The 140687-nt window shown below is 35.6% G+C and overlaps 16 protein-coding genes and 3 pseudogenes across 34 annotated transcripts in view; 12 read left to right on the forward strand and 7 right to left on the reverse strand.

Moving 5' to 3' along the window:
* Nucleotides 1-1659: 1659 nt before the first annotated feature.
* LOC127789539 (probable isoaspartyl peptidase/L-asparaginase 3) lies at nucleotides 1660-6271 on the reverse strand. 5 transcript variants are annotated; one of them, XM_052318438.1, is made up of 7 exons: nucleotides 6073-6271; nucleotides 5564-5735; nucleotides 4115-4179; nucleotides 3631-4023; nucleotides 3479-3537; nucleotides 2336-2440; nucleotides 1660-2153 (listed from the first exon to the last, which is right to left on the reverse strand). In XM_052318438.1, the coding sequence occupies exons 1-7, from the start codon at nucleotides 6139-6141 to the stop codon at nucleotides 1934-1936; spliced, it is 1083 nt and encodes a 360-aa protein (XP_052174398.1). In that variant the 5' UTR covers nucleotides 6142-6271; the 3' UTR covers nucleotides 1660-1933. The 5 variants fall into 5 exon arrangements, with proteins under 5 accessions (XP_052174398.1, XP_052174408.1, XP_052174421.1 ...); XM_052318448.1 differs by having other exon boundaries at nucleotides 5564-5738; nucleotides 6073-6221; XM_052318461.1 differs by having other exon boundaries at nucleotides 3631-4034; nucleotides 5564-6232.
* Nucleotides 6272-7550: 1279 nt separating this feature from the next.
* LOC127789490 (uncharacterized Rho GTPase-activating protein At5g61530) lies at nucleotides 7551-15989 on the reverse strand. 2 transcript variants are annotated; one of them, XM_052318375.1, is made up of 11 exons: nucleotides 15828-15989; nucleotides 14918-14984; nucleotides 14702-14834; nucleotides 14323-14585; nucleotides 13851-13913; nucleotides 13647-13665; nucleotides 12315-12413; nucleotides 12149-12226; nucleotides 11821-12065; nucleotides 10671-10830; nucleotides 7551-8047 (listed from the first exon to the last, which is right to left on the reverse strand). In XM_052318375.1, the coding sequence occupies exons 3-11, from the start codon at nucleotides 14760-14762 to the stop codon at nucleotides 7902-7904; spliced, it is 1134 nt and encodes a 377-aa protein (XP_052174335.1). In that variant the 5' UTR covers nucleotides 14763-14834; nucleotides 14918-14984; nucleotides 15828-15989; the 3' UTR covers nucleotides 7551-7901. The 2 variants fall into 2 exon arrangements, with proteins under 2 accessions (XP_052174335.1, XP_052174330.1); XM_052318370.1 differs by lacking the exon at nucleotides 14918-14984 and having other exon boundaries at nucleotides 15828-15988.
* Nucleotides 15990-17627: 1638 nt separating this feature from the next.
* LOC127789353 (hexose carrier protein HEX6-like) lies at nucleotides 17628-23348 on the reverse strand. Of its 5 annotated transcripts, none has more exons than XM_052318360.1 (5): nucleotides 23017-23348; nucleotides 22820-22945; nucleotides 21379-21619; nucleotides 19286-19608; nucleotides 17628-19055 (listed from the first exon to the last, which is right to left on the reverse strand). In XM_052318360.1, exons 3-5 carry the CDS (start codon nucleotides 21545-21547, stop codon nucleotides 17997-17999), a joined length of 1551 nt encoding a protein of 516 aa, XP_052174320.1. In that variant the 5' UTR covers nucleotides 21548-21619; nucleotides 22820-22945; nucleotides 23017-23348; the 3' UTR covers nucleotides 17628-17996. The 5 variants fall into 5 exon arrangements, with proteins under 5 accessions (XP_052174320.1, XP_052174318.1, XP_052174298.1 ...); XM_052318358.1 differs by having other exon boundaries at nucleotides 22802-22945; XM_052318338.1 differs by having other exon boundaries at nucleotides 22734-22945.
* Nucleotides 23349-23627: 279 nt separating this feature from the next.
* On the reverse strand, nucleotides 23628-25857 carry LOC127789396 (hexose carrier protein HEX6-like). Of its 2 annotated transcripts, none has more exons than XM_052318362.1 (4): nucleotides 25661-25857; nucleotides 25247-25569; nucleotides 24204-24830; nucleotides 23628-24114 (listed from the first exon to the last, which is right to left on the reverse strand). In XM_052318362.1, the coding sequence occupies exons 1-4, from the start codon at nucleotides 25791-25793 to the stop codon at nucleotides 23680-23682; spliced, it is 1518 nt and encodes a 505-aa protein (XP_052174322.1). In that variant the 5' UTR covers nucleotides 25794-25857; the 3' UTR covers nucleotides 23628-23679. The 2 variants fall into 2 exon arrangements, with proteins under 2 accessions (XP_052174322.1, XP_052174323.1); XM_052318363.1 differs by having other exon boundaries at nucleotides 25247-25580; nucleotides 25661-25808.
* A 1631-nt stretch (nucleotides 25858-27488) lies between these two features.
* LOC127789704 (hexose carrier protein HEX6-like) lies at nucleotides 27489-29395 on the reverse strand (the record flags this gene model as incomplete). The annotated part of the gene is made up of 3 exons (XM_052318660.1): nucleotides 27489-28463; nucleotides 28629-28951; nucleotides 29191-29395. Coding segments are annotated over 3 exons (1149 nt in total), but the record flags the coding sequence as incomplete, so codon positions are not given.
* Nucleotides 29396-31579: 2184 nt separating this feature from the next.
* On the forward strand, nucleotides 31580-33787 carry LOC127789329 (hexose carrier protein HEX6-like). The gene is made up of 4 exons (XM_052318253.1): nucleotides 31580-31885; nucleotides 31982-32304; nucleotides 32398-32890; nucleotides 33105-33787. Exons 1-4 carry the CDS (start codon nucleotides 31612-31614, stop codon nucleotides 33683-33685), a joined length of 1671 nt encoding a protein of 556 aa, XP_052174213.1. The 5' UTR covers nucleotides 31580-31611; the 3' UTR covers nucleotides 33686-33787.
* Nucleotides 33788-34003: 216 nt separating this feature from the next.
* LOC127789695 (hexose carrier protein HEX6-like) lies at nucleotides 34004-36937 on the forward strand (annotated as a pseudogene).
* Nucleotides 36938-37127: 190 nt separating this feature from the next.
* Nucleotides 37128-39773, reverse strand: LOC127789380 (hexose carrier protein HEX6-like). The gene is made up of 4 exons (XM_052318361.1): nucleotides 39592-39773; nucleotides 39149-39471; nucleotides 38254-38746; nucleotides 37128-37835 (listed from the first exon to the last, which is right to left on the reverse strand). The coding sequence occupies exons 1-4, from the start codon at nucleotides 39722-39724 to the stop codon at nucleotides 37255-37257; spliced, it is 1530 nt and encodes a 509-aa protein (XP_052174321.1). The 5' UTR covers nucleotides 39725-39773; the 3' UTR covers nucleotides 37128-37254.
* A 2707-nt stretch (nucleotides 39774-42480) lies between these two features.
* LOC127794314 (putative expansin-B2) lies at nucleotides 42481-44572 on the forward strand (annotated as a pseudogene).
* Nucleotides 44573-47279: 2707 nt separating this feature from the next.
* On the forward strand, nucleotides 47280-54031 carry LOC127789572 (uncharacterized). Its single transcript, XM_052318499.1, has 5 exons — nucleotides 47280-47581; nucleotides 48369-48510; nucleotides 48724-48950; nucleotides 52848-53105; nucleotides 53506-54031. Exons 1-5 carry the CDS (start codon nucleotides 47540-47542, stop codon nucleotides 53818-53820), a joined length of 984 nt encoding a protein of 327 aa, XP_052174459.1. The 5' UTR covers nucleotides 47280-47539; the 3' UTR covers nucleotides 53821-54031.
* On the forward strand, nucleotides 53853-67414 carry LOC127794319 (putative expansin-B2; annotated as a pseudogene).
* Nucleotides 67415-69553: 2139 nt separating this feature from the next.
* On the forward strand, nucleotides 69554-73139 carry LOC127789438 (uncharacterized). Of its 3 annotated transcripts, none has more exons than XM_052318367.1 (7): nucleotides 69758-69900; nucleotides 70006-70185; nucleotides 70331-70478; nucleotides 70670-70811; nucleotides 71026-71252; nucleotides 72025-72282; nucleotides 72676-73139. In XM_052318367.1, exons 2-7 carry the CDS (start codon nucleotides 70097-70099, stop codon nucleotides 72988-72990), a joined length of 1179 nt encoding a protein of 392 aa, XP_052174327.1. In that variant the 5' UTR covers nucleotides 69758-69900; nucleotides 70006-70096; the 3' UTR covers nucleotides 72991-73139. The 3 variants fall into 3 exon arrangements, with proteins under 3 accessions (XP_052174326.1, XP_052174327.1, XP_052174328.1); XM_052318368.1 differs by having other exon boundaries at nucleotides 70364-70478; XM_052318366.1 differs by lacking the exons at nucleotides 70006-70185; nucleotides 70331-70478 and having other exon boundaries at nucleotides 69554-69900.
* Nucleotides 73140-73573: 434 nt separating this feature from the next.
* Nucleotides 73574-79885, forward strand: LOC127794323 (protein DYAD-like). Its single transcript, XM_052325332.1, has 10 exons — nucleotides 73574-73672; nucleotides 75315-75426; nucleotides 75551-75630; nucleotides 75762-76432; nucleotides 76517-76900; nucleotides 77220-77279; nucleotides 77369-77504; nucleotides 77684-77737; nucleotides 78781-79365; nucleotides 79537-79885. The coding sequence occupies exons 1-10, from the start codon at nucleotides 73574-73576 to the stop codon at nucleotides 79777-79779; spliced, it is 2424 nt and encodes an 807-aa protein (XP_052181292.1). The 3' UTR covers nucleotides 79780-79885.
* Nucleotides 79886-80546: 661 nt separating this feature from the next.
* LOC127789422 (8-amino-7-oxononanoate synthase) lies at nucleotides 80547-87169 on the reverse strand. The gene is made up of 11 exons (XM_052318364.1): nucleotides 86758-87169; nucleotides 86314-86459; nucleotides 86107-86214; nucleotides 85132-85370; nucleotides 84997-85038; nucleotides 83347-83434; nucleotides 82547-82680; nucleotides 82243-82331; nucleotides 81764-81914; nucleotides 81600-81668; nucleotides 80547-80898 (listed from the first exon to the last, which is right to left on the reverse strand). Exons 1-11 carry the CDS (start codon nucleotides 87014-87016, stop codon nucleotides 80772-80774), a joined length of 1452 nt encoding a protein of 483 aa, XP_052174324.1. The 5' UTR covers nucleotides 87017-87169; the 3' UTR covers nucleotides 80547-80771.
* A 10420-nt stretch (nucleotides 87170-97589) lies between these two features.
* On the forward strand, nucleotides 97590-98493 carry LOC127789637 (ethylene-responsive transcription factor ERF039-like). The gene has a single exon (XM_052318576.1). The coding sequence runs from the start codon at nucleotides 97662-97664 to the stop codon at nucleotides 98244-98246; it is 585 nt and encodes a 194-aa protein (XP_052174536.1). The 5' UTR covers nucleotides 97590-97661; the 3' UTR covers nucleotides 98247-98493.
* Nucleotides 98494-101324: 2831 nt separating this feature from the next.
* On the forward strand, nucleotides 101325-118472 carry LOC127789576 (autophagy-related protein 3). The gene is made up of 10 exons (XM_052318512.1): nucleotides 101325-101689; nucleotides 102638-102708; nucleotides 111026-111142; nucleotides 111219-111385; nucleotides 112185-112270; nucleotides 112403-112454; nucleotides 113979-114044; nucleotides 116277-116404; nucleotides 117322-117424; nucleotides 118231-118472. Exons 1-9 carry the CDS (start codon nucleotides 101529-101531, stop codon nucleotides 117416-117418), a joined length of 945 nt encoding a protein of 314 aa, XP_052174472.1. The 5' UTR covers nucleotides 101325-101528; the 3' UTR covers nucleotides 117419-117424; nucleotides 118231-118472.
* Nucleotides 118473-119593: 1121 nt separating this feature from the next.
* LOC127789663 (PLAT domain-containing protein 3-like) lies at nucleotides 119594-120964 on the forward strand. The gene is made up of 2 exons (XM_052318610.1): nucleotides 119594-119754; nucleotides 120302-120964. The coding sequence occupies exons 1-2, from the start codon at nucleotides 119677-119679 to the stop codon at nucleotides 120761-120763; spliced, it is 540 nt and encodes a 179-aa protein (XP_052174570.1). The 5' UTR covers nucleotides 119594-119676; the 3' UTR covers nucleotides 120764-120964.
* A 5128-nt stretch (nucleotides 120965-126092) lies between these two features.
* LOC127789474 (uncharacterized) lies at nucleotides 126093-131437 on the forward strand. The gene is made up of 9 exons (XM_052318369.1): nucleotides 126093-126315; nucleotides 126468-126526; nucleotides 126621-126699; nucleotides 128624-128663; nucleotides 129044-129291; nucleotides 129376-129439; nucleotides 130018-130109; nucleotides 130209-130571; nucleotides 131039-131437. Exons 1-9 carry the CDS (start codon nucleotides 126277-126279, stop codon nucleotides 131189-131191), a joined length of 1137 nt encoding a protein of 378 aa, XP_052174329.1. The 5' UTR covers nucleotides 126093-126276; the 3' UTR covers nucleotides 131192-131437.
* Nucleotides 131438-134106: 2669 nt separating this feature from the next.
* Nucleotides 134107-140687, forward strand: part of LOC127789330 (uncharacterized) — a 20432-nt gene continuing 13851 nt past the window's right edge. For 6 of the 7 annotated variants that reach the window (XR_008020531.1, XM_052318295.1, XM_052318286.1 and 3 more), the window contains exons 1-2: nucleotides 134107-134379; nucleotides 134511-134590. Coding sequence is in view for 5 of the 7 variants with exons in the window: in XM_052318295.1 (XP_052174255.1) it covers nucleotides 134322-134379; nucleotides 134511-134590 (138 nt within the window). In the remaining 2 variants the exon portion in view is untranslated. Of the gene's footprint in view, nucleotides 134380-134472; nucleotides 134591-140687 lie in introns of all 7 variants that reach the window. The other variant, XM_052318312.1, reaches the window with a different exon arrangement.

Genomic DNA, 140687 nt, shown 5'->3' on the forward strand with positions numbered 1-140687 from the left:
CTCTCCTTCCAAGATAAACATATATTGGTTCTTATAGATAAGAAAAAATGACGCTTGTGCCCGTCGGTGTATTCCAAAAAATTTAATAAACTTAATAAAAATATTGGGATGTTTCACAACCTTATCTTAACCATTATATATATATTGATCCATAAAGCATTTCAACCTTATCTTATACGCTTATCTTGAGGAAGGAGATAGGAGAGATAAACATATTCAGAAAAAACCCAAATAAGAAGTCATATGAGTTATTTTTTAAAAGTCGTCAGATAAATTTAACAAACACATTAGAAATGACAAAAGTTTATATTATTTTCTATATCTTATTTTTTTCGATATATATTTTGGTTAACAAACATTACCTGAATAGAATAAGGAGCTATTTTAATCGAGTTTTGATACCAAATCTTATAAGTATGTTAATTGCATATACTTCATTCTAAAATTAAATTTAGACACATTAAATTTATGGGCTAATAGTAGTAAAAATTCAAATCTTTTTGCGTTTTTGTAATCTAATTCAAATGTTTTTAATTTTGTCAATTGTATCCCAATTGACTTGATTAGGTACAATTTTATCCAACACTTAAAATCAATTTAAGAGGCGTGTGTTGTTGTTGAGATGTCACATCACATATTATTAAAAAATATTTGAGTGGCACATGTACACATGTAAAAAAATAAAAAATAAAATGCTAAAGATGGACGACGAGGGTGACAAATAAGGAGATCAAGGCGATAGAGATGATGATGGCGATGACGCTAGGTTGGAAGCGACGGCTAATCTGAAAGCTGGAGGCGATGATAGAGGCTCATTTGAAAGAAGGAGGAGGAAGCCCAACGATTGTTATTTTTGCCTTGTCGCGTGATAGTGATCATTTTCTTGTTTCTAATTTGGGCTTCCTCCTGTTCACAACCGCCTCATAGAAATCAATCGACGACCCTCTACTTTTGCCAATTGATGATGTCTTTTGTTGGCTGTCTCACCCTCGCCATCGATCACTTAAGCCGACCCCACTGACATTAATAATCGGTCATCAAGCTTCCAAATTTTATATTGACCTCCTTCCAAATCAACTTCCATCGTTGACTCCAGCTTTTAGATTGGCCACCGCCTTTGCCTCGATCTTCTTCTTTGTCGTCGTCTATCCCCTGCCATTGCGCATATATATATATATATAACATAATATTTTATTTTTTAATTTTGTACACATGTTCATGTAAGACCCACTCAAATATTTTTTAATGTCAGGTGACATGCCACGTTAGCAATGACACACACCTTACAAAATTGTACTTAATTATTTTAATTTCGAGTGTTGGATAAAATTGTACTTAATTGAGTCAATTGTGATACAATTGCTAAAATTAAAACATTTGGATTAAATTGTAAAAACACAAAAAATGTAAATATTTTTTGTGCTATTAGCCCTAAATTTATATCCCTCGTTCTAAAATTTATATAATCCTATCAGAATTTTATTACCCAAAACTTATGTCCCGTTAATGTTATGTTAGAATCTATAAATCTAGTTTTAACATAAATTATAAAAAAAAAAGAAAAGAAAATAGCAAGCAAAGCTATACAAACAAAAATATATTATTACACAACGGGGTTTTCATATTATTTATAATTGGGATTGCATTGAGTCCACAAACTTGATGATTTAACCTGAACTTGACTTAATGTCAACTGAATCCAAAACATTAGAATTAAATCTGAATTTGATTCAGAACGTTCTAGAATCTAGTATCTATTCGACCCGTAACGCCTAACTTGAATATAGATATAAAAATGTGAAACATAATGAGTTCTCCTTTGAGTTCCAAACTTGAAACAATTTCATTGTCCTCAAACTACATCACACACGGACTCATTTTAACACATGAAGAGAGTAGCTTCATACTTGCAACTCTGCAGGCAGCTGAAATTTCAAGGGGTCACAGTAAATATTTCAACATCCTCCATTTCTGGGCTTCTCACAGAGTACTGAAATGTCCAGCCATGGCAAGCACCAGCATGCTTGCCATATCTGTTTACTGCAAATATGGCTCCAACAAAGTCGGGATATTTTCTTGCAATTCGCAAAATGGCATCCTTGGCAGCAAGCCCAGGTTCCATACCGAGCCTCATGCTCTCAACAACCTGGTAACTGAAAGGACATCGTGGACATGAATCAGATGAATAAGGGGGCCACACAACAACAGCTTTGCTAGAACAAGGACATTTGAATCGCTAGGCAACATTGCAGTCTAAATTCAAAAGGTTCATCATCTTTGAACAGAGTTGGACTTTAACATTGAATTGCAAGAGCATACGAGGTCAACAAATTACCATGGAAGGAAGCGCATCATGATATCACCATCTCCAGTAGCACCACATGCTCCAACTTCATCATCTGCATAAGCTGAAGAGCCTGCAATTGGTCCATCGCCAACCCTAGTCCAGCAAAAGATTTCTTTCATCATATAAAAGAACATAAATGCCTATACGTCCAGGATGAATAATAGATGATTAAATTTAATACAGAACCATCTTCAGAAATATTCCTTTCACTATATTCCCTTAAGTAAAGATGTAGCCGTGTAAATTTGTTCATTCACTTGGATGATTTTTTTTTTTTTTTTTACAAGTATTCATTTACAAGGTTTGATTGCTCTACACACGCACACTAAAAAATACCAATAATAAACCAGAAAAAAAATGTAAGAAAAGAGTAGCAAAATGTCTTGAATAAAAAATTCTTTCAATATTTTACTTTGCCAAGGTTTGTATCTATGAAATGAAAAATAAAGATTAAAAGCAACTAGTTGCCATAGGCACATCAATTTGCAACCACAATACATGGATAACAACTAACAAGTACCAAAGTTTCTCTCTCTGAAACTGACACCTACCATATGCAATCTTATCACAGCTAAATTAGCTCATCATTCTTGTTCACGCCGCCCATCATTCTTGTTCACGCCTTATATCTATCTCTCTAACCATAAATGCCACAGTATTGAGTTACTTCTTGTTTTTTCCTTCCATCTATACATTTTTTTAGTTGCTTAGGTAGTTCTACCATGTTGCTATATCACTATACAACCTTACCTTACCTTATGATACCTTTTCAACCAAAACATCAATATAATGACCATTAAATGGACTTTTCTAAGTCCATTATATGAAGATCCTATCTCTTATTGGCACATTGACCTACCTGTTCCACACACCCCCCCCCCCCCCCAAAAAAAAAAAAAAAAAAAAACCAAAATAATAATAAACAAATAAGTAAATAACAACCTTAAAGGCCTAAATCATACACAGATTTGAGCCTCCCCCTCTCACCAAAGCAACTCCATCAGTTAGAACTCTTGTGTTGCATGATGACTATAGCAACCTAGTAACTACTCTAACCTTTGAGAATCAACAATGTAATTTCTTTGCAGAATTACTGCTAACTTCGAAATCTGATATTAGACTGCTAATTACCTGCCAGGGATCTTAAAAGTGGCTCCATTAGTTGATGTACCAACAGCAATATGTCCCATCTGAAAATAAGAAGAAATTTACTCTAATGGAAGGCTAAACTTCAAAGAGATTAGTAAATTTCAAATGAAGCCTGCCTGTGACCATAGACTTACTTTATCAATAACAGCCATGGATATGGTATCATGGTTGTGGCGGTCTACATGAGATGATCCCAATGTTACAGATTCTGCTACATTGTCCATCAAACAATTGTTCTGAGCTAGCTTCACATTTCCCTTTGGATGATAAGGACCACAGCCATCAGCTGGTAGAACATTTTTCCTAAAATTAGGCTGACACGCATTGGCTTTCCATATAATCCACTTTTCGAGTGATTCTGTTGAACTAAGATTTGTGGGTCCAGGAAGACCCATGGAAATTGCAAATGCAGAGGCCTGCTCTCCAACTAACATGGTATGTTTAGTATGTTGCATTACTAGCCTTGCAGCCATGATACCATCTTTAACATACCTCATGGCAGCAACAGCTCCAACCTCCATTGTAGCCTACACATGTCCTTAGCAGACCCAAGACAGATTGTCATTTTTAGACATTTTAGTAGCAAAGTTAATCAATTGAATATGATGTAGTTGTTACCCCATTCATGACCAGAGCATCAATTGTAGTTTCCCCGTTCTCATCTGGACTTCCACCAGGCCCAACTGTATGATGGTTACAAGTAATTGTCAATGGTAAGCACTACCAGTTCAGAAAAGTTTCTATTATGAACCTAGAAAACGGAAGTTATCTTACAAATAGCACTCCTGTAAGTAATGCAAGTTTCAGTAATATTTAGTCACCAGATAAAATCTTTTATGTCTTTCCGTGAATTAGTAGTTTTAACTTTTAAAGTCTTCCTAACAGAAACCAAAATTATGTCATCTGAATTGATATTCCAAACAGACAATAGATGGTCTGATTGTACTTCGAAAGTGCTATTCAAGTATTCCTTCCAGAAACATCCTACACATTTTACAGAAAGCAGCGCAGCATAAACTGCTAGAGGAAAATGTATCAATTTTTAATGAGTAAATTAGCTAAACAACTCCTATTGGATTATGTTAAATCTGATTAACAGTTGCCTGCCACGATTTGACAGCATTAACACAACATCATCATCATAACAAATGAGCCTAGTTAAGATGTTAAAGTTGAGTGCAAGTCAAAAATTGTCTTGAAAATCTCTAATATAACAACATATCAAGCCTTAATCCCACTAGGTGGAGTTGGTTGCATAAATTCTAGCTCAACAATCCTTAAAGCATTGATTTCTTTTTTATCAGATCTGTAAAAATGTCCATTCATATCCTCCTTAAAGCATTGATTTCTTTTTTTTTTTTATTTTTATCTATTCTTTTAAGGAAATTGGAAACTCATATCTCCAAATGAACCTGCCTGCCCATGTATTGTCAAGGAGTTCCATCAGTTATCCATCTTTAACATGATCTCTCAAGTTCTCAAAAGCTAGCTGTCAAAATGAAAAGCAGCCTTGCATAATGATGCAATATCTACCCCAATTTGTCACCATACTGCCAACCCAAAAGAAATACTTTCTAAATAATAAAAGAAACAGTATTTATGAAAAAATATTAAAAAGTAACGGCAGTTAACCATATGTCCAACAAAATTTTATCTTTTCTTAAAGGTTTATCTGAAATAAGCTCTGACAATTTGACTCTTTTACTCATAGAAGGAAGCTATTCTTCCTAGATTTCACCAATGCATGCATTATATATATATCCAAACCAACAAACAATAACAAGCTATTTTTTTTTTCCCTGGGTGCAAATGATCCTTGGTTGAACAAGAAGAAAATCAATTTATTCAATACTCTTGGATAAGAGAGAATGTCAGCGAACGAAGAAAATATGGGCTACCAATATTTCTTCACCATGGAATTAAAAACCATATTGTAAAAGCTCTATTTACGTAAAGAAAGCTAATATAAGCAATCCAACGAAACAAAAGGCAAAACAAAGAAGTGAAACAGAAGAGAATTACTCAAATGATATTAAGGCATATATACAAGTGGCATCCTGTTCCCACCTGTACCATCGCATCTCAGTTCCTCACACGCCGAGCAACCCTCCACAACCGCATCAATTGCAGTAGATCCAGCTTTCACAGACCTCCAAGCAGCTCTAACAGCCTCCAAGAAAGGCCAGGTGCTCACAACTAGAGGGAACTTCCCTGAATTCCCAAGCTCTTGTCCCAATGGCTACTTAAAACACACATAGATAGAGTGACGAAGAAACACGAGAAGCAGATAGATGATTAAAATACAGTAATTGGTACTAGAAAACTTCCAACTGGGAAAATCATATTCCCAGAAAACCAGAACAACCCAAAACATAAGGCGCTGGAGTCTGGCGACACTCCGATGATTTAGATATGTCTAATAGGGAATAGGAGCAGTTCCTCCAAAGATTTCAAGAGAATTGAAGAGTTCTCAGAGACCCATAAGCACGGAACAAAGTATGCACAAATCAATCAAAGTGAATAAACTGGCCGCAATTGAAGAACACCAGAGGGGTAGAGATGGTGAATGCTATTACCATGGACGCTAGTGTGAATAAGACGAGAGTTTTGACGAGAAGGCTTTTGGCGGCGACGGAAGTTCCCATTGTTAAGAATGGAAATGAAGAAACCGTTCGATTCCTCTGGCCTTCGGATCAGAGATGCGATGTAAAAGAGAATGATCATTGCTCAGTGTTCACCAACCCGTCCAAATTCCACGTTATTTTTACGAAGATTTCTTATCATTTAGGTTTTAGATTTACCCATGGCATTGTCCGCGTGTTGTTATTAATAATTATTATTATGCTTTAGAAGTATATTTATTTTATTTTATTTTATTTTTCATCATTACATTGTAATTTTTATTACTGTAATCATATATTTTAATTCTTATTATAATTTAGTTGCTAATAAAAACTATAATGATATTAATTTAAAAATAATTTATTATTATAAAATTAACATGAACCCACACGATCAAGTGATTTTAAACTTTATATTAATGTATACAATATTTTTTTGTTAACAAAATTTGATTTAAAATTAAGAGAGAGATTAAATTATAACAAAAATTAAAATTTAGTGACATTAGCAACAAAAATTAAAATATATTGACTAATTTATTACAAAATGTAAAGTTTAACAATTAACAATGTAAAGTTTGACACCCCCATTAATTAATTACTAATATACTCTCCTATTAAATTCTAATTTATAATCTATAATAATGCTTTAATAATGAAAGGATAATGGTAATTATAAATTAGAATTTAAGTGAGAGATATATTGATAATTGTAAATTAAAGTTTAAGTGAGAGATAGATTGATAATTAATTAATAAAATATCAACAAAGACGTGTAAGTAACATTTTTTTTCAATGTGAATCGGTTTTTTATATGATAAATTTCATTAATTTGTCCTCAAATCCTTTTGTGATAAATGAGAACACGTTTGCCAAAAAAAATAAATAAGTAAACTCCTCTTTCTCTATAATACAATGGAAAACTAGTAAGTTTCAACGCAAAGATACTGTCAAAACATACCACACGGAGCTATCTAACAAAGTATTCACTATTCATGCACATTTATTCCGAATGAATTGTTGCAATAGAAAAACCACCATATGTAAATAAATAAATTTATTAAAGAGTAATAAACAAATAAATTTAAACAGAAACCCCACAATACGCTGTTTCTTATTGGTTCACATGTTGAAGGTTGTAACAATAATAAAATTATTTTTGTACCAAGTCACAGATTCATTATGGAAGCAATCTTTGAACAAAATAAAGTAAAGATTAAGTACAAAAGCGATAAAATGAGAAATTTCTTGTCTTGAAAACCCCTTTTTTGTTTCACAAAAACCTGGTAATTTGTATATAACAAGAGAGTGGCAGGGGCATTTTGTTATCCATTAATTAATGGGGTTCGTATTAATTATTTCCTCTATATATGGCAAGCACAACCAGGTTTGAGGAAGAAATCCAAAAACACAATGTTGCAGAGCCCTTCTAGTAGGAAATTGCACAAACTCATCCCAGCTAATCAAATTCTATTCGGCAAACAAATGTTCCCAAGCAAACCATTCAGTAGATATTCATTACCCAAATTATTCACATGAAGAACTATTAAGAAGAGCCTAGTCAAAATGGAGGAAGAATATTACTTTTACAGGTCTAAATCAGCAATATTAACTCCAAAAATTTACACCCACACCCACAAAAAATCACCCGAATCTGGTGAAGAAATTTACATCCGTCACTGGGCAACGACGACCACCAGAAAATTTGGAGTCACACCTTGTGACATTATTAGCGTCCAACTCAATGATTCCCTTGCTAAATGACAGAAGAGGATACCTCAAACTCACCTCCAGACAGTCTCATTGGCATCTGTGAAAATTGCATTGTGATGTTCGATCAAGCATTGAACAACCTCGATTGCACCGAAGTCGACTGGCAAGCCATCATCCAAAGGAATGGGAGAGGATGCATCTGCATCTTCACCTTCTTCTACAGGCACAACATATCAGAGGATTAAATAAAATAAGAATCGTTAATTTCCAGAAATGTTCTTAGCTGAAAATGTGAATAAAAATATGTTCGCTGGGCATCTCCAAGACTGAGAAAATCAGAAGAATGAGTGAATAAAATTTAAGCCAAAAGAATGGCTACCGAAGCAGGGCGGAACCAAAAACAGTGTTTTTTTTTTTTTTTTGGGGGGGGGGGGGGGGGGGGGGGCTTCAACAAAATTTGGATAACAAAATAATTTTATAAATAATTATTTAAATTATATTAAATTTATTGTACTTAATTGTACTCTACACTCTTTCTCAGAAGCAAAATCATCTATGATTGAATCTATACTAAAGGTTTCTGCAATTTTCTTCCTAAAGAATAAGGGACAAGGAGAGTTCGGATTCTGGAAGGATGGCAAAGTCAGGAAGTTGAAACCTAATAGGTAGAATTTGTAATGAAGGTTAAAACGACATGAGAAAAAGATTTTGCAAATAATGACCATATGGGGCCCACATATTTCTTTGTCTCTCTTATAGTTTTGGTAACTTCGTCCCTCTCTCTCTCCATACTTCTACTCCTTCGAAAGAACAAAGGAGGCTCACGTACAATCTTTAACAAAACGGGGTTTATGTAGCACTTCTTCGCCGCCCCCCGCCGCGGGGGGGGGGGGGGGGGGGGGGGGGGTGGTGTTGAGATCATATACCAGATGCCGAAATGTAGTGTCACGACCTAAATAAATTAGAACGTTATTTTTTATTTAAGTTGTTATGCCTTTATTTAGTTATTATTTACAGTTATGTTTTAGGAGTAGTGGGAATTATTTAAAGTTAATTTACAGTTATGAAATAATGGTAGTTATAAAGTAATGGGTAGGTAGTGGAGGAATGGTAACTGTTTGGTATAATATGTGCCATAACCCACAGCCGAGTTTAGGCATGAATTGTTAAGAAGTTATTGAAGTCCCCCATTTCCCCCTATTGTTCTCTTTATTTCTCTCTACTTTTTGTCAAATTCTCCCTCATTTATGTTTGATTCTCCCTATTATTCTGTTTGATTTGCCTTACTATTCTTCCTATTTCTCCCTCAATTCCATTTCTATTTTCGTAGGGTCCTGACATTTGTTATTAGACCAGCAGTTTCTTGGCCTCAAATCTAGTTTTTTTGGAATTTATCCATGGCTGATGGCTACCAAAAAATCAAACATTTGTTATGAGATATATAACAAATGTTATCAGAGAGCAGGGTCTTGACATTTGTTATCAGAGCAGCAATTTATCCATGGCTGATGGTTACCAGCAGTTTCTAGTTTTTTTGAAGCTTCTATGGATAGATTTGAAATGAAATTGGACGAACTCATGATTATGATAGCCAAACGATATTAGGTTAGTCTTCCAGCATAATTATTTTCTAAGGAATATTCTGATTCTATTACTCAAAGAAAGGCCAAGGATGTTCAGAAAGTAGATCTAGAGGAACAACTCCTTAAAAATGAAGTTTTTGAAGAAGATGCTCAAGATGGCTGTCTCGGAAGTTTTGATCATGAGCTGATTGATTCAAACAATTAATCATCAAGATTGAAAGAAGTTAATGGAGAATACCTTGAGATTGAGAAAGAGACAAATAGTTCTGAAAACAAAACTCCTAAGAATATTGTTTCTTTGCCTTTGGCTCCAGAGAAGGCTTAGGAGTCCATAGCTTTGGTTAAATAAGGCATCAAGAAGGTTAAGACCATTCCAGCATGAGAATATATTACTGTTGTTCTGAATATTTTTTATCCTGAACAATATGACAATTTTGCTGCCATTTCAGATGTTATAGATCAGTTTCTGGTGATGGTTTTAGTTGAGGTAAGTAAAGGAGGTACTTCAATGGAGCCTGAAATACTTGTTAAACAAAGAGATGTTGCTTCCTCTTTCATCCATGAGATAAAGCCAAGAAGGAGAAAGAAAAGGAAGGGAAAAATAAGAGAGAAAGGAACAAGAGTTTGAGAAGGATGAACCAGATAGTGAAAACTAGGATTGGATGAAGAATATTGGTCAAGCTACTGAGATTTCTTGGGGATAAGAAATATTTCAAAGGGGGGGGGGGGGGGGGGAAATATCAAGACCTAAATGAATTAGGAAGTTATTTTTTATTTTAATTGTTATGTCTTTATTTAGTTATTATTTACAGTTATGTTTTAGGAGTAGTGGATATTATTTACAGTTATGGAGTAATGACAGTTATAGACTAATGGGTAGGTAGTGGAGGAGTGGTAACCGCTTGGTATAATTTGTTGGTTAGCTTTATATATAAAGCCATAATCCCCAGTGCCGAGTTTAGGCATGAATTGTTAAAAAGTTATTGAAGTCCCTCATTTCGCCCTATTGTTCTCTCTATTTCTCCTACTTTCTGTCAATTTCTCCCTCATTTTTGTCTGATCCTCCCTATTATTCTTCTTATTTCTCCCTCAGTTCCATTTCTATCTTCAAAGGAAACATTAATTAGGACTAGGTTCCTGACATGCAGTATTGCCTAGCAATTTTTTTATAGTGCAAAATTGCAAATTCCTACACAACTGTTTATTTAGACAGAGCATGCACTAGAAGGACAGAAAGAAAAACGGGGGATAACTAACCATCAAGCATGTCCCAAGAATTGAAGTTAGGTGCTGGGTCCATCTTCTTGGAAGCATTGTTCGCAGGCTGATTGCAAAACCGTCTAAAATATTCAGGTCTGCGTCCCTTCTGCCACATAATGATAGGGGCCATTTCCATGGCAAGGCTTCCAGCATCCATCTGTAAATAACACAAGCAATAAGGGCATCTATTCGCAATAATGTTATTATAATATTCTGTGCAATAATGGACAATAGCTACCCTCAATAAATGAATAAAATTGTCACAATAAAGACAATAGCTAACATCTTTGACTTCACCGTACCATGCTGAAGTGCAAGCCACCACCCATGATGAGAAATTATAAGTGTTTTCTTCAAATGGGGCAGCCTATGGAGAAAGCTCATCTTGACATTTCAAAATCAAATTTCAATCCAATGGGTGAGGCGATTTATATATGGTATTGAAGTCAAATTGTGGAAATATCATGTTATTGTAGTTAGTTATGTATTAACAAAATCTAAAAGTTTTTGTTCCTTTTCTTTTTAGAAGTTAAATGAGTAAATCCACCAGATGTCAGTTTCTTCCTTGTAAATTTTGATCAAAACACAGAGGATTTACCTCCAATATATAGGTAAGGCAAACTATCTAGGGAAAGCTAAGCCTTAGAAAGCATGCTATCAAATTAATTTCGCGATTTATATACTGCAATAAATGTTGGACCACATTAGTGTATTGTTTCTCCAACTAATGGTACAATGATAGTTTATGCATACACAAACAACTAGAATCATGTATTACTTCACATGCAACTACTAAGCTGATACATAACCTTCCAAAACAAGGAGGGTCATGTCCATGCTCTAAAAGTAAATAAAATTAAATTATGCCATGTTCAAAACACTCCCATTTCTAGTTATTTCCAGTCCTCAATTAAGTCTCAGGAAATCATCTCTCTTCATACCACATCAACCCGTATCAAAATTGCCCGCCCTTTATTTCTTTCAACCCATTCAAAGAATTAAATACTGCTTGTTAAAAGCACATCAGTTTGTCATCCCCCCCCACCCCACCCACCCCCCAAAAAGAAGAAGAATAAGAAAAACATAAGATATAGTCAAACATATATAATACATCCACATGTTGGAGGAGATAAGGAAAGTTGCCTGCCTTGTTAAGAAGTGATTTCTGGCTAACTCGGAGCAGTAGTGCAGTAACTAATTCTAGTGTCATGTAGTTAACAGTAGGAAGCTTCTTCAATATATTTCTCATCAGATATATGCTTGAACGAGCATCCCTGATTTCATTATATAACTCAAATGTGGTTAATGGCTCAGGAAGACTGGCAAGGTAACACTTAGTGAGAGCTGCAACATCTACGGGGTTTACACCCTCTGGTAATGATGCATTTGAATCTGTAAAATGTAGAATCACAGTTGATTAACAAGATCACACAGAAATATGAAAAATCAAACCCAAAGTCAAGCATTTTAATTACCTCGATTGTATAATGAAATCAATTGCTGGATTACCTTTTTGTCTCCTTCAGACTTGAACAACTCTGGTGTGTTTAATCCTAGACCCAAAGAACATATAAATGAATAGCATTGAAAGAAAATATCAAGATGGAATAATCTATATTTTAATCAGCCTTTTCCAAGTACCTGATAAAATGAGATGATCTGCACATGCGATAAGAATATGGGGAATAGGCCTGCTGGATTGTTGCCGCTGAGTTGTAACTTCAATTGGAACACCAAATACTGGCAATTGGAAGCACAAGTAATCACCAAAACAATATTTGCTGAATTACATAATGCGCAACATATGGTTTATATTCCACCAAATTTGGCATTGCTAGCCTCCAGTGTGCAAGTGCTACAGTACAATACCATTTAAATTCAGCATATCCCAATTATTTAGCTGATAAAGCAAGTGCAAATTATTTACTTCGCATTCTGTTCAGTATGAAATTGTAATGAAGAAAACCTAAACAGGTGTAGTTTGGCCAAAAAAGAAGCAAAAAGAGGCCGTTATTGAAGCAAAGTCAAGAGCTTATGAAAATTTATACCAATGACTGGATAAAAAAGTTAGGGAACGAATCAAGTGATAAAAAAACTTAGAACAAAATCACACACACATACAAGGCAAATTTACGTGGTTCGGCAAAGAATGCCTACGTCCACATTCACACTAGGTGTTTTTCACAATTTGAGAAGTTTACAATTACAAGAATTATGCACACACAAGAATTCAAGCGAGACCCCCATGCTAGCCCAGCATAGGTGTAATAAATCGAATTAGGCTCCACAACTTCAACCAAAAAAGATGGAGAAATATATATATATATATACACTAGCTAAAGCAAGAAAAGAAAAACAAGATATCTAAGCCAAGTGAAATCAGTGGCAAATCTAGGAGCCAGGCTAGTGGGGGCAGGACAAAGTTGTCCTCAATGAGCCAGTCCATTTAGTTTTAAAACAAAAAAATAAAAGGTAAAAAAAATTAATTACTAACATTACATACTAAATAGATACATCTTACAATTGTTCTCAATAAGATTCATGCTTCAAAAGCATTGTAAAATCAGCTCATTATTAATGCCATTAAATACGTCCCTTTCAATGAACATGTTATCAAGCAATCATTCACCAAACCATTTCATTGCATTTTTTGAAATTACAAGAACACCGATTATGATATACCCATTTTCTTTTCCTGTCCTTGAATCTTTTAAAATACTATATAAAAGTTCACTATTTTCCACATTTTCCAAAGAGAGACTAATATAATGACCAGAATTCTTGAAGAATGATGAAAGTTTACAACGTGTAAAATGTTAAGCGACATAGTTCTCTTTCAGTTTTTGTTACTTATTTGTTATTCTTCCTTTTCCGAATCAAAGCATTTGATAGTCACAGGCAGAAGAAGTTATGACTTGAAACCTTGATATTAACTAATATTACTATTATTTGTCAAAGTTAAAAGTAACTTACCATCAATGCTCGCAACTCCCTGTAAAATCAGAACAGAAGCATGAGAATTCCTTTTATTTTCTAATAAACAACAGCACAACAAGCCTTTTACCCCACACATGTGGTCGGCTTTCAGTTTTTTGATAAGCAAATGTATAAACCAAAAGGAAAGCACTTTTTAAGTTTGCAACTGCAAGAAACGGGTGAAAAGGAGAGAATGCATACCTTCTGCCATCTCTCAATATCAGTTAACAAAGTCTTACTTTTATGTGCAGTTTTCTTTGCTACCTGAACCAAAATTATCAACTTAAATATGTGGCTTACATCTTAAACAGCAAGCTAGTTTTGAATGCACATAACAACCAATGTGTACTGTTATGCATTTTACTTCATCAAATAGCAACATTAACTTCGTTACTGTACTTATTCACCTGTCCTTGATAAGCTCAACAAAGGTGATTTAAGAAATTAAGAATCTATGTTAAACTAACAGCAACCATTCTTATTCCTTTCTTTTTCTCACACTTCCACTTTTTCCTTCCATTTAGGCAAAGAGGAAAGCTTCCTAAAACCATAGTCGGAAGGAGTGTGCTCAAATTTATATATAGGGAGGTCATTCCCTTCTGTTTGCATCCTTCTGTTCAACTTTTGGTGGATATGTGCAGAAAGTACCAATCAACTTTTATAGCTTGGGTACCTCTTCAACTTTTGTCTTTCCAACTGCAACCTTTTCCTTTGTTCCTGAATAACCTCTCCTTAAAAACATGCTAGTAGTAGCAGCTGCAGAAATAAAACGCTCCTGCATGGCATGTCTGGTGGATGGCTGCTGAAGGAGAGACCACCGAGTTTTGACCACTGACCCGACTTTTCCTGCCACATCAGCAACATTCTCCTTTGCATCCTTTGCAAACTCCCCCACAAATGTTCCTGCAGATTGCCCAGCTTCTTTAAGCTTCACCCCTGATTAAATAAGTTACCAAACAGTTAAATAAATAAAAAGGTCAAGAAGAATACTTATCAATAGAAAAAGTTAAATAAGATACAACTTGTACAGGATACATCATATCATAGATCACCTGAGGATGAAAAAAAATCACTAGCCTTCTCTTGCCACTGAGGCGAATCTGCTGAAGGCATTGAACAGATACCCAAGATCACAAGTATCCACAAATTAGCCAAATAGAATTGTCGTTCAGTGGATGCTCAAACCTACATCAGAGATTGATAACCATTAGTTTTATTTGTCTTATCACTTGAAGAAATAATATCATCAGGTCAACAACTCAATTCACCATATCCTGTGGCTGCCAAAAGGCCTCCCTAGCTATGAGGCTCCTGCCTTGTGAGTTTCTCCACTGTCTGCTAAGACAAAAATCCTCCCTCTATTACTTCTTCTCTTTTTTATATAGGGAGTGGGGAGTATGCTTTGTATTGATTGTATTATTACTCAGGAATATAAGAGACTAACAAACTAATACAGCTGTTCCAGTTGGCTCGGTAAGATTATCATCCTTTTAGAAGGAAGTACTGGAAAGTCATTTTTTTTTCCAATCACCTGATACTAACCTATACTTGAAGCTGGGACTTTTTCATGTCAGAGGAAGAAATATAGATTATATACATAATTTTAGTGGATAAATTCAACCAAATGAGATCTTTTTGATAAAATCTACTCAACTTCTTCTCTGTCTAATTTTTTAACACTACAAAGAACAAATAATAAAAAATCATTATTTTCTTGTATCTCCTCGATCATTCTTCCCTCCACAAATACAAGTTCAACGAATGTCCTAAAGAGAGGATAAATAGCCAACACTTAGGAAAGCGGTCTATACCAATCAATCAAATATTTCCTCGGTTGACTCCTACCAAGAACAAATAATTCCCTGAGAACCAAAAATATACTCGTCTATACTTTCATTCTTCCCGTCAAAGACTAAACGCACTGAATCATAGAAAACAAGAATCAATCAATCGAACCACGTTTGCACTCCAACACAACAACTTAATTGAAATTCAAGATTCCCATTCCATGGTGAATCAAGCCAACTTTAAACAACTAATCCGAATTATTCCTTCACAGCCTCTTTGTTTATTTCCCTCGGAATCAAACGAAGCATCGAATACAACGAGAGAACAAGCAGCAGACAAGATCGGCGGAAAAATAAACCCTAATTCTCAGATAAGAGTGCGAGATTTCACCTTCACAAGTTACAAACGATCGAAGCCCCCGATAGACCGAATTCGAGTAGAGAGAAGGCAAAAAGATGGAGAGAGAGATTTTACATTCAGTTTCAGCGTTTTGTTCTTTGATAATCCCATGAGAGAGAGAGAGAGAGAGAGAGAGCTGAAAAAGAAAAGGGAAGACCGGTCAAATGAGAATTTTCGATGGAACCAACGGAGCAGCAGAGTCATGCCACGTGGATACTTAGAGGGGATCGGGCGGACAGGCTTGCATGGGCCCCAGTTCTGGAATCTTCCAACTGACATAACGGTCCTCAGCGAGCCCTTACGGTGAAGAGAGAGACATCCAGGGTTTAAATTCAAATTCCAAAAATTTAGATTCAATTTGGATAAATGTATAAATTCGATTTTATACGAGCTGAAAACATATCCATGCTCCTGAAGTTCTCCTGTTTAATCATTTTTGCCCTTGAACTTGATTTTGGAATTAGATTCAATTTCTCAAATTTTAATTTAAAATTTATTATATTCTTTAAATCTCAAACTTGGCATGATAAGCATCTAAGTTAGACAAAATTTTATATTAATATAATATATATATTAATAAATTATACATAATTATTTTATCATACATAATTTCTCTATCACCATCATCTGTCGTCGCCTCCATCATCGCCATCCCATCCCATCACTATATATATATATATTTAACAATTATTTTTATATTTAACATATATATTGCATTAATATAAAATTTTATCTAAACACATACGTATATGTCACATGAATTTTGGAATTTGAGAAGTATAATAGGCCTCAAATTGAAATTTAAGGGACACAATACATCTCACTCCAAGTTCAGGGACACAAATAATTAAACGAGAGAAGTTCGGAAGTATAAATGTTATTTTAGTCATTTTATACGTATACGTTAAAGCAGATATGATTTATAATTCAGTTTTAAAATTATTTTTGAATTTATAATAGAATTTTTTATTTAAATAAAAATTCATTATTGATCTCGAAATTTTATATAAAATTATTGTAGACTTGTCACGTTCTAAAATTTATGTAAAATATCTTTACTATTTTAAAATTGGACCAAATTATTTTAAAAATTATTAGATAGCGAAAGATGATAATACAACAAAAAAGTAATGGCATCAACAAAATTTTTGATAGATGATGCATGACCAGCATGAGCAAACGTGTACTTCTTCATAGAAATCTTAATTTGTCCATTATTTAACTCTGAGACTGTCCAAAATCATGCGCATTTTGAATAGTGAATTAAGCCCTGTCTATGATTTCACAAACTTCCCTTTGCATGAGCTGAAAAGAATTAATTGAGTGCAATAACTTTATATTTGTTACCAATTTATACCCTATTATTCAAGTGGTATTGCTTTGTTTTTGAGAGTCAGATTGTCAACATGCCATTATCCAGATATCTTGCCAAAGAGTTGCATGGTGTCTGTAACTGCATATCTTCTGCATTGTGATCTTTGAGACACACACACACACACACAAGGATTCTTGAAATATAATCATCTTCTACCTTCAAGTTCAAGAATAAGCCCCCCCCCTCCCCCCCCCCCAAAAAAAAAAAAAAGTTTTTGGCTGTAAGGACAAACCTTATATTCCTTTTGGTGTTCTTTTCCTATTCCATTCCTTTGGGCAAATCAAAATTGTCTTCTGTGACCCCCAAATCCCGTCTTCTTTCTTTCTTTCTTTCTTTCTTCTTCTTCTAGTTCTCTTTCACCCACAAAAGGGAAGATAAAAGAAATAAAATAAAACAAAAAATGTGGAGCATGCGTATGCAAGATTCAAACAGGGCAACTTTATATATGAACACCATTAATTGCTTCAATTTTCTCTATTGGAAATTAAAGCACAAACATAAGTTACATCAGCAATGATAACCCTGTCATCCACATAATCCGTTGCCTTGCCTTTCCTAACATCAAGCGCTAGTGGGCAACCCAAATGATTGAACTGTTTGCAACACACCTAATATCTGGGACAGGAACTGTTTGCAACACACCTATTGCTTCATTGCTGGATTTCTTGTAGCCTGATAGGTTAAAGCGATGAAGATAAATCAGGAGAGGCGGTTGAAGTGATATGCCGCACCTAAAGAAAAAATACTGGATTGATAAATTTGGGCATTTTCGTGATCCTTCTGGTCTAATTCAAGTCAAGTTCTTTTCCTACAATTCTCTTCCAAAACCAGTGTTCCTTCCAAATTCTATCCACCTGTTCAATTGGCACCTTCTTGGTCTCTGGAAAAAATAGGTAAATAAATACGGTCATCAGCAGCAGCCATCCCCCAAAGAAGAAGAAAATACCAGACTTCAAATGGCATAGCACGGCTAGAAAAGTCTGAGCAATGACGATAGTGCCAAGAAAGTTCACGGCTACAGTAATGCTTTGCCCAGCAGATCGAATCTCCAAGGGGAAAATTTCACTTGCAACTAATCTTGTCAAGGGACCCCAAGATAAACCATACCCAGAATCATATATGCAGACGAAAACCAAAAGAAGAAAAGCATACCCTTTGCTGACTCCCCCATAATCCCCTAGCTGAGTTGCCATTATGCTTCCGACAACTATCTGTGAAATTAACATTTGTATGCCCCCAATGAGAAAAAGAACTCTTCTCCCAACCTTGTCAACCATCGACATTGATATGAAAGTTGCCACCGTATTTACAACCCTAATCAAAACGGTAGACAAGAGTGATGCACTTTCACCCAGACCAGCAGTTCGGAAAAGTATTGGACCATAGAATGCAATGACATTGATTCCTGTCAATTGTTGAAACAATGGGATGGCTACTGCCATGATAAGTTGGGGCCTATATTTCTTCCTCGTGATATTCTTAAATGGGTGGGTGACGGTTTTTGATATGGCACTTGCGTTTATGAGATCATCAAATTCTACTTCAACATCTTTAGTGCCACGGATTTTCTGCAAAATCAACTTGGCATTTTGATGATGATCTGTCCGTTGAATTAGGCTGTTGGGTGTTTCGTGAAGGAAGAGAGCTCCCACGGTTAGAATTGTTGCTGGTACTGCTGCCAAGGATAGGGAGATTCTCCATCCCCAATCAGTTTTGATTTTTTCTGTGCCATAATTAATAAGGTTTGCTGATAGAGCACCCATATGAACGTTGATGTGAAAGCCCATGGTGATTGCTCCTCTATATCGAGCTGGAGCCATCTCTGAGAGATATAACGGGACCGCCTGCAGAACAAGCAGATTATTAAGTAAAAGTTAAATCACATTTTTTTTTTTCTCTTTCTGTTTTGGCCCATTAGCCTAAATGAAGATATGATAAAAGACAGTAATACATGGAAGTCTAGAATTCATGTAGCCGACCCTACATAATGGGATAAAGGCTGGATAGGTTGTTGTTGTTGTTTTGGCCCATTAATCAGCTCTAGCAAAAAAGGGGAAAAATGAAGCACACACACCTGGTCTGCAAAACCAATGCCAACTCCAAGCAGGACACGGCCTGACATTAGCATGTACAAATTAGAAGCTGCACCAGAGAGGACTGCACCGGCAAAATATGCAGCTCCTCCAACAATAATAGATGGCCTTCGCCCATAGGTCCTTGTTACTGAAGAGGCAAAGAGGGAAGCAATAAAGCTGGAAGCATAGAGCAAGGATGTGAATAAGGTCAGCAATTGGCTGTTAAATTTGCAGTAGTTGCTGACGTTGGAGTCCTCTCTCATCTTGGAATGCACATTTGGGAAGAACTTCTCCAGAAATGCATTCATGGAGGACACTCCACCTTTCCATTCATTAGCACATTTTAGTAAAATTGTTACTATCTTTTCCTCAAAATATTCAAAATATAATCAATTCTATACAAAATAATAATAATTGTGACGAAAAAAGAACTTAGCAAAATAAAATGAAAAAAGAACTTAGCAAAAAATGTAGTCTCAACCTTAATTTTTGGCTTGAAGCCATGTTCCCGGTCTATCTTTTAAAAAAATAAAAGATAATGACTACAAGGACAAGTCTAGTAAGACAGATCACCAGAAAATGGAATGTTAATAATAAAACATACAAGAGAAGTTTCCTTTTTCTGAATGCAACACAAACTTCTCTGATGAACTCCACACCCCACTGCCCCCCCCCCCCCCCCCCCCCCCCCCCCCCCTCAAAAAAAAAAAATAATAATAATTACAGTTCCAATATTAGAATGGTACTATTTTATGTAAAACAGGAAAATAGAACTACATTTCCAATGCAGTTCTTCAAATGAATTATATCTAATCTTTCTATATATACATTTATATATCAGTAGTTCATAAAGTTGACATTGCAAGAAGTTAAAAGAAATATACAGTTATAATATAACTGGAACCTTTTCCATGTCATTTTCCTCTATCCATTCATTCTTCTTTTTTTTTTTTTTTTTGTATTTCCTTACTTTTATTATTTAGTTATCTGTCAAATTCATGGAGCAAGTATAAAAGGTGTTCCTAGTGCACGAAGCTCCCCACTTTGCAGGAGTTGGGGAAGGGTTGTTCTTGTATGCAGCCTTCGCTTCTGTTTTTGCAAAGAGGTTGTTTTGAACACTCAATCCCAAGACAAGGAATAACCTCGCTATTGCTACCAAGGCTGTTTCCACTTCATGGAGCAAAGAGCAAGTATCATAAGAGAAATTCTGTAAAGAAATATCTTTCATGTGAAATATCAGCTAGTATCCAGTCTTTGCTTTGGTAGAGGAAGATTTTGCTAGTCAGTATCTGCCATATCAACAGAAGCTGGTGACTTCCAGGAAACACTCTTGTATATGCAGCTGTGTGAGACTGCCATAGTTACTTTATCTCCCTCCCTCCCTCCCTCTCTAGAAGTGCATAAACGGTTCTCTGCAGGCCCATGCCCATGCAGATATTGGAATAATTGTCTATAACACATAATTTGAGGCAGCTTGTGCCGTCAGGGGTTCCAGAACCCAGTATGGACACATAAGAGGGGAAATATAACTGCATGATGTGCAAATTATTTTGCCTATGGTATGTAACTTGTATGAATTCTAGGATGGTGGGAATAAGAGAGTTTGTCAAAATATGAAGAAGAGATGAGAAAAACATGGGGATAGAGGAAGCGGGTGAGGCTTGGGGAATAGTTTATTGGTGTTTTAGAATTTAAATTGTCAAGATCTTTAAATTCATGAACTAGAAAGGTCTGAATGATTGATCTTTCTCACCTTTGGATTATGGTGTCTTTTATGCAAACTCAATTTTTATGCCGGCCAGGTGGTGGTGTCAAATTTGACAAATTTCAGGCTGCAGTAATTATTACATTTAGAAAACACAACCATGTTGTAGAATGCAATAAATAAATTACAATTTAATGTTGGTGTCCCTTAATCAAGAAGAATCGTTCAAGATCTTGAAAATCATTTACCAATACAAGTTCACTTAATACTTTGTAGACCTTTTAACATTCACAAACTCTGTATTTGTTACCTAATACTGTATAATAGGTGGATTGCGATCTGTACACAGAGAAGAAAAAGCCAAATGAAGGGTAGTACTAGAATTACCTGAAATTCCAATCTCATAGCCAAATATAGCTCCTCCCGTGGCAGCCACCATACAGGATAGAATTACAAATGATGTCAACCTGCCCTTGTATTTGCCAGTTTCTCTTGTCATTCCTGATTCCTCGGCCATGACTTTGACCAAGCTTGCATGCAAAGTAGAGTCGTGCATAGAGAAGAGAGAAATGGAGTTTTCGCAGAAGTCAAATACAAGGGAGAGCACCGCAACTTGAATGGCAACAATCTGAAATTTTAAAGCACTATCAACATATCCACAATTATTGGAGACACTAGCTTTTAACAACCATTTCATAAATAGTGCTTTTAAAGGACCTTTAAAATGCATTCAAAGCCTTATGCCATCTTTATGAGTATTAGTACTTCAATGTATTTAGAATTCAAAACCCCTGTTCAGCCATAGAAATAACTTGAGTTTACTCATATTAAATTACACAAATCATTATTGCAAAACATCATCACAAAACGAGTAGTTTCCTTGATATGTTTGCCAAACTAAACGTTTATTCAACAATTGTCATTGCAAACCATGGGTTTATTTATTTATTTATTTTGTGATAAGTTACAAACCAAGGAGCTATTGTTTTAGCCATATAAGTTCTTATTTCAAGTTTCAATGGACTAATAAATAAATTTAGAGCTCATTATTTTCGGAGTAGCAATTAGATTAGGATAATTATTTTCACATTTCTTATTATTTTTATGTTTGAATTTTTTATGGTAGTGAATTGAGAATTTTTCTTACTTTATAGACAAATAAGATGAAATTTCAAACTTAAGTTTTAAGATTAATTTGAAAAATAATTGTTGAAATATATTGGAATAGAAGCAACAAATTGTTTGACTTTCTTTCCTTCCTGTCTAAGCTGGACTTTGGCCATTACCCCAGATTTAGAAGCAGAAGGTTACTTCTATTTTTTTTTTTCCTTGTGTAGGTACTGCGTTTTGTTAGCCTAGTGCAAATTTCTTGTTTTGTTCATCTTTTGTGGTACATCAAAGAGTTTGCCTAGCCCAGGGGGAGTTTGCCAAAGCATAGGCACAGCACCCCTTACTACAACTGGTCAAAGACTCAAAGGCCAAACCTCATTTAGCAGAAAAAGTTTAGGCACAAAGAAATGAACTATTTAAAACTGTGAAGTACTGTCACCTATTTCTAAAACAATTCCAACTCAATTATTTTGTTCTCTCCCTTAATCGTAATAATTTCAAATAAAGAAAGTTAAGCAGCACAGATAACCTAGAGCTAAGATAAAGCAAAATCACAGTGTTTATAATCGATAAGCATAGTTACCAAGCAGGTGGTCACGTGTATTCAAATTTTTTATTAATTCACAACGTACCCAATAACAGAATCTAATAGTCCTCCACTAGGGAAATCATTTTCTTAACAAAACAATAATCCCCCTACATTTTCCGTCCATTTCACCTTCTCTTCTCTTCTCTGTCCCACTGTCCCACAACAATCCCAATCTTCACGACAAAAAGACTCAACTCCAATCCCTAACTCTTGAACGCGTCTAGACCCGATCAATCCCCTCCATCTCCGTCAAACCTTGGAAACACAAAAATCTTGCTCGGAATTGGAAAAAGAGAACAAGGAAGAGTTAGAGAAGAGGAACAAACCTTACGGCGTCGACGTAGATACAAAAGATGCTGCTTTCATCATCCTCTGCAACTGCAATCGTAAGCTTTGGAGGAATCGATGTAGAATTGGATGAAGAAGAAGAATGAGGGATGGATATATATATATGTCATATATAGTAGGATTGACGGCCAATGAGAGAGATTTACGTGAAAGAGCGTCGAATCGACAGATAAGAGTCCAAGGCGAACTTAGACTGGAAGTTGTGGTAGGTACATCGTTGAACGGAAGGCGAAACAGAAAATGAGGGAAAATTAAAAATTCAACTCGGGGTGGGAAGAAAGAAATCTAATTTTGGTTAATTTATGAGTAATGAGTTGGAGTATTTAATTTTTTAATATTTTTTTTATTAATTTTATAATGAATATTATTTAAAAATAAATTAAAGTAATTATTTTCGAGAAGAAAATAGACAATTCACTCTTGTCAACTCTAATTAATTTATATATATATATATATTTGACAATAAATTAAAATTTAGTAATTTTTTTATATTTTATTACTAAATTTAGTGATTATTTATGTTATTTAGGCGATGATATGTTATGTGATTATTTGGGGTGGTTATGTTTGTTTGTTTATCAAACAAACATTAGACTAAAAATCACTCTTTCATTTCATTAGCAACACACAACATTAGACTATCACTTGTCTTCAATCTCTTCCCCAACAAATCTCCTCCAAAACCAGTGTTGCCTCCACACACTACCCATCTGTTCAATCGGCACATTCTTAGTCTCCGGCAGAAACAAGTAGACAAATCCGGTCATCGCGGCCGCCCAGCCCGCAAAGAAGAAGAAAATCCCAGCTTTGAAGCGGCAGAGCATGGCCAGAAAGGTCTGAGCAACAATGAAAGTGAAGAGAAAGTTTACGGCCACATTGATACTCTGCCCTGCCGATCGAATCTCCAACGGGAAAATCTCACTGGGAATTAGCCATCCCAACGGCCCCCATGACCACCCAAATCCAGCAACATAGATGCAGATGAAGATTAGTACCACAAAAGCAGAGTCTTTGCTTATCCCACCGTGTTCACCTAGCTCAGCCGCCATCATGCTTCCGACAACTATCTGTGATACCTGTCAGAGAAATAACTCGATTAAATCTCCCAAGTGTAATCTAAAGCTAATAAACACACTGGATGAGCATGTAATATCACTAACAATACCAGCATTTGAATTCCCCCAAGAATAAGCAGAACTCTTCTGCCAAGTTTATCTACTATCAGCATAGATATGAAGGTTGAGCTGGTGCCCACAACCCCGGTTACAATCGCTGCTGATAGGAGCGATGCACTTTCACTCAGGCCTATTGTCCGAAAAAGGACTGGAGCATAGAAGGAGATGACGTTGATTCCTGTGACTTGCTGAAAGAATGGTATCGCCATTGCCATGACTAGCTGAGGTCGGTATTGCCTCTCTATGATTTTCTTGAATGGGTGCTTGATGGTTTTAGATATCTCGCTTGCTTTTATGAGATCATCTAATTCAGCTTGGACTTCTGCGGTGCCTCTGATTCGCTGCAGCATCAGATTTGCCTTTTGGTGATCACTGCTGTTCTGAATTAGGCTGTTGGGTGTTTCTGGGAGGAAGAGGGATCCCAGAGTTAGGATTGAAGCCGGGAAAGCTGCCATGGCGAGGGAGATTCTCCAGCCCCAGCCGGCCTTGATCTTTTCGGTGGCATAGTTGATGAGGTTTGCTGATAGAACGCCAATGCCAACGCTCAACTGGAAGCCATTGTTGATTGCTCCCCTGTGCTTTGGTGGGGCCATTTCTGACAGATATAATGGAGCTGACTGCACAAAAAACAGTCGCCGCACGTTCATAGAATTTAGACTTCCAAAAGAAAAGCGTCTAAATGAGTCCTGGAAATGGTGGGGTTAAACGACACCAATTCGTCTCAAACCAAGTTTAAAGATAAAATGATCAGTTTATTTGACATGCATGTGCATGTCTTGAAATTTGTCACTCTGACATGGCCTGCTGAACAATCCCCATTGCCGAAACATTCAAGTAGCCATGATTTCAGCTAAATTCCACCACCCAGAGCTTTGAAATAGCCCTTTATTGTTAATATGTTGGCCACATTCTTTTTCTGCACTTGGAATAAAATGAAACCTACTGTTGAAGACACGTAATCCTTCTTACCAGCACTGTATCAAGTGACAATTAATTAAATCTTGAATAGAAAGAGGGAAAGAATAGTAAACACCTGGTTTGCGAAGCCAATCCCAATGCCAAGCAAGACGCGGCCAAATATCAGCATGTATACATTCAAAGCTACACCACCCAGGGCTGCACCGGCAAGGAAAGCAGCTCCGCCAGCAAGTATTGATGGCTTGCGGCCAAAGGCTTTGGTGACTGGCGACGCGAAGAACGAAGCAATTAGGCCAGCCACGTAGAGGGAGGATGTGAATGAGGTCAACAATTGGCTGTCAAATTTGCAGTAGTTGCTTGTCTTGGCGTCCTCTTTCATCTTGGCATACACCTCCGGGAAGAATTTTTCCAGGAATGGCTCCATGGAGGTTACTCCACCTTCAAATTTACTTGCATTTTGTAGTGAAGTTGTTTCATCATTTTCATCTAGCGATTCAAGTAAAAAGAAGAAAGGACAAAGAAATGAAACCTGAAATTCCAATATCGTAGCCGAAGATGACCCCTCCAGTGGCCGCCACCAGGCAAGATAACACAAGAAGTGAGGTGATCCTGCCGCTGTAATTCCCCCCACCTTCACTCTTCGCTGCCAGTCCCATTGCCATGGCTTCCACCAGAACTCTTTCTCCCTCTCACTCGCAGGCGCAGTAGAGAGAATGGATAAGGGAAGACTTGGAAGCTATTCAAATTTGGCTGCTAGAGATTAGGATGGCTGGGATGACTAATTGGACTGGACGGCTTGTAGCATTATGGCGTCATTGTCAACAAACTGCAGCTCAACAGTTGACTAATCATAGTAATACAATCCAAACAGAATATATCTTCAAGTGAAAGGATAAGTGTGGCTAGAAATTTGAGAAATGTAGAGATAGAAGGAGGTTGAATTGTAAATGATCACTAGATTTTGTAAAAATGTCATTCAACTTTAATTTGCAATTAAAAAGTTATTAAAGTTTAATTTAGTATATAATTTTATAAATATCATCAATTATCGTTAAAAGAGTCTAAAATAATGTTAGCGTGACTAATAATATGGACAGTTAAATAACATAAATAATCAATGAATTTTTGACAAAAATATAAAAAGATTATTGAATTTTATAATAAAGTATAAAAATATCACTGAATTTTATAGTAAAATACAAAAATGTCAGCATTTTGTTAGTCTCCTTTAATAACAATTAACGATAATTATAGAATTATATACTAAATTAAAATTTAATAATCTTTTACTTATAAATTGAAGTTTAATAATATTTTTATAACTTAATACAAAGTTCAATGACCATTTATAGAAAGAATATCCTTCTTCTTTCTTTCTTTTTTTTTTTTTACAGGCAGAAAAGGTTAAGTATTAATTGAAGAAATGGAAAAATTAGTCTTCTTTTAAATGTAGATTTAATAATTATAGATCTAAATGTAACATGTACATTTTTCTGAACTGTACATGTAATTGAACTGAAGCAGCAATCAAACAAGAAGTAATGGGGTGATGCCCATGTCATTCTTCTTCCATTTTGCTACCTTCCTGTGGTTCCCCTACAATTCTCTTCCAAAACCAGTGTTCCTTCCACACACTACTTATCTGTTCAATCGGCATATTCTTCGTCTCTGGCAAAAACAAGTAAACAAATCCTGTCATCATGGCAACCCATCCCCCCAAAAAGAAGAAAATCCCAGCCTTGAAGTGGCAGAGCATGGCCAGAAGAGTTTGACCAAGAATGAAAATGAATAGAAGTTCACAGCCACATTTATACTTTGCCCTGCTGATCTTATCTCCAACGGGAAAATTTCACTTGGGATTAAGAATCCTAAGGGACCCCATGATAAAGAAAATCCAGAGACCAAGACGCATAAAAGGATTAGTACTGCAAAAGCATAGCCATGGCTCAAGCCCCCATGGTCCCCTAGCTGTGCTGCCATTATACTTCCTGTGCCTATCTGTGAAACCAGCATCAGCATTCCCCCAATTGTAAGCAGAGCCCTCCGGCCAAGTGTATCAACTATCAGCATTGACACGAAGGTCGAGCTGGCACCTAGAACTCCAGTCACAACTGTCGACATTAGAGATGTACTTTCACCTAGTCCGACAGTTCGAAAAAGAATAGGAGCATAGAAGCCAATGACATTAATCCCTGTAACTTGTTGAAAAAATGGTATCGATATGGCCATGATTAATTGATGTTGGGATGAGCGGAATGACTTAACCCTAATCAACCCTTTATATCTTAAACAAAACAAGCCGATTTCATATGCAAGTAAATGACTGAATCCTATAGTGAACATAAACAGTGTCAAAAACATAAACACAAACGATTTACTGTGGTTCACCCGTTAAAGAGGGCTACGTTCACGTTGAGCTCCGGCAAAGGGAGTTCACTGCACAATAGGGATAAAAGCATTTACAGCCACCGATAACAAACAAAAACCACTCTCCAATCTCACTGTACAGAACGATCTCTCAGATATTAACTAAGCCCCATAATCACAATCTAAGATCAGAGGCTTACAACTTAGAGAACGAAAAACAAACAAAACATCTATCCAGAGAGAATGAAAGAAAGAGAATGATAAAACAAACCCTAATTGCAGTAGATAATCGGAGGCCGTCTTCCTTCGCATCCCGAGGCGACTGTAGCAGATATAAAGGAGATTCAAACAGTGCAGATTGCATCGTATAAAGGTGAAGTAGAGCATCGACAATCGGAGAGGAGGCAGGCTAAAAGACAAGGTTCAGCACGCCAAGTGAAACGGCAAGACGGTTGCCGTTTTGGCCCTCTACCCAGAGCCCAAAACGCTGCCGTTTTGGGCAGCCATAGGGGTTGCCAAAAGGCCTTCCTGCCTTTGCCAAAACGCTGCCGCTTCACAAAAAACAACAATTGAGGCCTGTATTTTCTTTGTATGATTTTCTTGAATGGATGCTCGATGGTTTTCGATATCTCACTTGCTTTTATCAGATCATTGAATTCAGCTTGGACTTCTTCAGTGCTCCTGACTCGCTGCAGCATCAGCTTCGCCTTTTGGTGATCATTGCATTGCTGGATTAGGCTGTTGGGAGTTTCTGGGAGGAAGAGGGCTCCTAGAGTGAGAACTGAAGCAGGGAAAGCTGCCATGGCAAGGGAGATTCTCCAGCCCCATCCGCCTTTGATCTTCTCGGTGCCATAGTTGATAAGGTTCGCCATCAGGACGCCAATGCCAACACTAAAATGGAAGCCATTACTGATAGCTCCTCTGTGTCTTGGTGGAGCCATTTCAGAGAGGTACATTGGCACAGAAAATTCAAGCAGTGAAACATTTTAGTAGTTTTCTCTCATAGTAAACATGTTAAGTACAGCAAGTAGGTTTGTTGCTAACTGATGAATTCTCTGCTAAATATTGTGGTTTTTCTCTCCTCAAACAAAATTAACAGTTGTTTGAAATGGCAAATGGTAGCTATATACCTGGTTCGTGAAGCCAACACCTAAACCAAGCAACACACGGCCAAATATGAGCATGTAGACATTCAGGGCTGCACCAGTGAGGGCGGAACCAGCAAGGAATGCAGCCCCTCCGGCGAGGATTGCTGGCTTGCGGCCATAGGATTTGGTGACATACGATGCAAAGAAGGAAGCAATGAGGCCAGCCACATAGTGGGAGGATGTGAATAATGTCAGCAATTGGCTGTCAAATTTGCAGTAGTTGCTGATGTTGGTGTCCTCTTCCATCTTGGTATAGACTCCTGGGAAGAATTTCTTCAGAAATGGCTCCATGGAAGTCACTCCACCTTTACATTTACTCTTTTTGTCTCAGTAAAATATTTTCAACATTTGCCAGTAAACCATTACCTAATCTAATGTGAAATCCTCCAAAATACAGTTGTTTTTCTGTTTCCTGGTTTTGGTTTTTTTAACATGCACTTTTCGTTTTTATTTAAGGAAAGAAAACTCAAAACGTTGTTACAAATCTTCAGTTTTGCAGAAAAAAACAAGTAAACTGAAGGATTTGCAGAAAGTTGAAAGAGACCTGTAATTCCGATGTCGTATCCGAAGATTAGTCCCCCAGCAGCAGCTATCACGCAAGACAAAACAACAATTGTGGTCACCCTTCCGTTGTACTGTTCCCCAATCTGGCTTTTCCTCGCCATTGCCATTGCCACAGCCACAGAGAGAGGGAGACAGACAGGGCGGACGGTCTTAAAGCAGACTCCCCATTCATTAGATTGAGAAGATCACCAAGATTGCCGCGGAACTTATTCCAATTCCAAGCAAGGAGTTGTAGAGAGAACGGCAGCAACATGTGGGCAACGCGAGAACACGTAGACGCATAAAAACATAAGGATATCGAGGGCGGGTGTTGGAATTATATGAACTTCACTGGTGTCGTTTTGCAGGGGCAGAATGGTCATTTGACAACTCTCATTGGCTGTCCAAAACATTGCCGTTTTGGTCCCATGAGTTGGATGGCCAAAACGACAATCCTCCCATGCTATTTTATCAAATTGTGCCTTCTCTTTCTTTGTCGTTTAGCTTGTTTCCATTTCGATCCTCGATGCTGCCTTTATACGATCACATCCCCACCGCTGCTTTTCTCTATTTATCTTCTACAGTGCCTCGAGATCAGTAATGCACAACCTTCAATATGTGTTGCCTCTTTTATAGTTTATTTTCATTTTCTACAAATATTTTCTCTCTGTATAGGTTTGATACGAATGTTTTTCTTTTTAGGATTTTGTCTCTAATCTGTAGCTTTGTGGTTATGGGGCACATTTGATTTGAGAGTTGTTTATTTGTAAAATGAGTATATGAGAGTGAGGTATGTATATTAAGGCTGTAATCATTTCTTTTCAATAGTGCAGTGAATTTTCTTTACCGGAGGTCAACGTGGACGTAACCCTCATTAACGGGTGAACCTTATTTGTGTTGGTTTATACTTTCTTTTGCTATTCTGTTCATATGCATGTTTTAAGTTTATCGATTGCTCTCTGTATATTTTGGCTCTATTTCTAGGTTATATTTTGAGTAGTGGACGAGGTTGGTCTTGACCCAACATTGGTATCAAAGCCATTTTTCTGGTATCCACGGTCTAGAGTTTCAAAGCCTGTGCTATTTCCAAACTCAAGGTCATATTTTTATTTTGCTTGTGTCGGTTTGATTCTCTAGAGTTTATCGAGAATCTTTGTCAATTGAGTGTTTTCTGTGTAAGTCTCTGTCAGCGTTTAGGGTTTTAGGGTACCTTCGTGCAAAACGAATATGACATCAACCTGATTCGAAATCAGAACATTTGATAGGAAAAGTAATTTCAGTAGTTGAAAAAAGAAGATGAGAGTTCTGCTCTCTCATCACAAAATGCTTATTACACTTGAGCCTGATGACAAAAAATGGTCAGCAGATCAGTTGGGTAGAACTGATGAGGTAAGAGAAGAAACTTACAATCTTATTTTCTCACAACTAGGTAATAATATTATCCGTAAAGTTGATGGCATGAATACTACTATAGACTTGTTATATCAACTTAATGCTATCCAAATTTAAAACTTTATATATCTTTTAAGCTGAAAGGCTTAAAAACCATATTAAATAAGCCAAACAGCCTCTAAATTTGATAGAATGGAGCAATAAATATGGCAAGAATAATGATTTTCTTTCCTAAATGACGAGCTTAATTGGTGTTTTTAAACGGTGAAAAGTTGAAAACTTTTAATATATGGATAAAATAGACTTTTAATTGTGGGGTAAATTGCATATATGGTTATTGAACTTTGCTAAGATACAAAAAAAATTATTAAATTTTAAAAATTACTGAATTTTAATTTAATATATAATTTCATAATTATTGTTAAAAGAGATTAATAGGATGTTTACACAAATAACAACGTGGATGGCTAAACAATATAAGTGATCACTAAACTTTAAACAAAAATACAAAAATATCACTAAATTTTACATTAAAGTATAAAAAATATCACTGAACTTTACATTGAAATATAAAAATATTAATATTTTGTTAGTCTCTTTTAACAACAATTAATAATAGTTATGAAATTGTATGCTAAATTAAAATTTAATAACTTTTTAATTATAAATTAAAATTCAATAACCTTTTGCACTTTAATATAAAATTTAATGACTATTTATGTAATTTACCTAAGCCAACAAGAACGACAAGAATTGTGGGATTTGTTTAATGTATAGTATCATTAGTTCAAATCAAAGCAAATCCGCCAAAAAAAGCTCTTTGTCGGGGGGACCCTATTTTTCAAGGTAACCAGTATCTTTCCTAACCAAGTACAATATAAATATATATCTTGCCTAATTCAATTATTAAATAGATGGGATATATGTGATTGACAATGGAGCCAACAAAAACTACAAAGAGTACAACTCAAATGCTCCACCCCACATGCCACTTAAAAAAGTCTTGGAAGAAATCTTATGATATTCACGGATGGGTGACCCTTTGATGCTGATCTCTAGCAGTCAAGTTGGACTCCTCTCTCCATGCTTACCATTCCCAGGCAATCTCTCTCTCTCTTTCTCTCTCTCTCTCTCTCTCTGTGAAGAAGGAGAGAGCTTGGTGGAAGAAGCCATGGCAGTGGGAATAGCAATTGAAAGCCAAGGTGGGAAACAGTACAATGGCAGGATGACATCATTTGTAGTGTTATCTTGCATGATGGCTGCCATGGGAGGAGTCATCTTTGGCTATGATATTGGAATTTCAGGTCTAAAACCCTTTCATTTTGGTTCTGTTTTTAAATCTTTGATTGTTATTGTTCATAGTGCTATCCAGAGTATAACTGTGAAGTAAAATTGTGAAGGTGGAGTGACCTCCATGGCATCATTTCTGAAGAAATTCTTCCCAGAGGTGTACAAGAAGATGGAAGAGGACGCCAAGATCAGCAACTACTGCAAATTTGACAGCCAACTGCTAACTTCATTCACATCTTCCCTCTATGTGGCTGGCCTCATTGCTTCCTTCTTCGCCTCATCGATCACCAAGGCCTTAGGCCGGAAGCCATCGATACTCATCGGGGGAGCTGCATTCCTCGCCGGGGCAGCGCTTGGAGGCGCAGCTTTTAACGTGCTCATGCTCATATTTGGCCGCATCTTGCTTGGCATTGGAGTTGGCTTTGCAAACCAGGTATTTGTTCAACTATAATTATTGTTTCCCTTTATTGTGTCTTCTAGTTTTGGTTCTAAAACAGAGTAGATGTCTTCTTGTATGCTGTTTTAGTCAGTGCCATTGTACCTATCTGAGATGGCTCCGCCAAGATACAGAGGAGCAATCAACAATGGCTTCCAATTCAGTGTTGGAATTGGGGCTTTGATAGCAAACCTTATCAACTATGGCACCGAGAAGATAAAAGCCGGGTGGGGATGGAGAATCTCCCTGGCCATGGCAGCTCTCCCGGCTTCAATCCTAACTCTAGGTGCCCTTTTCCTCCCGGAAACACCTAACAGCCTAATTCAACTAAGCAAGGATCGTGAAAAGGCCAAGCTGATGCTGCAAAGAATCCGGGGCACAGAAGATGTGCAAGCAGAGTTTGATGATCTCATAAAAGCAAGCGAAATATCGAAAACCATCAAGCACCCATTCAAGAAAATCTTGCAAAGGAAATACAGGCCTCAACTAGTCATGGCAATAGCCATACCATTCTTTCAACAGGTTACAGGGATCAATGTCATTGCCTTCTATTGTCCTCTTCTCTTTCGAACCTTCGGCCTAGGTGTGCTTTTCAACTGTCAATACTAGCAGCCTATTTATTAAGGTTGTTTATATGGAGATAAACTCTACTCCAATCCAAGAAAAAATATACCAAAAATCGAGAAAAAATGCTACTGGAGGTTGAGAAATAACTAGACTAGCTAGATAAATCTAATCAACTAAAATAATAGAAATTTAAATGATCAATCCTAATTAATTTGGAATATCGTCAACAGGTGAAAGCGCATCTCTGATGTCATCGGTTGTCACCGGAGTTGTAGGAACAAGCTCAACCTTCATATCAATGTTGATAGTAGACAAGCTTGGAAGAAGGGTTCTTCTTATGGCTGGGGGAATCCAAATGGTGATCTCACAAGCTCTAGTTGGAGGGTTATTGGCAGCTCAGTTGGGTGACCATGGAGGAGTGAGCAAAGGGTATGCCATTGTGGTTCTGGTTTTGATTTCAGTTTATGTTGCAGGGTTTGGCTGGTCATGGGGGCCATTGGGGTGGCTGATTCCAAGTGAAATTTTCCCGCTGGAGATTCGATCAGCCGGGCAGAGTATCAATGTGGCAGTGAACTTTCTCTTCACTTTCATTGTTGCTCAAACTTTTTTGGCCATGCTCTGCCACTTCAAGGCTGGGATTTTCTTCTTCTTTGGAGGGTGGGTTGTGGTGATGACTGTGTTTGTTTACTTGTTCTTGCCTGAGACTAAGAATGTGCCAATTGAAGTGATGGATAGAGTGTGGAGGGAACATTGGTTCTGGAAGAGAATCGTGGGGGAAGAGTATGAAGTGAGCAAAAAGGATGAACAATAATTGTGTCATTTCCTTAATTTTTTACTTGCACCAATACTGTATCCTATTCTAAGATCATTGTTTTACTATATAAATTTAGCTTTATACCCAACTTAGCTCAAACTTCTTTTTCTGTAGATATGACTAAGCAAGCTCAAATTTCAGTTTCAATTTATATAACTATGTTGTTTTAGATCATATATGTGGGCTTTAAACTTCTATCAGTTTCTTGTTGCGCTCATTTCCAATCTGTTCGGGAAACTCTATGTCAGCCTTGTCGAGGAATGGGGTAAAAATCCATAGCAGCTAGGAGTGCTCATGCTTACGAACCTTGACCCAACCTAATCATGATCAAATTCGTAATTTTATGCATTAGAACAAAATTATGCAATTCATTTGAAACCCAGATACGTACAACAAATTCATATTGAACAACTCGTTTGCAGGCAATTAATAAACCATCATGCTAGAAAGAAATCTCCTATCTAGAAAGAAGAAAAAATTCATGGGGTACTACACTAGAGGAAAGTCGTCCACTATGAATTAGCAAGGATTAGAATGCTTTCGTTTTTCACTCTCTCTGTACACAAGTCCCTCATGGAATAATTAATTTTCTCTCATAATACTCAACGTTGCAGCAAGTATAATGATCGAGAATACAATGCCAGGGGAAAGAGAAAATATAAAAGACAAAAAAATGGAAAAGCAATTAGGCTAAACACTTCGTCGTTAATGAAATATGAGCATGACAACAGTATGTTTTGAATTCAAAAAAGAAGACAGGTAGCAGAAATGATAAGAATTGAGGCAAAATGGATAGACCAAACATGGTACTTTTAGGTTCGTACAGTTGTCAAAGATTCAAGTCCAACAAATATTGTCTGGTTTCTGGGATATTTTGATAACCCAAATATAGTAAAAGTTCATTTTCTCAGCCAACCGGTTGAACCTGACTTGTTGAATATGTTGCACATGGAACATATTGCTGCAGAAAAGAAAAGGACAAAGAAATTGATTTCTTATCTTTTTACCTGCCTTAACTGCCAATATTTGGTGACCACATAGACACTGAGAAAGAACCATGGCAGCGGGAATGGCAATAGCAAGACAAGGTAGGAGCTACAATGGCAGAATGACTTCATTTGTTGTATTGTCTTGTATGATTGCAGCCATGGGAGGAGTTATCTTTGATTATGACACTGGAATTTCAAGTTTCTCTTTAACTATAAACCTTCATTTTTGGCCTTCTTATCTACTAGAACAATCAACTCCATTCGGCAAAGGATAATTACTTATATTGCTAAATGGCTAAAGATTTTTCATCGCTTCTGTTATTACTAAATGTTATTTTGAATTATATGAGAACAATGAAACAATTTGATGAAAATAAAATGGCAAATGTGAAGGTGGAGTAACCTCCATGGAGCCATTCCTCAAGAAATTCTTCCCAGAGGTGTATACTAAGATGAAACAGGACACCAAGATCAGCAACGACTGCAGATTTGACAGCCAGTTATTGACTTCATTCACATCCTGCCTCCATGTGGCCGGCCTCATCACTTCCTTCTTGGCCTCATCAGTCACCCGGGCCTTCGGGCATAAGCCATCGATTCTACTGGAGGACTCTCATTCCTTGCTGGTGCAGCCCTCGGTGGTGCAGCTATCAGTGTCTACATGCTAATACTAGGCCATATCTGGCTTGGAATTGGAGTTGGCTTTGCAAATTGGGTAAAGAATCTACTAGTTCATCCTAGTACCACAGGCAATCCGTAAAATGTTCATCATGCTTGATGATTTTGCAGTCAGTGCCACAATATTTTTAAGAAATGTCTCTGCCATGAGACAGAGGAGCATTCAACAAATGGCTTCCAGCTCAGTATTTCTCTTGGGGTTTTGTCAGCAAATCTGATCGACTATGGCACAGAAAAGATCAAACACGGATGGGGATGGAGGATCTCCCTTGCCATGGCAGCATTTCCCGCTTCAATTCTAGCTCCAGGAGCCCTTTTCCTCCCAGAAACACCCAACAGCCTAATCCAGCAAAGCAGCGATCACCAAAAGGCAAAGCTGATGCTGCAACGAATCAGAGGCACTGATTATGTCCAAGCTGAACTCTACGATCTCATAAGAGTAAATGAAATATCAAAAACCCGTTCAGGAAAATCATATAGAGGAAGTATAGGCCGGCAACTGGTCATGTCAAATGCCATGCCATTCTTCCAACAAGTTGGGGGGATCACTGAAATTGCCTTCTATGCCCCTGTTCTTTTCCAAACTATTGGATTAGGGGAAAGTGCATCTCTCCTTTCAGCAGTTGTGATCGGTATTGTGGGCGTTAGCTCGACCTTCATATCAATGCTGACAGTGGAGAACTTGGCCGGAGGGTTCTTCTGTTAGTTGGAGGAACACTGTTATTTGTCACACAAATGATGAATGGACGCATACTAGCAGCTCAGCTGGGGGATTACGGAGGAGTGAGCGAAGCCTATGCTTTTGTGGTACTAATTCAGATCTGCATCTACGGTGCTGCCTTTGGCTGTTCATGGGGTCCATTGGGATGGCTGATTCCAAGTGAAATTTTCCCACTAGAATTACGATCAGCTGGGCAAAGCAATAACGTGGCAGTGAACTTTCTCTTCACTTTCCTCGTTGGCCAAACGTTCCAGGCCATGCTCTGCCACGTTCAAGGCTGGGATTTTCTTCTTCTCTGGAGGATGGGTTGTGGTGATGACTCTGTTTGTTTACTTGTTTCTGCCTGAGACTAAGAATGTGCCGATTGAACAGATGGATAGGCTGTGGAGGGAACAATGGGTTTGGAAAAGATTTGTGGGGTGAAGAATTTGAAGTGAGCAAAAGGGAGCAGGAATGATGTAATCCTCTATTGTTTTTTCTTGCTCAATTCCCTACTTTTTTCCCCCAAGTATACTCCAAAACATTTGTTGTTTTCTACTGTCAATTTCAAATTATTCTAATATCTATGTTTAGTTTCATGCCTGCCTAGTGAGGTGTAGACAAATTTTATCAACTAAATCAAAACCCAAATTTGCACTAAGTCTCTATCTGTCACCATCTTCCTTTACCCAACAATTTTTTTTTTTTTTAAATTAGAAAAGCAGTAAAAACAAAGTCAGATTAACAAAAAAAGGAAAATACTGTCACAGTGCTTTAACTGTTAAAATGTCTCATACACTGGTATCCGTTAGAATTCATAATTTCCAAACCGAATTTGTATAATGAACAGTTTTCAATTATTTTTTATCCTTTTTCATTTTGATAAATAATTCTTATTTATACTTCAAAAAACATAAATTCTTTTTCTAAGGATAATTCTTTTTTATCTTTAAAAGCAGCAACTGGCACAAGCTTTTGGACAATACTTCAAACTTCAAAGTGAAGATTTCTTGAGCTAGTGGAGCGTTTGCTTTTAGTTTATCATTTTGGCTGATTATGTACACCTAAAAAATGAAAAAAGAAGCTAGATAAAGATGTAACAATTGTTTCATCTTCCAGTAACATACAATGACTTTGGAATCCAAATCTAGCTTGCTTAATCATCAGCTAAACAACAAACAATGGATTGATTTATCAGTTCATGTTTCCTCTTTTCCATTCACTTCAGACTCTTCCCCCACAATTCTCTTCCAAAACCAGTGTTCCCTCCACACTCTATCCATCACCTCAATAGGCACATTCTTAGTCTCAGGCAATAACAAGTAAACAAACACAGTCATCACCAGAACCCACCCTCCAAAGAAGAAGAAGATCCCAGCCTTGAAGTGGCAGAGCATGGCCAGAAAGGTCTGAGCAACAATGAAAGTGAAGAGAAAGTTCACAGCCACATTGATACTCTGCCCTGCCGATCGAATCTCCAGAGGGAAAATTTCACTTGGGATCAGCCACCCCAATGGCCCCCATGACCAGCCAAACCCTGCAACATAAATTGAAATCAAAATCAAAACCACAATGGCATACCCTTTGCTCACTCCTCCATGGTCACCCAGCTGAGCTGTCAATAGCCCTCCAACCAGTAGTTGTGAAATCAGCATTTGGATTCCCCCAATTATGAGCAGAGCTCTTCTTCCAAGCTTGTCTACTATGAACATTGATATGAAAGTTGAGCTGCAACCCACAATTCCGGTGACAACCGATGACATTAGAGAAGCGCTTACACCTGTAGATGATAATCTAAATTAATTAGAATTTATCGTTTAAATTATTATTATCTTAGTTGATTAGATTTATCTAACTAGTTTAGTTTTCTCAATCTTCACTATTCATCTCTGAATTTTTGGTATAATAATGGTATTTATTCCTAACAAATTCGCCAGCAATGGGGCAAATTACCCTTTTCACCATTGCTTGCTTTCAACAAACACTAAAAACAATTCACCCTCTCGGCCAATTAATTCGGCCACTAAATTCGTTAAAAAAATCGTTATTTAAATGACAATTCACCCTCTCAGCACAACTAGTCGGCAAGCCTGGACGGAACAAATATCCTTTCCTTATCTTGGATTTGAGTAGTGTTAATCTCATTGTAAGAAGTCTTAATAGATGGGCAGCTAGCACTGGAAGTTGAAAAATCAAACCTAGGCCGATGGTTCGGAAGAGAAGAGGAGCATAGAAGGCGATGACGTTGATTCCGGTGACTTGTTGAAAGAGCGGTATAGCTACAGCCATAACCAATTGAGGCCTGTACTTTCTTTGCATAATCCTCTTGAACGGATGCTTGATGGTTTTCGATGTTTCGCTTGCTTTTATCAGATCGTCGAACTCCGCCTGCACATCATCCGTGCCTCGGATTCTTTGCAGCATCAGCTTGGCCTTCCGGTGATCGGAGCTGCGTTGGATCAGGCTGTTGGGCGTTTCCGGGAGGAAGAGGGCTCCTAGGGTTAGGATTGAAGCCGGCAGAGCCGCCATGGCGAGGGAGATTCTCCAGCCCCACCCGCCCTTTATCTTTTCAGTGCCGTAATTGATGAGGTTCGCCGAGAGAACACCGATCCCGACGCTCAACTGGAAGCCATTGCTGATCGCTCCTCGGTGTCTCGCCGGAGCCATTTCTGAAAGATACAATGGCACTGACTGCAAACCAGTAGAGCCACATCGGCGAGGGTTTGGTTAATTCGGTGAATTAGCAACCGATCAAATGTATATGTGACAAAATTGAATTAATCAAAATTTTTAAAGAATCAATTTTGGTTGAAAAGGTCAAGAAAATTTGGTTAAGTGTAATTTACATAATTTATTTTTGAAAATAATTATATGTTTTGGTTTATTTGAAAGCAATGGCGGGCATTGATTAATTATATATAATGTATATTTATTATTATCTTCTATTTATAATTTTATAATAATAATGAAATGATGGAAACTTAATAAGAAACCAAACATAATTAATGATGATTAATCAGGTCAGTTAGAAATTTAATCACCTTTAATATCACTCAATTAGCAATATATATATATATATATATATATATATACCTGGTTTGCGAAGCCGACTCCAATACCCAGCAAGATGCGGCCGAAGATGAGCATGAGGACGCTTACAGCAGCCCCGCCGAGGGCAGAACCGGCGAGGAAAGCGGCTCCCCCGATGATTATGGAGGGTTTCCGGCCCAAGGCTTTGGTCACCGACGAGGCGAAGAAGGAAGCGAATAGGCCGGCGACGTAGAGGGAGGACGTGAACGAGGTTAAGAGCTGGCTGTCGAACTTGCAGTAGTTGCTGACGTTGGCGTCGTCTTCCATCTTCTTGTACACCTTCGGGAAGAATTTCTTCAGAAACGGGGCCATTGACGTCACTCCACCTTCACAATTTTAAGTATTTATAATTACATGCCCCATTAGTGAGTGTATATCGATCGTTCAATTCAAATGAGTCGCAGAAATTAATCAAGGAGAGAGAGAAGAGAGATAGGGAGAGAGACCTGAAATTCCAATGTCGTAGCCGAAGATGACCCCTCCCATGGCGGCCATCATGCAAGACAACACAACAAATCTTGTGATCCTGCCATTGTACTCCACGCCTTCACTTGCTGCTATGGCTATTCCCACTGCCATGCCTAGCTAGCTAGCTAGCTTGCTCTCTTCTCATCAAATTCGCCTTTAATTACACATATATATACAACACAGGAAGGAAGAAAGAAAGGTTGAGAAGGAACTTCAGATTAATTAATTAAGCTAGCTGCAAGAGTTGACCGTCAGAGATCGACCGGTATTATATGCTCGTTGTGAACACTTTCAGAATAAAAAATCACAATAATTGTATCTTCAAATTTTATAAGTAGGTAGCCATGTGGGTTTAATTAGTTGAATAATAATTGAGCTGAAAGATACTTAAGAATAGCATTATCCCATGATCCCTTCATTAATTAACCATATATATAAAACTGTAAAGTATAAACTATATATATAGATTCAACTTTGAATATGCTATATATATATGGTATGGTCAACTAATTAAGTCAGCTTCTGCGCTGCCAAAAAAACAGGAGCCTGCCTTGGAGATAATTATTAATTATTGCAATTTTGGATTTCTTCATAGAGAAAATGTCAAACTTTAACTAATCTATACTATCATAATTTTGAATTAATTAATTCATCATGAGTGGTTAATTTTTTCAACATCTCTAAAATTCTATATTATTTGTAACAAAATATTAAATTAGCACGTGGTGTTGAAACATTGGGTTCTAGTCAGTCTAGTTAACTCCTTCACTTCCCCACCACACCACAGCATACATTGACTTGAGTGGTATTCAAAACACACACGCCATTAACGTAAAGATTGAGAGTTAATTTAGACCACCATATATGTTCAAGTTGACTTAAATAGTAATACTAAATTACTATTGAATATACATTAATTAATTAATTAATTAATTATTGGAACACAACCTCACACGATCGCTAGTGTAACGTGTACTCATTCTCTACCTTTTCCCACCATCCAATCAACAAACAACATAAACTAAAAAAACAATTGTTAGACTGCAATGCATATTATGGATAACGTTAGGACAAAATTTGAGAAACCCAAACCCATATACGTGTTAGTGTTTGATTGGCTAAATTTAATATTTAATATTTAACACTTAGTAAGTCAATCAGAATTTGATACATCACATGAGTTTGAGAATTCACTATCTATAATAATATTAACAATTGTCAAGCAACACTAAATGTATTTTATTGTTGTTTAATTTAAGGACAATAATTAACATTTCCGAGATGTAGCTAGGTTTATTACGGCATATATTTAAACATATTTTTGTATTGGACTTGTACATGTTGGGGTGGTCTATCTCTTGGGCCCAGTTTCCCAGTTCAACATCTTATATTCCAAAATTGAAATTGATTCTAGTTTTTAGAAATTTGGGTTCCGTGACATGCAGCCAACCCAACATATAATCCAGCGCACATTTACGTATGTTTTACAATTTTGGGCTGGGCCAATCCTGATAAGTTATTGCCCGGGCCTGAGCCCGAATATAACTGCGCAACCAAACAGTTCTAAAGAACTTAAAGTATGAAATTAAAATTTTTTATGAAAAAAAAAAAAGAGCTAAGAATTGACGCTTGATCATGTAAGATTCTGTCTAAATATTATGATTTTTTATGGGCAATTTCGTAAATCGCTACAAAAGATTACTTTTAGTGGCGATAATATAAATTCACCAGCAAAATTAACAATTGAACATAATAAATTTAACAAATTCCTTCATGTTTGACTTTAATCAGAAATCCAAATAATTTATGTACGTTAACTTTTAAATATAATTAGTTACACGTGCATGGGTGTGTTTTTTAAAATTATTATATTTATTTGGTAAATATATTGTACACGTACATTAATAATTTATAAATTATATACATCATAAGCACGTAAAAATTAATAATTGATGATGGCATAAAAATTTGAATCCTATTCATAAGAAACTACCAAGTTATGCTTGTCTATCACCAAGCCAACTCTTAATATGGTGGTAGTGACTAATATGATTAACAAAATAATAATTAAAAAAAAAAAGAGAGAGACAATAATAATGAAGGATTATATTAATCCCCCTTGACGATTACCCTGTGCATGTCTATTAATCTCAAGAGCCCACAAGTTATGCCCATCTCTTCTTGTGCTCTTTAAACACACAGCTTGTTGGTTGTTAGTGGTTGGTCATTCATCAGTTTTCTTGTTAGTCTTGCCCTTCCCTCTTGTGTTATCAGATTTGATCAATCCGTATATTTTTTGTTTGGTTTCTAATATAATGCTTGATTTAAAAAAGCCAAACATATATATACCAAATAAACAAATATTTACGCAGAAATCTTTAATGTTTGCATGAAGTCAGCAGAATAATCAAAAGAACGTTGAACTCAATCCAAGAGAGCAAAGCCAGAAGAAGAAAAAAAGAGGATCAAAGAGGGATAGATTCGGTAGTTGAGGTTTCCCTCTTCAAGTACTAGATTTCTTAAGGGGCTTCCCAGATGATAGATTTTATTTCCAACACCATGTCCAAACACAACACTTCCATCAGTGCATATGCTTAATTATTGTATTTTCTGCAAAATTAATAGTTAACCACCATTAACGCCAGGATCAATGGAAATTTTTGTTTATATATATATGATGATGATGATGATGATCCATCGCGGCAGAAAGCTCCAATTCAACATAACCCGTCTTGGACCCATCTTTCTACCGACAAAGTTCATGTGAGGAGAAGATGGTGATTAAATACTAGCAGCTACTTACAAGTTAGATCACAATTCGTTAATTATCTAAGCAGCATTGCGTGATTAGGGTTTGAGATATATGACAATTCCACACCATTTTTCTCAGTCACTTATCATTCTGTCTGGATTTGCAGCCATCGATCTGTTTCTTCTTCTATAAGCCAGCGTTCTGCTTCAAACCCAAACAACTCAACTTGTCGACCACGCCAGTCCGCTGGTCGACTGCTGAAGCCACATGGTATGGCAGCCCCGCCGGAGCTGGAAGCGATGGTAATGAGAAGCTTTAATTTACTTGGAAAATAAAATAAAAGCTTCACTTCGCCACTGTGGTAGTAACTCGATCCGAGTGAATCTAGTGATGTTACATGTTTGTGTGTGTGTGTGTGTGTGTATTATAGATGTATTCATGATGCAGCTGGAGGAGCATGTGGGCTCCGAGATACAGTGTCGCAGCCGCCTTTCTCTTCCATGGTCGCCGCCGTTGGCCGTGCTCTCTACCGCTCCGGCAAGGAATGCGGTGCCTGTTACCAGGTCCAAAATGTTGGGGTATATAAAGGGAAAAATGATAACAATATAATTGAGAAAAGATAAAATAAGAAATTTGAATATGTTAGGCCAGACATTTTTAGAAAACTGTATTTAGGATAGTAATTTCCTCACTAAGTGCAAATAGTTTATAGAAATTCTAACCCAAGATATAATGCCTAACTTTAAAAATCAAATTTTCATTTTTTGATCTCTTCTACCACTAAGAACTCAACTCAACAATGAGAGAAAATAGAGAGATAGATAATAGCAAATGAGTGAAGAAGTATAGATGGCTTTTTATATCTTCTACCTCAAATGTCCACACTATTTATAGACATTGAATTGGTGCTATCAATAGAGGCCAAAATATTAAAAATCACAACTTATTTGAAAGATAATGTCTACTAGAAATAGATTCATTTATTGGAAAAATCACAATTTTCTAATTTAAAAGCATATCATTTAAATTAAAAGTTATATTGATTCATTTTCTAATCGTTAATTTTCCACTGTTCGGATAAAAAGTTAACTTTCTAGGAACAAAAGTCGACTTCTTTGGAGCAGGAATCAACTTCCAAGGGTAGAAGGTGACTCCCAATGGCCAAAAATCGACTTTCGCAAGTCTTTAGTCAATCCAATTGAGAACCATTTATACAAAGGCCAAAAATCGATTTTCGCAAGTCTTTATTCAATCCAATTGAGAACCATTTATACAAACTCGATCTAATCGAGAACTATAATTGGACAATTAACTCTTATTTAAACAACAATCGACTTACATTCTATGAAAGTCGGGTTTTAGTATAAATACTTAAAAAAACATAAAATTAATATGAATATTATTATTAGGTAATACTAATATACACTTATATATAACACAAAATTCTTTCGATCTAACCACTCAGATTAATCTAGTATGATTTAATAAAATTTTTGTATCCATTATATATGAACAGATCAAATGTAGGGCACATCCATCGTGTTCAGGGAATTACCAGTGAGAGTGGTCACAACAGGCCTCTGCCCAATCCCGTCGTCGAAGTCACCGCCTCATTTTGATCTCAGCGGAACTTCCTTTGGCGCCATGGCCCATGGCCAAACCTGGCGAAGAAGACGACCTTCAAAACACTGGCGATTTGCTCATTAGATATGCACGGTATATACAGAGTTTTCAAACCTGCAGAAACCCTAGATTAACAAAATCGCAAAATTGGAGATGGAATTATGCATTGAAAATGAAATTTTCTCGTAGGGTTGCGTGCGATTACCCATGGAAGAAGATAGCGGTCCATGTGGATGCAGCCTGCAGGGTCAAACCCTAACTACTTCGCCGTGGCAGTGGAGTTTGAAGACGGAGATGGAGATCTGGCCGGTGCTGATCTAAAAGAAGCAGAAGGTCAGGACGAAGAACAGACGAATGGCAGGCGATGCACAGTCATGGGGAGCTGTTTGGAAGCTGGATGCCCCAGTTGGGGACTGAAACCGCCATTATCGATCCGACTGAAGTCGCAGTACTCGGGGCGGAGCTTGGTGGCGACGAATGTGATCCCAGATGACTTATAGATCCTTGGCTAACTATGAGCCATTGCTTTGATCTTCGTATAATTAATTAGCAGCTTCAGCTTCCAAAATGATATACCCAACGTATCAAAGGAGGGCCGGCTCAAGGGCTTAGGGCCTAGGCCATTCCTAATTTAGGGGTTCTTTAAAAAATATTAAAAAATTATTTTTTTTACTTTTTGATATGTAAAACTATTAATTAAATTTTTGTATTCTAGTCTAAAAAGTAAATATTTTTTAATTGATAATATAGCCAAATTACTTAATATTTCTTGCGAGATAGTTGAACGTAAATAAAATTTTATTAATTTTAATTTTTGAAAACATCAATACATAAATTAATTATATTACAAAGAACTAAATTAAGATTGTGACAATCATATAGTATAAAATACTCTAAAATTTATATTTAATAATCTTTTTTACACACTTTATTATTTACATTTTATATTAGATTTATTATTATATCATTACCCTCTCACATTATTTGTATTTTACTTGTAAGTATATTAAAAATACATTGACTAAAAATATCATTCACTTTTAGAAAAATCTATAAAATACTCTTCTATTTTTATCAAACTTGTTGAAATATCTAAAAGGGGTGTAAACGGTTCGAATTGGTCTGATTTTATTAAAATCTAGTTATCGAACCATTTTTAACGGTTTCGAAAAAATAAGAATCGTAATTGAACTATTACATATATAAAATCAAATCATAACCAATCCGTCGCATCGGACCGATTTCAGTTCGGTTTCGGTTCTATCCAATTAACATTTAGCTTCTAAACATTTTTACAATATATGAAATTACAAACAAATTTGTTAATTAAAATAAACTCATAACTTCATTAATGCTTAAAATCTTGAAGTAAAAGTAGAACAAAATATTTCATAGACTATCTCATAAAATGAGATTACATCGACTATTTAGTATGGCAATAGCACATAAAAGTCTAGAAATAAAAGAGTTTATGAATAAAAATAGCCAATAACAAAAAAAAAAAAAAAAAAAAACTAGCATATTAAAATTACAAGTAATAATACATTTATGCGTATGTATATATATATACCAAAAAAATTATAATATATATACAAGTATAATATCGGTTCCAGTTCAGTTTGAACCACGGTTTAAAAAGAAAAACCAGCAACCAAACCAAATATATCGGTTCTTAATTTTTTAGAACTAGAACCTAAACGTTGAACTATAGAACCAATCCAAAAGGCACGGTTCGGTTCAATTTAGTCCAGTTCACCAGTTTTCAGATATTTTTGACACCCCTAATATCTACATATCTTAATATAAAAGACATTTGTTCTTGATAACTTGCATCTCGGGTATAATAAAGTATAATTGAAAACTATCTTGATTTTTTAATTTTTTTAATAATGATATTTTTTTATTTCTAATGCTAAAATATTTATCAACTCATTTTGTATATTATGATCAAGGTAATGGCTATGAATTTCTCCATTTTGAATGCGTCTAAAGTGTTTTTGTATTATCGGATCAAACTCAATAATTATTTTAATTAAAATTATAAAATTTCAAATATTATCTTGATAAATCTTTTCATTCATACCACAAAATGTCAAATTATTTTTTAAAGGATTTTTTACAATAGTAATAATTTTATCAATACATTCTTCCAATGGTCTTTTTTATTTATTTCCTCTTATAAATGTTGATTAATTATTATATTTTTTAGTAATTTCATCTTGACATCAACTAAAGTATTCATATTTATAGCATGTTCATTAATTATTTCGTGACTTTCAAGTTTGGTACTAAAAATTTTCGAATCTCCACACCTTCATTTGCTAATTAATTTGTACTTGATTTTAAACTAAATAATTTACAACAATAACAAAATACTTTCTTTAATTCTTTTGAATATACTAGTCATTTTCTATCATATTTTTCTCTATTTGATAAATTTCAAATGTAATAAATTGTAGAAAAGTGTCTAAAATTTGTATCTCTTAAAAAATTTAAAATATGTCTAATTAGATATTTCTCAACTAATAAATCAATTAGTTTTGAATCTAAACTTTTACATTGTGTTGGATCATAAATATTTTTAATAGTTATATTATCTTCATCATTAATATTTTTATTCTTATCGATTAGAACATTTTTTTCTAAATTTTCATCATATTCTTCACAATTTTTTGGTGAATTTGAACTGTTATCCTAAATTTTTTTTTCATAATTTTTAATTAATTTTTCATTTAAATCTTCATTTAATTTTTCTAACATTTGATGTTTAGTATTAGTAACAAATCTATAAAGGGTAGCTTTTTAGGATTGAATTAGTTCCTCTACTTTTTTATTTCTTCTTATATTTTCATATCTAGATTCATACTTTCTACTAGACATTTTTATTCAAACAATAAATAATTTAAAGCTCTTACTATTATTTTATTAAAATAAAAATAATTATAAAAAATGCAATAAAGCAGGAATGCCAGCACTTGATTATGCTCTTTAAATACACTTTGATAAAATATTGATAAAACTTGATATTATTACTTAAAAAAGATAATCAAAACATGCGTGTTAAAAACTAACTATAATATTGATCAATTCTTTAATCCGTTGGATTTCACCAAGCCCAAGCCCAACAAGCCTTTTTTTTTTTTTTTTAATCATAAATAAAATAGAATTCTCTCTCTTTAAACAGGATAGGATATAAAAGAACAATTTCCCAATCTCATTATGTCACTAGTGCCACTCTCACATTTCCAATTTCCAATTTCCCAATCCCCATTCATTGAGTTAAGCAGACATCGTAATTTGACTAAAATGGGTCATTTTGCCTTACGACAACCGCCACGCCATTGTCGTCTGCATTAGAATATCGCTATCACCACCCCAGCTTACGATTCCTTCCAGTTCCACTTATTAACCCATTTGTCTCTGCTCTTCGCCGTGCCAATTTGTCATTTCTACAGCCGATCAAAAGCGCCTCCTCCTCCTCCTCTTCCGCCGCTAACAACAGCCCAAACTTTCAGTCCGTGCGAGCGGCCTCTCCTCCGGTACCACCAACCATGGTCAAAGCAATTCGGGTTCACGAACTTGGTGGCCCCGAGGTCTCTCTCTTTCTCTTTGAAATAACTTGCCATGCTTTCAAAGTTTTCTAGTATAGTGGAAAAAAATCTTGATTTATCCGTATTGGTCGTGTCAATTAGGAATTAATCAACAGTGTATCTACTGAGGACTTACGAATCTTCCCAAAAATTTGACTCTCTGGTTTCGGCTCTGTTATGGATTGATTTTCTTATGCGGCGTTTCATCTTCCTTGCACTGTTCTTTGATGGGGAAATTCTTAGGATTAACTGGCTCCTCGTTCTCGGTCATATTTCAAATGGGTTTGACAAATTAACAGACTTACAGCTTTTAACTATTTGATTCTGGACCTCATAGACTGATTAATTTTACATCCGATTTCAGTTTGCTATCTTTTCCCCATTTGTTTTTGGGTTTATATTGAATTTCCAACTGTTCCATGCGTAGTTGTTTTCTGTATTTTGACTTGCTCAAAGGAAGGCTGTTGGCCGGAGAGAACATAGCCAATTTGTGGAAGTTGCTGATTGATACAGTTTTGACTCATTTCACACTGATACAGTTTCTTGCATGATTAGTATCTGTGTGTGAGTTCAAATTCTTAGATGTGCAGATCCATTCGGTATTGATTTGCTTGAATAGAAAATTGAACTTGTAGATTTAACTTTTCATCAATTACATATTTACATTGCTGGAAAAGCAACAACTGTGGCTGTTGCCGTGGTCAGATGTACAAAGCTTTGTGTTGTTTGAGTGTGTTGTTCATGACTATTTGTGCCATGCTTATTCAATTGAAAATCAACATGTCAACAGGTTATGAAGTGGGAAGATGTGGAAATAGGAGAGCCTAAGGAGGGTGAGATCAGAGTGAAAAACAAGGCCATTGGGCTCAATTTCGTTGACATCAACTACCGTAAGGGAGTTTATAAGGCATCCACAATGCCCTTTACTCCAGGTTTAGCTTTGTCTCTTATATTGCTGACAAATAATATATTAAAGCTCAAATTAGAAATGACTCTGATCACCTTGCGATGCTATAGAAGCACAACATTCCTGTGGAATGGCTTTGCGTCATCATTAATATATAAGATGTTTTACCAGTATATTCTGCTGCTATGTCAGGGCTTGTTAAGGATGTGTTATTCAGGAATTCATTTTTCAAATGCAGGAATGGAGGCAGTGGGTGTGGTGACTGCAGTCAGTCCCGGGCTAACTGATAGAAAAGTTGGAGATGTGGTGGGTTATGCTGGTCTTCCAATTGGATCATATGCTGAGGAGCAAATCCTTCCAGCCAACATAGTAATACCTGTTCCTCCCTCCATTGGTCCAGTTGTAGCAGCATCTGTCTTGCTTAAAGGAATGACTGCTCAGTTCCTAGTTCGCAGTTGCTTTAAGGTACCTTATTTTTTCACTTGGAGTTATCTAGATTTTAGCCAGTTAAAACAACTCATAATTTGCAATATCCTAATTATACTAATCGGATATTGAAGTATGTTTAATTTGCAATATCTTAATTATTCTAAATTGCAACATCTTTTGGGGCATTTCCCATGGCTTCTCTGTATCCTGCTTTTGCAATGCAAGGATGAAGACAACCCGACTCTCTCTCTCTCTCTCTCAAACATGCTCGGGCACAGAGTAAGTGCTTCGATATCAAGGAACGTTAGTAAAATAAAATCACCGAATTCCTATCAAGGATAAGAAAGGCGATTGAATAAGATTTTAGATTTATTAATGAATAAGGTTTGTCCTTGATAAACCTTGCTGCTGCAAGGTAGGTACACTATTAGTTAATTGCAATACCACCTTCTAATGATTGAATGGTCATACTAGCAACTCACGTCTGTAAGGTGCATTTAGGGGACCTTGGCTCTGAGCTAGTGAGCCATTAAATGCTAGATTCCTGTGCATGATCAGGGTTGTTCTCCGCTTCTTATGGGCACTTTTCAGATGCCATAATGTCTGTGGATGATAAGGCACTTAGGTATTCCTTCTATATTAACATTTACATTATTGAGAGATAGATATTCCTTTTGATTAGTTAGGTTATATGCACAGTTTTTCTATGTATTACAATCAAAAGCTAACACGTGGACCACTGCTATGATGACATGATGGAGGTGGCATGTAATGATTGAGATGGCAATGACATGGCAGGGTCTGTCTACATGAGTAATATCCTGAAATTCGGAGATAAATATTGATTATAAATTTTTGTGTTTGAAGTTATTAAGAAATATTTAAAGAATTAAGAGAAAATAATAATTAATGTTGTTTGAGACAATAAGAAATTAAGGGTAATTAATTAAATTATTGAGGAATGGTTAATCATTATTAATTATTGTATTTGAGGTGATTATTGAATATTTGTGGGTTAAAAAGGAAATATTAATTTATTTGGGTATTTGGAGATTTAAGAAAAATATTTATTTATATAATTTTGAGGAATAGAAAATTAAGGTGATTAATTAAATTAATTAGAAGTATTTATAGAAATAGTGAAATAAATTAATTTGATGGATTTTTGAAAATTATAGGGTGAAAGTGTAATAAAGGAAAATAGAAGTTTAGGTGTATTTGTAATTAAGGAAAGTTGTGGGTGCTGAAACGTGATTTGCGGAAGTGGCCGCAAATCACTTTTAAGTTTAATTAAAAGCATATTATGATTGTAGGTGGGCGTGGGCGCGAGCGGTCGCGCGCGAGGGAGTCTGTGGGCGTGGCGAGGGATCGAGTTTGAGGGGCAACGTGCGCGCAGGGGGGAGTTTGCTGAATTTTTCAGCAAAGGAGACCCCCTGAAACGTCGTTTCGGGGGGAGGCTGTGCAGCAGCCACTGATCGCGCCACGTGGCTGCCCAAGCCAACTCCTTTTGCATCAATTTAAGGCCATTTTGGCCACATTTTGCTTCCAAATCAGAGGGGAAAAGAGGGAGAGGAAGGAAAGAAGAATTGAAAAAGAAAGAAAGGCGCGCGGCAGTGGAAAATGAAAGGAAAATTAAGGAGATTTTGGGATTAATTGGTGTCAAAAATACTCAAGTGAGTGGGTAAAATTAGTATAAATATTATATGTTTAAATTGTAAATTTTATATGGTTAGATTATATAGTTTACGCGGTTAGAATTAATTAATTTAAGTCACAGCTGTATTAATTGTTAGGAAACGTTTTACTTTGCAACGGGAGCATAAAAGAGGCAGGAATCAGCCGATTTCAGGCAAGCTCATAACCCTCTCCTCGCGTTATTTATTTTTCGTGAAAGTTTTCGAGATTTCTTATACTCTAAATCCTCCCTCACCTTGACTCGGTTCCACGCACTAATAATAATACTTCGCGTGGCAACCACCCTATGATTTATATTTTATTAATGAGGTTATTGTTGATAGAATAAGTTAAACAAAGATATCTTGGTGTCTTTCATTTTGACCGTTATGGAGCTTCGTATTGTTTCGTTTTCCTTGGGAATGATGCCGAACCTAATGGGTTAGGTTCTTAGAAGAGTCGGTATGATTTATGGGGTTATGTTAAAGAGTTTAATTGGAAAAGTAAGTGGTTTATTTCCATGTTTATAAGAGATGAGAATGAGAACGGTATTATGATGTTCATGGGATTATATACATGAAGAGTTATGGAGAAATGTTGTGTAATGTTAAGTTTAAAAGATATAAAGTTAATAGTGTCTATGTGTGTCTTAAGGGTATAGGTACAAAGCTACTGACTGTCGACCGTGGGTCGTGGCAGTTGATGGCTGGATGTATGGGCGCCAGTCATCGGTTGTTACGATAAGCGCTAGACAGGTCAGAAGAGCTGGTACTCTAGATTCCGGCCTTGGTTTGTGCATATCATGATGTGTGTGCTGCATAGGGACTGAGTTGCATTCACTTGAGGACATGCTTTGTGTGTGATGGGATGTATGAGCATTTACATGACCCGATTGGTCTAAGAGCCAACTTGGGTATCCTAGGTAAGCATATGCATTTAGAGCATGTCGCATATGTGTATTTCTATGTGGACATAGTAGGGCCTGATGCTTGGTTTATGGGGGCCTTGTCATCACGTTTATGCTACAGAAGCCATTGCATTTCTTATGTGTTACATTGCATGGTTCTAATGTTACTGTTAGTCTGGGCGGGAGTACCGTGCTAGGTGTTGGGAGTACCGACTTGGTGAGCTTCGGTTCGGCTTAGATATTAGCTCAGGGTTGGCCCGAGGGAAGACTAAGATCGCGGAAGTATATGACAATGTGATGGATGACAGGAAGAACACATAAAAGTATGATAGGTATCAAGAAGAGCATGTAACGAGTATTAGGAAAAGCCAAATGTTGAATGTTAGGAAAAGCCGACCATGTCAAGAAAAGGCAGGTCTTTATGGATAATGAAATGGTAGTTTATGTTAGGCTGTAACAGGTTTGTATACGAAACCTGAGTGCCAATATGTGACTTATGTGGGCTCCTGGTTCCTTATGTAAAGTTAATTTTATGTTATGCAATTAGAAGTAAGGCACTTATGGCTCATGACATGGCGTGGTTGCATTGACATGAATTGCATGGGGTGTCATGGGAATAGTCCAATCTTTAACCTATAGCCTTCCTTTCATGAGCTTGCTGAGTCTCGCGACTCATGTTTGATTTCCATCATTCCAGGTAAGAGAAACGCTTGAGATAGCAGGTACGTTCAGCAGGATTTGAGTTCAGGCTATCATGTCATGGTAGTAAGTGCAGAGCTCTCCCGAAACTAGATCCTGGGTGTCATTGTGCCTTTGTTAAGGTTAATGTTTACGTTTTTGAGATTGACGTATGTTATATAAGCCCAAGTGATGAATGGTTTTTGTAAAGATGATTATGAGATGTTATAATAAAAAAGATTATGATTTAAATAAGGATTGTGTTATTGTTCGGTATCATTTTAGTAATGATCCTCTTTGTGCACGAGGAAACTCTGGGAGGCGGACCGTTACAATTAAATTCTTCATGACTTGAAATGAGGATTCCTTTTTATACACATGAACACAGATTCAGCAATTTTTAATTTTAGAGTGATGATTCTTTTTTGTTTAAGTTGTCACTAGGAAGTCCAATTAAGGGATCCTGCTGCATTAATCATTATCATCTCTCTTGTGATCCATTGTCCTACGTTCTGTTCCAGAATATTCAGGATTCAGGTGGATGGTCCAGGGTGGACAACTTGTAACAAATACTCCCTTATTCTCATCACTTTTCATTGAAAATTTGTAGTGGGATGTTTGTCGTGTTAGTTTTCACGACATTATGTAGGATATGACTATTGTTAGTGTTACAGGTTGAACCTGGACACAAGGTTCTTGTTCATGCAGCAGCAGGTGGTGTTGGGTATCTCTTGTGCCAGTGGGCAAATGCTCTTGGTGCAACTGTGATTGGAACTGTCTCAACCAAAGAGAAGGCTGATCAAGCCAGAGAGGATGGATGTCATCATGTCATTATGTACAAGGAGGAGGACTTCGTGACCCGTGTGAACGAGATAACATCAGGTGAAGGTGTCGACGTTGTTTATGATTCTGTCGGAAAACATACCTTTCAGGTAATGGCCATTCTGATATTCATTATACATCCCATTAAAACTGTGTATTAGTCAACAACAACAGATCGAGAATCCTCCCCCCCCCCCACCCCCACTCTCTTCTTCTGTTGTTTCTCTTTCTTTTCCTTTGTCAATTAGCAAAGAAGGGAAACAGCATTCGGGTTTTAATGCCAATCGGCCAACTCCGTTAATTCTATCTAGCTCGCCAGTCATACCTCTTATAACTCATCAAAATCCGTTTTTAAATGATAAGAATTAAGAAAAACAACCCGATTGTGAACATATTTTTGAATGGGTACTGTCTTGGATGTTTTCTCTAAAGTTGTTTTGGGCTTAAATTCCCAAGATTCTCATTATATTCTTGTCACGGTCTCTCTGATTGGGAATGCATCATTTTCAGGGATCATTAGATTGCCTGAAACCTTGTGGATACATGGTGAACTTTGGGCAATCCTCCGGTTTACCAGACCCTGTTCCTTTATCCGCACTTGCAGCAAAATCGCTATTCTTGACGAGGCCTTCCCTCATGAAATACATTGCAACCCGAGACCGGCTGCTGCATTCTGCGGGAGAGGTCTTCGCTAACATTGCGTCCGGCGTGTTGAGAGTTCGTGTGAATCATACGTATCCCTTGTCTCAGGCGGCGCAGGCGCATGACGACCTGGAGAGTCGAAAGACATCCGGCTCTATTGTGCTGATCCCGGATGATAATTGAGCAGCCTTTGTGTTGTAAACATCCAACAATTAATGTCTTACACCGGCTATCCTTTGTTGCAGTTGCTGAATTGTGTTGTGGAGCTTAATTTTGTTGCAGTTGGCGCTGAATTGTCAGTACGTAAATACTTAATAATTGCTGGCTTGTCATAGTTACCATCTTTGTTATGTTGCATCAAAAGTGAGGTTTGTTATTGGGATTGTTGTCTTTACACGGTCGTTTTTGTCGTTGGTGTCTTCGATTTCGATAAATGAGGTAAATCATAGGTAGAGGCTTTGTTTCACTGTGTAAGACAAATAATCAAATTTACAACCTATTGGTACAAATGTCAACTTATCATAATCGAATCACTTGACTTATGAGTTGGAGGCGAGTGACGTTTCTTCTCAAATTAAAAAAAAGAGTTCGCAAAAGTTGCAAATGACAAAGACAAAATTGATTGAATTTATTAACATTATTTTATATAAATAATTTAAAGACAAATTAGTAATGGTAAAATAATTTATTTTTTATTTTAAAATTAGAAACTTGTTTATAAAAGTGTAAATATAATTCTTTCTTGACTCTCATTAAAAGGATATACATATAAAAGACATTTTAAATATTTACTAAATTAATATATAAATAGATAAATGAATAATCCGTTATCATTCCTAATCATGATGCTTTTTATTGCTCTCTCAATTTGAAACAAATTTCTCATTAAATTGACTTGTCATTTTAATCTGTGAAAATTTCTGCTATATATATGTGTATATATAGTGTGTGAATAATTTGCTAATATGGCGACAAGAATAATGAAGGATTAATTAATCCCCTTGACGATAACCCTGTGCATGTCTATTAATCTCAAGAGCCCACAAGTTATGCCCATCTCTTCTTGTGCTCTTTAAGCACACAGTTTGTTGGTTGTTACACTATAAAAAATTTAATTTTTAGTGATAGAAAATTCCTTTACTAAAATTTCAAATTCTATTACTAATTTATTCAACGATTGAAATTTATTCAACGATTGATTTAGTGACAGACGAATTCCGTCGTTAAAATTGACATCAATAAATTTTAGCACGGATGAATTTAGAGACAAAATTATACCCGTCAAGAAAAAAATAAAAATTTAAACGTAAATTAAGAAAATAAAAAAATATATATAATATAAATTATATAAATAAAAATTTAAATTTTATATTTATTTAATAATAGTAAATATAAATAAATTTTTTGATAATTAACAATTTATTTTATTTGATTGAATAGAAATTAAAAATTTATTTATATAATCATTAATTTAGAGACAAAAATAAAAATAAAAATATTTTAAATTTAAATTCATATAAATATGTAATATAACAAAAATGAATATGAAATTCAAGTTGATTAATTTAGTTAATAAAATATAATTATAAATATTCAGTTACAATTAACAATCATCATTATTGATATCTGCATTTTGCTCCTTATTACTCTCGTTATCCTCATCATCATAAAACAAGTCTCCACCCAACGGGCTTGTCGACGGTCCAACAGTATGTAGTTGTAGATTGCCTTAATATTACGAATATCATGCAATTCATCTAATCCTATCATGCAATCATCTCTTGCTGCTATTAACATAACTGCACATTCTCAGTGGCCATTTGGGTGACCGTCTATGTCAGCTCCTGATTCCTACTTTGCACTTTAGTCATCGCCTGTCTCATTTCCTCAATTCTCATTCCGAGTAGAATGCATCTTTTCATTTATCCGAGTGAACCTCATTCTTATTTGTTCTAAATCATGTGACATGGACCCATGTGAACTATTGAAAGTGCTACCGGATGCAATCGGGTAGGACTGATTAGTTTGAGAGCAATGACAGTAGACACGACTCTTCTTGTTCCTACCAGAGACAGCCTGTTAAAAGATGTGGTGCTCGTCGACTGTAGTTGAAAATGACGAATTGCTATTGACTGATGTTGAAAATGCCTCTGTACTTAATTTCTCGAATACCTCCTATATAAATTAAAATATTGACGTTGTTAATTAATAAAAAATTTATTAAATTTTTAATGATATAAATAAATATAATCAAATATTAAAAAATATATATAACTAAATTCACATATTAAAAAATAAATCAATCATTTTATTCTACATATTCATCCATGATTTCATTGCCACTATCTATATCATCAGACAATAACTTTTCCTCATTGTCTTCTGATATAGATTCTTTCTCTGCATCATTTTCTTCCTGTTGAATGACATTTGAAACATCTATTTCTTTGATTATCACATCTAAATCTTATAAAGTACTTCTAAGATAATTATTTTGATCTATTTGAGGCAGATATTTCATTATATATTTTAGTTTTCAGATTTTATGTTCAGATTTTCTATAATATTTCTTTCTGTAATATCTCGGTATTTCAAAAAATTATTTTTTCTAATTGAGATGAATTATTTATAATTTATTGGTGATTTTGGATTTGAAAATTTTAATGGAAGAACTTAAAATTTCTATATTTTTGGAATGAGGGGAGGTTAAGAGTTTTGGAAAGTTTTGGGGGCTTTTCGTGAAATTTCGAAAACTCAAAATCGATATTAGTATAAATGTAATGAATTGCACATTGATAAATGAGGAGTTGCCTAAGCGGGATGGTTTGCGCACGAGAGAGCCAAGCGGTGTCCACGGGTTCTCTCCACGAGAGGCGCGGTTGTTAGGGGGATTTTGCTGGAAATTTTTCCAACCATTAGAGGGGCCTCAGGATGTTGTTACTGGCCATGCAAAAGCTGCTGCAATTTGTTTAATTTTTGGTTTGCTCGAATTGCAAATAATCATAGCCACAAGCAAAGAAAGCCATGTGAACAAAGAAGCATTAAACGCAAAGTATAGCCTATTAAATGAGATATTTATTGTGATGAGATCGATAAATAGTGAGAGCGTGTATGTAACCATGATATTGGAGTTTTACTGCCAACTTATCTTGCCAAGCAGTGGCATGTAGAATGCAATGAGTATAAATTTAAAGTGATTTGATAGTCGGCAAGAAAAAGAAATGGAGAAGAATGGAAGTAAAAATATTAATTAAAATTTTGAAATTACAAGAGAGGAAGAGCTTTATACATAGAGCATTTCAGTGGAAATTAAGTGCACCAATAGAGATTTAAATGAAGAATTGAGAGTTAGTAGTAGAGTCGGTTAGATTATTGTAATCATAAAGTATGAGATTCAAAATTATATTTAAAAGTAGTTTAGTAATATTTAGTTAAAATAGTTCTTTTAACTTATTATGTTGAATTTTGTTAGAAGCACGTGGTAACGGTATTTTCAACACTTGAAGAATCTAGTCAAAGAGATTTATCAAGACAATTGGTAAAGGTTAATATATATTTTGTGTGTAAATTTTGTAATCATAACTTGCATGTGATAATAGGGAAGTGTTTAGACATGAGACTATAAATTTTAAGCACAAAACAAAACTCATGTTGGGGTCCATGGTAAATCACATGGAGACCACTAAGAGTACAGGGTGAATGAGGTAGACAGGCCTTCATACATAAATCACTTCATGTTTTTTTCCCTTGTTATGAATTGTGATTTGCGAGTTTATATATATTGCCTTTACTGAGTCTTAGGACTCACCATTCTCCTAACTAACCATACAAATAGCTCAGGCCCTAATATAGCAAATGCAATATTAGTGGCAACATCGCCCCCGAATACGAGCAAGGAGTTATGAAAAGTCTTTTATTTACGAGTCATTTTACCAATCTCGTGGTTGTACTAAATATAACATCTTGCATCGAACGATAGGAATAACCAAAACAACTTACCCTAATGGGTCTACGCAAACTTTCCAAGGGGTCACTCATACTTGAGCTTCTCCAGCTTAAGCACGCTTAACTCGAGAGTTATTTGCCTACATTCAGCTCAAAAGGTGTTCAGCTAGTGTTGTTTCCTTTCTTACTTATTCTCGATATATACTACTTTTTTTTTTAATTCTTGGGGTATTACATTCTCCCCCTTGAACACATGACGTCTGCGTCATGTGACCTTACTATTAGTACCAGATCTTCTCCCATTTGAGGCTTCTATCCTAGAAGCCATTCATTGAATAGGGTCTTGAGCCCCGACGCCACTCCCTACCCTCATTGGATCGCCTTAATTAATGGTCAGCTTTGATATCACTTATAACATCTCGCATCGAGCGATATAAATGACCAAATTTGTTATTAATTATCTTTGACGAAAAAATAATACTTATATATATATATATATTTAAGCGAATGGAAATATATGTCAATTTATTTATAATGGAGAAGGGTGTCACACTTTCTACATTAAATAAGTTCATTTTTTAAATTGTCCTAAGGAAAAGTTAAATCTTCTATAATCTAATTAAATCTAATTCATTTTTAAATTGTGTAACGAAAATAATTTCTAATTTATTTTTAATTATTGTAGCAAAATAAATATAATTCTTTATTGCACTTTCAGATACACTTTTTTAAATTTTTTACCAAGTAAATAAATTTTTTAACCAAATAATATAATATTGTATTTATATTTCTAATTTTAAAATTATATTTACAAAATAACTAACTCCATAACAATATTTATAACATTATATTTTTACTTCTCATTTTAAAATAACTTGAAAATTTTAATTTATCTATAAATAATTACAAAAACAAAATAATCCATAATCTAGTTAAATCTAATTAATTTTTAAATCATCATATGAAAAATAATTTCTAATTTAGTTTTTAACTATTGAAGTTTATAAATATTATTTTTTATTACACTTTCAAACATACACAATTTTAAATTTTTTCTCAAATAAATAAAAAAATTTATTGAATTTTATAACATTACTAGTGTTCACCCGTGTAATGCACGGGAGCTATAATGACAATAAATTTAAAAATTAAATTTTAATTAATATTAAAAAATTCATATAATTGTCTTAAAAATACAATATCTTAAATTTTAATTAGTATTGAAAAACTCATGCATTAGTCTTGCATTAAATTAAAGATAGTGATTGATTAATTATTAAAGTAAAATTATTTATTATATTATATATTTATTTATAAATTATAAATATAAATATAAATTAAAACTCTTAAATGTGGGAAAACATGGATTTTTCAATGCTAATTAAAAATTTACTTGAAAATATGAATTTTGACTTATTTTTCTTTCACTATATATTAATTTTCTTTCATAGTCTTGTAAATGTGATATGTTAAATCTTAATTAACATTGAAAAACCCATACATTAATATTTATTTTTTAATAATTGAGAAATTAATGAAAAATAATATTATAAATATTTTTGATTAATAATATTTATAAAAAATATTTATTTTTAATTCATTGAAAAATTATATATCTATATATGACGTAATTAATAATTTAAATTACCTATTCAAATTTTTTATTAATAATATTTATTTAATTGATAATGAAAAATTCCAAAATAGGTCATAGGAGGTCTCCACTTTCTTTGGAATAATAAGTACTAAATGCAAATTATTTTTATTTTATACAAATGAACAATTTTTTATGACTTAATTAATAGTTTAAATTGTCTATTCATTTTCTTCAAAAATAATATTTATTTTTGATTGATTAAGGGATTAATTGAGGAATTAATCAAAACTAATATTATAAATAATTTTAATTAATTGATGAGAAGATTAATTGAGTTTAAAATTAAGTTATAAATAAATATTATAAATAGTATTGGAAACTCATGCTTAATTTTTTACTTTAATTATTAATTATTACTATATTTAATTTAATGCAAATTTTAGAGGTAAAAAATACTTTGGCAGGCTACTGGAGGAAAAAAATGCCCGAATTAATCAGAGGGAGTACCTCGGACCCTAGATAGCCAAGGAAAATGGTATAGTATTGACAAGCAATTAAAATTATGATTTTTAGTGATAAAAGAAATGAGATCGGGAACAGTTTTCGGTACAGCAAAAATACAGCTGCTAATTAGGTCGTATTACCGAACTGCTATAAATGATGTCCAAAAAGTTAACGGAGAGTGTCAAGGACTATTATTCAATGTATAGAACAACCCTTAAGTGGTTTCAGGTTGAATCGAGTGGATTTAAGGTCAAATAAATCAATCGGGCCTAAGTGTAATTTTCTAAAATTGCCCGAGGAAGGTCTAAACGAAAAATTTTCAAAGGTTTCAAGGGAGAAATGAGAAGTACTAATCCTGAGGGTCTTAGTGAAGGTATTAGAAAAGTCAGGGGCTTGAGGTTAGGGGCCAAAATGCAAAGGAAAAATTTCAGGAGGCCAAACTGCAATTTTCAGAAAATTGCTCAGAGATGGCAGTCTGGCCGCAAGTTTTGGCCGGAAAATCCGGCCATTTGGCAGCCAAATCTTGTCAAGAGATGGCCGAGGACAGTCCTGGTGGCGTGAAGGGGAAGAAATGGCCGAAAATCGGCCACGTGGGGGTCGTTTTTACCTATAAATATCGAAGGTATTCGGCCAAGAAAGAAGCACCAAATCGAGCTCGTTCTTGAACGATTTTTGGAGCTTTGATAGAGGGCTTTTGGTCTCTAGGCATCAAGGATCATTTTGGGAGTGTTTTGAAGCATTTTGGTGAGCTTTTGAGGGGGTTTCGAGTTCGGCCGAGGGTTTGAGGCGGTCCGCCTAGCCGGACCTGTAACCGGCCATTTGGGCCATTTTTTGGTGGCCTTTCGGCCTGATTTTTGTGGCATCGTGATCGATTCTCCAAGGGCTTTCGAACGGAACCGGTTTTGGGGCCATCAGAGCAGTCACCGGCGACCGGCTCAAGGTAGAAGATGATCAGCGCGTGACTGCCACGCGCCAGTTCAAACCAGTCAGCCACTCGCCCGCGCGTGAAGGCGCGTGAGGCCTCAGGTAATTTTGAAATTTTTTTATTATTTTAAGAAAAATAAATTATGAATTATGGTGGAAGAAAATTTGGAAAAATATTGGAAAAAATGGTCATTTTGTAATTTTCAAAGTAAATAAGGCTTATGAAAAATAGGAAGAGGTATTGGAAAATCCTTAGAAAATTTTGGGAGTTAGGAATTATTTATTTATGAATTGTTATCGAGGAAAAATCTTGAGTAGGTATTTATTAGAATTTTTGAGGAGAAATATAAAGAAATTAGGAAGAAATTATGGAAAAATTGGAAAAATAGATATTGATATGATTTTGAATAAACGTGGTGACTAGGGTATCGTTGAAGCTCGAGGTTGAAGTATAAGAGCGTCGAGCACAAGAATCGAGGTCAGGCACGCAAATCGAGGCGACTCGCTCTCTTCAAGAAAGTTGAGTTAGAAGGTGAGTGTTCGCCCCCAACTTTGTTTTGACTTATGAGTGGTTCTACCCGAATGGACCTTGAGTGACATGTGAATGGTTTACTATGAATGCTCATCCCTATGGCTTGGTGTATTATGGTTGTCCAAACAGTTATTTACACATGCATTGAATTTCGTACAGTAAATTGCATACATTGAGATGTTGATTTTTATGCATGTTATGATTTTTCGGCATTGGCTTGTTTTGTGTTGTCCATGTGGGGCGTGGGTTGGTAACCTGTGACGTAGCCCAGAGTGACAGCACTCAGGATGCGTACCTAGGATTAATGCTAGGTGACCCACTTGGGACGGGGCTGAGACGAACTTCACCCTACGGGACTCAAGTGGCGGGGCTGAGAGTGGACACCACCCCGGTTGTTGGCTCAAGTGGCGGGGCTGTGAGTGGACACCACCCCAAGATCCTTTGAGCAATAGCATTAATGCCGAGGTGACGTCGATTTCGAGGATAGTGCTGATATGACACTCTTGGGGCTAGGGTTGCGTTGGGTTTTGGAATGCTTTTGAGTTAGAGCGTAAAGCCTACAATGACAATGGGGTGATTCCCGGGTTCATATGTCAAGGTAGTCCCTCTTAAGCAAGATTGTTATGCCAATAGGCCGAAGTGGTTGTGTCGCCTTTAGAGAGATTGCATTTTCCTTGATTATGGTTAAGTGCTATGTGGGATTCTCTTAGGCTGGTGCATGTCGGGATTTATCGATTTTGTATATGATTTTTCATATCTGATTGAAAACGTTTTTGAACTCTCACTTAGATGATTCAGCATCTAATTTGGACTATGTCCCTGGAATATTCAAACGTTTCAGGTGAAAGCAGTGGCGCCAAGGGAAATAATATCATCAAGATGTAGCGACTATGTTTAGTTTTCGTAGGTTTTGTCTATGATTACGATGTTCAGAGGTTATGTAATATTTTGATATTTTCATGTGAAACATCGATTTGGTTATTGTAAAGGAATTGTCGGTTATATATCATTGAGGTTTCGATCTTGCTTCCGCTGATACGATTGTTAATGCCTGTCTTAGTTTATTTATTATTAAATTTTGCTATGCTAAGAAGGTACGATCGGGATTGACGGGAAATGATTATGATGAAGGTATATGTATTGAGAGACTTATGTTGTGTGTTTGATGTTGAAAAAAAAAAAAATATTCCCGAAATCTCGAGTTAACGCTCGTTGTGGGAAAACGGGGCGTTACATTGACAAACTATTTAATAACTAAATATTTATATACACATAATAATGCATTGAAAAATTCATGCTTGGAAGTTAACTAACTAAATATTTAAATGAGTAGATAAATAATATACACATTATAAATGGCTTTTAATAATTTTTTAGCAAGTAAGCTGAAAAAACTATGAGAAATCAATATAAAAGTGATATTCTAGCTACATCTTGTGTAATTTTTTAGTGTGCATTCATTCTTGCAGATTAAAAGTTACCAACATGCATATGTATATTCATCTATTTAATTGTGTCCATAACAAACTATTTATTGACTAAATATTTAATATACACATAATAATGCATTGAAAAACCCATTATTCGCATTGAAAAACTCATGTATTGAAAATTTTATTATTAATTTTATAGTAATTATTAATTACTACTACTTTTAGTAATAATAATTTAATTATTATTAATACAAGTTTTTGGGGAGACAATTTTACTTTATTATGTGTATATTAACTAAATATTTAATATACACAAAATAATACATTGAAAAACCCATAATTAGCATTGAAAAACTCATGTATTGGAAAATTCATTATTAATTTTACAGTAATTAATACTTTTAGTAATTAATGCAAGTTTTAGGGGGAAAAACTCTTTGTCAAACTATCCTACTTTTATATATATAAAGATATGAAGATATTTGTATTTCTAATTTTAAAACTTGTATTTAATAAATAACTAACTCACCAACAGTATTTATAATATTATATTTGTACTTCTAATTTTAAAATACAAATGAGAACTAATTAAAATATAAATATTAAGCTTTTATTTAAAAATATTATAATATATTTAATAAATAACTACTTAAAAACAATTTTTACAAATAAATTTTATATTTATTTTATTTTTTATATATAATTAATATTTCATTGACAAAAATATTTGACATAATAATTTTTTATTTTTAGGTTACACATTTTTTAATGATTTCTCATTTAAATCATCAATAATATATACACAATACACAATAATATATACAGAATATATAACTATATAAATGTAAAATAAATAATAATATACATGCAATAAATATAAATAACAAAGATATTAAAATTAACAGTTAATCATTAAAAAGTAATTAACATAGATATTAATCAAATAACAGTTAATTATTATAAATTAACAATTAAAATTAACAGCTAAAAATAATGTGTTGCGATCATTTTTTTTTAAACATATCAGTTAAAACAAATCAATCTATAACTAACATAAATATTTTTCATCTAAGAAATATTCAAATATGCATTTAAAAGTTAAAATGACGAAATACTAAAAATGTAATGCACAAAGAAAGAAAAATAAAATACCTTATAGATCTTGGTGATGCTCGTATTTTCCAAATGAAGACAAGACCGCCAAAAAAAAATGGACAGAACTCTAAGAATAAGGCAAGGAATGCAAAGGAGAGGAGAGGAAGGGATGGGAGGGGAGAAGGAGTGCAGAAAGGGAAGGGGATTTAAATAGGAGGGGAGATTTTCAAATTTGCAGGGGGTGGCAGGTCGGGAGGAAAAATTTAGTGACAGGCAGCTACCCATCGTTAAACAGGAAAATAATATTTTATTTATTTTTAATTTTTTTAAAATATATATTTCAAAATAATAATAAAATATAAATAATATATATACACACAAAATAATATTTATTCCCAATAATAAATATAAAATAATATATATAAATAATAAATAAAATCTCAAATTTAGAGTATCTTACTTTCACACAATTCAAAGGGTTCAACAAGCAATTGATATTTTACGATCAAGTGTGTAATACTCTTTGTAGTAGCGGTCCTTATATACCGTATTAACAATCAAAATATGATTAAAAAAAAAAATCTCTATTTGATAGGCTTCTTCATATATCTATGAATTTCATTAGACCCGTAAATAATACATTGAAAAACTCATTTAGGTCTTCTAATATCAATAGATTGGATTGTTTCGCTCTAGTACCAAAAGTAAAAATGATCTTTTAGAGTTGTTTCATGAATCCGAAAGAGTGTATTAGGGTTCTCTCAATAATTAAAATGTGTAGTGTGCTTAAATTTAAATGGGATTTGCGATGGTTGAGGAACTGGATCCAAAAAATAGAGATTCTAATTATAAGATATCTAATGAAACCATCACTAGAATTGAGATTTTATTCGAAGAGAATGATTAATTCATATATAAGTAATATATAAATAATATATTAAACAAAAAATAATAAACTAAAAATATTATATAAATTATATATTTATACTAAATAAACAAATATATACATAAATAATATTTTTAAACTTCTTAATGTTAAACTAGAGAAAAAAAATGATTCACGATTTATATGTTAGATAAATAATTTTGTAAGTAAATAATTCTATATACTTGATAGAAAATATCTTCAAAATCTAACAAATTTTGTAAGGAATTCTAAGTTTATTTATACTAATGATTTTTGTACAGATAAACAATGATCCAGTGCCTTCTATTATATCCGATATGCAAATATATATTTGTGTCTTGTATTCAAATATATTTTACTTATATTTGTCTTATATTCGAATAAATTTATTTTTATTTTTTTATTTTTGCTTTGTATTCAAATATGAGTTTCTTTGTTTGTCTTTATTCAAATACAGACGGAATATTTCGTCACAAATTCGAATGGATATTAATTTAATTTTAATATTAATGTTATTTTGTTATTCATTCAAATGAAAATTTTATAAATTATTATATGAACGGGAAAATTGTCTCTATTTTGATTTTAATTTATAATTTTATGTTTTATTAATTTTGTGACTTAACAATGAAATATTTCATCACTAATTTTGAATTTAATTTAAATTTTTATAAATTCTACATTTAACTATGAAAAAATTTGTTCTAAGAGATTTTAAATTTAATTTAAATATTTTATAAATTTCATATTTTAGCAATTGAATTATTTGATCGCTAAAATTTATAATTTTTTTAAATTTAGCATTAAATTATTCTGTTGCTAAAAGATTTAAATTTTCTTTCATTTTAGTGAAAGAACTGTTCTGTCACTGAACAATTTTAAAATTACTTAAATTTTTGTTACTAAAAATTATATATATTAAAGCAACGAAATCATTCCGTTGCTAAAACTTATTAGTTAATTTATCTTTTTTTTAATTTTAGCAATGAAATTATTTCGTTGCTAAAAGATATTAATTTTTATTTAAATTTGTTTCTATTTAGTTATGGAATTATTTCCTCATTAAAAAAATTTTAAATTAAGTTTTAATTTTATTTTCTTTTAGTGACAGAATTATTCTATCATTAAAATATTTTAAATCAAATTTTAATTTTCTTTTCTTTTAGTGACAGATTCATTCCGTCACTAAAAAATTTTAATTTTAATTTAAATTTAAATTTTTTACTAACAACGAAATTATTCCGCAACTAATAAATTTTAAAATGAAGTTTTAATTTCATTTTCTTTTAACGATGAATAATTCCATCGCTAAATTAAAAAGTTTAATAAAAATTTTAAATTAAAAATTATATTTTAAAATTAAAATCACAAAATTTATTTAGTGATGGACATATCTGACACTAAATTTAAAAAATATTAAAAATTATTTAGTGATGAGTATTTTTGTTGTTAAATTCAAAAAATATTAAAAACATTAGTGACAAATTAAAATGTGGCTAATCCATCATCAAAATTTAGCAACGACTATTCTATCATTAACCTATCGCTAATAAATAACAAAAAAAAATTATCGTTAAATTCCGTTACTAAAAAATATTTTTCTTATATAGTGGTGGTTGCTCATCAGTTTTCTTGTTAGGCTTGCCCTTTCCTCTCGTGTTATCAGATTTGATCGATACGTATATTTTTTGTTTGGTTTCAAATATAATGCTTGATTTAAAAAAGGCAAAGATATATATACCAAAGAAACAAATTAATATTTACGCAGAAATCTTTAATGTTTGCATGAAGTCAGCAGAATAATCAAAAGAACGTTGAACTCAATCCAAGAGGGCAAAGCCAGAAGAAGAAAAAAGAAAAAAGCCAGAAGCTACATGGCCGTATGGCAGCCCCACCGGAGCTGGAAGCGATGGTAATGAGAAGCTTTAATTTACTTGGAAAATAAAATAAAAGCTTCACTTCGCCACTGTGGTAGTAACTCGATCCGAGTGAATCTAGTGATGTTACATGTTTGTGTGTGTGTGTGTGTGTGTATTATAGATGTATTCATGATGCAGCTGGAGGAGCATGTGGATACGGTGATACAGTGTCGTAGCCGCCGTTGGCCCTTCTCTCTACCGCTCCGGCAAGGCACGCTGTGCCTGTTACCTACCAGGTCCAAAATTCTTTCGATCTAACCACTCAGATTAATCTAGTATGATTTAATTAAATTTTTGTATCCATTGTATATGAACAGATGTTACAGATCAAATGTAGGGCACATCCATCGTGCTCGGGGAACCCAGTGAGAGTGGACACAACAGACCTCTGCTCAATCCCTCCGTCGAAGTCACCCCATTTTGATCTCAGCGGAATTTCCTTCGGCGCCATGGCCAAACCTGGCGCAGAAGACGACCTTTGAAACACCGGCGTTTTGTTCATTAGATATGCACGGTATATACAGAGTTTTCAAACTTGCAGAAACCCTAGATTAACAAAATCGCAGAATTGGAGATGGAATTATGCGTTGAAAATGAAAATTTTCCTGTAGGGTTGCGTGCGGCTACCCAGGGAAGAAGATAGAGTTCCAGGTGGATCCAGGGTCAAACCCTAACGACTTCGCCGTGGCGGTGGAGTTCGAAGACGGAGATGGAGAGCTGGCCGGTGCTGATCTAAAAGAAGCATCAGGGTCAGGACGAAGAACAGACGAATGGCAGGCGATCGATGCGCAGCAGTCATGGGGAGCTGTTTGGAAGCTGGATGCCAGTTGGGGACTGAAACCGCCATTATCGATTCGACTGAAGTCGCAGTACTCGGGGCGGAGCTTGGTGGCGACGAATGTGATCCCAGATGACTTATAGATCCTTGGTTAACTATGAGCCATTGCTTTGATCTTCGTATAATTAATTAGCAGCTTAAGCTTCCAAAATGATACGCGTATCAAAGCATGGCCGGCTCAGGGGTTACTAATTTAGGGGGTTCTTTAAAAATAAAAAAAAATATTAAAAATTTATTTTTCTTATTTTTTGATATGCAAAATTACTAATTATTTTTTTGTATTTTAGTTTAAAAATAAATTTTTTAATGTAATAAATCGTAGAAAATTGTCTAAAATTTTTATCTCTTGAAAAATCTAAAATATGTATAACTAGATATTTCTCAAATAATAAATCAATTAATTTTAAATCTAAATCTTTTCATTGTGTCGGAACATAAATATTTTTAATAGTTATTTCATCTTCATCATTAACATTTATATTCTTGTCCATTAGAACATTTTTTTTTTTAATTTTCATTATATTCTTCACAATTTTTTGATGAATTTGAACTATTATCCTAAAAAATTTATTCATAATTTTTAACTAATTTTTTATTTAAATATGCATTTAGTTTTTCTAACATTTGGTGTTTAGTATTAGTAATAAATCTATCAATGACACTTTTTTTTAATTGAATTAGTTTTTTTACTTTTTTTTTTTTTTTTTTATGTTTTTGATATCCAGATTCATACTTTCTATTAGACATTTTTATTCAAATAATAAATAATTTAGAACTCTTAATATTGCACTCCCAGATAAAATATTAATAAAACTTTATATTATTACCTAAAAAAAATAATCAAAACAAGCGCTTAAAAATTAACTATAATATTGAGATAAAAATAATAGAAAGAGAAATATAAAAAGGAAACTGGTTACCACGTCACCAATAATCTGTAAAAAAATATAATTTGTAGAGAAAAATCATATATGGAGAACAAGAGAGAGAGAGAGAAATGGGTGAGGGGTCAAAACTCAAAAAGCTCAAAAACTTTTATATTCACTATTTCACCCTATCGTCCTACTCTAATTCCAACGGTCACTAATTTTTTCCATTACTCAATTCTCATTTCATATATGGATTTTGAAGACTAGAATAATATAGGCTTCGTTGTGCGAAATTTAATTATCTTATCTTTTTTCTTTGATTTTTAATTTTTTATAATTATTTCTCTCTTATTATCTTCAATTGTGACTTAAAATTAATAAAAAAATTAAACATTTAGGATCTCCCATTTTTTAGGCCTCTAGGCATATGCCTAACCCGACTCTATATCAAAGTTGAGTGTCTCACCGATGGTGTCATTTCGCATCAAAATACTATTCATTGTAAATGTATCAATTTTTTATGGCGGTTACCGATGTCATTACAAGAATTTAAATTTTTTTTATTGAATCATTAAATATTTCATTAGAAAATAAAAAAAAAACTATTCTTAATTTTTCAATTTTATATTTATGAATTAGAAAATATCTTTTTTGATGTTTTCTTATTTTTAAAAAATAAAATTTATGATTTCTTTAAGCATAAAATATGAGGTGACATTTATTTAAAAATTAAGAAATAAATTTATAAAAAATTATTAAATATTAAATTCTAAAAAATATAAATCAAATTTAACCTTTACTAAATTACAACACGTATTATTTGCGTTTTAAAAATTATAACCACATCCCCTCTATTTATGGATGCACCATATAACATAACTCTAAGACTAAAAAGTAATTTACTAAAAATAGTCCGAATAATTCAAGAACCAAAACAGTCTTCGTATTATACCAATCTTCCAGATGTGCGCAAGAGCTCTTGTCTTTGTGTATAGATGATAAATAAAAAAGAAAAGAGAATTTAAGACGATAAAGTTGAGATAATGAGAAGGAACAAGAAATATTAATTACAATACATTCGGCTATTTTAATATTTTTTTGTTAAATTTTCACGAAATTGCTACAATATTCTTTTAAGTTTGAGATGCTGATTTAAAACTAAGAAATTCTTTAATCAAACTCTTTTATGAATCAATTTACATCTTAGACCAAGATCACATGTTGTTCGGTTCTTTGAATTTCACCAAGACCAAGCCCAACAAGCCTTTTTTTTAATCATAAATAAAATAGAATTCTCTGTCTCTAAACAGGATAGGATATAAAAGAACAATTTCCCAATCTCATTATGTCACTAGTGCCACTCTCACATTTCCAATTTCCCAATCCCCATTCATTGAGTTGAGTTGAGTTGACATTGTAATCTGACTAAAATGGGTCATTTTGCCTTACGACAACCACCACGCCATCGTCTGCATTATCGCTATCACCACCCCAGCTTACGATTCCTTCCAGTTCCACTTATTAACCCATTTGTCTCTGCTCTTCGCCGTGCCAATTTGTCATTTCAACCGCCGATCAAAAGCGCCGCCTCCTCCGCCGCTAACAACAGCCCTAACTTTCAGTCCGTGCGAGCGGCCTCTCCTCCGGTACCACCAACCATGATCAAAGCAATTAGGGTTCACGAACTTGGTGGCCCCGAGGTCTCTCTCTTTCTCTTTGAAATAACTTGCCATGCTTTCAAAGTTTTCTAGTCAAGTGTTTCGGGGGAAAAATCTTGATTTACCCGTATTGGTCGTGTCAATTAGGAATTAATCAACAGTGTATCTACTGAGGACTTACGAATCTTCCCAAAAATTTGACTCTCTGGTTTCGGCTCTGTTATGGATTGATTTTCTTATGCGGCGTTTCATCTTCCTTGCACTGTTCTTTGATGGGGAAATTCTTAGGATTACCTGGCTTCTCGTTCTCGATCATATTTCAAATGGGTTTGACAAATTAACAGACTTACAGCTTTTAATTATTTGATTCTTGACCTCGTATACTGATTAATTTTACATCCGATTTCAGTTTGCTATCTTTTCCCTATATGTTTTTGGGTTTATATTGAATTTCCAACTGGTCTATGCGTAGTTATTTTCTGTATTTTGACTTGCTCAATGGAAGGCTGTTGGCCGGAGAGAACATACCCAATTTGTGGAAGTTGCTGATCGATAAAGTTTTGACTCATTTCACACTGATACAGTTTGAGTTCACATTCTTAGATGCGCAGATCCATTCGGTATTGATTTGCTTGAATAGAAAATTGAACTTGTAGATTTAATTTTTCATCAATTACATATTTACATTGCTGGAAAAGCAACAACTGTGGCTGTTGCCGTGGTCAGATGTACAAAGCTTTGTGTTGCTTGAGCGTGTTGTTCATGACTATTTGTGCCATGCTTATTCAATTGAAAATCAACATGTCAACAGGTTATGAAGTGGGAAGATGTGGAAATAGGAGAGCCGAAGGACGGTGAGATCAGAGTGAAAAACAAGGCCATTGGGCTCAATTTCATTGACATCTACTACCGGAAGGGAGTTTATAAGGCATTCACAATGCCCTTTACTCCAGGTTTAGCTTTGTCTCTTATATTACTGACAAATAATATATTAAAGCTCAAATTAGAAATGACTCTGATCACCTTTGCGATGCTATAGAAGCACAACATTCCTGTGGAATGGCTTTGCGTCATCATTAACATATAAGATGTTTTACCAGTATATTCTGCTGCTATGTCAGGGCTTGTCAAGGATGTGTTATTCAGGAATTCATTTTTCAAATGCAGGTATGGAGGCAGTGGGTGTGGTGACTGCCGTCGGTCCCGGGCTAACTGGTAGAAAAGTTGGAGATGTGGTGGGTTATGCTGGTCTTCCAATGGGATCATATGCTGAGGAGCAAATCCTTCCAGCCGACAAAGTAATACCTGTTCCTCCCTCCATTGGTCCAGTTGTAGCAGCATCTGTCTTGCTTAAAGGAATGACTGCTCAGTTCCTAGTTCGCAGTTGCTTTAAGGTACCCTATTTTTTCACTTGGAGTTATCTAGATTTTAGCCTGTTAAAACAACTCATAATTTGCAATATCCTAATTATACTACTCGGATTTTGAAGTATGTTTAATTTGCAATATTTTAATTATTCTAAATTGCAACATCTTTCGGGGCATTTCCCATGGCTTCTCTGTATCCTGCTTTTGCAATGCAAGGATGAAGACAACCCGACTCTCTCTCTCTCTCTCTCAAACATGCTCGGGCACAGAGTAAGTGCTTCGATATCAAGGAACGTTAGTAAAATAAAATCACCGAATTCCTATCAAGGATAAGAAAGGCGACTGAATAAGATTTTAGATTTATTAATGAATAAGGTTTGTCCTTGATAAACCTTGCAATACCACCTTCTAATGATTGAATGGTCATACTAGCAACTCACATCTGTAAGGTGCATTTAGGGGACCTTGGCTCTAAGCTAGTGAGCCATTAAATGCTAGATTCCTGTAATAGCCACCATACATTTTATGATGATCAGGGTTGTTCTTTTTTGTTTAAGTTGTCACTAGGAAGTCCAATTAAGGGATCCTGCTGTATTAATCATTACCATCTCTCTTGTGATCCATTGTCCTACGTTCTGTTCCAGAATATTCAGGATTCAGGTGGATGGTCCAGGATGGACAACTTGTAACAAATACTCTCTTATTCTCATCACTTTTCATTGAAAATTTGTAGTGGGGGATGTTTGTCGTGTTAGTTTTCACGACATTATGTAGGATATGACTATTGTTAGTGTTACAGGTTGAACCTGGACACAAGGTTCTTGTTCAGGCAGCAGCAGGTGGTGTTGGGTCTCTCTTGTGCCAGTGGGCAAATGCTCTTGGTGCAACTGTGATTGGAACTGTCTCAACCAAAGAGAAGGCTGATCAAGCCAAAGAAGATGGATGTCATCATGTCATTATGTACAAGGAGGAGGACTTCGTGACCCGTGTGAACGAGATAACATCAGGTGAAGGTGTCGACGTTGTTTATGATTCTGTTGGAAAACATACCTTTCAGGTAATGGCCATTCTGATATTCATTATACATCCCATTAAAACTGTGTATTAGTCAACAACAACAGATCAAGAATCCCCCCCGGCCCTCTCTTCTTCTGTTGCTTCTCTTTCTTTTCCTTTGTCAATTAGCAAAGAAGGGAAACAGCATTCGGGTTTTAATGCCACTAGGCCCACTCCGTTAATTCTATCTAGCTCGCCAGTCATACCTCTTATAACTCATCTCAAAATCTGTTTTTAAATGATAAGAATTAAAAAAAACAACCCGATTGTGAACATATTTTTGAATGGGTACTGTCTTGGATGTTTTCTCTAAAAGTAGTTTTCGGCTTAAATTCCCAAGATTCTCGTTATATTCTTGTCGCGGTCTCTCTGATTGGGAATGCATCATTTTCAGGGATCATTAGATTGCCTGAAACCTTGTGGATACATGGTGAACTTTGGGCAATCCTCCGGTTTACCTGACCCTGTTCCTTTATCCGCACTCGCAGCAAAATCGCTATTCTTGACGAGGCCTTCCGTCATGCAATACACTGCAACCCGAGACCAGCTGCTGCATTCTGCGGGAGAGGTCTTCGCTAACATTGCGTCCGGCGTGTTGAGAGTTCGTGTGAATCATACGTATCCCTTGTCTCAGGCGGCGCAGGCGCATGACGACCTGGAGAGTCGAAAGACATCCGGCTCTATTGTGCTGATCCCAGATGATAATTGAGCAGCCTTTGTGTTGTAAACATCCAACAATTAATGTCTTACACGGGCAGGCTAGGGAACGGTTCCTTTGTTGCAGTTGCTGAATTGTGTTGTGGAGCTTAATTTTGATGCAGTTGCCGAATTGTGTTGTGGAGCTTAATTTTTGGTGAATTGTGTTGTGGAGCTTAAATTTGAAAAATAATGGGGGAAGTTGCAAATGCCAATTAAAGAAAAAATTGATTGAATTTACTAACGTTATTTTATATAAATAATTTAAAGACAAAATTGAGTAGTTATGGTAAAATGATTTATTTTTATTTTAAAATTAGAAACTTGTTTGTAAAACATGTAAATATAATTCTTTCTTGACTCTCATTTAAAGGATATATATATATATATAAAAGACATTTTAAATATTTACTAAATTAATATATAAATAGATAAATGAATAATCCGTTATCATTCCTAATTAACATGATGCTTTTCATTATTCTCTCAATTTGAAACAAATTTACCATTAAATTGACTTGCAATTTTAATCTGTGAAAATTTCCACGATATATGTATATATATATATAGTGTGTATGTGTGAACAATTTGCTAATATGGCGACCAGCCAGCTATTGGGTTACCTAAACCACGCTCACAAACAGCTGCTGCGTCAGATAGCTACTCTCCGCAACAGCATCATCGCTTGGAGAAGGGTATATCTGTCATTTTAATGGCTTGTGGTGGTGCCCGCACGGACACGTGAGATGAGGCGCGAATTCGAAATGTAACTTGTAATCATTTTCATTTCCGGCATAAGCCCACGCGCGGCGCTCTCGGTTGTGGAAAACTATTCTTTTTTCTTTTCTCGGATTTTCTCTCATTTTCTCTGCGTTCAGCTCTAAGGAAGGAGGAGACAATGATCATCAGTACTTAACAGTTACAGGTAACTGCATCTCTGGCATCAAAGCCAGATTTTCCTATCGAAACTACAACTTTTTCTTCTTTTTTGGTGCAATGCCACGGTTTGGCTTAATTTGTAGCACTGATATATGATCAGTATATATCCCGTCTTGGCTTTGTTCTCTCTCTTCATCCTAAAATGCAGTCGATCGAAATTCAAAGTTTCCCTTTTCTTTGCTCATACATATATATATATATATATTTATCAACTCCGATATATATAGTATAGCTCTGTCTCTCTCTCTCTCTCTCTAAGAGTCGTGTTTCTGATCTTCCCCGGCGCCGTCAGGTCGGAGTTGCCGCTACATAATTCGGTTATCATTTAATTGATCAGTCTGAGCATTGAGGTTTTCACTTTTCATACAATCACAATTACATGGTTTTTATTTTCTGTGGCTAGCTAGTAGATTAATTATGTACATGCTTAAATTAAGTTTCACTTTTTCATGAAAAATACATACATATATATATATATGCTTCAAGTTTCCATGTGATTTGGTTTCTATATCAGTCTCTTGTTTTCTGTTTCCTCCTCTATTTGTCAGCGTTGCATAGCCGCAATATATATATTAAAGTTGCTTTCCATACGTAGCTAGAACGATCGAGTATAGACAAATGTTTCTTCAGCTTTTTCGGAACCCTGAAAAAGGCTACAATCTGCTGCAGCTCCAACTTTTCGGCCGGCCGTGCTCCCCATATCGTACATATATATATATGTATATCCTCACTGTCGCCCTTAATCTCTTCTTTATTTTCTGTAGAAATTAAAACCTTTCACGAAGGTTAAAAATAGTTTGAATTAATTAATGGTGAGTTAACACCCAGCCAGCCAGCCACCCAGCCAGTAGAGATGTTTTTTCATAATTTTTCGCTATTTTTTTTTTTAAAAAAATCCCCTTTTTAAGTAAATGCGTGTCATCTTGCAAATTAATTAACGATAAAAAAAATGTTACACAAAAATATTTGAAATGTTAAGAAAATTTTGAAAAAATCTTTTACCTCTCTCTCTCTCTCTCTCTCTCTCTCTCTCTCAACTGGTGGGTTCTTATAAGCAAGCATGACTTTGTATAAGGAAACCATTTTTTCTGTTATTCGATCTGTTATCTTAATTTCACACACGCGCCTCCAGTTTGGCGAGAAGCATCCCAGAGATGCAGCACAGCAGGCACGGAAATGAACGTGAATTCGACATCACTATCACGCGCCTAATGGATCAAAAGCAATTGTTTCCGATATCATGATGCATGATTACCAATCGCATGAACGGGGGGGGGGAATATCGCCATAGAACTTTCTAGCGTGCATGTATAAATTCTCTCTCTCTAGCTGTGGAGAGAGAGTGTGTGTGTGTATCTGTAGTACTGGTTCTGATACTGCGCTTCGTCCGTTTTGCAGCAAATGATGTACTTGAAAAAGCAGGAAGGAGGAGGCACCGACGACGACGGCGCACCACCACCTTCACCTTTGGCCAGACACGAACTGAGCGAATCCGATTGTCCTAACGCAGGTATGATCATCTCTCTTTTTATATGTCCAGTCTATATATTGCTATATAACCTCTTATCATATATATATATATATATATAATTTGAAGGTTTGGCTGTTCGCAGATACCCTTGATATGGTTGAAGTTGGTTCGGCATACCAGATTGATCAAACCAAGCTGCCATCGAGAACACCAGCTCAACTAATGTCCATCCGTACTGTTATGGTAAGAAATTGATCATCGAGAAACTTTGTTCTATATTCATACAGATAAGAGTTTTGTACATGTTTGTTGGATTTTGGTTTTGGTTTTTGTTTGATCATCTTGTTTTCATCTATGCGGGGGTGTAATTTCAGGTCAGGGAGAAGTCCGAGTTGAATGTATCGGTCAGATTTCCGAGCATTAACTCGCTTCAAACATACTTCAGCGGCAGAACCGGAGAGTTGCCGGATCTAGATGAGATGTTTGTCATGGGGACAAAGCTTGCGGAGAAAGTTCTTGACAGGAAGGTCCCGTCTCAGGAATTTGATGAGAAAAAGCAGTCGGTGGATTTCTGGCTGGCAACCTCCAACTCGGTTTCTGGATTCAGCAATTTTATTTTAAAGAACTCCGGCGTATGTTTATCTGAGCTGAAATGTGAGGGGATGGTTCGCTGGGGTGCACGCCGCCAGGTCAAGTTTATCGGCCGGCATAGAGAGAACAATACTCAATCATCCTCAAGCATTGTTAGAGGAGGAGACAAAACAAGAGGTGGAGGAAATGAAGAAGAGGGTGAGGAGGAAGGAGCTGAAATAGAAGAAGAAGACGACGACGACGAGGAAGAAGCTGTGACGGAAGAAACCAATCAGAATAAACAGACCGGTAATAAACAGACTAGAAAGAGAAAATGTTATAGCTCCAAAATTGATTCGGCAGCCAAGAAAGCCAAACGTGAGAGGCAAACGCAGACCAATAAGACCAAGGCCAAGAACAAGTCCAACCAATCAGTAGTACTGAAAAACCCCCAGGACCGGTGGTCTGCAGAGAGGTGAACTTTCATTGTCCTTTTATTTTAGGTTGTCAATTGTAATCAATTTTTGGGAACTAATACCTTAATTGTATGTATGAGAAGGTACAAGCTGGCGGAGAAAAATCTTTTGGAAGTGATGAAGGCCAAGGGTGCCGTATTTGGGAACCCAATTCTCCGGCCGGAACTAAGAGCAGAGGCTCGCAAGCGAATTGGGGACACGGGTCTGCTGGACCATCTACTAAAGCACATGGCCGGGAAGGTGGCGCCTGGTGGGGCCGAGCGGTTCCGGCGGCGACACAATGCAGAAGGAGCAATGGAGTATTGGTTGGAGGGTGCGGACCTTGTTGACATAAGGAGGGAGGCTGGGGTGCAAGATCCTTATTGGACTCCTCCACCAGGTTGGAAGCCAGGAGACTGCCCGACTCAGGACCCTATCTGTGCTAAAGAGCTAAAGCAATTGAAAGAGGTGATCGCTAAATTAGAGAGGTAATATAGGAGATACCAATCTCACACTTACGACATTGATATATGATATATGATATTCAAATTATTCAGCTAATTTTTGTTCAGATGAGATATCCATTTGATTGGATGTTGCACATGGATAATATCGATAGTTGATATGAATATTAAGGCTTACTATATCCTAGTGACGCACACAGCCCTATTCGGGGGTGGTGCCATCATAATCCCCGCTTCTGGGATACAAATCTCATATACAAATTTAGTTCCTTGGTCAGAGAGAAAATACCAGTAATCTTACCGCTAGTCCTCGCATTGTTGTTTAATGGCTGTGGATAAACAGAAACATGGAACAGATGGTGCCGAAGAAACTGATGGAGGAAGAACTGGCCATACTGAGAAGGTAATTAATGACCCTCAAGTTTCATCTGTCATTTATGAACCGACCAAATATGTTATCGCTTGTTCTTGATTAATTTATTGATTGAATAGAGAAATGGAGGAGTTGTTATCAGAGAAACATACTATTATGGGTTCATATTCTTCTGGGAGCAGTCAGAAGTTGGATCCTGATACTTCCTTGGCTCCCTTGATGAGGTCTGACATTGATGGTTCATTGATCACTCTGGTAAGCAGTCAATGAACCAAGACATTAATTTCCAATGCATTGATTTCTTTGTAATTTAATTAGTTTATTTCCTTTTTTGTTGGGTTAATTTAGTTTATTTCAATATTGAATCATCAGTCAACTTTTGCAAGAATATCATTGTTCCTAATTTTTTTTTCTTGTATTACTTGCATTGGTAGGAAAAGTACAAGGGACAAATTGTGTCTATCTCGGAGAACCTGACCGGGTTTGAGGTACGCAAAAACTATTGCTAGTTTAGATGTTTTAATTTCGTTTTTGATTAAATAGTTGAGAAAAAGATTTTTTTTTTTTTTTTCTATGTTTGGATTTGATTAGCGGTTAGGTAAGGAAAGCAATATATACTATATACTATATATATATATATATTTTGAAAAATATATATATATAACTATACTCATGAAACATTTTTGCAAGAATAATTCTATACAAATAGGAAGTTGAACTAGACTGATGGGGTGGCTATAGATTTTATTATTTTGAAATAAATTATCTATCATAGTCAATAATATTTTTAAAACTATGGTGATGACTATATTATTTTTATATCAAAACACTTATTTTATCTACATCGAACAACATAACGTTTGCTCGACGCGAGCAAAATCAGAGAGATGCGTGTGCCCCTGTCCCGCGCGCCTGATATGGGCAGGAGAAGATTTCTGATTCTTATATATGGTATTTATTTGTCAAAAACTTTGATAGAAAAGTGCTTACCTGAGTTATTTTAATAAAACTTTCTAAGATCATGGAATGGAAAGATCAGATCAGTTTTTCTGAAAGCTCCGGGGGGCGCGAGCACTAAGATCTTGGGCTGAGCCCAAACCAGGTACAAAAGAAAGGGCAAACAAACCGGTCCTTAAAAACACAGCAATATAGTAACCAATGGACCCAAACATGGAATCAAACAAAGCAGAAATGAACAAGACCCAAATCCAGAGCTTGGGAGGATTGGGGGGAAATATATATAAATTTTATTTGTATCACACTATTCTTATAAATTAAAATAGTGATGCAATGGTGGAAGCAAAGAAAATAATAATGGTGCAAGTTATAAAGGATTTTATTCATGGATTCTTGTTTTATGCATCCTATTTTTTTTTTGCACAATACAATTTTAAATTTTGAAAGTAATTGAGTCGGTACACAATATAATTACTCTCTTGTACAGTTTAAAATACGTGTAATGCTAATAGTTGTATCAATTACAAATCAGTTAATTGTGATACTGTATGGATGTACGTATATGTGATGGTAGGAAGAGATAGGGAAGCTGAAGTCCAAGGTGACAGAAGAAACGAGTTGCGGCTCAGCATTGTTATTGGCGTCGACGAAAGGCTGTGCTGATGAAAAAGAGAAAAAGAAAGCTCAAGAAAAAGGAGAAGCCCTGGGAGCACAGCAACAGGAGGAGGCAAGGGATGATCTGAGGAAGAGAAATCCAACAGAAAAGATGGCCGCCGCCGCCGGAGCAAGAGCGGAGGGAAAAGCGGCAAAAATACAAAGGCTGAAGAGTGGGTTCAGGATCTGCAAGCCCCAGGGGACGTTCCTCTGGCCAAACATGGTCACCACCACCACTACCGGCAACATTTCTTCTCCTCTCTTTGCCGTCCCAACCCCGCCTTCCGTCTCTTCCTCCACCGCCAACCACCACCACCACCTCCCTGCCTCCCCCGTCAAGCCCTTGGCTGAGAAGCTACCCTTTGCTGCTACCGCTGCTGCCACTGGGGACGAGAATTTATCTACTTCCCCTGCTGGCAGCAAGACCCCTACTTGTCTCATCAACCTCAATGACCTCCCGGGTACGAACCATGGAGACATATTTTGCAGAACTGTCATGCCAACAGTAAGTATCCCAATACATAAAAAAGCATCACCCCTTACTTATAGTGGCAATTCATTTTTTTCTTTTTTTAGTGTATCAGTTGGGAATTAAGCTATAGGGTTACCATAAAGTTGTAGATGCAATGGTCTTATATCTATATATATATATATATATATATTCTGTGCTGTGCAGTTGGTATCCTCAAGTAATAGAATGAGCTACAATGAGCTGCTGCAGCAACAAGGGGGATACAATTGGTGCTCATCCGCGTCCAGCGGTTCATACTTGCAGAAGGGATCAGTGGGAAGCAGCAGCAGCTGGCTGGCTCTGGCTACTCCCAGTAGCACTCCTACGCCTACTACACTCGATGATGATGATGGCTCTGCCCGTGGAAAATCTGGATTTCAACTCAACTGCAAGGGTATGCTTTCTTAATTAGCTACCTGCGTACCTATATCTAGCTGGAGATAACCGGTATTAAGTACTACAACAATAACATATAACATCTGTCTAATTCCTTTTCATCTTTCTTTTATGTTTGACTCTGTTATAGGGCCATGCACTAGTGCTGTTTTGGGTTTGATATACAATTCTAATTAAAAAAGAGTTAAGAGACTACAATTATAATACAGGTTATGTGTGGCAATGGCCTCTCTTTTTAGGGGAAGCAGAGTTTGTAGCTTTTTCGGTCTACTCAAATCTTTTTACGCTTACCATATATGTGTGTGTGTGTGCGCGCGCGCGCGCGCGTGTAGCTTTGAAGTCCGATAAAAGAAAAAACAAAACGAACTCCCAGCTTCTGATGGCTTTACATGGCAGGTTCGGCGTTTAGCTGTTCCTGCTATTTAGGCTTATTGTTCGTTCATTGATCACATCCAACATCTATCCTTCTTGATCAAATTCTCGATGCAGAAATTCAAAAGAACAAATGTAGGCAGTAAAGTCTTCAATTCATTTAAAATTCGAAGCACTTCTTGCAGGATAATTCAATGGTTTAGAACTCATTGGAGCCTTAAGCCTCAGAGTCCCATTCTTAAAAACCACATATCAAGTCCAAATAATTTAACTATGCCTGATTACTCAATCTTAAGTAAATTTTAATTCATCAATTATTTTTATCTATAGTCTTATCTACTCAATTGTTTTAACTTTATATACCAAATTCAGAAATTAAAACAACTCAAAAAAAAAAAGACACCTGCTGCGGCAAAGTACATCATTATCGTTGGCCAATAAGTTGAAACTATGTATCAGCTATCCTCGGCACCTGAATTTATTTTCCAGTTACAAAACCAAATTGCATAGACGATGATCCACAAGCCTTGGCTTTATGTGCTTTCAATACGCCCCTACTGCAATGATGCTCAAACAAAATCATCAAAAAAGTACAAAGATTCCGTTACTCATTGATCGGAAAAAATGAATTGCTACAGCCTTGCTCCACCATTTGTGCAATTGGCACGCATCTCTTGGAAGTCGATGCATTCAGACAGTGCATCTGTGAGCTTCCTCAAATCATCCAGCGTATGAGCTGCACTTAGCGTTACCCTTAGCCTGACAAACAAAAATTCCAGAACAGATAATATGTATGATGCAAATAAGTAATACAAAACCAACTGGAGACCCCTCCATCATAAAGTTAAACTTCCATCTTCAAAATTAACAGCTACCTCAAAAACAGTCCACCCACGCCAAACCAAAATTCAAACTTCTAACTTTTTAAGCATTATGGTTTTGTTAGCTATTTAAAGTGTCTCTACATACATGTTAATTACATATTCATGTTCATCACCTTAAATGGTTAATCTGAATAAGGTTAACTGTTGCAGTTTCCGATCAGCCTGGAACCTAAAATAATGATTGGAGTGGGGAATGAAAACAGGACGTTAAGTTTCATGTCTTCGTTGTTCATTTATTTAGTGTGTCACATGCACTCTTGTTCTCTTTGAATGGGAAGAAGGTAAAGCTCCAGTATAGGACAAATTTTGTAACTCATGCCTATGAAAATATGCATCCATCAAGTAATCATCAAGGGAAACCTCAAACCAACATCTATTGGATTGTCACATCTATTGGTATCATAAATGTGCAATACTTCAAATCAAATAGAGATATATGTGAGAAACCCATGTGATTCACTATGAGAGTAAATATGGAATCCAAAACAATTTGTGCACAAACATTTAGGAAAAAGGCACAAATGAAATAACATGACAGGTAAGATACAAACACTAAGTAATATGTTCACAACAAACCTGCACGAATTAGGGGGCACTGTTGGGGGTCTGATTGCCGTTACATGAAAACCAGATTTCAGCATATACCTGCTACATGATGATTGACTGTTAACGAACATGAGAGGCACTCAACATTATAAAAATATATACGCACACATTCACAGAGAGAGAGAGAAAGAGACCGGCTAGCTTGCAGGGCCTTCTCTTCACTCCCTACAATAAGAGAAATGATGGGACTTGTAACTGGGATTCCAGTAAGAGCACGGAAGTCTTGTACTAGTTTCCAAATAGCCCTTCTACGCCATGTCTCCTTTCTTGCCACAATAACTGCAGCTGTTCAGTTATACTTGTTATGTCAACAACATAAACCAACCCCAGTAACGAAAGAAACAAGCCGTTTTCCCCTGATCTCTCATCTTACATGTAGATAACCTTATTATTAGCAGAGAATTAATTTTGCACCACATCCATGCACCTAAGTATAGCATGCATGTGGCATTCCATATGCCTCTATCCATGTGAACAGAAAGCAAACTACGTGGAGCACTGGACCAGTTAAAAAAAAGGTTCATTCTGAATCAGCTAACAAATATTAGAACAGGTAAACTCAGGAAAACACAAAAGCAAAGCGAAAAACATTAAAGTTCGGTTTACTATTTACCGTGTGCAGCGGCTGCAATGGGAACTGGTACAGAAGTAGAAAATATAAAAGAGCGACCCCTTGATTGTATGAGTTGTTTCCACCTCTTGCTGATAAATTGATTAAAAAAACCACAAATTTTTCAAAATAAGGTTCTCCAGAGGACTACATTGATGCTTAAATCCATGAGGTAAAAGACTGTCATGTGCAATGCAAATTTAAAGTTAACTACTTAAATTCTTATGGGGCATCTCAAATCAGAATGAGCTCCAGCCCCTTCCATGCAAGTTTGATTGGGGAAAGGATACAAATATACAAAAATTACCTGCATGCTATGAAGCCTCCATGGCAACCCGCAGCCTTACTCAAAGTGCCTAAGCATATATCAACATCAGTTACACAATTAAATTCCTCAGCCACACCCTCACCATTTTTTCCACAAACAAATGTTCCATGGGCCTGAAAAAACACCAAGTATGCTAGCTCTTAATGATATCATGCAAATTAGTGAATTCAGATTAAAGCATAATGTGTCAGCTAGCTTAACAAGGAAAATCTGTTGGAGTTGCACAAATAATCAAAGATGGACTGGACTGAACACCCCAGTCTTCACCAAAATCACTTTTATGTTTTTCTGGGTTTTTTTTTTTTTTTTTGACACGGGGGGAGGGGTGGGGGGGACGGGAATGGATTTTTTAGAGCCACATAAGGACCATCATTGCCATGTATTCCATATACTTGGACCTAAAAGGAAAAAATCACATTGAACCAGGATAACAACGACAGAGACAAACCATCCCTTCTCATATGGTGGACAGACCAATTAAAGAAGTACAGATTAGATGATAAGAACTGAATTTGGATTAAATCTAAGAACACATATTCCATACAAAAACCTCTTATTCCCTATGTATTTCAGCTATTATTGTCATGTAAAAGTAGATAACCAACATCAATTTTGATAAATGGAAGGCAAATTTGGATCCTAAATGACTATAAAATTTAAGAGGTGGCTAAACAGCTTCATACAGTTCCATGACAGAGGTACTTGGTAAATCTTTTTCTTTTTCTTTTTTTTTTCTTTTTTTTTTTTTTTTGTGGCAAATGAACATTCATTGAACTTACATCATCAATGACCAACAAAAATCCATGGCTCTTTCGAAGTTTCACAAGCTCACTCATTGGTGCGAAGTCCCCATCCATACTGAACAAGCTGGTAATACAACAGAAATAAGTTCCTCCTTCCACCAATTCTAAACATACATGGGCATAAGCAATTACTCGAAAACACAATTAGAAGAAGGTGATTGAAGTAAACAGGTCAACGGCATCCTTGCCAAGTCAACTTTAAAAAGAAATACTTAAAACATGAAAGATGTCATGCAAGGACAAAACTGTTTTTAACCACAATATGTTACTCTTGCTGGATCTTTTCAATATACATTATAAGATAAAGCATGGATTAGATAAGAGAACACGTGAATCTCATACTGAATGTTGTATTTTGCGCACATACCCACAAAGAAACAACATGAATAATCTTTGTCCCATGCATTAGCCTTCTCTAACTCTTCTTCTTCCCCATCCAGATTTCTTGTTCTCCCCTTCAAATTCTTCTCTTCACACCCCCCCCCCCCCCAACTTTCTGCAGATCCTTTTTGTCCCACATCATTTACTAGTTCTTTTTTTTTTTTACTAATTCTAGTTAATACTTCTAAGTGAAGACCAGTGGCGCTACAAGGTATCAAAATCTACCCATCACCACTATCATGTAAGTATACGTTAAGATGGCATTGTTTGAGTCCAACCGCGGGTCAGAATTATGATACAATTTTTTGGCCTAGCAAAGATGCCAGGGAATAAAGTGAAGCAGTTTCACAATTGGTAATCCACTAGACATGTCTTAGGCACATTATTTGGCTTCATGAGCTAAAAAGTTTATTTAAGCTAGTCTTTTAGGTGAAATTCATGGTTTTACAAGTGATACCGAAACCCAAGACCAACATTGTAAGTGCAGGCCAAGAGAGTACTTTTGAATCTAACCATAGGTCAAATATTTTAAGGTGAGATTTCCGCCCTAGCCAATATGCTAGACATTAATATAGGAGAGTTTGGTAGTCACGGAAATCTTGGGTATATATTATTTAATCATGGGAGTTGAAAAGCTCATTTAACAGTTTTAGGAGACAATTATAATTTAATACTGTAAGTGGCCACTATTTCATCCTTGAATACTCGTTCTGCCTCTTTCCTATTTTTATATGACTTGTTAGGCTGTTTTTGGTAGAGATTTAGTAATGGAATGGAATGAATTATAAAAGGGGTGGAATGGAAATGAACGAAATTGAATGAAAGACTCTTTCTCTTTGTTTGGGAGGTGATAAAAGTAATGGAATTGGATTTAAGTAATGAATAGAATAAGTCTCATTTCCATCAAATCTCCTCCAATTTGGGGGAGACTAAAAGTGCTCATTTTGAGTAGACTTTCCATCCAATCCCTTTCCATTCCATTACTAAAAAACCTCTCAAACAAAGAGTGTATATTTCCATCCTTCACCATTCTATCCAATTCGTTGCTTTCCACTCTCCCAAGCACACCCTTAGGCACTAAAATGTATCCACAACTAATTGGTTCCAAATGCAGATATATTTTATTTCTTTCTGATAATAGCATAGTTTATTAGGTCAAAAGCAAGGGCATGAAGTCAAACCTCTGCCAGTCAAAAACTAAAGCAACTAATATAAAAACAAAAATCAACTATAAATTCAACTAACCTGTCAGTAACGACAACTTTTCTCTTCATTACACAACTTGATCTGTCAAAACACAAATTACCCATGAGATAAAAACAGGAGAGAATTATTAACTACATGTGGCAGATGATCAAAAAGGGTAAACAAATAACCTACAATAGTGCATTAAGGTGAGACATGTCGCAGTGTCTATAAACAAACACCTCTGCACTTCCTTGTCGTTCAGCAAGACGGATGCCATCTATAATCGAAGCATGGTTCAGAGCATCAGAAAATATGGCGACCTTTTCATCCTTCAGTGGTTTTCTCCCATTAGCTAAAACAGAGCTAACATTTCCTAAAGTTGTCATCAAGGCCATATTGGCTGAAAAGCCTGTAGGACAAAGAAGGCAATCCTATAGCATAAATATAGATCAAGAAAGGATCAGTTCTTTAACACTTTGGAAATAAGCCATATTTAAGAGATCATGGTCAAAAGGTAACAAAATAGAGTATCAAAACTCCAAGGAGCAACATATCTGTTATTTTTCATCATAACCCATCATTGTTGCAATCAAGGGCACTTGAATGAAAATCATGCGAGAAAATTAATGACCCTGTTCCTTTTCTATGACTGAAGCTGTGACGTTTTTCATCTCAAACACATTTCTGACATATACACTTAAAAAAAAAAAACCAGAAATCCTGTGAAACAAATATATCCCTGGGGTGGATAGAGGGTAAAAATTTTTCAAGTCCCCATTGCCCCGCCATGGAATTCCAGAATAAAAGCAGACTAGTTCTCTAACCAGAATAGGAAAAAAAATTACCATATTTTACAAACTTAAAAGCAGGACCATGGTTTAGACACCAAACACTGGGGGAAGGGCTGCAAAAAAACAAGGTACCCCAAGAATCAAGCAGTATAAATACTAAATCCCTTTCGCTCATTTATACACAACAAAGTTCCTCCATCATATTGCTGCATTATTTAAGCCAAGGAAGTATTTAACACAAGTGGAGAAGAGATAAACTAATCTTCAGAACAAATAAACTTAATCTGAATTGATGGAATGTACAAATTATATTCCCCCCCCCCCCCCCCCCACAACAAGGAACAACAAATTTGAGGGCAGAAAACGAATGCAGTACCTCTTTGTTCTTCAAGTCTGCCAAGCATGACTCCAGGACTCTGTGGTAATTGGTGTATCCACAAATCAGAGCAGATCCTCTTGGACCCATTCCGTGTTTCAGGACTGCCTGAAATAGAAGACAGAAAGCATATTACTCATGGCCTACAAATTACTTAACTTACAAATCAGACAGCCAGAATATAGCATCGATGACCATTTAGCCAACCTTTGCAGCTGCCTTTGAAACTGCGGGATGTGAACTCAACCCCAAGTAATCATTTCCAGAAAATAACAGTAGCTTTCGGAACTTCTCATGGGAGCAGACCCCTGCTTCATTGTCAATTTCTTGGGTCCCACAATCCACATCATCTCCTTCAGCATACAAGAGACAAAAAAACAAACCCGTCAGGAACAAGACCGCCTATCATTTTTCTTTGTTTTACAGTTGCTTTAAGAAATACCATTCGTATCTTAGCTTCAAATTGAAAGTAAAAATCAATAGACTTTAGATTGTCATCGTGTGTGCGTCGCAATTAGCGATGCAAGCGAACCTGATACGTGCTCCAAATTTTTCACGCATTGAAACGCTTTCGGGGAAAACAAAGAAGCGAAATCCTAGACTGAGATTTGAGTCTTTTACAGTGGGGAATTAGAGATAAAAGATGCGTACCTGAACTGGGGACGTCCCGGAGCCATCTCTGGAACGTGCTCTCCGCTACCTCTACTTCAATGGAGGCCCTATCCCATTGGCGCAAACCGTCGAACACCTCGAATTCGTCGGAATTAAGCGCGTTGTTTTCCTCAATTTCAGCCGATTTCCGTTCTCCGCCATCTCGAAGGTGAATGGGCCGCAGTGACCGGAGGACTTTCAGGGATTCCAACCTCGATAGCGCCTCTTCTACCCAGCGGTCCCATAAGCTCATCCCCATCTGCAAACACAAGCAGAAGTTGCGAACAATGGGAGCAAACTGCGCTGAACCCTGCGGCTAAAGCTTTCTAGAGAGAGAATGAATGATTTTGTCACAGCATTCTGTCAGAACAAGTTATTGTTGAATGGTCACGCCGGCGCCGCCACGGGGGAGAAGAAACGTCAAACCAGTGACCTGTGCTCAGCACGTTTTTTCATTTAAAAAACTTAATTTTTTTTATTATTTCAATTACATTTTTTAATTATGTAATTTTAAATTAATTATACATTTAATTTTTTATTATTTTAATTATATTCTTAAAGTAAACTTAATTTATTATCTAACAAATTTATTGAAATATATAATAATTAATTTAAAATTACATCATACATATATAATTAAAATAAAAAATTTATATCTAAATAATAAAATATACAAATAATAAAACTAAAATACGTATTTTGCCGATCAACAGCAGAGGCTTTCTCCATCAGCAGTGGACATACTTTGAATGCTCATTGGCAATAAATTTATTTATAAATAATAAATGATTATATTCAAAATAACACAATTCATAAATTCATATTTAGAAATGAATTTAAAATTAAAATTTTATTTATTCGTATCTTTCAAAATATCCTTAAATAATAACCTTGTTAGAATAAATAAAAAATAAAATGTTATTTAGTACTGTTAATGTTGTGTCATACCCTAACTATTGTTATAGCGGATTGTACTTTTTGTCATGTTTCAAAAATAAGGTTAAAAAATATTTGATAATCAATTGTGATAGTACTCTTATTTATATTGAATTCAATAATAATGCAAATGCCTTTTTATTTTAATTAATAATCTGTTTACATGCACAAGTACAATTTAATAATCGTACAACCTTTAAAACCACATCCATATTTCTTGAACTTCCGTGTTTAATCATTTGTGTCCTAAATTGAGTTGATAAACTGTTCGGGCCGCCTACGGGCCCACCCGATCAGCTCGTCTTCTAGCCCAACTCGATACTGTAGCAAATGGATCGAGTGAGATCAGTGTTTTGTGGCCCTGTCTGGTCCATAAAAAATGGGGGTGATCCATTGATTAGTGGTTAATTTTGTAAAAATTTTGTTATAATTATACCCTTCTTTCGATCTTAAATATGGTTTAAATTAGATATTAATATATATTTTATGGTTATATGTAAATTTAAATTGAAAGATGAATGAAATGAAGTTCTAAAGTAAATAATAATAATATATAAAATTATATATAATACATATATATCATTATATGCATGCATGTAATATATATATAATATAATCTAATATATATATGTGTCATGTGTAATACATATATATAATATATAATTTATTAATAACATTAAATTATTTTTATTTTTTTAGGCATGAAGAATTCAAGCCCATGAAGACTTAAAGTCCATGAAGAATTCAAGTCCATGAAGAAATTAAACCCATGGAGAAATCAAGTCCATGAAGAATTCAAATCTATGAAGAAATCAAACCCATGAAAAATTAAAGTCCATGAAGAATTCAAGCCCATGAAGAATTAAGGCCCAATTTGAGCAACCCATGGAAAATATTATTTGGAAAGGCCAAAGGATTATTTTTAATCCTAATGAAGATTAAAAACCAATTTATAGAAATCTATTTTATTTTTTATGTGAGAGCTTTATTAGGTGTGTTTTTTAGCTAAAATCCATTTAACTATTAGGTGGATATTATAGCTAAAATCCATTTAACTTTATGAGTGCTTTATTAGGTATGTATTTTAGCTAAAATCCATTTAATATTAGGTGTGTATTATAGCTAAAATCCATTTAACTTTAAGTGTGTGAGTGCCCATTAGATATAATTATGTCTAATTGAATAATTGAAATTGTGTGGTTTGTATTGCATCTTGTGGCCTATAAATAGTTCACTTGATTGTATTTGTAAGTGTGATTATTATTCTTGAATAAAAGTTTAGTTGTTTCCTTATAATTCTCTCTTTGAGAATTGTTCTTGTTCTTTCTCATTTTCTTTAGTACTTTCTCTTATAATCTTACTTTTTTCTTTCTTCTTTTAAATTCTTATGTCATTTATTATTACTTTATTATTCACCGCCTAAATGGCCGGTTAATTTGTGCCTTTAAATTTCTGCAATTTTAATTCTTGTCATTTAATTATTCAACGCCTAAATGGCCGGTTAGTTTATGCCTTTAAATTTCTGCAATTTTAATTCTTGTCATTTAATTATCCACCGCCTAAATGGCCGGTTAGTTTATGCCTTTAAATTTCTTGTCATTTAAATTCTGTTATTTAAATTACGTCATTTAAATTTATGTCAATTAACTTTCAAATAAAAATGAGTAGTTAAATCTAATCTTGGATTAAGGCAAGGACAGTGTCCAACGCCAATGATTCCCAAAGAAAGCTGCGTTTTAAATAAGTAACATTAATTTAAATTTCAGTATGAGTGTGTATTAATTATTAAAAAATCACTAGGTTTGGATTGGAGCGTAAGCCTAACTTAGAGCTTTCATGCCATGTATGAGAGTTACTAGAACTGGAAACGCTATCATACCCAAATCCGGATGATTAATTTACTTGTTTTGTATATTAATTGTAATTGAATTTATGGTAGTTGCTTAAATTAGAATCCCGCATATCATGTATGGGAATTGCTTAACCTAGAACTATCATCATCTCTAATTGCATTTAATAACAAATCCTCATATCTGAAATTAAATTAATGTTGCTAATCTTTTATGCTAAAATTTGGGAATCAACGGGTTGGTACTGAAATTGTCTTAACTCAAGCACTATCCAAATTCATATTTTTACGTTTAATGTTTATTTCAATTTTTGCCTTACTTTATTTTCTAGTATCTGTTGTCTAAAAACAAAACCATAAAAAATCTTGTTGTCAATTTGTCCAAATGCGTGTGCGTGTGTGTGACATTCTTTTTCTTTTGCCATAAATAAATCTCTCAGTGGACGACCTGGATTCATCCAGAAAATATAAATATAAATTTGGACTACAACTGCACTCGTACACTGGCGAGTATAAACCTCTCACTAAAATAAAAAAAATATAAAAATTTTATTATGATTTATTTTTATTGTGTTTTAATTGCAGGGTGAGAGTGCAGTCATCCATCAAAATAGGAATAGTCCACCATGCCTTGGCCCATTTATTAAAAGTCGTAGAATTGTTCTGGTCCCCCATTTTCCATTGCTCTGCCTAGCCCACCTTTCTTACTGGTCAAATTCAACCTGACCCACGAAATGAACAGGACGTGGGTCGGCCTGTCCATTTTCCAACTTTAAATGTATTTATTATACTATTAAATTTCAATTACTTCTCAAATTTTAAAATTCGCATGAGATGTTGATAAAATTTTATATTAATATAATATATATTAATAAATTATATATAATTATTTATTATTAATAATAAAAAAATTATTTATTAAACAATTATATTAATAATATATATATTAAATATAAAAGTGAGAGTTATATATATATATAGCGATGGAGATGGAAGAGGCGACGAACAAAGAAGAGGCCGATTTCGAAAAACAACATCCATCAAATGCACACAAATACAAGGAATTTAATGAGTTTTCAATTTACAGAACTAACGAGGGAGTGTAAAGATGTGAATATATGCACGCGCATTAAATATTATGTTTGTGTGATTTTAATATTTGATTGATATTGTTTATTATATGTAATATATGTACAGATTATTCTTATTTATTTTATTGTTATTTGAGAGTTCATTGTAATAAATTGTCAACTAAATTTTTGTATGGATTATTTTTGTTTATTAATTAAATGTTATTATGATGTTTTGTGTATAAGTAAGTAGAATGAGCTATGAGGTATTAAATTTGTTTATATTTAATTTATAATTTTAATATTAAATTTTACTTTTCACCTTTATTTCATGTAATATAGCTTTAGTTTTAATTGATATTGCTCTTAATTAAATTTAGTTTTAATTAAATTTACATGCTAATGCTCCTAATTGTAAACAACTAAAAATAGTTTTTTCATAAAATAAAATACAAAAATAACCCTCATGGTCAGGGAATCCAATGTTCAAGAACACAAGGGATGATTCAATTCTAAAAAACATCGACAGCGTAAGTTTTAATTTATAAGAATTTGACATGAATGGTTCAATTTAAAAAAAATAAAAATCTCTTTTTTTAAATCATTGATGATCAAATGTTATTTTGAGTGTAAAATTTTATTTAAATAATGATATAAAAGTAGGAAATTTAATTCAAAATTTAATATTTTTATCTTTAGATGTTGAATCTTTGATACTTAAATAAATTTGAAATTAGTTAATCTATCATATTGAATTACTTAAATATGCAAATATTCAAAAAGAATTTATTTAATTTATTTAATTATATTTTTTATTTTAGACACAATAATTTTTTTAAATTAAAATAATATAAAAATTAAAGAGTTATCAACCACGCATGGTCGGGGAACCCAAGGTTCTTCGACCCCAAAGTGGGGTTCCCCCCTCCCTGTTGATGGTTGCGGCTATGGTGACAAGTGACAACTGGTATGTATTATTTGATATTTAATTTTTAATTTAATTTGTTCAAATTATAGAACGATTATACGTTAGTGTATATATATATATATATATATATTTATAGCGATGGAGATGGAAGAGACGACGGATGAAGAAGTGGCCAATTTCGAAAAACAACATCCACCAAAACTCGCCAGATTACAGCCACCAAAACTCGGAGATCTCCTTCATATATATATCATCTGTAGGTACTTGGCGAAGCATGACTAAGTCATCCACATCCATTCATATCATGCCATTTCTATAAAATAATCCAAATTGAGTCATATGAAGTCGGTCATATATATGAAATCGGGTTTCATCACACACAGCTTGTCCTTCTCCGTCGTCCGCCGCTCGAGCCTCCATCATTCGCTGCGGTCTAGATATATATATATATGTATATTTAACACCTATTTTTATATTTAACATATATGTATTGTATTAATATAAAATTTTATTTAAATGATTTTCAAACAAAAAGAATACAATATGTAATACTCAAGATTTTTATGAAACTCGTGCATTTGAGGAAATAGGATGTGTACAAGAAACACGGAAATTCAAGGGTAAAATTATAATTTCGAAAAAGTTCAGAAAAATACGTAATTTCTCAAAATATTAAAAATCTGTTTAAGGACCAATATAAGACGCAAGAAACTTCTTCTTAAGGACATTTGGGATCAAAATAAGGAACAACATAACTAGCCAAAAATCTAAATAGTTCGAGAGTTAAAGTGCAAATATGTGAAACTTCGAGTCAAAGTGTAATTTTAAAAAAGCCGCAACGAGGCTGCCAGAGAAACGAACTAGACTAACTAGCCATTAAGGGTCATGATGAGGTTCGCAAATTGAGGCACAAGTGACATGAAATGCAGAAGCAAGTGATTGGTCGAGAAACTCTATAAATAGGCCAAGAATTTCACTCAAAGCTTATCTATGAATTTGAGCCAAAATTAGCTTGGTTTAAAGGGTTTTAAGGAAAGGAAAGAGTTCTCGAAGAAGAAGGGAAGGTTTTGTAAGAAAAACAAGTAAATCTAATGAAGAAATAAGGGAAAAACGGGTCTTGCCGAAAAATTTAAAGTTTTGTTGGAATCTTGGCAAAAATTGCCAGAAATCGACTACCTTGGCCTATAATCAGGTGGAGGAGGAAAAAAAGAATGTGTTAGTTCAAACTACAAGCGAATTGGAGTTAAAATGAAGGAGGAAATGCCAAAAAATCGAGAAACAGTTCAGTATGTGTTTGCTGGAGTCAGAGAAAATAGCTGGCGTGTGCAACACACGCACTATAACACCCCGCATTCCAAGGCATTAATATATGCTAGGATTTTTTTTTGTTAAATATAAATCAACAATAAATCCTCAACATAACATTTATTCATTAATACTCCCAAACATAACGAAGAAGTGATACACTTTAAATGCACTTTAAATGTAAGCGAAAGCAAGATCAGAATCTGCAGAAAACTCGAAAACATAACATACTTGGGTACATACACATCGTCCACCCAACATAATATTACAATTATTGTTAAAACCTAAACAATACAACTAAATGTAATAGATGGTCCTGGCCTCACATGGGGCCCACTAAATTTCTATCAAGCTCATGCTTCGATCACTTCCTTGCTCTTCCGGTCGCTTGTCTCGCCTGGAACGTGAAATATTCCAGGGACATGGTCCAATATTAGAAGATTAAATCTTCCAAGTGAGGGTTATATAAGTATGAATGAATGAATAATGCATGGATATTTATAAACAGGTATCCTAATGTAACTTCCCTGGTCTACCAGCCCGGCACGGAACCCTAGGCAAAATCCCGAACCTCTACAGAATAAGTCTAACGTTGTTCCATCAATTGTCCTTGAAGAATTATGACTACACTCTTAGGGCGACATACCAATCCCATGCACGAGTTTCAATATGACAATAATATCGTGCCATGTGAATATCACAACTTTTCATGCAATAGAATATGACGAAGATGATCATAACATACATAAATATCATGCATAGAAAGATATTCATGTCGTATACGAGTTATAGGGACAAAAACCACTCACCTTTCACAAAGTTCAAGTTACCTCGAAAAGCGTGCAACCATCTCAATTTTCATGCTAACTTTGAAATCTACAACAATTGTTTCACCTCAAATCTCAAGGAACTCTAGGCAAGATATTTATTTAAATCATCAATAAAAACTATTTTTCCTCATTTTTCTTGCCATTTTCTTTATTTTTTTCAATTAATTTCTCTAACAATCCAAAATAAATACCTACATCACTTTTGTTCCAAATGTTTTTCCATGATAAATTCTAAAATAATTTTCTAACAATATTAAAAAAAAATTGCAGAAAAATCCAAGCTCACACGCGCTTGCACGCCCCAGCGCGTGGTAGGGCGAGTGAGACTGGCGCGTGAAGCCTATGCGTCGGTCATCTTCTTCGACGACGGCACACCAAAAAATCAAGCTTTTTACATCAGGACGAAGCCCAGCCTAAATCTATCACGATGGTACTTGAATAAGCATGAAAGGAGGTTCGGAAGTCGGCCAATCGGAGGCTCGAAGCGTTGGCCAGAACGTTCGCCTAGGGCTCCGGCAAGGCTTCAGATCTCATTCGTTCTTGCTCCATTGCTCATGAAATACTCCCCAACCTATGGGCAACAAAAGCTTTCTATCCTTGCCTCTCACTTCGTTCAAAAATGGCTTCGATTTGAGCTTCAATTCTCTGAAATTTTTAGCCAACACATGCTATATTTATAGGCAAAGTTGAAGCTCGAAATGGCCTTGGCTGCCTTACCCATTGCCTTAGACGTCTTCACATCCCCTGGATCGACCAGAAGGTATCAACACGCGACCGAGAAAACAAGTTGCAGGCGTTGACAATTCGGTCAGCTTTCTTGGCCGAATTTCTCGAAAATTCGACCATCCCGGTGGCCATTGTCGACTCATCATCACTCCTTGGCCATCCTTGACCACCCCTTATGCGAACCCAGTGGCTTTCAACAACCCTTCATGGCTTGGTCGGATTCCATGGCCAAGATTTTTATTTATTTTTTTTGCACTTTTGCCCAATTATTTTGTTTTTTCTATTTTGACCATCTTTCACAAAAGCTCCTCAACTTTTGAATATTTCCATTAAGTCCTTCAAGTCCTAATCTTTTTATTTCTCCCTTGAAACTTTCAAAAAAAATGTCATTTTGACCTCCTCAGGCAATTTTGAAAAATTACACTTAGGCCCGAATTTTTCGCTTTAGCTTTAATCCTCTTGATTTCTTCCCGAAACTTTCAAAGGGTTGTCCTACTCGTTGAACCAAAGCTTCCCAAGGCTTCCATTACCTTCTCGGGAGTCTCCTACGATAATTAAATTTTTCAACCCGATCCTTTGCTGTACCGAAAACGGTTTTTGATTCAATTTCTTTCGGTCTTAAATATCATGCCTCGATATGCTCGTTAAAGGCGTTTCTATTTCCTTAGACATTTAAGGTTCGGGGTTCTCCCTTCAGCTGATTCGATAAATTTTTTGGGCTTTTCAGATATATATTTTTTTCGAATTTCTATTTTTCCTTTAAAATAATAATCCAAAATTTTTGGGTATTACACGCACCAATTCTGCTTGTGCGTGCAGACGTGTGGGCTCCCTTCTCAAGACATGTGAGGATGCGTGCGAGGACATTTTTCCCTACAATTTTTCAAAAAAATACAATAAAACTAAATAGAATATGTTCATGTAAAAATATTTAGTATTTGTTTTATGAAAAACTCGTGTTTATTATAAAAGACCCAAAATCAACAGGTGTGAACAATACTTCTGAAGATAAAACAATAAAGTAAATGATTCTTGCATATGTTAATCATAGACATTTTGTATTTCATGTGTGTGTGGCTTGTGGTCTGCATATCATGTATTTATTATTACTCATGTATATCGTTTTGTTGTTATCATGTATCATGGCATTTTGTGGCAAGTTGATGTCAGGTTCATCGTGTGCAATCGAGTGGATCGCGTAGCCCATGAAGGGGAGGGGTGTTTGGACATAATGATTGCAACATCACCGCCTCATTGCCACGGATAGGGGTTTCATGACATATACGTACTTTTATTTCTGAATCATTCACTGAAATATATCATATCTCACAATGGCATATTCAAACGTGTCAAGTACCCCATGATCGAGTAAAAACAAAGGAAAAGTGATGGTTGACGTATAGTTTAATCTTTGAAAACGTTGTATTGTATACATCTACTAAAATACTAAAATATAAAGGGTGTCAATGTGGATGTGTGATATTATTGAACTTGTATCTAAGAACTATAGTGAAATTCTTACTTTTTAGTTTCAAATTCGATCATTTACTTTCACTAATAAGGAATTTTATGATGCTCGCGTATAATATTAGTATATAATATCAATATTATAATAGTTAAAAATGAGGCGGTATATAGATGTTGTTTGGCTTAGTGTTTTTTTGAATAGCTTTTAAGTGATTTAGCTAACTTAAAAGTTATATAGTATTTAAGTTGATAATGTGTTTGAATAGATGTGCTTTTAAGCTGTCAATTATTAGTTATGTGTTTGGTTTGTAAAAGCTAATAAGCTATCAGAACTTGACAAAAAGACTAAAATAGAAATGATACTGAATAATATAATTAAAAAGCATAAAAATACTATTTTTGAACAAATCAATTATAAATTGATTTCTAATTAATAGAATATTTACAATTACAAGTTAATAAATTATATATAATTATCAAAAAAAATATTAATACAATTATATAATACAAAAAAATATTAATACAATACAATTATATAATTATCAAAGAAATTATATACAATTACAAGTTTATACACAACATATTTTTTTTATATGTAAATAAAAATATATATACAACTGATGAAATAAGTTGTAGATAAAAAAATATATACATATAAATAGAGGAAAAGAAAAGAAAAGAAAATAATACACAACATATATATATAAAGTGATGAGAAGAAGAAGGAGGTTGCAAGATATACCAGAGGGTACGGACGGATCTGGAAGAAGGAGATTGCTGGAAGAAAGAGGTCGCTGGAGATAACAGCGACGGGCGGCTTGCAGCAACAAATCTGGAAGAAGGATCAGTGATGGCGTGACCCAGATCTGAAACTAGGCTACATGCAGTGACCTACTGGACGACGGCAATGGCGGTATGAAGGAGGGGCGACGACGGTGATGGTAGCGCAGAGGTCCTGGAGAAGATAATGGGTATTTTGGTATTTTTATTAGTCAGCTTACTAGCGTTTTCTAGCAAAGCTGGGGCTTTTGCTAAATGCTGCTATGGCAGCTTTTCAGTAGGGTAGTGTATAAGTTGAAATGCTCAGCCAAACACTTAAGCATGAAATACATGGTAGTAGATCAGTTCTTGTAATGACTTATATACGATCAAACCGTTAAGCCAAACAGCCTCATAATAAGTTTTACATTGAAATTTAAGGAACATAATAAATCCTTTGCACAAATGGTTAAACGGGAAAGTTCAGAACATAAATGTGTTTTTAACTTTATAAAACTAATATAAAGCATTAAATTAAATACAAATAATGTACAACCAAATGGTGCACCTAGAAGAAATTGAACTGCTTTTAATTAAGATCTATGTGTTATCGTTAAATCAAATCCTCATTGGTTATTTTTTATTTTTCATTTACGACTTCTCATGGGCATTATAAAATAACCTCAAATCACTTTAATAAAGGGGTTTTAGATGATGTTTCATTATCTTGACGATGATATATCTGTGGAAAAGTATCCAAAAGTCACAGCGTTTGAAAGCAAAATTTTTAATTTTAACCATCCCCTCCCTCCACTAACCATAGTGAGTTTTCAAAATCCAATAAATACAAATTTATAATTTTTAAAAAATTATTATTTGTATGACTTTGCCCCATTCATCTATTATCTATATGCATGACTGAGTTCATTCACTTGTCTGCACCACTCCCCCAATAAGGAAAGACCCTCTCCCTTGAGGCACAAATCCCATTCCTTCTTCATCCTCCAACTCCACGCCCGGCCATCGCCGCTTCCATGGCTTCCCTTTCCGTAACGAAAACGGCGGAAGAGCCCACGGCGGAAAATGGAAATGGTGCCAGAAAGCAGCAGCCCAACATCCGCGGCCCCACCTCCGGGAAACACCCGACATACCGAGGAGTTCGGCTGAGGACGTGGGGGAAGTGGGTGTCGGAGATCCGTCAACCTAGGAAGAAGTCCAGGATATGGCTCGGAACTTACAGAACGGCCGAGATGGCGGCTCGAGCTCACGACGTCGCCGCACTGGCCATCAAAGCCCACTCCGCCACGCTCAATTTCCCCGACTTGGTTCACAGGTTTCCCCGCCCCGCCACCACTTCCCCGAAAGACATCCAGGCTGCCGCCGCCAGAGCGGCCGCCGGAGAGTTCTACGATGAACCGGAATCAACGCAAGAACCGGCGACTGGGTCTCAAGTTGGGCAGGATGAAGACGCATTATTTGATCTTCCTGATTTGGAACTGGATTCCAGCGTGAATTATTCTTGTTCGGTGGAGTTCCGGCTGTCGTCGTGGCTGCAGCTGACTGGTTTTCAACTGGAGGAGCCATTCTCGTGGGATCAAAACCAAAACCAGGGAGCTTAACTTTCTTCTTCCTCTACATACAGGGTCTATAATTAAATTCACATTTTACTATGTAATTAATTAGGTTCATGGATTGTGAGACAGAATCCATGGCCGTCTGGCTTGCTGCTCCCGATCTTGAGGCGAAAACGTAAACTAGCCGCTGAGGCATTGTATACTGAATAAGCGCATTGTGTGTACGTATCTAGATGTCTAACACTGAGATATCCTTTGACTTCTGTTGCCAGTGATAGCCTAGCGGTAGTGAAGGTGGCCACCTCGTGTTTGTGGTGGGTTTGATTTTAGTTTATGTGTATTTATTTTATATTATTTTTATTTAAAATAATTTTATTAATTACTTACAAATAAAACATAATAAATTTACTTAAAATACATCTCTTACGCCTTAAAATAGAGAAAATTTAATATTTCATAATTTTAGAATACATATAATAATACAGATATGATGAGAATATTATTATTTTAATAGCAAAATTCATTTAAAGTCTTTCGCAAAGTCATGTCCGTTGGATGATTTTTGCTGGACAGCACTTGGGATGTACCATGTTTGGCCACATAAGAAAAACGAGAGACTCTTTCTCTCCTGCAGATTTGACAGGTTCCTCTTTCCCAAACAGTGCAGCTGAAACTTTTTTCATCCATGAAAAGACTTTTTTATAGGGTGGTAACACAATACAAAATAAGTCTTACTAAATTATGATCCTAATTCATCAGAACATTTCAAAGCATGTGGGTTTGATGTTTAATTAATGAGCTTGCTTGTTCGCAAAATAATCGAAAGAAATTGGTTAATTTACTTTGACTGGGAAGAAGCTATGGGCTATATATATATATATAGCTAGGATGGCATGTGATTGTTGTATTGGGCTATATAGCTAGGATAGTTTTAGCCTCCTATCCTAGTAGAATTTGAAGGTGTTATTGTCTTCTATAAATAAATTGCTAGTACAGGCTAATTTGGTCATTTTAAGTTTTCAACTCGTTTACTTGTGAATAATAAATGGGTGAATATAATTTTTATATATATAACAGTACGATAATTTGAAAAAAAAAAATTTCTCTCAAAATTTGTATTAATAATTTACATTTAGTACTTATTACATTAATAATTTATATTTAATAATTTGTATTAATAATTAAAATTTTTTAATTACTTTAAAATAATAAGTACTAATTACTATAAAATTAATAATAAATTTTATAAATATGATTTTTTCAATACTAATCATGAGTTTTTCAATAAATATTAAATATTTAATTAATTTGTCAATTAATCAAAATAAATACTATTTATAAGGAATATGAATGGACATTTAAAGTATTAATTAAGTCATAGAAAATTGTCGATTAAATAAAATATTATCTTTATATAATATAATAATATATAATATATTATATTAAAGTAAAATAGTTTGTAAATTTTTTTCCCTCAAAAAATCTGTCAAGCTACTTGTTAACTCTAAAATTTGTATTAAATTTACATGAATTTTTTAAGAAATAAAAAATATTGATAGACAACTTGAACTATTGATTAAGTCATAGAAAATTGTTTATTTATTTAAAAAACTTGCATTAAATCAAATGTAGTGATTAATTAATTATTAATTTTACTTTAATAATTATACTATAGTCTTGAAAATATGATATCTTAACAAATTCATAAAAAAATATTTAAGGCTGTCAAATGTTTAGGTTTTTCAATGTTAATTAATATTTAAGATATCACATTTTTAAGATTATGGAATAAATCAAAATTTATATTTTTAAAATTTTGTTATTATTGAAAAACTTATTCTTACTCATATTTAAGAGTTTTAATTTATATTTATAATATAATCAATAAAAAATGACGAACGTACTTGAGTGGATACATTATAAATTTTATAATATTTATTTATAAATAAATATAATATAATAAATAAATAAAATTATAAATATTTTGTCAAGTAACTTACTTAATGTGTTAATTATTTTTTAGCTCATTAAATTAAGAGTGTTTTCTATTAGCATATTGAATAACGAATAATTAATTAAACTTAAATTTTAATAAGAGACTGAATATTAAAATAAAAAAATTGTAATTATCAATTATATTATAATTATTTAAAATAATGAGTTTAATTTTTTATTTTTAAATTAAATTCTCCCGTGTATCGCACGAATTTACCACTAGTTATTGATTATAAGAATTAATCTGTTGTAGCCCCCAGGGCGTAGCACGGTTGGTTGTGGGATGGTAGATAGGTACCCAAGAATTAATCTGTTGTCCTTGTCCACCTACATAATTATTATCTAACATTGATGTGACAATAAATGAATGGGTGTTTGATTATTGGGGGTGTGGGACCTAATTAAGTCCCACACCCTTTATTTATTATTTATTGTCACGTCAATTTCATATAATAGATTAATTTTTGTTAATTATATAATCATATTTAAAAATTATAAATTATTTTATTCATGCCAGATTTAATAATAAGAATATAACAACTACTCTTGGTCCATTGGGCACCAAAAATTCATGATATATGACAACATAGTAAAGTAATAATAAAAGAATTGAATAAAATTAAACCTCATTTTTATTAGAATAATTATGAATTAATGCAAAGAAAATTTATATTTTCTCTTATTTTTTAAACAAGCATGCAAAAGTATCATCGCCTAACATAACACATCATATCTTAAAATTAAATATTCACAAAACAACCAACAATCTATTGTTCAAATGATTTAACTGGTTAAACTTGCCTATTTATTATTTATTTATTTTTAATTAAAAATATAATAATAGTTTAATATATGTAAAATGAGTTTTTTAATAATAATTTAATATATTTAAATTTAATTATTTGTTCTTGTGTTACTTAAAAAAAGTTCATCTTATTTTCTTCTTAATTTGTATAATAAGAGATAATATTATTTAATATATATTTATTTATTTTATAAAAATACATCTCAATTCCACTCCCTTAAAATTCTCGGATTTTCAATTGGATACTCAAAAAAATGGATCGAGTGCACTTACGGCCCAACTTGAGCCCATATATGTAGGACCCGCATATCGGGAATCTCTCTCTCCGTCTCTCTCCTCTCTCTCTCTCAAAGAGGCCTAACCGTCTTCTTTCGAAGCATAAATTATCAGATTACTCCTCGAGCACGAAACCGGACCTTCTTCGGCGGCTCCGATTGGTGAAATCCGGGGCTTCTGTTCCGATCGCCAAGTGAAATTTCAAGTGTTTCCATCAAATTTTGGGTTCCAGATATAATTATCTTCTCCTAATGGTTTTGTCTCAGAAGCTCCACGAAGCGTTCAAAGGGACGGTGGAGAGGATCACGAACCCTAGAACCGTCTCTGCATTCAAAGAGAAAGGCGTCCTCAGCGTCACCGAGTTCGTCCTCGCCGGGGACAACCTCGTCTCCAAATGCCCTACCTGGTCCTGGTAAACCTATATACACTACTACGGGTTCTGGAAAAAAGAAAAAAAAATCATCTTCTACGTTATGCGAATTTGGCTGTGTTTGATGCTTGTCCACTCTGAGTTCTGAATTTGTCTCCAAGTTATTCAAGTCCTTTGCAGACTGGTTGAAAATTAAATTTCAATTAATCAGCCTATGTTGCCCGCAGTAATCATTATTAGTTTGCTACTAGATTAACTGCGAGTTGTATAGACCAACAAAACAAAAGTTCTGTACTTGTTCTGGTTTTTTGAAAAGATGAATTTGGTTAATCATAAGGGTACAGATAAAATCACGTTGTTCCTTATTCCGATTGATGTGACCCGGGCAATTGTGACATTGTTGAGTGAATGCAAGTTGCCTTGAAGTAATATCTGGGGCTTGTGACAATGACACAGTCGATACCTTTCTCTCTGGGGTAGTAGTATAGCTTTTACGCATCTCGATTACGGACATTTTTCTTACCACCCGTTTGCAGTAAACCCTCCTTGAGTTGGGGTGGGTGTTAACCGAACCGAGAACTAACTCAAGCTTCAGGATACTTGTGATGCATTTATCAACTCTAATGGCAAAATCGTGGATGATGGAGCACATGCAGAATCAGCCATTGGAGCACTTAGAATCCTAAACTGGTAGGAAGTAAGGATATTGATCTAACACAGTGGTTTTTTCATTTGTTTATTTATTTTTGATAAATAAGGCAATTTCGGTAAGGAGGTTCTGACTGGGGGAATGCTATATAAAATGGATAGAGACATAATCCTTAATTTGAGTAACCACAAAACAATCTCATCAAGAAAATAAAATTTTCAATATTTATAGATTCTAGCAACCTACTTGTGCATTTGATGCAAAATTTCCTTTTAGCAACCTAGCTCTTGGTCAACATATGTTTTTCTTTCCATTGCTTATTATTTGCTATTTTTGGACAGGGAATCTGGTGAACCAAGCAAGAGGAAGTCATACCTGCCCCCTGGAAAACAATTTTTGATCACCAGAAATGGTAAGTGCATGATATGATATTTTCTTACTTTTAACATCTTCCTAGAGATATCTAATTTTTCCGATGAACTCTCCTATAATTGTTACTCATCATGGTTGCTATGGTTAATTTGTTTGTAACCTTCATATAAGTCTCATTCCTTGTGTGTGTGTATGTATATATATCGACGGAAGTGATCATGTACTTGTCTTGCATTGTTTTAAGGATTTCAGCCATTTGAAAACTCATATGTTCTCATTGAGAATCTCAAAGAACAATCTCTGAATCTGTATAAACACTTGATAAACATCAAGCAAATTTTTTTTTATTATCCATGTCGGTTTCACTGTGGCAATCATTAGTTATCATCTTGTAAGGCCATATTTCTTGGCAGTTTGGCATAATAAATACAGACAAGAAGTTTAATTGTTTAAAAAAGAATTTGTGTGTAGCTGTAGCTCAAATGTATCTTTGATGTCAAAGCAATCTACCGTGCAACTCATCATAAAATCCATTGAATGAGCCCATTCATTGGACAAGTTTGTTAGAAGGTTATCTTCTCTTTTGTCCTATGGGGGCAGGAAAAAATCTAATTGTCATGTGTTAGTTATGTATCAATATGTCAGAACTCTATTTCTGACAAGGAATTCTTTCGCAATTCAATGGAGAATTGAATTGCAGGGGAATTGGGGTGTAAATCAGAAGAATTGAGTGATGAGGGAGAGAACTGAAAGAGAGAGAGAGATCGAAATAGAAGTGTGGAGGGAAAATGAAATCAATACTTTCTCATTCATGCTCAACTTGGCCGCGGGCTTGGCTTTTATAGCCAGCCTTGGCGCCTCATTTTGAGTTTACATTTGAATTATAACTGCTTCTGCTTCTCTTATTACAATAGTGCCTTGTTCTTAACTACCTCCTGTTATTATTACCCAAATGCCCTCCCTTAACTGTGGGACTATGACAACTCCCCTCGGTTAAAGACTCTACTTGTCCTCAAGTAGGTTAGAGTAATCCTGCGGCTTGGGGAAACTGCTGGAGTAGATTCGGCAAGTACGCCCATGTATTATTTTCTAGGTGAAGGTTTGACTAGCGCACCAACACTTGTGTGATGGGTGCCTGTTGTTTGTAGATAATTCTTCTTCCAACAATAGCTATAGGTTCTACCTCTTGCTGGCTACTCTGGGCTGTTGGAGGCAGGGTAGGACTTGCCGGATTGTTGCTGTGCGAAGGTTTTAGAAGTGACACATGAACTACAGGGTGAATGGAAGACTCCCATGGAAGCTGTAACTTGTAGACAACCTTTTCCACTTTTTCAATTACTTCGTAGGGGCCATAAAACTTTGGACTGAGCTTGTTTACTTTGTGGGGTGCTATGGTCTTCAACTGTGCTTGCCTCAACTTCAAATACACTTTGTTCCCCACCTCGAAATCCCTCACACTTATGTTCCTATTCGCAAATTGTTTCATCCGGTTCTGTGCGCAGGCTAACTCCTTATTGAGAGTTTTCAACATTTGTTGTCTTTGGGCAAGGTAATCATCCACTGTGGCCACTGGATTATGGCCCCTTCCCCCCAATGGCATAATAGGTGGTTGGTACTCGAAGAGTGCTTTGAATGGGGTCCTTTTTAGGGAGGAATGATAACTGGTGTTGTACCACCATTGTGCTAGAGAGAGCCATTTATGCCACCCAATAGGATACATTAGACATACACACCTGAGATAGGTTTCTAAGTATCGATTCACTCTTTCGGTTTGCCCCTCGGTCTCAGGGTGATAAGAGGAAGACATATGCAGATGGTTTCCCAAAGACCGCATGAACTCCTTCCATAACAAGCTAGTGAAGACCTTATCCCGGTCGAAAACAATCACCTAGGGCAGACCGTGTAGCTTACCCACTTGATCGAGGAACACTCTGTGTAACATCCCGCCTTACACAGGCGCGTCACTATAGAATCCCGAAAACCCTAGCTTTGCCCGTTTAACTAATCAAGACCCATAATCTTAAAAAGTAAACGAGACATATTATAACGCAGCGGATACATTAACATCCAAACACCGTGGTTCTTACATAGTATTTCCACAACAAATTACGTAATACGAACTACCAAATGATAACAACATTATCATACAATTGTTCATACATAAATCGAAATACATACTAAAGCCTCCAAAAAGATACAACGACTATCAAACTAAACACCATTGGCCCTCAACTGGCCATGTCCTCGCCCTCGCAGCAGTCCTTGACTGGAACATTGAATGTTCCAAGGGCATAACCCAGATTAGATGATAAAACACTAAGTGATGGCATGATATAGTTTACTGAATGCATGAAAGACATACGAGCATGGCATATACAGACAACAACGACAACAACACGTCTAACTTGAGAAATCTCCCTGACATACTCAACCTCCTATGGAAAATCCATTCCACACACCGTTGGGGTTGACCTTGCCGCGACATACTTAATCCTCGAGTGCTTTACCGTGTCACCCGTTCACCTGGATTAACCTTGTCTCATTCTCAAGAAGACCTCATCCCGTCCTCCATGGACATAATCACGACACGAAAATCAATACCCCGATGATATGAAAATCACACGTCATGCATCTACTCTTTTATAAGTAAAAACAGTTGATGCTATATACGACATTTCAATATGCATACGATGCCACAAATACATAAGTAAAATGCCTATGTATAAAATCCCGAGTTCTGGAGGGTATAACCGCTCACCGGAACCAGTTCAATCACATGCAACCTAAGCTCTGGAGGGTAAAATCGCTTTCCTAAACTCACTATACGCACACCAAGACACCTCCAAGACAAGATAAGACTAGAATCAAACCACTCACCTTGAACGTATTCGGATTGCCTCGATCCCCATGCACGCCTCGATTTGCGTGCCAAATCACAAACACTTGAACTTATACTCAACTTCGAGTCACGATACTCCCTAAACATCATATTTAATTAAGAAATCATTAAAATCCATTTTCCTCAAATTTTCCATAATTTCCTTTATTTGTCTCCCAATTTTCACCTCGATAATTTCAAAATAATTATCTTTTCAAACATTTTTCCAAATTTTTCAACATGATAAATCCTAAAATAAATCAAGAAAAATACTAGAAGAAGAAATATCGAAATTGCCCTTGTCACACGCCTAGCGCGTGGGTGCGAGTGAAGTGTGGTGCGTGCAGCCACGGGCCACCTTCTTCCCCAAATTTTCGGTCGCCTGCAGATGCTCCGATGGAAGATCTGATCCCACCCCTTTGAAGCCTTTGAAGAGTCTATCCTAGGGGTACCACTTGCCGACCGAAAGGACACCAGAAAGTGCCCCAAACGGGCTTCTACAGGTGCAGCGGAGGCATTCGCCTCGAGCTTTCCGACCAAGCTTGAATAGCCACCAAACTTGCTCCAATCGATCCGAAATGCTCCAAAATCCTTCTCTTTGCTTTAAGGATCAAAAGCCCCTTAACCATTCTCTTCGATTCACACCAAAATGCGGATAATTTGTTGCCCAAAATTCGAAACCCTCGGCCCCCCTTTTATAGCCAAAATCCGACAACTCCTTGGCCAATCACCGGCCAGAACTTGGCCCCCAAGCTAGCCCACGCTGTATAGAACCTCCCCCAGGCCCTACCGCGGCCATCCCATTGCCGGAGATAGCTCCACGTGCGGTGGAAGGCGGCAGCCGACTTTGGCTTGCTGCGTTCACACCACCATTTTTTGATAAATTGCACTTTAGCCCCATAGTTTCTTCAATTGACATTTCTGCCCTTTTCCTTGAGCCGCTGAACTATCCAATTATACCACTAAGTCCCACAAGCTTGGTACTATTCATTTCATTCTCGAAATTCTTGAAAATTTACCTTTTTGACCTCCCTCGGGCAAATTTAGAAAATTACACTTAGGCCTGACTGGTTGATTTGACCTTAAATCCATTCGTTTCAACCCGAAATCGCTCAAGGGTTGTTTCATACACAAAATCTAAGTTCTCAAGACACTTCATTGATTTTTTGGATATTCCTTACGTCGATTCGGTTTTCTCAGCCCGATCGACAGTTGTACTGGAAACTGTTTCTAATCCCATTTCTTTTGATGCTAAAAATCATAACTCGTATTACTTGTAAGTACTATTACATTTTCCTTAACTATCTCGGGTCTGGGGTACTCCTTCCGGTCAATTCGGTTTCTTGAAACTGTGATAGTGTGCTCTAAAGCCTCATTATCTCAACAATTCCTTTTATACCTTTTGTGAAATACCATTTGTAGCCTCAAAAGATTCCCGGGTATTACACTCTGGCCACTTCCTAAGTAGTAAACGGGTGTGTTAAGCTTATGAAGTGGGTATATTTTGTGAACCTATCAACCGCCACTAACACACAGTCTTTCCCTTCCAACTTTGGCTACCCTTCTACAAAGTCCATGCTGATATTGGTCCATGCTTGATCGGGTATCGGTAGGGGTTGCAATAGCCCCGGGGGGTGTATGTTTTCATGTTTGCATCTGCTGCAAATGTCACATGCCTTGACATATTCCTTTACTGCCTTCTTTAGCCCCGACCAATAAAACAATTGCTTCACCCAGTTGTAGGTATTTAGCTCCCCTGAATGCCCACCCATAAGGGAGTCATGGAGAGCCTTCAGCACTCTCCTCCTTAAGGATTCATCCTCCCCAATTACCAATCTTTCTTTATGTCTTATCATTCCATTTTTAAGAGTAAAGCTCGGTCTACTATTTGGGTCAATGGTGAGTTGTTCCATTAACGTCTTTATCCACTCACCTTGGTTTATAGCTGGAGGTCACTTCCAAGAACCAGTCAAGTGTTAAGGCAATGATAGTCGTTGCTCCCCCTTCCTCCAAACATCTTGACAACGCGTCCGCAACCTTATTTTCATATCCCTTCCGGTATTGGATTATGTAATCTAGCCCCATTAGCTTTGACATCTCTTTTCTCTAAAGGTGTGTATGAAGTTTTTGTTGCAGTAAGAATTGAAGGCTTTCATTATCTGTCTTTATTATGAATCTACCCCCTTCTAGGTAGTGCCTCCATTTTTCTACTACTATTAGGACAACCAAGAGTTCCTTGTCATAAACGCTGAGACCCAAATGTTTGGGGGCTAAGGCTTGGCTAATGAAGGCTAGGGGTCTGCCTCCTTGCGTCAACACTGCTCCCATTCCAAAATCACTAGCATCCGTCTCTAGTACAAAAGGTTGGCAGAAATCTGGGAGACCTAGCATGGGTACCTCACTCATAGCTGCTTTCAATTTTTCAAAGGCTTCTTCTGCTTTATCATTCCAGTGAAACCCATCTTTCTTGAGTAGTTCCATCAGAGGCTTGCTAATGAGGTCATAATCCTTCACAAATCGCCTATAGCACCCTGTAAGGCCCAAGAATCCCCTCAAGGCCTTAACACTGGTAGGTCGCAGCCAAGTAGTCATTGCTGCAACCTTTCTAGGATCAGTACTCACTCCTGCACCAGAGATGATATGGCCTAGGTACTCTACTTGGGATTGTGCAAATGCACACTTAGACTTCTTGACGTACAACTTGTTGAGCCTGAGGACTTGTTGAGTGATCCTTAAGTGCTCTAAATGCTGGGTTATGGTAGGACTGTACACAAGGATGTCATCAAAGAATACTAAAATGAATTGGCGGAGATATGGCTCAAATATTTGGTTCATGAGGGCTTGAAAGGTGGCTGAGGCATTGATTAATCTGAAAGGCATTACCAAAAATTCGTAATGCCCTTGGTGGGTTCTAAAGGCGGTTTTATGAATGTCGTTGGGGTGTATGCGAATCTGATGATATCCTGATCTGAGGTCAAGTTTAGAAAAAACCTTGGCCCCATGTAATTCATCCAATAAATCTTCGATAATAGGTATAGGAAATTTGTTCTTAATGGTAAGGGAGTTTAGTTGGCGATAATCAATGCAAAATCTCCAACTACCATCTTTTTTCTTAACTAGAAGCAAGGGTGATGCGTAAGGACTAGTGCTGGGTCAAATGGCAGAGGAGTGTAACATTTCTCTAACCATCCATTCTATTTCTTCTTTTTGTTTTAGGGGATATCTATAGGATCAGGGGTTGACTGGTTCAACATTGTGTTTCAAATTGATGGTATGGTCTATAGGTCTCGGGAGTCGTAGAGCATTTGATTCCTCAAACAAGTCTCCAAACTCGTGTAGGAGTAAATTAAGTGATTCTAGTTCAGTTACCTCCCAAGGAGTATGAGCTGCCTCTGCGGAATGCAGTGAAGTTGGCTCTCCTCCTCCTTTGTCTTCCTCCACTTCCCAGGCCTGTATAGAGAACAATTGTACCACCTTTCCCCATTTGTTCTTAAGCAACTTGTGCAGCTTCTTGCTTGTAATCATACGGTAGGTGCCTGCTTACACATTACCCATGAGGGTCATCTTCTTTCCCCATTTTTCAAATGTGACCTCCATCTTATTAAAATCAAAACAAATGGGACTAACTTCCCTCGTCCAATCAACGCCTAAGATCATATCACAACCTCCTAATTTGAGAAGGCACAGGTCAACCTCAAATTCTTCCCCCTGCATTTGCCAACAAAAGCCCACACAAGCCGATTTGCACTACACCTTCTGTCTGTTGGCCACGATGATTGATAGAAGATGGGTTCCTGTGAGGCTGCATTTTAGTTTCTTAGTAGTAGCTTCGTCTAGGAAGCTATGGGTGCTTCCACTATCTATGAGGATCATCAGGCTATTCCCCCTTGCCCTGCCTTCCACCTTGATGATCTTTTGGTGGTTACACCCCTGAGAGCATGTAAGGAGATTTCCACCTTCTCTTCTGCTCCTTCCTCCTCTTGACATCCTTCCTCTTCTTCCTCCTTGCCTTCTTCCTCCGTGCCCTCCAATAACAGTAACTGTCATTTACATTGGTGGCCGATCGTATACTTATCCCCACATCAGAAGCAAAGTTCGGCTAATCTCATCTGTTCTCTCAAATTCCATGCGATTGATTGGGGAGGCGCTGGGAGAACCAACCCCTTGTTGCTTTGTCCCCAGGTTCCTCCTTCCTTGGTGTCTCCCCGATTGTTTTGTTGTTGAGGCACAATCTACCATCCTCTATTCACCCCCTTTTGCTTCCTGGCCAATGCTTCTACCGTCGTTTCTTGTAGCCGGGCGCACTCCATGGCTTGTTGAATGGTCAGGGGTCGAAATATTTTAACGGTAGTGCGGATCTCTTCATTTAGGCCACTAATGAAGCTTGATACGAAATACCCCTAAGTCAGAGTGGGGTTCGAGATCAACATGAGGGCCTTCAATTGCTCAAACCTCTACTGATATGCTTGCACCGACCCCCCTTGCTGGAGCTTATTGAACTCCTCTACGATGTCTGTCATTCCCTTCTCCCTGAATCTACCACACAAACTTTCCACAAATTCTTCCCATCGACATTCCTCCCAGGCACCCCTCCAACTCTGGTACCAAGCGTCACTCACATCATTCAAGTAAGCTGTCGCTAATGATACCTTCTGTTGTTCAGCCATATTGTATAAGATGAAAACCTTCTCACATCACCTCATCCACCATCGAGGATTGTTGCCTTCAAACAAAAGAATCTCCATCTTAGGCATCAACGAACTGATCGGATTCGATCCGATTGCAGTGCCTTGTCTCCTCGTCCATCCGTTTTCCTCCGTCATCGGTTGCTCTATTGCTACCTCCGCATATCCCTTCGATCTTAAATGGCCTCCCTGGTCATTGAGAATCGGTTCTGATCATCCTCTTGGGGGAAACTTAGGTGAGATCCTTACCTGAGTCTGTTGCGAGAACATTAGCATAAATTGATGCATTTGATCGCGGAGAGCCTAAGTCTACTCTCGCAGTTGATCCTCTAGTCGCGAGGCTTGTGCTCTACTCTCCTCGCGCCACACATTGACTGCCCCTTCAATCCTCTGTTCTACCGAATTCTCTAGCATCTCCATACGATTCTACATTTCGAAAATGGTGGATGTCACCTGTTGGAGATGCGCCTCCATCTGCTTCATCCTTGTTCCGTCTGCCATAGCCTGATCTGAACGCCCAGGAATTGCTCTGATACCAAATTATCATGACTCTATTTTTGACAAGGAATTCTCTCGCAATTCAATAGAGAATTGAATTGCAGGGGAATTGGGGTGTAAATCGGAAGAATTGAGTGATGAGGGAGAGAACTGAACCGTGGGACTATGACACAATATTGTTGGATAAAGGCTTTTTATTGCCTTACTGGTACATATTTGTTTCTGTTTTAAGTGGGCTTAAAATAGCTATTCATTAATTTACCAGTTGGTAATGTCAAACTGCTGCTCTTTTTCAGTTCCTTGCTTGCGCAGAGCTGTATCAGTGGAAGAAGAATATGAAGCTGCTGGAGGTGAAGTTCTTCTTGATAATGAGGATAATGATGGTTGGCTAGCAACTCACGGGAAACCAAAAGGTAAGATTATTTATTTGAAGCTTGATAAATCTTAAAGTAAACTTACTCAATTTGACATCATGCCTTTGTTATCCAGGAAGCAAATGTAATGAGGAAGAAAATATACCTTCCATGGAAACTTCAGAGAACAGCAAGAAAAATACCATACAGTCAATCTCTTCATATTTTGGAGGGGAGGAGGAGGAAGACATACCGGACATGGCCGAATATGAAGACCCTGACAATCTTATTGAAACAGATCCTGTAAGTTATGAAATGCATTTCCCCTTGGACTACTAACTATTTTGTCTCAGTGTACTGTCTTTATAATGCTTTTGGACTGGTGTTTTAGTAACTTCAGGAGCTATTAGGTCAAGCCTTTCAGACTGATGGTTTAGATTCCTCCTATGCTGGTGGACTCATATTGAAGCTAATAATAGTGTTTTCTTTATCACCTGAATGAGGCCCTGCATCTTACTTTTAGATGTTAAGGATCTACTTATTTTGTTAGTATTTGATGAATTTAGGGGTATTTTAAGTCCTGAGTACAGTTTTTATAATAAGAGTTGTATCTAATTTGGGCTCCATTTCAAAGATGATGAATTTTGATTAAACATGTTCCAAACTTCGGAATTAATTTGTCTCAAGTAAAACAAGCTTAACTACCAAAGTATTCTCCCTTTCTCCCCTGTTAATCAAAAGAAAATGATGCATATCTCACAACATAATTGCTTATAAGACTTCAGAGGATAAGCTAATAGAGTTGCATTAACATAAATTGGTTTATATTAGATGAGAAGATGATCTCACTACCAATGCTGGTTGTAACCTGGCATTAAAGTAATGAATGATACATGCCTTTTTGCATACATGCCCTTATATATGGTTACATTGGAACTGAGAGTAATCCTGGTAGAGAATATCTACCATTTGCGGCAACCAAAAACACGGAAAGAAGTAACCTTTAGTAGTTTCCTCTTGTGTTAGTGCATCAGGGTGTTGTAAATACAGTCCACCTAATGTTGAAATCTTGGTAATGGAATTTATGCTTTGCTTTATGCAGGCAACTCTTCAGTCAGAATATCTTGTGGCTCATGAACCAGATGATGATAATATTCTTCGGACACGAACATATGATGTTAGCATAACGTAAGATAATTATATCATACAGATTCTTCGCAGTGGAGTTTTTTCTGTTGTATGTTGATTAATATCAGTGCCTATCTACTATTTGACATGATTTTTATGTTCTTGTATTATTTACTGTTTATTCCATTTCAGGTATGACAAATATTATCAAACTCCTCGTGTCTGGCTTACTGGATATGATGAGGTTGGTTAAAGAACAATGCCTTCTCTCTTTCTGATAATGCCTCATGGTAATATCAGTTGGATACTCATGTTTGCATGATTCAACTCGTATTGAAATACCGAAATATATGTATTTATATTTATGTATGGAAGAGGCCAAGCCTTGGTAGAAACTTTAAGGTTGCTCCTTTATGACTAAAAGGTCATGTGTTTGAGTTGTGAAAACATTTAGCTTGCAATGTGAGCAAATATTCTTAAAATATTTTGCTCAAATTTTAAACTAATTAGCTTGAGGTTTTCATGGCTAAGAGCTTAATGAAGTCTGAGACAAATCATTATATCCCAGGACCTTTGAATTCTGGCCAACAGTGCAGCAAAGTTGGATTAGAATTTTCATAAGCTGGCCATTGTAAATCCATTCTAACTATTCTTCCAGCGTGTTTTCTGGCTTGAGGATGAGTTAGGATTTCTTGACCTAATCTTCGAAAGATAATGATACATATCAAGGCCCAATAACCTGGGCCATCTACAAAACAGTCTGTCCGAATCTAGTCCTGGACGAAGATGGGCCCTCTGACCCATCTGCTGCTAGCACAAGATCCATAAACACTCCTTCAGCAGCTGCCAAGGTTCTCCTCCAATGGGTGCCGGCTCATTCACAGTAAAGAGCAGAAAGTCAAGGATTCAATTTTCCAGCTTCTCTCATTAATCCATCTCTCATCTTCCCCATGCCACTAAGGAGTTATTGACCTATATCCCCCATGAAATCACCAGAACACTAGGCATTTAAGCTACCTAAGGTCCCTAGGTGTGTTATAATTCCCATAAACATTCAATGTAATCATGGCTTCTCTCCTATATAATGGAAGACATGACCAGTCATTTTACAGCTTTTGAATCTTTGAAGAATCCAGATTATTAATCTATATCAGTCCTTTTTTATCACTTGCTGTTGAAGTGTGGCGAAATTCCCAGCTCTTATCTAAGTGCAGTTGCCTTGCATTATCACTTAGTGGCAAGTTGCTTGTTTCTTATTTTCCCTCTTACTCGACTGCACTGTTTTTGTTATTCGACTATCCACTTGCGTTAATCAACTATCCTGTTTTGTGCTACACGACTACCTCAACCCGATTTATTTTTCTATCAGATAATTTCTGTAGTATCATTGTAAAAAATTTAAGTAAATAATATTTTCGTGGCCAAATGTTAATTTGGGATGCATAAGAAGCAGATCTTAATAGAATTGCTGGGTGTGAGATGCACGCGAACATCTCACACTCAGAGACTTGCAGATCAGGGATTGAATGTTTGCATGTTAGAGTTTTGAAGTCTTTCTTGCTTAAGTACTTAAGCATAACAGAATAAATAATAAAAAAAAAAAACACTTTTGGGCTTCATAGTATTATATCTTATTTTGGTTTCAGAAATCCAATATCTTTTTGATGTGGGGAAATGATATTTTATAACTTATTTCTGGTCCTGTAAGTTAAGCTAATGAACTAAATTTGAGTTGTTTATTTGCCGAGTGCTCTTTTTTTCCATGCAGTCTAGGATGCTTTTGCAACCAGAGCTTGTACTTGAGGATGTTAGCCAAGACCATGCGCGGAAAACGGTGAGAGGATGGTAACTTAACAAGTATTACAAAATATCCTTCAGTTATACAACATGTCAAGCCTTAATCCCACTGCGTGGAGGCAGCTACATTAATTTTAGTTTACCAGTGATTTCTATCTATAACCTTTTCTTTTAAGGCCCTTACAACTCATATTGCACCCAAGAGTCTCTTACCAAGTTTTTCTTAATCTTCCTCTACCTCTTTGCTACATTCTTGTTTCACTACATCCATTCTCTTCACAAGGGCCTGTAATGAGCTTTTATTTTCACTAAAACTTTATTATGGAAAATTTTAGTCTAGACTCTCCATTTTTAGGGTCTGCATAGGGGGTGTTTGGCTTACCCTTTTTTTTAGCAGCTTTTAAGCTATGTAAAGTTAAAAAGTTGGGTAGCGTTTAAGTTAATAACGTGTTTGTATAAATGTACTTTAAACTATCAGTTATATAGTTATGTGGTTGGTTTGAAAGAGCTAAAAAACTATCAGAACTTGACAAAAAGACTAAAATAGACATGTTGCTAAATAATATAAATAAAATGCATAAAAATAAAATATAAATTGATGTCTAACTGATAAAATTTTACCATTAGATGTTGATAAATATACACAATTATTAAAAAATATTAATACAATATATGTATATGTTAAATATAAAAGTGGTTGTTAAATATATATATATATGTACACACATAGCGATGGGGACGCTGGCAATGGAGGAGGCAGCTAACGATGGAGAAGCTGATGGAGGTGGCGGATAATGGTGACAGACATGGAGCAGGCAATGATGGAATGGGGATGGGGTTGGAGGCGACGGCTAGCGGTCGCCATGGAGGAGATGGAGGCGCCAACGACAGAGAAGTTGGGGATGGGTCTGGAGGGAGATAAGGCAGAGAAAGGAGAAGGGATAAAGTGTGTAAATATTTGGAATGTTTGAGGGTAAATTTGTCATTTGTTTGGTCAACGCAATAAGAAAAGCTGGGGAGAGGGGGAGCTTTTTTCAAATGTTGTTGAATTAGTTTAAAAGTTAGGTAGCGTTTAAGCTGTTAAATATTGCCAAATGCATCAGAAAAATAAGTTACGTAGCTTATAAGCTATTGAAATAGTTTATAAGTGGTCAAATCAGTAAGCCAAACACCCCCTTAGTTGTGGAAAATGATTTCCAATTTTCTATAAAATCTCTAATTTTCATTTTCAATAAAAAATTTGAAACATACATTCAAATGTTAGAAGTGCAAAAAAGTAATTTTCAATCTAAAAAATTGGAACATATGTTAAAAAGAAAGAAAAGAAGAGATGTTTTCCTTTGTGTAACGATGTTAAAGAAAGAGATTGAGATCATTAGGGGAAAATTTTGTAGAGAACCCGAATCTCCAAATTAGTAAGGAAAACTTAGAAAACTAATTTTAGGGTTTTTTTTTTTCAAGTTCAGTTCAATTTTGGTAAACTGCATTTTCCAAATCTCCATTTTCTACCTGGAAATTTTTTGTACTTGAACAAGTTTTCTAATGTTTCACTTTTTGTTGAATAATTTTGTGTAGTACTGGGGCTGTTTTCCACAACTGAACGGCTTCTTATGTCCACGTGATTTCTGTAACATAGGAAGCTTATTCTGTTCTCAGACAAGCTCTTTCCCATAATGATGGAAGAGCAAGTCTGGAGTGACCTCAATTGGAGGCCATGGGATGAGACTACTTCTAGCACACATGCTGGGAATTCCTATCTGAATGTGATGTCTGAAGATTCAGGCATTCATGTTGAACATGACACAAGACTTAAAAAGGGGACCCCAGTGCATAAGGCTCCCAGCTTTGTGAGGGTTGAAAGAGGATTTTTCTTATATGCAACCTTACCTTTACTTCATAAAGAGGCAGTTTCTACCATTTGGACCCGTTTTACTGTTTGTCATAAAGAACCAACCTTTTTTCCCCTAACAAATGGGGCTTCTAAACCCCAATTGCTTGTGTCGTAAAATTTTTGGACTTAATAGAAGTGCCTTGCGCTAAAATTTTAAAAAGTCTACACATGGCCCCCCTCTCCCACCCTCCCTTTTGCAAGCTTTTCTTTTTGTTTTTGCGGAACTCTATCTTGCTCCTTCAAGCTTTATTTCAAGTGATTTCCTCTTTGCATTCTTGAGGTAGAACTATAATGTGCTTTGTCTATTACATTTTTCTATGTTTGCTTTTGCTTTTTAGCTGAGTTTCTTAACGATATCTAAACCCTTTCTGAACTTAGGTAACTATTGAAGACCATCCCCACTTGCCCGGTAAACATGCATCTGTTCATCCATGCCGACATGGTGCTGTGATGAAGAAAATTATTGATGTTCTGATGTCACGTGGAGTTGAGCCAGAAGTTGACAAGTATTTTTTTCCCGTACAGTGCAAAAAAGCACTTTGATTGAACTTCTATTTTGTTTGTGAGATCATGGTAGCAGTGTGTTAGATTGGGTTACATTGATGGCCTGTGTTTACAATGATAGCCTGAATCTCAAGTTGATCGGTTGGTTAAACTTCAAATTGTGGCTTTGGTCAGTAGTTGCAAGACCTCCCGTTCCACATCTTTTCCATGTGTTGGATTCATTCATTTGATTGATCTGATGTAACATAACACTAGAATGAGAGGTAGATAACATAATTGGCCTGTTTCTGATAGAGTCGTGGACTATTTCAGCTAGATTAGCCCACAATTTAGTTGGAAAGCACTTTGATTGAACTTCTATTTTGTTTGTGAGATCATGGTAGTAGTGTGTTAGATTGGGTTACATCAGTGACCTGTGTTTACAACGATAGCCTGAATCTCAAGTTGATCAGTTGGTTAAACTTCAAATTGTTGCTTTGGTCAGAAGTTGCAAGGCCTCCTGTTCTATATCTTTTCCATGTGTTGGGTTCATTCATTTGATTGCTCCAAAGTAACATAACACTAGAATGAGGGGTAGATAACATAGTTGGTCTGTTGCTGATAGTCATGGACAACTAGATTAGCCCCGCAAGCTCTTTTTTGATAGCAGCATGATACATCAGGCTGGAATCCTGACTAATGTGAAATTGATGCAAGATTATCTATCTAAGGTCTTGAAACTGAGTGATTACTGGATATTTTGGCTGGTGGATAACAAGATTCTATATTTTTCAATAATAACTTCAAGCTGATTACTGCTGAGATTTAGCTTATTTATAGAAGTTGTTCTTTCTTTTTTTGTGAAGTTCTGAAGTTTATTTTCTACTCTACCATATCCCCCCTCATTTGAAATTTAATCTTGGGCATTGACTTTTTATAGGTACCTTTTCCTATTCTTGAAATTTGTGGCTTCTGTGATTCCTACTATTGAATATGATTACACCATGGACTTTGATCTTGGCAGCTCCAGCACATAGTTAAAGGTATGTGGCAATAAGTAAGATCCTGTTTTCTTAGTTGCCATCTTCTTAATGTTTGTTAACTTCTACTCATTCATGAGGAAGTTATACCCCCCAACCATCTGGTAGCAGTTGGGAGAATAGATGTTTGTGACCTAGTGCCCTTTTATTGGCCCTTGAGATTCTGAATCCAAGTGTGAAGTATGGTCTGTCCATTACCTTCATAATCGGAATATCTGTGCAGTATTTGTCATGACGACTCAAATCCCCATTCTTGTTTTGGAATTCATTTGTCAAAGGATTCAACTGGTGGAAGAAATATTTTGAAGTCAAACCTTTCTCAAATTTGCACATCTTGTCTTGTACTGAAGTGAAACTACAAGTAGCCAATGGGAATGAATTTCCATAGTGAACTGATGGTCCCATGCCTTCAACTTTTGTCTTACACATGTAGAGCCAGGTCTTTTTGGTTCTACCCTTACCTTTCCTTTATTTTGGGGTGTGCATGATACTTGGGCTGGTGGAGTTGGAAATGTAACAAAAATTGCCAACTTTGACCTTAGCCCAAGTATTACATTTGGTTATTTATTAGAATTCCTCTTTGGAGGGAATTGATCGATTGCTAGTGCAGACAATTTTGGAAGGTACAGTCAAAAGGTATGGTTTAGGTTTCATTGGTATATTGGCAGCATCTGGCTAATTCATGTGCCTATGCAAAAAATGCAGGAATTAATTCTTTTACTAACATGACTTGTAGCACATTATTGCTTCTGCCCCATATTTGTTTTTGAATGATGGTCTTTTCCTCTTGTCTTTTGTCTCTGAACCAGATGGAAGCTGCAAACCTGACGTAAAGATAACAAGTTCGGTTGATGCTGTGCCGGTGTGCTGAAACTCCCCACCCTGCCGCAACCATTAATCCTGTACATATCATCATCATCTAAATAAAGCCTGTTTGAAACCTCACTTTTAATGATCCATTTAAACTTCTGGTTTAGTTGTATGAAACTGCTCGGTGGATAAATTAACTTGGTTCAAGCGTTTGTTTTAGTTGTGAAATTGTTAACATGCCCATGTATAGGTTTCATAATTGTGAATTGGTTTGTTTGGTTCCATTTCTCAATTTGGCAGGCTCTGCTTTTCAGGTGAATAATAGACCACAAAATATCCTTAAAAAGGATTCGTTGTGTTCTCAAGTTGGGAGGCCTTCTTTTGCAACTTGAAAGAAGTTATTGTTTGCGCCATGCTCTCTTTTTTGGTAATGTTTCTTTTTTTTCTCCCGGTGTTTTGGATGAGATAATGTGCTTTGACTAAATAAAAATGATCAGAAAATCAAAAACAATTTTTAAAACCAAGGGCAAATAAGATGGATGATGACAAGCAAGCTGTCATTGCGACATATATAATGATGATAGATAGATAGATTATGGATTGTGTGGGCTGGGGAGGGGAGGGAGTGAAGCACTGGCTGAGGATGGTTCGTGTAATGCGAGTACTAAAGTTGTCTGAGCCTTGCTTTATTAATTATTTCGTATGGAAACTCCCTGGTGGAGCTTTGATTGTATGGTCCAAGCCCACGTATTATCATATCCAATTGTACATATCCGTACCCTCTGTAGAATTCACATGGACCTGTCTCTATCTCTCTTGGATCCTCCCTCCTCCTATGTAAAATCCCATCCTTTATTCAACCTTGGTCCTTTTCAATACAAGAGAATAATGGTGCCTACTTTAATTCTTGCTTTTTAGGCATCCAAAAGAGAGAGTAACTTTTATAATTAGACGAGATTTCTTTACTTAATTCACACAGAGGACAGCCAAAGTTGAGTTTTTTTACCTATATAACCATAATAATAATAATAATATTGTATCCATCCTGGATTTCATCAATTATATAAATTTTAGATTAGTAATTATTTGTTAAGAAGTCTTGTTGCGTGATGTAGTAAGTTTTACGTTAACTACCCTGTTATTTAATGCAATCCTCTTCTTTTAACAAGCCTTCAAATTGATTGTAAAGATAAGTTCACATGAAAAAAAGCCAAAAACAAGGAAGGAGACATGTCTATAATATTAAATGTAAATGTAAATGTAAAAGTAAAATTTACATTAATTTAGTAACTTTCTTGTAGACATGTCTATAATAGGAGAGGGTAGATGTGGCAAAGAGCATGTTACTGGAGCTCTCTATAGAGTGAGTATTATATAAAGCCACTCTCTGCCGTCGTCCCCTTCGCATACCCCGATCAAACCTGCACACACGCACACACCCGGAGATGACGAAGGTGCCGAGTGGGCGTCTCTGCGCGGCAATAATGATCGCCGTCTTCCTCTCTGCCGCCGCCGGAGACTCGGTAAGTATCCCTCCATCAACCACACAATTAAACTTTTTCCTTTTCACTTCTCATTTCTTATGACCAGATCTCCCACCACCTCCGGATCGGAGGATCGTAAATATGATCGATCACTGCTGAATAACACAGGCAGCCATTAGATCATGAACAATGCTACTCATATTCTGATTCCTATTTTATCATCTATCATGGATCTTTTTTTTTTTTCTCTTTCTGATTCATGTTCTTTCTCATCAAAAGTTGTATAAAATTTAATCATCTTACACTTGCCTCGTGTAAAGACTGGTTAATTTGGAATGAAATAACCTAATCTCGGTTAATCTTTACGTCCAAACTCTGATTCTGCATTTATATTCTTAATTTAAATTCTTTCACATTTAATCGTCGTTCATCCAAATTCCATCTTACAAAAGTTATTTTGGCAAAATTTTACCAAAATAACGAAGAAGATGCGGTAGGTTTGGCTAACCTCTTCTCCGATCCTTGTCGAGAATATCAACATCAGATTGTTAAATTAAAGCATAAATGTTTTTTAATTTTATTACAGGATGAGTGTGTGTACACGCTGTATGTCCAAACAGGGCAAGGCGTAAAATCAGGCACGGACGCCAAGATCAGCGTAATCCTAGGCGATTCCAAGGGTCGATCGGTGTGGGTCCCGGACCTCGAGGCCTGGGGCCTAATGGACCAGAAGCACGACTACTTCGAGCGGGGCAACCTGGACATCTTCACCGGACTGGGCCCATGCATCGGCAAGCCACTGTGCCGCCTCAACATTACCTCCGATGGGTCGGGGAAACACCACGGCTGGTTCTGCGAGTACATCGAGATCACCTCCACTGGGCCCCACAAGGACTGCAGCCAGACCATCTTCTACGTCGACCAGTGGCTCGCCACTGATGCTCCGCCGTTCCAGCTGACGGCGGTGCTGGATGGGTGTGGCAGACTCGGCCAGGGGGAGACTGGGCCGTTTGCCGTGGGTCGGCCCGCTGGGTCTGCCTCGGAATAATTTGGGCCCTCGTAGGAATTTGAACGGTTTGAGTTTTTGTGCTTTCTTGTAGTGTGATATCGGAGCTTTTAAGTTTTATCAGGGAGTATTCCCTATTCCGTTTGGCTACGTATAATTTAGTATGATTAAATAAATCTGTATAATTTACTATGATTAAATAAATCTGTTTAAAACTTGTTATAATATTTAATTTTTATTAAATTTATTGGTACTTTACAAAAATTTGCAGCTAAACCAAACACCACCATGAAGCTCTAATTCACAAATTTTTCATTTGAATCCATTTTATGATTATTGTTATCCAGATGCAACAATGAGTTTATTTGACAAAAAATGTTGTTGTCAATCTGTCTAACTCTGCAAAGAAGAAAACAATTAGAGGTATGGGAGAGTCTCTGCACAAACACTTTGATATTTAAGTCAGACGTTGAGAGATAAAAATTTGATATTAGTATTTACGCCAATATCAGAGATGTGCTTTTTTTATAAAATGCTTTGGCGATGTCACATGATCTTCCTGTGAGTCCCAAGGGACAGAAGAGGTTGCGAGTCGTTGGGTGTCGCGAACCTTGTACAGCCACGGCCCACGGGCTCTTCGCATGCTTATTTGGGCCACGAGGTGTCTTTCTCCACTCTAAGAATAGTATTTACACCAATATAGTGTGTTTTTAAAATTAGTTATATACTATTTCTAATTATAAATATATTCCTAACTTTAAATGTAATCATTTTAACTAAATTTACTGTCACCTTAAAATTGAACTGTCTTTGACTTATCAAAAATCTAAATTCCCAATTTTTAGAGGAAAAAATTTATAAAAAAAATTAGTACATTTTTTAAGAATGAATTTTTTTTTGATAAAAGTCACAGCTCACAAGAGGTTTTAGAATCATTTTGAATCCAAAGAGACCAAAAACCCAAAACAGCCCCAAAAGCTTCATAAAAATAGCATATTAGTCTCAAAAGTGAAACGTCTAGAGGTGAATAAAAGTTTGGTTAAATTGAATTCATCGAATTTGTTAGTTTGGTTTGATTATTTTATTACAAAAGTTCGGTTCAGTTATTTTTATTGAGAAGTTCGATTTTTAATTTTTGATTTGGTTTTTTGTTTAAAAAAATCAAACTAATCAAATCAACAAAAACGACCGTTTTGAGTGCAATATAAAATAAATATACATGACAAAAATGAAAAACAAAATGGCAAAATGATCGAATCCCCTTGCGCCTAACCTTCAGCCCTTTCCTTTTCCCTTTCCCTTCATCTCAAACTCTCTGGCAGCCTATCTCTCCCTTTAATGAATATGCCAACACTAACATCGACACCGACGTTGACTGTGCTAGCCTAGGTTGTACAGAAATGGAAACGGGAGACGTTTTCAATAAGAAACGGAAACGCAAAATCGGCATTTTTAAAAAAAGTAAGAAACGGAAACGCGGGGTAAACTATAAATTTTAAAAATATAAGGGTTTTTTTATAAATATAATTTTTAATAAAAAAATAAAAAAATATTTAAACATAAATAATAAAATAAATTTTATAATGTATTACAAACATATAAAAATATATATATGCTGTTAGGTTCATATATATATATATATATATATATCTTTGCATGTATATTTATGTTGCATCTTTGCATATGTATACATAAATAAATATATATATGATTGCTGGGTGCCAGAAACTAGGGATGTGAGCATAAATAAATATATATATATATGACTGCTGTGTGCAACGGATGTGCGCAATCTGGGCGCAAGAAACGCGTTTCTGACCAGAAATGCGTTTCTGGTTACATTTCTTAAATTCTGAAACGGCCCAAAACTTTTTAAAAATTACACAAACGGCTCGAAAAACGTTTCAAGCCGTTTTTTCCGTTTCCGAAACGGGAAACAGTTCGAAAATGCCAAAACGGCGCCTCCGAGCCGTTTCCGTGCTTCACAGGTGCTAGCCTGTCGATGCCAGTGGCCCATTCGGTAAGTTTTTCAACAACTTCTTATAGGTGGATATTCTACTTTAAAACTTAAATCTATTAAAAGCCAACCATTAGATCCTTTCAATTTTTTGGGTACGTGAGTCACTAAGTCAAAGTAAATCTGATGGTCGATTCTAATCGTCGGAATTTGCCATAGATGGTGGCCGGCGACGTTTTTCCATAAACGTGTTTTGATTTTTTTTTACCATAAAATTAATTTTTAGATTTACAAAAAATCAACTGTTATATCAAATTCATTTTTGGATATATGAACCATTGCGGTTGGAGGAATCCGATGATCGGTTTCAATAATTGGAATTGTTGGGCGACTAGGTGGTCGGCGACAACAATAAAGCCAAACTAATGTTCAATCTCTTCGGTTATTTTGTGAGTTAGTTCGGTTTTCAGTTCGATTTGATTACTACGGTTTAGATTTCAATTGGTTGGAGTTAGTTAATCGGTTCAGTTTGGTTATTACATGTAGTTCTGTTATTCGGTTAATAATTTTCAATAGGTTCACTAATCAAAACGACTATTTGCACACTCCTACAAACGTCATTTTTGAGTTATTAAGAAAGTTTCATAACAAGAGTAAGTAAAAAATGTGTCCAATCAGATTTATGAGGGGACATTATTTTTAAATAAAAAATAAATATCAGTTGTATTTAGCTATTATTTTATTTTAGAATAAATTTCAAACTTTACTTTTAAGATTAATCTAAATTATACCAAGAATTCACGTGTTTTAAAAATGTCGCTATTTTTTTTTTTGTTGTTGAATAAACCGAGTCAATTGACCATTTTACTCATATACATAAACTAATTTTCTTTATCTTTATTTCTCTCTTTTCTCTTGCATGTTAACAATTATTTTCTATCAATGACTAACTCTTTCTTTATCATCTCATTTTCTTTTGCAAAAACCCCCCATTATAACCCCAAACATTAGCTAGTGGTGGTTTCAAATGTTAGTGTTATGTGCCATAATGCTAAATTTGGATGACATCTAACAAACGTGTAACTTGTCATATTCATTATATCTTTGTATATATTTATAAAATGCAAGTTTTCTTCATTTATGAGGTCTCTAGTTTAGCACATTAATGAGTCCCTAAATATTCTATTTCGAAATCTTATTCTCAAGGTGTTGAGCTTGTATGACAGGATTATCTGATAACATGATGTCTTAAACTATTTCTAATCCTTAGATTATTTGGATGGGAACTCCGATTAGTACTGTCTCATTTAGTATAAAAGACAAATGTGAGGGTGGTGTATCACACACCACGTGATATGAGATATTGTCAGTAGACCTATGGGTAGTTGTTAGGGAACAACTAGCCAAATATAACGAGGATGATGGACCACATGGTATGGTGGATACTAGTTTTATCGCCAGGCTGCGATTGTGTGTTGATCTTTGGAGTTGAACTAGCACGATTGTTTTGTATATTGATATGTGAGATTTGTTAATGAGTTGAACCATCCAATTGGGATAAAGGTAGAGAGGTTCATTTATGTGGTTCTGTATTGCTAGTATACGGAGATAGGTGTTGAGAATAGAATCTGTCACCCTCATCGGTAATTGATGAGGTGAACGTCCCATGTGATCTACTGTTAGTGCGATAAGATAGTCCCCGACCATGACAGATTGAATATAAGAAAATGAGTTTCCTGATATGTTATCTAGTCACATTAACAAGGTCAGACACATAATTACTAAGTTTGTGAGTTTATCACTCCATAACTTTCACTCAATCGGGACGTTAGGTGATGAAATAATTATAGCACAAGGTAATCGCAAGCCATAGTAGGTTTACTTGAAGTGAGACTTCACTGCCATCTATACTGTCTTGAATCGCAGCTAGATGTTATTAAGAAACTCTCAAATCATCATCAGGATATGGAGAAATTCCGGTGATGGGTCAAGGACTTGATTGGTATTGAAAGGGGTTTCGGTGCTATCTAATTGCTAGCAAGTAGTAAATCTAGAAAATCACACACCATATAGTGTTGCGTATAGTAACCACATATTGTGCTCAAAACGTTTCAAGGATTGGTGGGTCAAATGTTGACTTGTTAGTCTAGAGAATCAACTTTTCTATGGTGAAAATTGACTTTTGCCAAGGTAAGAGTCAACTTTCGGTCACCCAACTGCAACTTTAATTTGGTGCTTCATGTTAGCCGATTAGAGAAGGGCGTGGGTGAGGTGATGGCTAATTTTGGGGCGACAGATAAATTGAAGTAGTATGTTTTACTATTTGCACGTCTCATGTTGTTGTCTTCTTTTGTTTTTGTAAATTTTGTAGTCATCATAAATTTAGTACACGTAACAATTACATGAGGAGACTTGAGACACAAATATGGGTGATACGACAAACCTTGTGTTGAACTTGGGAAGAGGAAACTAGAACGATACTAGACAATGTGCTAGATGTGGATCGACTAGGACCACCAAATTGTGAGATAGAGCGGTCTCAATATAGAAATAGTTTATGTACCAATTCTACATCAGGTTATAGGTATATATGTATTTATATTCATATGATGAATATGCGTGTTGTTTAAATACTCAAATTGCATGTATGACGTGTATGTATATATTTCACTGCACGCATCTGATGTGTATAAAAATTTTAAAATTCTCCATACCATACATGAGGTTTCTATCATCAAACACCCTTATTGCTACCATCTATTTGAGTTTTCTTCTAGTCGATAGTCAAAAACCTAGATTATGATCCAGACAAGATTTTTTTTTTTCAATCTCTCTCTCTTTTCCAAATCTAAATAGGGATTTGTAATGTGGTTGTCAAAAATCTTTTAACGTAGTATCATTAGTGAAGATGAAAGTTAGTCATATGCTTAAGTTTTTTTTTTTTATTATTATTATTTCTATATTACATTTTTCTTTTTGTTTTGAGATTTTAAAAACACTTAAATTTATCTTGGTTATTTGAACGAAAATTCAATCTCTTTATATCTTTGATTCAATCTCTCAAACTTTCTAAGTAACCCATAATATAGATTTGAGTTCTTTCAACCCAAATTCAATTTTCGTGTGTTAATTTGGGTTATGGGTTTGAATAACCCAAATTCAATTTATCTCTCTTTTTTTGTTTCTAAGTTTGAAAATTATGGTAAACTCAACAAAAATTTTGGTGCAGTGTCTTTTTTTTCTCTAATCAATTTAGGTTAATGAAAGACTTCTTTGGGTTTAACAAGCCTGTAGACGTTGTGGCATTTCCAAAAATACAGGGGTGGTTGGTGAACTAAGGCAAACCACAGTAGCAAAAGTATTTATATGGTCTATTGTAAAGCCAAAACGTGACTGTGGTGTGTAGTTCGGGCGTTAAAGGGGATTTCATTTCTGTGGTTGGTCTAGGGTTCGAATCGCACTCCCCTTGTTTTCGTTTTGTTTTTCCCTGTTCCTCTCGTCTTCTTCCTTCGGACACTGGTTCTGCAGGTCGTTCTCATCGTCTACCATTTCACCATACCCGCGGAGAGCTGAAATTTTGATTGCTTCTCATTCCACCATGGATCCAGATCAGTCCTCCTCTTCCGCTCGCAGAAAGGTTTCATACTTTCTTTTTCCGATTTTTATTTCTTCTTTTCCTTGTTTCGTTTCATTTCTTGTGAATTTAAGTTGGAACACGAGCCCTTTCAAATTTTGGTTCTCTTTCCTATTCTTTACGGAATTTTCCTGAATTTTTATTCCATCTGGCAGGTTAGGTTTCTACCAAAAGGACCTCCTCGCAGAAAGCAGAAAACCACCGGTCCCGAAACGTATCAGCTCCTGATTGTTCTTTCTCTTCTGTAATTTTCAATTCTCGAATTTTCTTGTTTTCTTTTGAGTTACAGTGCCGTTCGATATGTGCAGCGACGGAATTGTCGGTGATGATAATGAAGATGCCACCGGCGATGGCGGAGTGGCCCAGTCTCTCCTCCGCCGGGTCAACGTAATCTCTCTCTCTCTCTCTCTCTCTCTCTCTCTCTCTATATATATATATATATATATAGATATATATGTGTGTGTGTGTGTATAAAACATAATGTACATCTAATAATAATATTGATTTTAAAATGATTCGAACCTGTGATGGCAGAGTCCAATCGGGTTGTAACTTGTCGACCCGATTAAGCCACAAAATATTTAATTAGATTTTCATTTTCAAGTGTTAGGTATGTTTTTTCCATGCCAAAATAACTCTTATTGGTTTTGTTCTCGGTATTTGATGACTAATGCATGCCTTCTAAAAACAATTGAATTCTTTTATCTTAGTTAGCTTTTCATTTAGATGATTGGTGAGTTAAAATTTTTGTAGTCTACCCCATTTAGTAATGTTAGACTTGATGTATTATTATTATTGTTGTTATTTCACATTTCAATTAGAGTGTTGTCTTCTATTGCTCTTTTTGTGTGTGAAACTTGTGGTTCTGAATGCAAATATAGACCACGGATACCCCTTCTCTAATCTTCAACTCTACTCTATAATCTTCACCTTTATTCTATTTTAACTATATACCTAGCTTTAAATTTCTAGTAGAGATGTTTAAATAAATAATAACTAAAGGTGTAACCAATACCATGCTCATACAAGTAAAAAATAGAAAATTTTAAATGAAGGCTCACCTTCAAAGAGTGACATTTAACTGAGTTGTATTTAGTTTTTCTTTTTTTTTTTAGGTAGATTCTAAGTAAAGATAAGTCTTAGCATAATGGAAAAATTGCCCTTTATCTATTATGATCAAGAGGTCATATCTTTGAGTCAACAAATAAAGGATATTTTGAGAAATCAAAAACTTGGCAAGGCTTCATAAAACAAAGATACTTTAAATCTTTACAAACAAATATTACAAGAGTTTGTAAGAAGAGAACATGATTTATGTAATTAGTAATAAGATCGTGGATGACCATTGGAGTTGTAGCATAATGGTAGATGATAGTGTTATATTAGTCCATCACAAAGAGAATTTGTGATAGATTTAAAAGTAACAAAAACAATTATAACCTGCCCAAGTTATCTAATAAGATATTTTTGATACTCGGACCATATAATTGATAATATCACAAATGTTCCATTTGTTATGTAATTTTTCTCTCTCATATTTTTCACATATTTTTTTTCTATTTCAATTTTTAGTTGCATAGTTTGGCTTTTAACATTAGTCCTATGGGGGTAAGGAATGGGATAATTTGTTTTTTCCTTGAATAAGATGGAATATAGGACTGAAGGGTTTAAGAGTGACTTGTCTGGGCCGGATAGGGGAAGAGGTTTTCCAGGCTTAGCTAAACCCACCTTAACCTCTCCTAGAGTGCGGGTACAAGGTACTGCATTGCCCTAAGTATCTAACCATAATTATTTCAGAGAGGTGTAGATCTGATTCCAACACAGATGAAGATAAAAAAAAAAAAAAAAATTATGAATATGAAACTAAATAGTGATAAATTCATACAAAACAATAATAATTAAAAAGTTTTAAGAAATGTTTTGCACGAACTCCTTAACATACTGAGTCAACTTCAGTAATGTTTAGTTGCTTTCTTGTGAGGGGGTATGATTTAGTTGCCTCTCAAAAGGCAAAATATTTTTAAGGCTTGGATCGCTTTCATCCTCTTTCCCTCAGTTTCAGTTTAATGACTGTTTGTCCTAGCAATCTTTTTTCTTGCTATGTTGGACACATTGATTTAGGACATGATGCAGCGGATCTCCTTTGCTATGTTGGCCTATTGGTAGATAGTGTGTTCTGGTCTCTGGTACTGAAGCCACAACATGAATTTATTCCACGTGAAGTTCAAATGAATTAGAATTTAGTAATCAGAATTGAAAATTACTTCGGTACAATTCAATGATCACTAAATTTCTGTTTATGCAATTACAGGAGCATCTGGGGAGACAAGGACCTAAAGTTGATAATAAACGTAAGTCTTGTTTTTATTTTTTCAACATTGCAATGACCTTCTGAACCTTAAATTAGCTGTGCACTTGACAAGAACATCGAACCTTTTAGAATGGCCAGGAATTGGAACCTTGATTGAGCTTCATTAAAGTGAAGCGAGCTCTTGTTTGAACACAGAAATGAAATAAGTGGATCACACCTTTTAGAAAGGCCTTCAATGGCCTATTGTTGTATGTATTCAATACAGCCCATAGGTGGATGGATGCATCTGAAACATAACTGTCACACAAAGGACGTAATTGCACTATTTTGCTGGCTTTGACTTAAGAAGTGCCTGAGGCATGATTCATTTCTTTTACATCGGAATTTCCCAACTGTTCTCTTTGGTGTTCGAACTTGCAGCTTCAGTGCAAGTTGCATTTGCTCATGGAACCACATCATCAGATTCCGTAAGAACATATGGCGTACCCAGGGAAGGTGAGAGTGATGAAAACAATGGTTCAGGTTCGCGTCTGAAATGTTTTGCTGCCGACGAGCAAACCCTTTTTTCTTTGCCTTCTACTGCTGAACAAGATGGAATCCATGAAAGTTATGAAAATCTTGTGGATGCATCATACCAAAAGGAAAAGAAAGATTACATAGAACCTTGGGTAAGAAATTTGGCTTGTTCATTCCCTCCAACTGGGTCTCTCTTTCTCTCTCTCTCTCTCTCTCAGTCCTCAATTTGAGTGCAGGATTACCATGGTACAGATTATCCTATTACTCTTCCTTTAAGAAGGCCTTACTCTGGAAATCCAGGTTAGTAGCCTTATTACAGAAAACAATAGTGTCTATCTTCTTAATAATCAGTGAGAAACTGCTTTGGTTTCAGGTAATTTTTCAATGTTCCTAGCAGTAATGAATCCTGTCCATATGAGACCAAAACAACAATGTCTAACTACTAATATTTGAATTAGCATGACAAAATCACAGTTTATGGGTGAACTTTCAGTTCTCATGGATCATTTGAAATTTTAGCTGCGCGCCTCTTTTTAGTGTTGTAGGAATGTCGTGTCATTCTTCTTGTTTTACTTGGTTTCTTGATACATGTTCAAGTTCAACTCTTAGTTTCCTCCGAAGTAATTTAATGCCTGAACTTATCCTATAGAATGGGGATTCTCAAAATTTAGAAATGAAAGAAAATACTAAAAACGAAATAAGAAAACAGAAAGGGGAAGCTCATTTATTAATAGAATAATCACCAGAAAATATATTAGTCAATAAGGTTTCTGAATCTTTGAAAGGTACAGGTACCTTGTAGCAACATGATTGTTAACCAATGTTTTCATTTCCTGCTAAACTGACAATGATAATGGACTTCTTGTTTATGCACTCAGAACTTCTTGATGAAGCAGAATTTGGGGATGGTGCAATGAACTCAGAGTATGATGAAAATACTGTGAATCCTGCTCTGGAGCTCGGGCTGCTGGTTGTAATCTGATAAGTGAAATATTTAAATAATTTCAAAATTATTAGCAAAGTGACAGCCATTTGGCCCTTTTAACATTTTTCTGGTTAATATGGACAGGAGGAACTTGACAAACCACAAATGTTATTTTTCCAATTTCCTCTTAACCTACCTATTATTAAGCAACCAGGTAGTGCAGATGGAAAAGAGAGAACTGGCAGTTTCAGACCATCAGGGAGCAGAGTTGCTTCAGAAGGTGCTAACGGGAAAGAGATAGCTGGTGGATCAATGTCACTAGGGAATACTGTTGCTTCAGCTGCTGCAAAGGGAAAAGAGAAGATGGGTAACTGTGTGCCACTAAGGAAGGCAAATCCTTCAAAAATGTGTTGCAGTTTGGAAGACTTGTCTGGCGGCTACATGGGCAAGATGTTGGTTTACAAGAGCGGAGCAATCAAGTGGAAGCTAGGGGATGTTGTATATGATGTGAGTTTGATCTCAGCTTTACTTTGTAATTTCATACTTGTGGAAACCATTTATTTTTCATTACTTCTATAGCACTTCACAGTTCATGAGAACACCTTGTGCAGTTCAAAGTGTTCGCTTAGAGGTTCTTAAGAAACTGAATTAGCATCTCATTAAAGTTTAAGGACTATATTCAGCTTAAAGCATTGATCCATCTACTCTGAATTAGCTTCTCTTCAGGCTTATATTTTGTATTAGAGACATACAATTCTTGTAGTAATTCAAACACCAGATGACTGTACAGGTATCAGGAATTTGAGGGTATTATTTCATTATCGTCATTATCCTGCCCTTATATAATCCCAAATTCTCTCTTCTTTCACCAAAAACCACATAAATACGGTTGTCTCATGATGACTTATATGAGATTGCAATAAGTATTTTGTTTTGAGATATCAGTTAATTAATGCAACCAAAATTATTTTCAGGTATCACCTGGCGTGGGTCGTGGATTTCCTCAAGATGTTGTTGCAATCAACACTGTTGATAAGAACTGTTGCGCGCTGGGAGAACTTAACAAGCAGGTTGTTGTAACTCCAGATATTGATTCCATGTTGGATAATGTGATTGACCTGGGGTAGATGCTGCACATTGGAGGCAATTTGACAATAGAAGTTGTGGAAGAACAAGAAGTACCAAAATGATGAATGAGGTAGCACTGTATATTAATTTGAGCAAAGAGATTCATGTAAATGTAACCCGAGTAACCGACAGTGGCAACGTGTTAGCATCTGTCTTAAGATAGTTTTGTGAATGCTTAGAATGACAAAGGCTAGGTGGATGACCCTTTAATACATTAATTGGATCGTTGGAGTTTCTGCAGCGCCTATGATCTATAGAATGCATTCGGTAGATTGTTCACCTTGAGTCATTTTAGATTGGGGTTTGGGGAGTGGTCATCTGTTATTTAGATATATCTTCGGTCTCTGTGTGGTGTGCTTGCAAGTAATGGGTAATTGTGTGTTGTGCTTGTCATAAAAATGAAAGGGTCTCATGTTTCTATACCCTGCTCTGCTCCTACCAACAGATTTGGACGTGAATTCCAAGCCTCAAGCCTTTCCGTGCAAAGCATTGGAATAGCATACAACAGCAAGTAGTTGTAGTTTTGATGTATTGACATTTTAGGATTATGAATAAGATAATTTATCTATACTGTCACTATTATTTATATAATAAATTCTGTTCTTTTAAGTAATTTGTCAAAGTACATTAAATCCCTCTATCTAAATTTAATTATTTGTGGGTGTTATTACATGGATAAAATAATAAATTTATTTAATTTTAACTGTCATAGTCAAGCTAGCCAAAAATAAAAAAAAAATAGTTAGAGGGCGTGAGAAAATTTTCATATAAACATTCTAATATTTAAGTTAAATATTAAAAATAATAAAAATTATATTTAAATCAATATTTAAAATATACATTTTTAGCAATGTGTCTTTACTTATTAATATGGAGTAATCTTAATTAATATAGGATTATGATTATTGTATATAACGTTTATTTTAACTTTTTCTAATCTTGTTAGAAATATAATTTTTACAGATAACGTTTATCTTGATTTTCTTTTATCTGATTGAGATTACGATTGTTATAGATGTATATCTATTGTAGATAGGATTTATCTTGCTTTTTGGGGGGAGATAGAATTTTTTATGAATGATTGTTTATTCTAATATTTTAAAATTATTTTAGAATTATAATTTTTTTTATAGATAATTATTTATATGACGTTCTCTTCATATTTCAATTTTGAGTTTTGAATTCATTTTTAATTTTGTATTTTGAGTGTTTGTTTTGAAAATTTTAAAAACACGTTATTTTTGTCATTCTGAAAAACTGTTTCTTAAAATAAAAAATTTAAAAACGCATTTACTTTAGAATTTTGAAAAAACTTATTTTATGATATTTTATTCAATTAATTTAATTATTAAATAATAAAATTAACTATTTTTAATGAAATTTTACAATTAAAATAAAAAATAAAATTTATTAACAAATTACTAACATACATTTTAATAATAATTTATATTAAATTATATACTTAAAAATATATTATATGGTATCCTATATTTTTAATTATAATATACATATATTATATTTTTTAATTTTAAATAAATATATAATTTTATTTTCAAAATTTAATAATAATTTTTCTTCTTTTTTTCTCTTTTCTTCTTCTCTAACGCCCTGCACGTTTTCTGTTGCCGGTGATCATTGTCGATCAAAGATTCATACGATCAGAGTCTATCATTAGAAACTCCAACATACATAAAAATGAGCTAGATTTAACGTTTTGATTTTCGTAGATTTAATTTTTAATTTTCAGTCACAAGTAAAAAGCACACTGCCAATCACCGCCGGACATTATGGTCGGTGGTTTCAGCAATCAGAAGTAACCACCCGACATCCAAGGGTCCATCAACTAACACACCTAAAAATCAATAAGATCAAACGACTAAATTTCCTTAAATTTAAGCTTAAACATTTGACCAAACCCAACACCTATCCATATATGCATTGTCAGTCATCGCCGACCATCGTGCGCCAATGATTTTAAACAATCAAAGACAAACACCCGACACTCAATGGCTCATCGACCAACATACCTAAAAACCAGCAAGAGAAATAAGAGAAAAGAGATATAGAGGAGACAAAACCAGAAATAAAATGAATTGAAGCGGTCAACGGCGATGGTGACGGTAGCGAGCGCCATCGACGATGATGATGGCGGTGGTGGTGGTAGCCGTTGACAGTTTAAGGAAGAAAAAATAAGAAAGGAAAGAGACAAGAGATGTTGAGTGTGTGAGATTGGGGGAGGGGGTTGTGTGTTTTCTTCGTTTTGGGTGTTTGCAGTGTATTTTGGTTGAAAACACAATGTTGTTTTGGGTTTTATTGGTAAATATTTTTTCTTATTTTTAAAAATATGTTTTTGAAAATAGTAAAGTAAACACGTTTTCAGTATTTTCAACAATTGAAAACTTAAAACGAGTTAAAAATAACAAAGATAACACAATCTTTTATTCTCGAATAAATTTTCAGACATTAAAGTTATTTAATTTGAACGTTTATGTGGGATCCCATGTATTAAAATTTTACCTCTTTTAATCCAAAAAGATATTTTAGATTTTGAATGGACCTTTACTTATGATGCAATAGACATTACATAATTTATTTTATTTCACTAAACAAATGATATCAATATTGGTTATCAAAACATTTTTTTCTTTCATTTTGCTAATTTACATTTCATTTTATTTGATTATTAACATTTCTCGAAACACAATATATAATCTATTTGATTTAATTATTATGGCTTATTTGTAATAATAAGATTATAAGACAAAGGTGTTTGATTCTTTTACAATTTGAAGTTTTTTTTTTTTGTTGGATAACCAATTAAAAGTTATTTACAATTTTAAATATATTAATACTTGTGAATAAATTATGATATAATAATAACATAAAGTTATACATATATTGTGTACATAAAGGCTGGAGCTCTAAGCCTCTTCTAAATCTTGCTCTTCTTGGCGAATCGCAGGTAGAACTTTGACCCGCGCAACGGGGAATTCCTTCGATCGCTTTGCCAAGTTTGGGGTTTTACAAGGGCTTTTCCCTCTTCTTCTAATTTTGAATATCAACAACCAATCCAATTACAGTTAGGGCACGATTTATTCCATTCCAAAGGGTTTTCTCAGTAGGATAGCAATGGGCGGCACCGGCGATCGAACTGCTAACCTATCTCATACTTTCAAGTATTTATTCGGTGAGTCCATCATGTTTCATCTCGTTCCCCAGTCTCTTCGCTCTAATTTGAAGTCTCAATCTCGAGCTTTACGCTCTAATTTTAAATCTGAAGTGGTAATTGATTATTTGGCCGTGTGGGGGAGAGAACAGCTACGCAGTTCTTGTCGAGGGTGATCCCCTTCATATTTAATTCATGGATCGTCAGACACCTCACTGAACAAGACTATGCGGTAAGAGTTCCTGTTGTCCCACTTAATGGTGATTTTATTTGATAACCGAGTTACTATGATTTGTGAGTTTGCCCTGGTAATTGATTAATTTAATTGATGAAAAAGAGGGAGAGAGAATTTTTTTTCGTCACTTTTTTTGGGAATCTTATTGAACCTGTTTGATGATTGTTTTGGCAGTTTTTTCTTTATTTACTGGAATACCTGTACACAGTATCTTGGTCCGCATACATGCATAAATGATTATTTCGTGTCACGAGTGGAAATTTATCTTGCCAAAGCCTTTTTTTACCCTGTCCTCGAAAGGAAGTGTTAAGCACGTGTATCACATAAATTTCAGATGCAAAATATCACCACCATTTAATTTGAGCTGTTTGAATTATTCTTTTTATCAAATTTTGTGACCCATGATTAATTTTGTTAGCCTAGATCTCACCTCTTAATATGATCGCCCACCTCTCAAACACACCCAAACAATCTTTTACTCTCGCAAAACAAAAGTAAAACAGAAAACATACAAGAATTTAACCAAGAACAGGAAAGAACACAAAAAACTTATCCTGGTTCAGTCTCAAATGAGACCTACATCCAGATTGGCTTTGCCCTTAGCTTTCTCCACTATCTTTGAATGATGATACATGATTACATGTGCCCTGAATGAAGCAGTATAAGAAAGTTTAAGAAAACTTAGGGCAGAAAGAGAGAGAGAGAGAAAAGAAATCAGCACTCAATATTCACCAGTGAATCAAGAATACAAAAGTTAAAAGTAAACAACAAACTGAGCTGAATTTATATTCAGCGAGAATCCTATCTAACGCGCCAAATCATAATGCTAATACAAAGCATGCAAACAAAAACTCTTATAGTAACATAACAACAAATAAACTTTACAATAAGCAACAACAAATACATCCTCTAACATTCCCCCTCAATTGAAACTACTCCCTGTCTGCTGATTTGAGAGAAGATCCTGGAAGTACTGACTTCGAAATAGGAGAGATCCTCAGATGCAACTTATCTCTCAAAAACTGAAAACGACTTTTTGCTAAGCCTTTAGTAAACACATCTGCTACTTGATAGTGAATAGGAACATATCGAATTTCAACCTCCCCATTATCAACTCTCTCTCGCACAAAATGAAGATCAACCTCCAAATGCTTTGTGCGAGCATGAAAAACAGGATTCTCAGCAATACTTTTAGCTGTAAGATTATCACTCCAAAGAACAGGAACATGAGCACAGGGATAGCCAAGCTCAGAAAATAAGGAGTTTAACCACATAACATCGGTTACACTTAGAGCAATTGCTCTGTATTCAACCTCTCTTACTGACCGGGCTACAACCGACTGCTTACGAGAGCTCCATATAATCAAATTACTGTCAAGAAACACACAAAGCCCACTGGTAGATCTGTGAGTAACCCTACAGCCGGCGTGATCGGCATCTGTGCACACTGTGAGAGAAAGATCTGTTGAGGAAGGAGAGAAAAATAATCCCAAACCAAGAGAACCTTTAAGATACCAAAGCAAACGCTTGCATGCAAACCAATGTTGTTGCTTAAGAGCTGAGAGGAACTAACTGAGCTGATTTATAATGAAAGCAATATCCAGTCTAGTATATGTAAGATATTGCAAGGATCCAATGATAGTGCGATAAAGAGAGGGATTAGAGAAAGAGTCACCCCTATCAGTTAAAGATTCTGCTGTGTTCACTGGAGTCTCACAAGGCTTACAATCCAACATGACTGGTTTCTTTAAGAGATCAATTGTATATTTTGTTTGAGTGAGATAAAGACCATTGGTGTTATGGTGAGCCTCAAAACCAAGAAAATAGCTAACAGAGCCTAGGTTTTGAGAGCGAAGTGAGTATTCAAATCCTGAATACAAGCTTGGAGAGCTATGGGATCTAAACCAGTTATCAGTATATCATCAACATAGATTAACACAAACAACACAAACTTAGCAGTCCTCTTAATAAACAAGGAGGCATCTGAAACTGCCCTATTGAAACCCCAAGATTGTAGAGCAAATCTCAGCTTGGTATACTAGGCCCGAGGTGCCTGTTTTAATCCATAAAGAGACTTCTTTAACTTGCAAACATGATTAGAAAACTGAGAATTCACAAAACCTTCTGGTTGAGATATGAAAACATCCTCACTCAAATCACCATTTAAGAAAGCATTGTTGACATCAACTTGTTGAATGTCCCATCCAAAAGCGACAGCCAACGAAAACAATACTCTAATTGTGGGAGTTTTAACAACAGGGATGAAAGTCTCAGAAAAATCAATACTTGGATTTTGATGAAATCCCTTGGCAACCAAACATGCTTTGTAACGTAGCACTGTACCGTCAGCCTTAAACTTTATCCGATAAACCCACTTGCAGCCAATAACATTCATGTCTTTAGAAAAGGGAACTAAATCCCAAGTGTTATTACGTTGTAAAGCAGAATACTCTTCTTCCATAGTCTTGACCCATTGTAAATCTAAGAAGGCCTCACAAACAGTAGTAGGTTCCAAAGAGTTCACTAAAGCATGAGGAGAGGATATAGGAAGAAGTTTAGCCTTGGACCTGGTGAGCATCGGATGAACAGAAGGTTTAGGAACACAAGAAGGATGAATAGAAGATTGAGGAACACGAGAAGCTGGTGGAGATAACAAAGGAGGTGACTTCTCCAAAGAATGAGAGGATAAAGATGATGAGGATATAGGAGAAGAAGAGGTAGCAAAAGGTAAGGCAAAAGATAAAGAAGGAGAACTCGGAGGTTGTGCTACTGCAGAGGAAGGAAAAACAGGAAACGACTGAAAGAACAAAGTAGATGGACAATCAGGAGCAGTAGAAGTAACATGAGATGAAGAAGATGCAGATGGAAACAAACTAGGATAAGGAAACTTATCTGAATTAAAAAGGACATGGCGAGAAACATACACATGACCAGAAGAGTTTAAACACTTATAACCAGCATGCCGATGACTATACCCAATAAAGATACATTTGGTGGAATGAAAACTGAACTTATGCTTGGTATAAGGATGAAGATAGGGAAAACATGCACAACCAAAGGGATGAAGATGCAAATAAGAGGGTGATTTAAGAGATAGCATCTCAATTGGTGTGCAAAATTGGAGAGGAGCGGAAGGAAGCAAATTTATAAGATAAATTGCTGTTTGGAAAGCTTCAACCAAAAATTTAAGAGGCATAACAACATGGCTTAACAACGTGAGTCCCATTTCAGCTATGTGACTGTGTTTTCTTTCAACTACACCGTTCTACTGAGACGTATAAGGGCAGGTAAACCGAGGTTGAATGCCATGCAATTGTAAATAAGGTAGGAAGGCTTAAAACTCCCCTCCATTATTTGTTTGTAAAGCTTTGACCTTAGCATTATACTGAAGTTCAGCGAGTTTGTGAAATGTGGTAAACACAGACAAAGCATCAGATTTTAACTTTAGAGGGTATAGCCAGGTATAGCGAGTGTAGGCATCGACAAAGATAATATAGTAACGATATCCTTCCGTTGATAAAGTGGGAGAAGGTCCCCATATATCAGAATATACTAGTTCAAGTGGTCTAACTGTTGTGGTTTCACGATTAGAAAAAGGAAGTTGATGTAGCTTACCAATTTTGCAAGAGTCACAAAAGGAAAGAGATGACAAAGAAAATGGAATGTGAATTTTATTCAACACCAACCGTAGTACATTGAGTGAGGGATGCCCAAGCTTAGCATGCCACTGTTTGCACAAATTGCTAGTTTGGGCAACATTCACATTTATAGTAGGAGGAGCTGACTATTTACAAGTTTGAAAAGAAAAACTACCACATGAAGGAGATGTACTGCGTACAAAAGACCTAGGATGAAAAGAATGAGCTGAAAGCCTGGAATCATCAGAAGCAAAGGCTGAATTCAGTTAATATAGCCCATCCATAAGCTCCCCTCTGAGTAGCACTTGTCCGGTATTCTTGACCTTAATCACACAAGAATGAGAATCAAATTCAGCAATAAGATCATGATCCTTAGTTAATTGAGAGACACTGATTAGATTTTTCTGCATGTTAGGAACATGCAAAACATTAGGTAAGGTAATGTAAGACATAGGTTAAGAATGGGAATACAATTGTCCAAGGCCAACATTTGAGATTGACAATTTCTTACCATTTCCAACAGACACTTTGTCTCCACCACCACTATAAGGAGTATGCAATGAGAGATTTTGAAGATTAGTGGTAATGTGATTTGTTGCTCCAGAATCAACAAATCAGGATTGATTTGGAATAGATGGCTGACGGTCTAAAGGCTGTTGAGGAAAATGAGTATAGTGAACACTCTGGACCGAACCAACATCATTCATGTAGACCTCATTGGAGTCACTTAGGGAGGCTAGATAAGCTCTAGAATCTAACTGTTGATTCACTGGTGAATTACCAAAATTGTTTTGACTTGGAAAAGTACCAGATGACCTCTGAAAATTCTTATCAAAGCGATGATAACATCGATCTACTAGATGTCCTGGTTTGCCACACAATTGGCAATAAAAGCGTCTACCAGACTAACGGCCACGGCCGCATCCTCCTCGTGTACTAAAAGCACCTCCTCTTTGATTGTGACCTCCTCTCATGTGCTGAAAATTATTACCTCCTCATTTCTGATTATAATAAGTCAAATTGACTTGCATAGACGATGTAACAGAGTCAAAGTTAACCGTTGACTGTGCTAAGTTTTTAGAGGCTAATCTCTGTTCATGCATTAATAGCAAGTATTGGACCTTATCCAAATCTACATCATTCATCTGGTACGTCACCAAGCTAACTATAGTTTCGTAGTCATGATCTAAACCATTAAGAATTGCAAGAAGCAATTCTTTGTCATCTAAAGGTTCACCTATAGCAGTTAATGAATGTCTAATTGTCTTAATCTTGAGAATATAGTCGTTAATCGACAAGGCATCTTTCTTAACTAGCCGTAATTGCTGCTTAAGTTGAAACAATCTAGCAATAGTTTGCCTTGAATACAAATTCTCAAGTGTAGACCATACCTCAGCTGATGACTCGCAGTGTATTACCTGCGTGAGTACTTCTTTATCTATCGTTGAGAACAGCTAGCCAAGAAGGAGCTGATCCGATCGCAACCACGTCATATACTCTGGATTCAACATCGTTCCTCCAGCATCCTTACTGCTAGAATCAGCAACATACTTATGCGGTGGTGAAGCTTTATTCAAGAACGAAAACAAATCGAAGGCGCGAATTGTGGTTAAAACCTGTGCCTTCCAGAAAATATAGTTTTCAGAATCCAATTTGATAGGAATGAATTGAAAAGCTTTCGCAATCGCACCAAAATCAGATTGCGAAGAAAGAGAGAAGATAGACATTGAACGAGGTGGTGAAGTGGAGGAAGCACTTTGAACAGGTGAAGGATCCATGACTTACGTCTGTGGCTCTGATACCATGAAGCAGTATCAGAAAGTTTAAAAGAAAACTTAGGGCAGAAAGAGAGAGAGAGAAAAGAAATCAACACTCAATATTCACCAGTGAATCAAGAATACAAAAGTTAAGTAAACAACAAACTGAGCTGAATTTATATCCAGCGAGAATCCTAGCTAATGCGCCTAATCATAATGCTAATACAAAGCACGCAAACAGAAACTCTTATAGTAACATAACAACAAATAAACTTTACAATAAGCAACAACAAATACATCCTAACACTGAACACCCAATTCTCTCACAGCCCATAAACCTGGAAGCTATACAGAGTTGAAACCAAAAGAAATACCCTCTTTCACACACATCACATACTCGCACAAGATAGAATGAATACACAATGAAAGCTCTACCTCAAAGCCTACCTCCTAACCCCTATTTATATAAGCTATAGGAGCGGGAGTAACTACCTGACCGACTGCCCCTAAATGGTAGTCAAAACAAATCCGGTCAGCCTTCTAGAAACATACCCTTCTAGAAGAACTTATACAGAAAATAAACCTTGACATCTCTTTTACATTACAAACCCTAATCTAGTACAAATGCCTTTTAACAAATATTAATTTCATGATGCAGCTAAAGATACTATCAAACTACTCATTCTGTGACTGTTATCA

Source organism: Diospyros lotus, chromosome 1, assembly GCF_014633365.1.
Source record: "Diospyros lotus cultivar Yz01 chromosome 1, ASM1463336v1, whole genome shotgun sequence".
Taxonomy (NCBI): Eukaryota; Viridiplantae; Streptophyta; class Magnoliopsida; order Ericales; family Ebenaceae; genus Diospyros; species Diospyros lotus.

Coding starts and splice junctions, on each gene's coding strand:
- LOC127789490 (XM_052318375.1), bottom strand. CDS start 14,762: ATGCCTTCAGCAGATTCGCCTCAGTGGCAAGAGAAGGCTAGTGATTTT. Junction 14,586..14,701: donor TGATTTTTTTTCATCCTCAG/GTGATCTATGAT, acceptor TTATTTAATCAG/GGGTGAAGCTTAAAGAAGCT. Junction 8,048..10,670: donor TTCTTGGGACATGCTTGATG/GTTAGTTATCCC, acceptor TTGTGCCTGTAG/AAGAAGGTGAAGATGCAGAT.
- LOC127794323 (XM_052325332.1), top strand. CDS start 73,574: ATGGCGACCAGCCAGCTATTGGGTTACCTAAACCACGCTCACAAACAG. Junction 76,433..76,516: donor GACCGGTGGTCTGCAGAGAG/GTGAACTTTCAT, acceptor ATGTATGAGAAG/GTACAAGCTGGCGGAGAAAA. Junction 76,901..77,219: donor GTGATCGCTAAATTAGAGAG/GTAATATAGGAG, acceptor GTGGATAAACAG/AAACATGGAACAGATGGTGC.
- LOC127789380 (XM_052318361.1), bottom strand. CDS start 39,724: ATGGCAGTGGGAATAGCCATAGCAGCAAGTGAAGGCGTGGAGTACAAT. Junction 38,747..39,148: donor GAGTCGGCTTCGCAAACCAG/GTATATATATAT, acceptor ACTGGTTTGCAG/TCAGTGCCATTGTATCTTTC. Junction 37,836..38,253: donor CTTCCGAACCATCGGCCTAG/GTTTGATTTTTC, acceptor TATCATCTACAG/GTGTAAGCGCTTCTCTAATG.
- LOC127789663 (XM_052318610.1), top strand. CDS start 119,677: ATGACGAAGGTGCCGAGTGGGCGTCTCTGCGCGGCAATAATGATCGCC. Junction 119,755..120,301: donor CTGCCGCCGCCGGAGACTCG/GTAAGTATCCCT, acceptor ATTTTATTACAG/GATGAGTGTGTGTACACGCT.
- LOC127789539 (XM_052318438.1), bottom strand. CDS start 6,141: ATGGGAACTTCCGTCGCCGCCAAAAGCCTTCTCGTCAAAACTCTCGTC. Junction 4,180..5,563: donor ACTGAGATGCGATGGTACAG/GTGGGAACAGGA, acceptor ACCATCATACAG/TTGGGCCTGGTGGAAGTCCA. Junction 2,441..3,478: donor ACTTTTAAGATCCCTGGCAG/GTAATTAGCAGT, acceptor TTGCTGGACTAG/GGTTGGCGATGGACCAATTG.
- LOC127789329 (XM_052318253.1), top strand. CDS start 31,612: ATGGGTGACCCTTTGATGCTGATCTCTAGCAGTCAAGTTGGACTCCTC. Junction 31,886..31,981: donor CTATGATATTGGAATTTCAG/GTCTAAAACCCT, acceptor AAAATTGTGAAG/GTGGAGTGACCTCCATGGCA. Junction 32,891..33,104: donor CTTTCGAACCTTCGGCCTAG/GTGTGCTTTTCA, acceptor TATCGTCAACAG/GTGAAAGCGCATCTCTGATG.
- LOC127789474 (XM_052318369.1), top strand. CDS start 126,277: ATGGATCCAGATCAGTCCTCCTCTTCCGCTCGCAGAAAG. Junction 129,440..130,017: donor GCCTTACTCTGGAAATCCAG/GTTAGTAGCCTT, acceptor TTATGCACTCAG/AACTTCTTGATGAAGCAGAA. Junction 130,110..130,208: donor CTCTGGAGCTCGGGCTGCTG/GTTGTAATCTGA, acceptor TAATATGGACAG/GAGGAACTTGACAAACCACA.
- LOC127789438 (XM_052318366.1), top strand. CDS start 69,631: ATGGGTCATTTTGCCTTACGACAACCACCACGCCATCGTCTGCATTAT. Junction 69,901..70,669: donor ACGAACTTGGTGGCCCCGAG/GTCTCTCTCTTT, acceptor ACATGTCAACAG/GTTATGAAGTGGGAAGATGT. Junction 72,283..72,675: donor TTGGAAAACATACCTTTCAG/GTAATGGCCATT, acceptor CATCATTTTCAG/GGATCATTAGATTGCCTGAA.
- LOC127789637 (XM_052318576.1), top strand. CDS start 97,662: ATGGCTTCCCTTTCCGTAACGAAAACGGCGGAAGAGCCCACGGCGGAA.
- LOC127789576 (XM_052318512.1), top strand. CDS start 101,529: ATGGTTTTGTCTCAGAAGCTCCACGAAGCGTTCAAAGGGACGGTGGAG. Junction 112,455..113,978: donor GGCTTACTGGATATGATGAG/GTTGGTTAAAGA, acceptor TTTTCCATGCAG/TCTAGGATGCTTTTGCAACC. Junction 114,045..116,276: donor AAGACCATGCGCGGAAAACG/GTGAGAGGATGG, acceptor TTCTGAACTTAG/GTAACTATTGAAGACCATCC.
- LOC127789572 (XM_052318499.1), top strand. CDS start 47,540: ATGGTCAAAGCAATTCGGGTTCACGAACTTGGTGGCCCCGAG. Junction 48,511..48,723: donor CACAATGCCCTTTACTCCAG/GTTTAGCTTTGT, acceptor TTTCAAATGCAG/GAATGGAGGCAGTGGGTGTG. Junction 48,951..52,847: donor TAGTTCGCAGTTGCTTTAAG/GTACCTTATTTT, acceptor TTAGTGTTACAG/GTTGAACCTGGACACAAGGT.
- LOC127789396 (XM_052318362.1), bottom strand. CDS start 25,793: ATGGCAATGGGACTGGCAGCGAAGAGTGAAGGTGGGGGGAATTACAGC. Junction 25,570..25,660: donor CTACGATATTGGAATTTCAG/GTTTCATTTCTT, acceptor GTAAATTTGAAG/GTGGAGTAACCTCCATGGAG. Junction 24,115..24,203: donor TTGGGGGAATTCAAATGCTG/GTATTGTTAGTG, acceptor TTTCTCTGACAG/GTATCACAGATAGTTGTCGG.
- LOC127789422 (XM_052318364.1), bottom strand. CDS start 87,016: ATGGGGATGAGCTTATGGGACCGCTGGGTAGAAGAGGCGCTATCGAGG. Junction 86,215..86,313: donor TTTCAAAGGCAGCTGCAAAG/GTTGGCTAAATG, acceptor CTTCTATTTCAG/GCAGTCCTGAAACACGGAAT. Junction 81,915..82,242: donor CATTGCAGCCGCTGCACACG/GTAAATAGTAAA, acceptor ATAACTGAACAG/CTGCAGTTATTGTGGCAAGA.
- LOC127789353 (XM_052318349.1), bottom strand. CDS start 21,547: ATGCACGACTCTACTTTGCATGCAAGCTTGGTCAAAGTCATGGCCGAG. Junction 19,609..21,378: donor CTATGAGATTGGAATTTCAG/GTAATTCTAGTA, acceptor ATGAATGGAAAG/GTGGAGTGTCCTCCATGAAT. Junction 19,056..19,285: donor GCATTGGTTTTGCAGACCAG/GTGTGTGTGCTT, acceptor CTTGTTCTGCAG/GCGGTCCCGTTATATCTCTC.